Genomic DNA, 123,376 nt, shown 5'->3' on the forward strand with positions numbered 1-123,376 from the left:
AATTGGGTATAATGTAATTCACTGTTCATTGCCCAATTTTTCAGCCATCTTTACAAACACGAAACCTCCGAAACGAATACCGCCCCCATTAACTGGCCCCACGAAGAAACCCACAACGACTATGACCATCCCTACGACAATCCAAACTAATGCGACTACATCGGAACCACCCACCACGGGTAGTTCCACAACAAACCCACCGACTACGACCCCACCAGTCGACTTAGACTGCAGAAAAACTCCGGATAAGTTAGTTAAGGATCCAAAGGACTGCGAAGGATATTATGCCTGCGTGGATGAGAAAATAACGCATAAGTTTTGCCCGTTTGGACATCATTTCCTGGAAAAGAATCAGGTATTTAAGATATTCAGAGAAATGTGAGATTTTAAACATTTCAAAACAAAGTTTTTCTAATTTGTTTCAGACCTGCGTTCTAACGGTTTGGGGACCGTGCACGGCAACTTGTAAGGGATGCATTTTTATTTTAATGAATATATTTATGCGAATATTTATTCCGGTTTAATGCAAATTGGTGGAATGATTTATACAAAGATCCTCCAACAACAACTACAACTACAACTACGCCTACAACAACTACAACTACGCCTACGACAACTCCGCCAACTACAACTATGTCTACAACTACCCCGCCAACGAAAACTACCCTGCCAACTACACCTGTGCCTAAGACAACTGTGCCTGCAACAACTTCGCCAACTACAACTATGCCTACGACAACTCCACCAATCACTCCGGTGCCAACTACGACCATGCCTACGACAACTCCGCCAACTACACCGGTGCCTACAACAGCACTGCCAACTACACCGGTGCCAACTACAACTATGCCTGCGACAACTCCGCCAACAACTCCTGTGCCAACTACAACTATGCCTACGACAACTCCGCCAACTACAACCATGCCTATGACCACTCTGCCTACGACAACTCCGCCAACTACACCGGTGCCAACGACAACTATGCCCTTAACTACCCCGCCTATGACCACTACGACAACGACAACTATGCCTACGACAACCCCACCTACTACAACTATGCCTACGACAACGCCGCCAACTACACCGATGCCAACCACAACAATGCCTATAACTACCCCGCCAATTACAACCATGCCTATGACCACTCCGCCAACGACAACTATGCCTACTACAACCCCACCAACTACACCGGTGCTAACTACAACTATGCCTACGACAACGCCGCCAACTACAACTATGCCCACGACAACTCCGCCAACTACAACTATATCTACAACTACCCCGCCAACGAAAACTACGCTGCCAACTACACCTGTGCCTACGACAACTGTGCCTGCAACAACTTCGCCAACTACAACTATGCCTACAACAACTCCGCCAATCACTCCGGTGCCAACTACAACTATGCCTACGACAACTCCGCCAACTACACCGGTGCCAACTACAACTGTGCCTGCAACAACTTCGCCAACTACAACTATGCCTACGACAACTCCACCAATCACTCCGGTGCCAACTACGACCATGCCTACGACAACTCCGCCAACTACACCGGTGCCAACTACAACTGTGCCTGCAACAACTTCGCCAACTACAACTATGCCTACGACAACTCCACCAATCACTCCGGTGCCAACTACGACCATGCCTACGACAACTCCGCCAACTACACCGGTGCCTACAACAGCACTGCCAACTACAACTATGCCTGCGACAACTCCGCCAACAACTCCTGTGCCAACTACAACTATGCCTACGACAACTCCGCCAACTACACCGGTGCCAACTACAACTATGCCTACGACAACTCCGCCAACTACAACCATGCCTATGACCACTCTGCCTACGACAACTCCGCCAACTACACCGGTGCCAACGACAACTATGCCCTTAACTACCCCGCCTATGACCACTACGACAACGACAACTATGCCTACGACAACCCCACCAACTACAACTATGCCTACGACAACGCCGCCAACTACACCGATGCCAACTACAACAATGCCTATAACTACCCCGCCAATTACAACCATGCCTATGACCACTCCGCCAACTACACCGGTGCCAACTACAACTATGCCTACGACAACGCTGCCAACTACACCGGTGCCAACTACAACTATGCTCACGACAACTCCGCCAACTACACCGGTGCCAACTACAACTATGCTCACGACAACTCCGCCAACTACACCGGTGCCAACTACAACTATGCCCACGACAGCTCCGCCAATCACACCGGAGCCAACTGCAACTCTGCTTACAACAACTTCTCCAACTACATAGGTGCTAACTACAACTATGCCTACGACAACTCCGCCAACTACACCAGTGCCAACTACAACTCCGCCAACTACACCGATGCCAACTACCACTATGCCCACGGCAACTCCGCCAACTACACCGGTGCTAACTACAAGTCTGCCTACAACAACTCCGGCAACTACACCGGTGCCAACTACAACTATGCCTACGACAACTCCGCCAACTACAACTCTGCTTACAACAACTCCTCCAACTACACCGGTGCCAACTATGCCTACGACAACTCCGCCAACTACACCGGTGCCAACTACAACTCTGCTTACAACAACCCCTCCAAATACACCGGTGCCAACTACAACTATGCCTACGACAACTCCGCCAACTACAACTGTGCCCACGACAGCTCCGCCAACTACAGCTATGCCCACGACAACTCCGCCAACTACACCGATGCCAACTACAACTGTGCCCACGACAGCTCCGCCAACTACAGCTATGCCCACGACAACTCCGCCAACTACACCGATGCCAACTACAACTGTGCCCACGACAGCTCCGCCAACTACAGCTATGCCACGACAACTCCGCCAACTACACCGATGCCAACTACAACTGTGCCCACGACAGCTCCGCCAACTACAGCTATGCCCACGACAACTCCGCCAACTACACCGATGCCAACTACAACTGTGCCCACGACAGCTCCGCCAACTACAGCTATGCCCACGACAACTCCGCCAACTACACCGATGCCAACTACAACTGTGCCCACGACTGCTCCGCCAACTACAGCTATGCCCACGACAACTCCGCCAACTACACCGATGCCAACTACAACTGTGCCCACGACAGCTCCGCCAACTACAGCTATGCCCACGACAACTCCGCCAACTACACCGGTGACAACTATGCCTACGACAACTCCACCAACTACACAGGTGCCAACGACAACTATTCCTACAACTGCCCTACCCACTACTGGGGTGCCGCTAACTACCACGCCTACTTCACCTACGCCAACTTCACGGGTGCCTACGACAACTCCAACTACACCGGTGCCGACAACAACTACGCCAACTGCAACTATGCCTACAACTAGTCCGCCTACGACAACACCTACAACTGTTCCGACAACTACGACCCTACCAACTACAGCTACTCGGATAACAACTACCCCATCTACAACAACCACTCCCATCACAATTACGACAAAAACAACCACGCCCATTGCGACAACGAAGAAAAAAACACCCTCTACTACCCGGCCTAGAACAACGACCAGACGTCCTCCCCATATATGTTCGCCTACGAATTTGCGAGCCGTAGTGGAGGCGGAGTGTGCTTTCTTTTACAATTGTGTTCAAGTAGACGAAAATAGATACAAGCTTCAAATTTGCGTTTGTCCGAGAAGATACTTCTTTACTCGTCCTGCTGTGATTGGAAAGGTAACACGTCACTTACTTAAATGTTACATCAATGCACAATTGGTTTTCTGCTTTTAGGCCAAATGCATAAAAGCATTGCCCCTGTTAGGCCCAAATTGTCAGACAAGATACGAATCCCCTAGTACAGACAATAGAGCTAGCACTACAGTTTGTAAAGACGTTCCAACAAACCCGAAGTCCATGACAAAATCTCGGGCAAAGCGCCAAGTAAGTGCTTCGACTCTGCCCCCAGTTGGAAGCGACACTCTGAATCTCTACTATATCACGAGGGGCGTCCCAGAAAATATAATATTGGACAAGATATTTTGGAAAAACGTAATCTCAATATACACATTTTACGGCATTTATAAAACCACCCCCACCCCCACCCAAATCCACCCCCACCACCACCCCCACCCAAATCCACCCCCACCACCACCCCCACCCAAATCCACCCCCACCACCACCCCCATCCACCCCCACCCCCAAATGAAATAGAATCTCACTTTGCCCCAAAGTATCTCACGTTGCCCCATAAAAATTGTGGGGGTGGATGGGGGTGGGGGTGGGGGTGGGGGTGGATTTGATGGGGTGGGGGTGGATTTAGGTGGGGGTGGGGGTGGTTTTATAAATGCCGACATTTTATATGTTTTTAATTTATTGTGGAAATTTGTATCATAATTTTACACTCAGCGATGCGAGAGAAACGTACAAAGCGATAAAAATATCGGGATCGGGCTGAAATGTAGAGATTTGGTGAGGACACAAGTACCGCCGCCGAAATTGGAGGACTGGGACAAATTCTTGGAGTGGTTCACCAAAGAGGCAAAGGAGAATCGTATGGAAAGGAATTCTTCCGACCCATACTTTTTCGAGAGGGGTTTGAGATACGTTATGGGGACCAACATTGTAATTGGGGTCATTGTAATCGTCATGCAGTTGATCCTGGCACTTATTTTTTGGTACTTCATTAATTCATTTTGTGTAATTTTCAGCTAGAATTAAATTAATCACTTATTTTGCCAGGTATTTCTACTCTCGACTGAAAGCAGAGGAACAAGCCGGACTGACCTTACCCCCAGACTTTGACCTCCTGGAATTAGAGCTGCCCGGAGAAGACGACTTGGACGATAACGGGCGCCGTCTTGAAGAAGAACTCCTTCGCGCGAGGTTGGAAGAACTGCAGAAAAAGATTGAACATCAGCAGCACTCGAAGAAACATGGCGAGCATAATGAGGAAGAAAAGGGTGCGGCAGATCATTCGAGAGGTGGTGCTACCCACAGGAGGAGAACTCTGCTTCATCGAAAATCGCATCACGGTCATCATGAGAAATAAATTGTATTATTCAGTGGTTGTAATAAGTAAAATTGTTAACAAGTAAATTAAATTTCAAAGTTAGACATGTACATAAATACAAAACACTCGAAGCTACAATAATAATTATATTTATGTTCATGGGTTTGACAAGTACATATTATGCAAAACATTTAAGAAAATTGCATACAATTTTTATGTAAAATCATTTTTATATATGATAAAACCTACTCCAAGCAACTTTTAAGATGGCATTAATACCATCTTGGTAGTTAATGGCAACACATTTGGGTGGAAAAGACCCCTATTGGCCAACTATTTGGCCGATCATGCCCATCCGAACTCATCCGATCATGCCCATCCGAACTCATCCTTACTTTTGACCCGAAGATGAAGTGTGCAAAATTTCAAGTCGATAGCTTGTGTTTAAAGAGAGTTATCGTGCGCACAGACGGACACACAGACGGACGGACAGACAGACATCGTGGTAAATCTAAAAGGCCATCTTAAAAGGCCTAAAAATGATGTCCATTATGTATCCCAGCATTACATGGATATCGCCGAAGGGCGAAAATGACACGGTGCTATGGTAATTCACCGTATGATGTGCTTTGAGGATCAGGCTATGTTCGAAAACGTAATTTCCAATCATGCACAATCTATCTATAAATCCAGCTAGATTTCGCGTACAATTTTATGAATCGATTCTTTAATATATTCAGATTGTCCATAAGTGCTAATTTAGAAATTCGTATCACAATTTTAAGCAACGCATACGGCGAATTTACTTATCCTCCTGCAAAAACATTTTCATTCACAACTGACTTCAAGAAGGACTGACGCGAGATGGTTCGAGTTGACCCAGAGCCTTACCTACAACCACCCCCCAATCCGCAGGCTGGATATTCTCCGGGAGTGCTACCCACTAATCCTCAGGCTGGATATTCTGCGGGAATGTCACCCTCAAATCCTCAAGCAGGATATGCTGCGATGCCACCCCCACCAGACCAGAAAACAGGACTACCCCCACCAATGGCCCTAAACCCATGTCAGCCCCACCTATTCTGACGAAAGGAAAAGCCCATAAACCAGAAGAGGTGCCTGTGGAAGATACAGAGAAGGAGAAAAGGGTACTTATCACAAATTACAAGACGATATCATTCCAAAAATACAAAATTGTTCCTTTTCCCAGGCGAAAAAACGTGCCGCCATGTTGAAACGTCGACACCGTTGGCAGCAGAAGAAGTGCATGTTGCTCTCCTTTTTCATTATCGCACTTGTAACCAGAAATTCTAAATTACACCCAATTTTAAGTATTTAAACAACTCACCTTTCTTTTCATCCAACTTTTCCAGCTGCTTGGCTACCTCTTAATTGGTTATTGGTACATCCAATTTCAAAACTTCAACGAGCCTCCCACCCCGTACGGGAGAGACTCCGCCTACTCGACCCTGATCTGTTGCATTGTCCTCGTCTCCGTCGCCCCGATCGGCTTTGTCATCCTGTCGTTTCGGATTAGTAACATGTTGGGCGGGATTTTTGTGAGCGAAACATTAAAATTTCAGTTTACAATTTTTTAAAAATATCTTTTCCGCACTCATTGTCAGTTCATGTTCTTCGTCATCGTCGTGACATCATTTGGCGTTAAGGTACCACAAGAGAGTTGGCAAGGAATTATACCACTCACAAGGAAACATACCGAGGTGTCCAACGAGTTAAGGGTCGACACCTATACCAAAATCACCACAACACATGACTTATTAAACAAACTGAAGGAATTTCCGTGTAAAATTCATTTTTCGTCAAGTTGTGACGATATTTGTGACGAGCGCATGACCATCGGGATGCCAGCGGGAGAGGTCGGCCGCTCAATGATCAGGTCGAACACAAAGAAGCGTCGTCGTCTTCACGTCGTCTTTAGAGATTTCAAATTCTATCAAATTTTGAAAACCACTTGAAATTTTGAAAACCACTTGAAATTTTGAAAAAAATTGAAATTTCTTCAAAATTTCAAAATTTTCTCAAAATTTTTTCAAAATTTCAAGATGTTTTCAAAATTTGAAAGAATTTAAAATCCCTGAAGACGACGACGCTTCTCTGTGGTCGACCTGATCGTTCAGCGGCCGACCTCTCCCGCTGGCAACCCGCTGGTCATGCGCTCGTCACAAATATCGTCACAACGTGACGAAAAGTGAATTTTACACGGAAATTCCTTCAGTTTGTTTAATAAGTCATGTATTGTGGTCATTTTGGTATAGGTGTCGACCTTTAACTCGTTGGACACCTCGGTATGTTCCCTTGTCAGTTTGATTGTAATTTTCTCAGAAATTATAGTAGGTAGAAATTTGGTTCAAATACAAATTTTGTAAAAAAAATTACTACTCTAAATTTTGGTAAATGTCCCCTTCTGCTGTTACTTATACTTACGTATTTATATCCAAAATAGTCGACCATGATGAATTTTTTTAAAACGTCCTAGCGTCAAAACCATACGGAGCACAAACGTGGGACGACTCCCACATCGTGCGAAATAGTTTTACTTGGGGAGCATAATGGGTCTCATTTCCATATTGTCTTCCATACTTTTCGAAATAGCATTTCTATACTTGCCCCTCCATATTATTTTATGTTTCTGAGGACAAAAATGGTTCACATCTCTTCACCAGACACAAATGAGCCCACAAACCGATTATACACCCTGCAGAAATATATAATGATTCCAAATAACAACCATTATGACCTTAAAGTCCATCCCCTCCATCTCGGGGAGCTCTTAAAAATGCCCCAATGCCCTTGTTGTTATGCGGAGCCGTACTTCATGTCTTGACTCATTTTCTCTAAAAAATCATGTTGCTAAGTCCAGAAAAAATTGAAATATTCAACCTCTTGTGGTACCTTAAGGGGATCACTAGTTCGATCGGCAGCAATAAAAATGACAGCCTCTTTGGGAACATGCAGGACGAAATAAAGCAACATCTCAACAAGACGAATCGCACCCAGCACTTTTACAATCTCCTCCAAACAACTTGTGTACGGTTTCTTTAAAGCCGAAAAAAATTCGGAAAGGTTTGTTTATACATTTGTTTGCATCGTAGGAATGCTGCGGGTTCACCGAGATCGATCGTGTCAAGGGTTGGCCAGTGATAACACAAAGTCCAGATTTTCCAAGCGGGTGTTGCATCCGTCATAAAAAGTTCAATGTTCTCAACTCCTCAAAAACCTGTGGGCGCGGTGTGGGATGGACGTACAAAAACAAGACTAGGTTGATTAAATAATCAATTATGCAAATTAACTCAACTCAAGGTGAAATTTTGTCAAAAATTTTCAGGACTACGGGTGGATTCCAACTGCTCCAATGGGAGAGTCAAATGAATTTCTGGAAAAGCAAGAAGAGAGACGACTACAAGGAATGGGAGACCCGGAAGGATTACAGATTAAATGAATTCAGTTCCAAATTTAACGACACTTTTACAAAGAATTTGATGCAACGTTTAATTGAGACGATAATTGACGAGTTTCGAGTCGAATATAATGCAACTCTCAATTCCAACGGATTTTACAACAATGCGACCCAGGAGCTGAAAACCCCGCAAGTCTTTACCGAGCTCCAGATTAAGTTTGACCTCTTTGTGGAGCAACTTCTCTATTTGGAGAATAAGGATGGAGAACCTCCCGTTCTGAAGAGGGACGAGTGGTTCTACTTCAAAATACCCGTCGACAGAAATAACTGTAAGAAATAAATTACAATGAGTCATGAAAATTATGCAAGATTATGCAAAATTAACTGTTCATTCCCCAATTTTCCAGCCATCTTTATAAACGCGAGGCCTCCGAAACGAGTACCAATTATCGGTAAACCTTCAACTCCTATGGCTCCCATCACATTCCCGACCGTGCTCACGACCTACGAGACAACTGCGCCCCCCACTGATCAGACGACGTCATCGGCTATTACAGAACCGACTACGGTCACTGCGGAACCGACGACGACTCAAATTTTGCTGACAACGACTCCTCCGGGGAAACCATGTAATGATTCCTGGAATGTAGCTCCAGATCCAAATGACTGCGAAGGATATTTTGCTTGCGTGGATGGGAGAATAACGCACATGTTTTGTCCCGTGGGACATCATTTCGATAAAGAGAAAGAGGTATTATTTAAGATGCAAGCCTGATTTACCCCGAAATATTTCTAGTCATTTTTCTTTTGTATTTGTTACTAGAAACTCTAGCTTAACCTCTGATCAATGTTTTTAGTTTTTTAGTGGCAACCTTATTGTGCACCGATACTTCTATATTTCGTATGTAAAATTTTTAAAACAACTTTAAAACACATTATGGGCTATACTGCTAATAAGCACATCTGGATACATTTGAATGTTTGAATTTGATGTGCACATAAAATGTCGTAGGAGCAGTTATGGAATTTTGTGCCTACCACATATTTTCATGAGTCCCACGGTAATCAAATCTATTAAATATTCAATTTAACTTTTTATATTTTGTTTACAGAACTGCGTCCCCACGCTTGGAGGACCATGTTCAGCAACTTGTAAGCTTGCATTCTTGTGCCGATAAAATGTTTTTTCACTTTAATATGAACTTCATGAAATTAATTTTGCACAGATGCTCCAACAACTCCAGCCCCCTCAACGACACAACTATCGACAACGCCCTTTCCAAATACAACAGCCATCCCAGTATCGACGATTTCCGCTCAAACATCTGATTTGTCAACCATTTTAACCAACACGACCGCGACCTTCATGTCGACAACTCCTTCCAACACTACGGCAACTTTCATGTCGACAACTCCTTCCAACACTACCGCGACTTTCATGTCGACAACTCCTTCCAACACGACCGCTACTTCCATGTCGACAACTCCTTCCAACACTACCGCGACTTTCATGTCGACAACTCCTTCCAACACGACCGCTACTTCCATGTCGACAACTCCTTCCAACACTACCGCGACTTTCATGTCGACAACTCCTTCCAACACGACCGCTACTTCCATGTCGACAACTCCTTCCAACACTACCGCGACTTTCATGTCGACAACTCCTTCCAACACGACCGCTACTTCCATGTCGACAACTCCTTCCAACACTACGGCAACTTTCATGTCGACAACTCCGTCTAACACCACAGCAACTTTCATGTCGACAACTCCGTCTAACACCACAGCAACTTTCATGTCGACAACTCCGTCTAACACCACAGCAACTTTCATGTCGACAACTCCGTCTAACACCACAGCAACTTTCATGTCGACAACTCCGTCTAACACCACAGCAACTTTCATGTCGACAACTCCGTCCAACACGACAGCAACTTTCATGTCGACAACCTCGCCCAACACGACCGCTACTTTCATGTCGACAACTCCGTCCAACACGACCGCTACTTTCATGTCGACAACTCCTTCCAACACCACAGCAACTTTCATGTCGACAACTCCTTCCAACACTACGGCAACTTTCATGTCGACAACTCCGTCTAACACCACAGCAACTTTCATGTCGACAACTCCGTCTAACACCACAGCAACTTTCATGTCGACAACTCCGTCTAACACCACAGCAACTTTCATGTCGACAACTCCGTCCAACACGACAGCAACTTTCATGTCGACAACCTCACCCAACACGACCGCGACTTTCATGTCGACAACTCCAACTCCTTCGAACACGACCGCGACTTTCATGTCGGCAACTCCTTCCAACACGACCGCGACTTTCATGTCGACAACTCCTTCCAACACGACCGCGACTTTCATGTCGACAACTCCTTCCAACACCACAGCAACTTTCATGTCGACAACCTCGCCCAACACGACCGCTACTTTCATGTCGACAACTCCGTCCAACACGACCGCTACTTTCATGTCGACAACTCCGTCCAACACGACCGCGACTTTCATGTCGACAACTCCTTCCAACACGACCGCAACTTTCATGTCGACAACTCCGTCTAACACCACAGCAACTTTCATGTCGACAACTCCGTCCAACACGACAGCAACTTTCATGTCGACAACCTCACCCAACACGACCGCGACTTTCATGTCGACAACTCCAACTCCTTCGAACACGACCGCGACTTTCATGTCGGCAACTCCTTCCAACACGACCGCGACTTTCATGTCGACAACTCCTTCCAACACGACCGCGACTTCCATGTCGACAACTCCTTCCAACACTACCGCGACTTTCATGTCGACAACTCCTTCCAACACGACCGCTACTTCCATGTCGACAACTCCTTCCAACACTACCGCGACTTTCATGTCGACAACTCCTTCCAACACCACAGCAACTTTCATGTCGACAACCTCGCCCAACACGACCGCTACTTTCATGTCGACAACTCCGTCCAACACGACCGCTACTTTCATGTCGACAACTCCGTCCAACACGACCGCGACTTTCATGTCGACAACTCCAACTCCTTCGAACACGACCGCGACTTTCATGTCGGCAACTCCTTCCAACACGACCGCGACTTTCATGTCGACAACTCCTTCCAACACGACCGCGACTTTCATGTCGACAACTCCTTCCAACACCACAGCAACTTTCATGTCGACAACCTCGCCCAACACGACCGCTACTTTCATGTCGACAACTCCGTCCAACACGACCGCTACTTTCATGTCGACAACTCCGTCCAACACGACCGCGACTTTCATGTCGACAACTCCTTCCAACACGACCGCAACTTTCATGTCGACAACTCCGTCTAACACCACAGCAACTTTCATGTCGACAACTCCGTCCAACACGACAGCAACTTTCATGTCGACAACCTCACCCAACACGACCGCGACTTTCATGTCGACAACTCCTTCCAACACGACCGCTACTTCCATGTCGACAACTCCTTCCAACACTACCGCGACTTTCATGTCGACAACTCCTTCCAACACGACCGCTACTTCCATGTCGACAACTCCTTCCAACACTACCGCGACTTTCATGTCGACAACTCCTTCCAACACGACCGCTACTTCCATGTCGACAACTCCTTCCAACACTACGGCAACTTTCATGTCGACAACTCCGTCTAACACCACAGCAACTTTCATGTCGACAACTCCGTCTAACACCACAGCAACTTTCATGTCGACAACTCCGTCTAACACCACAGCAACTTTCATGTCGCCAACTCCGTCTAACACCACAGCAACTTTCATGTCGACAACTCCGTCTAACACCACAGCAACTTTCATGTCGACAACTCCGTCCAACACGACAGCAACTTTCATGTCGACAACCTCGCCCAACACGACCGCTACTTTCATGTCGACAACTCCGTCCAACACGACCGCTACTTTCATGTCGACAACTCCTTCCAACACCACAGCAACTTTCATGTCGACAACCTCACCCAACACGACCGCGACTTTCATGTCGACAACTCCGTCCAACACGACCGCGACTTTCATGTCGACAACTCCTTCGAACACGACCGCGACTTTCATGTCGGCAACTCCTTCCAACACGACCGCGACTTTCATGTCGACAACTCCTTCCAACACGACCGCGACTTTCATGTCGACAACTCCTTCCAACACCACAGCAACTTTCATGTCGACAACCTCGCCCAACACGACCGCTACTTTCATGTCGACAACTCCGTCCAACACGACCGCGACTTTCATGTCGACAACTCCAACTCCTTCGAACACGACCGCGACTTTCATGTCGGCAACTCCTTCCAACACGACCGCGACTTTCATGTCGACAACTCCGTCCAACACGACCGCGACTTTCATGTCGACAACTCCTTCCAACACGACCGCGACTTTCATGTCGACAACCTCGCCCAACACGACCGCTACTTTCATGTCGACAACTCCTTCCAACACGACCGCGACTTTCATGTCGACAACTCCGTCCAACACGACAGCAACTTTCATGTCGACAACCTCGCCCAACACGACCGCTACTTTCATGTCGACAACTCCTTCCAACACCACAGCAACTTTCATGTCGACAACTCCATCCAACACGACCGCTACTTTCATGTCGACAACTCCGTCCAACACCACAGCAACTTTCATGTCGACAACTCCGTCTAACACCACAGCAACTTTCATGTCTACAACTCCATCCAACACGACCGCTACTTTCATGTCGACAACTCCGTCCAACACGACCGCTACTTTCATGTCGACAACTCCTTCCAACACCACAGCAACTTTCATGTCGACAACCTCGCCCAACACGACCGCTACTTTCATGTCGACAACTCCGTCCAACACGACAGCAACTTTCATGTCGACAACCTCGCCCAACACGACCGCTACTTTCATGTCGACAACTCCTTCCAACACGACCGCAACTTTCATGTCGACAACCTCGCCCAACACGACCGCTACTTTCATGTCGACAACTCCTTCCAACACCACAGCAACTTTCATGTCGACAACCTCGCCCAACACGACCGCTACTTTCATGTCGACAACTCCTTCCAACACGACCGCGACTTTCATGTCGACAACTCCTTCCAACACCACAGCAACTTTCATGTCGACAACCTCGCCCAACACGACCGCTACTTTCATGTCGACAACTCCTTCCAACACGACCGCGACTTTCATGTCGACAACTCCGTCCAACACGACAGCAACTTTCATGTCGACAACCTCGCCCAACACGACCGCTACTTTCATGTCGACAACTCCTTCCAACACCACAGCAACTTTCATGTCGACAACTCCATCCAACACGACCGCTACTTTCATGTCGACAACTCCGTCCAACACCACAGCAACTTTCATGTCGACAACTCCGTCCAACACCACAGCAACTTTCATGTCGACAACTCCATCCAACACGACCGCTACTTTCATGTCGACAACTCCGTCCAACACGACCGCTACTTTCATGTCGACAACTCCGTCCAACACCACAGCAACTTTCATGTCGACAACTCCGTCCAACACGACCGCTACTTTCATGTCGACAACTCCGTCCAACACCACAGCAACTTTCATGTCGACAACTCCATCCAACACGACCGCTACTTTCATGTCGACAACTCCGTCCAACACCGCAGCAACTTTCATGTCGACAACTCCGTCTAACACCACAGCAACTTTCATGTCTACAACTCCATCCAACACGACCGCTACTTTCATGTCGACAACTCCGTCCAACACGACCGCTACTTTCATGTCGACAACTCCGTCCAACACGACAGCAACTTTCATGTCGACAACCTCGCCCAACACGACCGCTACTTTCATGTCGACAACTCCGTCCAACACGACCGCGACTTTCATGTCGACAACTCCAACTCCTTCGAACACGACCGCGACTTTCATGTCGACAACTCCAACTCCTTCCAACACGACCGCGACTTTCATGTCGACAACTCCTTCCAACACCACAGCAACTTTCATGACGACAACCTCGCCCAACACGACTGCAATTTTCATGTCGACAACAGAAAGTCACACCACAGGCGCTCACATATCGACAACAGCAGCTCACATTTCAACAACAGAAGGTCACACCACAGGCGCTCACATGTCGACAACAGAAAGTCACACCACAGGCGCTCACATGTCGACAACAGAAAGTCACACCACAGGCGCTCACATGTCGACAACAGCAGCTCACATTTCAACAACAGAAGGTCACACCACAGGCGCTCACATGTCGACAACAGCAGCTCACATTTCAACAACAGAAGGTCACACCACAGGCGCTCACATGTCGACAACAGAAAGTCACACCACAGGCGCTCACATGTCGACAACAGCAGCTCACATTTCAACAACAGAAGGTCACACCACAGGCGCTCACATGTCGACAACAGCAGCTCACATTTCAACAACAGAAGGTCACACCACAGGCTCTCACATGTCGACAACAGGAAGTCCCACCACAGGCGCTCACATGTCGACAACAGAAGGTCACACCACAGGCGCTCACATGTCGACAACAGCAAGTAACACCACAGGCGCACACATGTCGACAACAGAAAGTCACACCACAGGCGCTCACATGTCGACAACAGCAGCTCACATTTCAACAACAGAAGGTCACACCACAGGCTCTCACATGTCGACAACAGAAAGTCACACCACAGGCGCTCACATGTCGACAACAGGTCACACCACAGGCGCTCACATGTCGACAACAGAAAGTCACACCACAGGCGCTCACATGTCGACAACAGCAGCTCACATTTCAACAACAGAAGGTCACACCACAGGCTCTCACATGTCGACAACAGAAAGTCACACCACAGGCGCTCACATGTCGACAACAGGTCACACCACAGGCGCTCACATGTCGACAACGAAAAGTCACACCACAGGCGCTCACATGTCGACAACAGCAGCTCCCACCACGGGCGCTCACACGTCGACTACAACAGCTCACACCACGGGCGCTCACATGTCGAGTACGGCAGCTTTCATGTCGACAACAGAAGGTCACACTACGGGCGCTCACTTGTCGACAACAGCAGCTCATTTTTCGACAACAGAAAGTCATACCACGGGCGATCACATGTCGACAACAGCAGCTCATTTTTCGACAACAGAAAGTCATACCACGGGCGATCACATGTCGACAACAGCAGCTCAAACCACGGGAGCTCACATGTCGACAACGGAAGGTCACACGACGGGAGCTCACATGTCGACAACAGCAGCTCAAACTACGGGTGCTCACATGTCGACAACGGAAGGTCACACCACGGGAGCTAATTTGTTTACAACAGCAGCTCACATGACGGGATCCACCCCAGCAGAGACATTTACGACTCACATATCTACTACCTGGCCTAAAACCACAGGAATTGATGCTTCAGCAACTCTATCCACCTCTACAGGAACTTATATGTCGACAATTTCGCCTACCACCACACCATCTAACACCACCGGAACCTATTTGTCGACAATACCATCTAACACCACCGAAACCTATTTGTCGACAACACCATCTAACACCACCGAAACCTATTTGTCGACAACACCATCTAACACCACCGGAACCTATTTGTCGACAATACCATCTAACACCACCGAAACCTATTTGTCGACAACACCATCTAACACCACCGGAACCTATTTGTCGACAACACCATCTAACACCACCGAAACCTATTTGTCGACAACACCATCTAACACCACCGGAACCTATTTGTCGACAACACCATCTAACACCACCGAAACCTATTTGTCGACAACACCATCTAACACCACCGGAACCTATTTGTCGACAACACCATCTAACACCACCGGAACCTATTTGTCGACAACACCATCTAACACCACCGAAACCTATTTGTCGACAACACCATCTAACACCACCGGAACCTATTTGTCGACAACACCATCTAACACCACCGGAACCTATTTTTCGACATCCTCGACTACCACAAAGGGAACTCATTTGTTGGCCAAAAATATGCCAAAGTCTCGACCTAAGCGTCAAGTTCTTACGTCTCTCTCAATATTGACTACATCTTCAAGCAATATTCAGACTACTTCAGGCGAAACTGAGACTACTTCTTCAAGCCAAACGGAGACTTCTTCAGAGATAACTGAGACTACTTTTTCTAGTAAATCTGAGACTTTTGCAGGGGAAACAGAGAGTACTTTTTCAGACAAAACTGTCCCTTTAATGTCGTCAACTCCATTCAGCAAAACACAGACACCCGTTCCAACAACTCCCTCTGAGACGATAGAAACTCGAAAGACGACAATTTCATCAACCATAGAACCCCCAGTGATCAATGACACTCTGAATCTCTACTATATCACGAGGGGCGTCCCAGAAAATATAATATTGGACAAGATATTTTGGAAAAACGTAACTTCAAAATACATATTTCAAGTCTATAATTTATTTTTGAAGCTTATATATAAATCATTTGCATACTTTCCCACCTAGCGATGTGAGAGGAATGTGCAAAGCGAAAAAAATATCGGGGTCGGGCTGAAATGTAAAGATTTGGTGAAGACGCAAGCATCTCCGCCGACACTGGAGAACTTGGACGAATACTTGGAGTGGGCTAAAGAGGTCAACACTACGTCCCAGAAGAAGAATAATTCCAATCCGCACTTTTTCGAAAGAGCTTTGCAACACATGATGCGAGCCAATATTACAATTTCAATCATCGTAATCGTTACACAGTTGATCCTAGCAATCATTTTTTGGTACTTATTACACACCAAACAATTATACACAATCTACAGTAAAAATCTACAATCAAAATTTACGGTTGACATATTTTTCTCAGGTATTTCTACTCTCGACTGAAAGCAGATGAGCAGGCCGGCCTGACCTTGCCCCCAGACTTTGACCTCTTAGAATTAGAGCTGGCCGGGGAGGACGACTTGGACGATAACGGGCGTCGTCTTGAAGAAGAACTCCTTCGTGCCAAGTTGGAAAAATTGCAGGCCAAGCTAAAGGAAGAAAATAGAAGAAAGGGACATGGAGATCATCATAAAGAAGGTACGACCGATCATCCGAAGGGAGGTGTCGTCAACAGCAAGGGCAAAACCATTACTCCTGTCGCCATACCAAAGCTTGCTCATCATTAGAAATATCTAATGTATAAATTCGTAATTTATCGTAAGAAGTGTTGCGTTAAAATAAATTACAAAATAGAATTGGAAGTAGTTAAAATTCATAATATTCAATACTCGAGTTAAACCTAGATAGGAAGCCATGCATACATTTGAATTCATAATTATGTCATGCGTAAAAATTGGTTTGCTTTGTTTAATTAGAGTGCATGCAGTGAGACAAATTGTGGAAATGTGAAGTGGTCTCTAGCATTGCAAATATTATTGTCCTTGATCCTGTCCCGTTCTAGATAAACATTCTTGGTCAGTTTGGTCTTTGTTGAGCCATATTTATCAATAAATATTAAACCGCAATATGCATCCGTTCATGATAAAAATAAGAAACAGCGTACCATGACCATTCATTAGCTAAAATGTATTGTTAGAATATCAGATATTTCTCTTGTTCGCTTTTAGGTACAGAATATCTACGGATAGTAGTTTTAGTTTTCTTTAATATGTGTCATCTTCCATTTGTCACGTAATTTGTCTCGACGTAAATCTCAACGCACTGGAAAGTGTCAGCAATGACAAATGTGTTGTTCTCTTCGCCTTATCTTATCTTGAGACAATATTCTCCCAGCTACTCTATTTAATGGGCGTTTAACGCAACACAGCCAGGAAACAACACCTGCACGACATGGTGGTCACATTCCTTGAATGAAAAAAAAACTGGATTTTTTATTTGTCAAAGTGCATTACGTGGTGCATGCTGTTTTCAAATATTTAAGTGTTAAGTGGTGTTTATGCTTCACGTCACCGTCACGATCTCCTCCAAATCCGATTTTTTGATTGGTTAAAATTTTTAATTGTCATAGTGATAATTTCGCTCAGCCAATCAAAAAATCGGATTTGGAGGAGATCGTGACGATAGCGTGAAGCATAAACGCACCTTTAGTTGGTTTCTTACTTCACGTGCAATTGGTATATTTTTTTGGTTAAGAAATAATCGAGGAAGAATATTAATAGCATTTAAATCGGGGATTTTTGTTTTGTTTTGCTCGACTTAAATACTAATTTAAGTTCGACTTGTGTCTTAAAATTACTTTATATGGAGAATACATACTTAATAATGAGGTTGAGTTACATATATACACGTACTTGCATAAATGTGTAATCATCTACGTTGCATAATTTATTTTTGTATTTCCTTTAAAAATATGTCATTAAAAATGTACGAGAATAGATCCAAATTTTCGTAATAATCAATACTGCCTACGACCTAGTGGTTTCTTACACATGTAGATTTTTATTATTTTAGCCAAATTTTATTTTTCATGTAAAATGGCTCAAAACATAAAGTTCATACTTGTCAGTTTTCTCATAATGGCCATGGAAAGGTCGACATGGGTCATACTTTGTGACAAGATAACAAACAGTTCTTCATCAAACACCATCAACGATACAAATCCAAATGAGAGGGACGATTACGAAGTTGAAATTCACGACCAACCCGACATCACAATTTTTGATCGGTCGAGGAAAAGCAAATTTATTAAGCAGAAGGAAGGCAAGCCTGAAATGTGTGACATGTTCGTCGTATCGGGAGGAAGTTTGAGTTGCTCAAACATTAAAAATATTGATTTCGTCCTGGTGCAAATGGTATTTGAAAAAGACTGATTTGCAAAAAAAAAAATCATGCAAAAATAACCCATGCAAAATTTTTTCAGACGGAATCCATCACATCGTTGGAAATTGTGAATGGCGATATTTCCACCCTAAATCTCACCCTGTTCTACCAGTTTCCCACACTGCAGACGATTTCCGTCGTCAACTCTGGCCTCACTTTGGTGCAGGGCAGACTTCACAGAAATGTCGTGGCCGTAAACTTCTCGAGAAATATTCTCAACCCGAAATATTTAGAGGAGTCGTTTTCCTTGGAGGCGTTTGGCCACGTGGAAATTCTCGACTTGTCGCAAAACTGGTTTGACACTGAGGTTGAACTGCCGAGAAGCATTTTCAGTTTGCCGTCACTTAAATCTCTGTATTTGGGAGGTAACTAATTTAATAGGAAAGAAAATACTCAAACTTTATGAATCTGCATCAAAACGTAATTTCTTTTAGGGAACCATTTAGAGGGTCATTTCGTCTGGTCAACGATGTGGGAATGGATCAACCCATTGGGATTCGACATGTTGAAAGATGCAGACGATGCATTGTGCGTGTTCCCTTTGCCCCATAAGGTCTTCTCTTTGCTGGGGTGTCTCAAGGCGAAAACGGTAAGAAAAATCATAAAAAATATTTTAAACTTCGGATGTAAACTGGGAGAATCTTCCATTATTCCATTATTCGTCGATATAATGGAGTACTCCTATTTTGCATAGACATAATTTTTTAAGAGAAAGTTGACACATAAAGCCGAGTTTCACTCTTATGTTCATATCCTCATATAAGCGAAATTCTAGCTAATCTTGTAACCCTCTATTCCCAGGAAGTGGAGGACACCTGCGCCAAAATCGACAAGAAAAAGTGTTCCTCCTGCCTTTTACACGGCCTCCAGAAGGACCTGGAGGACAAGTTTGCTCACTATCCAATCAGTCACAAAGGACGGCGCGGCTCGACCGCGATTTCCCTCGCGATCGATTGTTCTAACAGAAGCCTGACCAAGTTTCCTACGCTGCCCATCCAAACGTGGAAAGTGGATATCAGTCACAATTTGATCGAAGACCTGAGCCCGATTAAAGCAGCACCGTACTTGATTTATTTGGATGCCACGAACAACTCGGTGAGGGTCGAGTCGCTGATTGGGTCACCGTTTTTGAATGATTTCATGTCCCTGAGTTTGCAGAGCAATCATATTCATCATGTAATGATTTTTTTTGATAAATATTTAAAATTTTCATCTATATATTTACATATGTATCGCTTTGTGGTGTAGATTCCTGCCGAGTTCCTCACTGCAGTGAGGAACGTTCAGAATAATAAAGACAAAAATAAAGGGGACACCTTCCTGGGGTATAATTATCTCCAGTGTGACTGCACTACAGCGACAGAGACAAAGGTGGCTTGCGATTATGCGCGCTTATTATTGCATAAGTTACACAAAAATGTGAATAAATAATTGTTCAGAGTCTGCTGAATTCTATGAGAAATCCGGACTGGAAAGAAATATTTTGTAGAAATATGTACTCTTCTTCTGGATATTTGGTATGGATTTGATTACTTGAAACTTAAATATTTAACTAACTACTTAATCATAAACTCATCGCAGCCATTAAAGGATCTCAAAATCTTTGACGTATGCATCATCCCAAAAGAATCAAACCCCGATCAACAAATCTGGATTTACTGCATCATCGCGACCGAAGTGATCCTTATCTTCTTCATCGTGTGGAAAGTGTGGTATAAAAATATGCAAGAAAAACATCTACTAGTACATCCTCATATTCACATTCCACCATTTTCTTCAGGTATGACCACAGAAGTTTTCGCAGGACGAGAAATCTGCCTTGGTTTTCACAAAAAATGCCGAGACTCCCGTGCGACGCGATACTCGAGGGAATTAAAGATCGAAGGATTGTCATCTCCTCGCCAAACGTGCTAATTGCAACGAATCCACACCAAAGTCAGAGCAGTGTTTATCGCTCTAACTCAGCCGCTGCTAGATCGATGTCAAGTTCTTCGAGAAATAATTTGCGTATTCCTGTCGTTCATTTCAACTTGAAAACATCACGGTCCAATTCGAATACGAGTCAGGCAGCTTCATCGCAACACATTGTCGGAGATGGTGAAGATGGGTCAATATTACTTGGGCGACATCATTAATGTATTATTATTGACCTTGTCAGTATTTCTTCGACCTCATTTTTGCAGAAAGACTTGCATTGTTATAGATTTTCGTCGCGTGGCTATTCCTCGACTAAATTTGATTAATTTGCAAGAGGAACGGACAGCTCAAGGTTTCAAAATGCCAAACTGGTGAAAGAGAAATAACTGTCAATTTTGCTTTCCACTGGTCCAACCGAATGCCGTACCCGGATATTACATTAACGTCATAATTAAAGGCGGATTGATAATTAGAATCTGACTCAGTTTATGAAATATGTATGTATATATTACAAAATTATTGTTCAGAAATGCAGTCACGAAAGTGTGAACATCTGCCAAATTCATTAGTATGCAAAAACGTCATAACTAACTACATATACCAGTCAAAGCCTGAATATATAATCAGTCAAAGAATACGTACGTAACATAAAATATCAACTCTATAATTAGATCGGTGATGGTTATGAATTCTAATAAAAGTTGATTTGCTTCAATCCCTCATTTTGCTGCCTGAATTTTGGCAATACACACGACACCAGAGCCAGAAGCAAACCAAGATTATTAACAACCTCGAAAAAGTTTGATCAATAAGATTTGCATGCCCTGATCCAGTTAATTCGGTTTATTTGGTAGTAGTACAGCATTTTACCTGCAATTGAATCATTCACGCGACACGCTAGGCATTTCCAAACCGGACCGTCCCACATAAATCTCTTCATATCCATCAAATCCTGTTCTCACACTCAATAATAAAAGGGAATTGTGATTGAGTTGAGATTATTAGTTTGAATGCAGGGCGACAGTCTGCCTACGATTTGCACGTACATATTTTCTCCAACTTTCTCCGGCAGGTGAGTGAGTGTGACACACTTCTTTCGCTTCGTTTGGCCAGAGACAGGAAGGAAGTCATCCGAGTTCAGTGCTGATTTGGACGGATAGTTGGCTGGCCGGGTCGGTCGATGTGTAGGAAAAGTGCTAACTAATTCCATTTTACACTCAAAGTTACCTGATTGTCTCAAATTGCCTCAAAAATGAGCTTTCCTGCAACTTTCTCCGTTTTCTGTCTACTCTTGGGACAGTTCTCGTCCCGTGGGGTTATCACCGGCATTGAGGTAAGGGACGATAAGTAAATTTATGATTTCTACTTAATTATTAATTGTGTATGATATTACATATCAGGGAAAATCGTTACCCAATGAGGACGATTTACCTGGAACATCGAATCACACCATCACAAATATGAGAAATACTACTTTCTCCGCTAACAATTTTACCGAGTTCAACAACGCCACTAACTCAACTGAGGGGAATAACGATTCGTTAGAATCTCTGGAGTCAGACCTACTTTCAGGAAATTATTCCTCCAACATGACAAATTCAACGGGAAGTGGGGCGAATATTCTTACTCTGGATGAGACCTCATTGTTGTCGTCCTCCCTCATTTTCACCAAGGCGGGGGATCATTACGGCAACTTGTCTGCCGTGGTAGTGGAGGAAAATTTGGAAGATGTCGACAATTCGAGTGATTCTGGACAGTCGACCCCATCAAATGGTAGAGAAGCTAATTAAAAATGATGTACATAGATTCTTGATAAACTTTACCAGTACATTTGGATAATATTTTTTAAAGAAATGTGGACAACGATGACCAATCGTGTCGGCAGTGTCAATAGCAGTGACGCTAATGACATAATGTCCTCAAGTGAAACCGGAAATGATGGCAGTTTGGAACTAGGAGAAAGTATAATCTCCACGATTCAAAATATGCTACATTTGTCCAATAGAAATTCTACAAGCAATTCCACAGACTCGGGATGGACTACGGACCCCACTGGGACGGAAATTCAAGCCTTAATGTTTGCATGAAAAGTCGGCCATCTAATTTACTAATTCTCAATATTTAACAGCAATAGCTACATATTTACAGTAATTAATTCTTAATAAGTTTTTAAACAATTACTGGAGTTTCCTACTTCAGCGACTCTTTATTGAAATTCAATGGGAACGACGATTTTGGGAACACTTCCTCCAGGAAAATATCCGTAGGATGAAGTTTATTATTTTTAGAATTATTATTGACATAAGGACACTTACCAATGTTAATACATGATCATATTTATTTGAATTTACAATAAAGCAAGTGAGATTTGTATCTTAGAATATGAAAATTGATAATCAATTTAGATTTAGAGCATCAACGAGTACATGCCTTAAAATTTTAAATTATGTAACAATGGTAGGTGAGATTGTTCGCATGTATTTAATGATATCGAGTTTTTAGCCAAATTCTAACTAATACATGTTACTCGTAATTTTCGCCCGATTTTTCGGCCTTCCGTCAACCATGAACTTTTTCACCCATCCCAACCTCTTGTACTCCGGCATTAAAGCGACCTCCTTTACAACTCTGACAGAAAGTTGGCCATACAATTTGTCCACTTCAACCCCGGATTTTCTGTCCCCGTCCCCTAAATCGACTCCTTCGTTCGTATTCATCAATATTTCGAACCACTTTTCCGACAAGAGATGGTTTACTTGTTCGCTAAACTGGAAGAGTTCTGCTCCCATTTTTCTCACTTCCGGTTCGGTCAGATGGGACAAATATTTTACAGTCTTTGTAGTGAAAGCTGTTCCGTTCTTGCGCTGTGGGGAAAGTTTAAGGAGAAGTTGAAACATTTCCGGTTTCGAGAGGGGAGTTTTGTCTTCTTCCTCACTTTCTTCGCTCAATGGCATTTCTAGCCCTGATTTTCGACTTTGAGCTGGTGTTGAGTATTGCAAATCTTCCTCCTTCTGTGAGGATGACTGGCCGTTTGAAAGTATGGGGAACCAAAATTGGAGGGATGGTTCTGGTTCAGCTAGCACGATGTTTTCAGAGTGCAAAATTATTTGCAGAACAAATACAACGAAAATGAACGATATTTTCGCAAACATTTTGAGATTTTTAACGTGAATTCATACGTTGCAAATGAAAATTCTAGGCAAACGAAATATATTTTTTAATTGATAACTACATTTGACTGAGGAGAAGTTAGAAATCAGCTAAATCACTAAATGTGGACAACCTTGATGGCAAAAATATATGTGACGTGGAATCATTTATGCAAATACTTATATTTAGCTTGCGGTTGAGGTTTCTTTGATTTTGATTTAAAAAATCCAGAAATGCAGGAAACTAAAGCGGATATGATTCATTCACTAGATTTAATTTTACAAATTTTTATATGCATTTATGAAACTTTCATAAATCAGAGCGATTGATAAACATGGTTCTGATATTCACAAATAATAACATGATATTTTATTATCACCCACAACTTCTCTCCCAACTAACCTTCTTCTGTGCGTCATAAAATTAATATCCTCGCCCCACAACAACAAACAAGTCCGGATTATTTGTATGTACTTGTGCCACAGACAACACTTTACATACATGCAATTACATTCGTATGTTACGTTATTCTCTTATTCATCGTTCTGTATATACCTGAACTTCAGTTCATTTGTATGACCTTGGCATTGACAATCACAAACAAACCCGCCTACTCGCCTTGTAAATACACATGTATGTGCATCCTCCTAGCATTACTACGAGTCAACTGATCTGCAAAAAAAGACTCCCAAAGCTTTCGTATTTTGCACGTCCAACTTATACGTGCAAAATTCGATCCCGCTTCTCGCATAAAAATCTCACTCTCCAAGCTTAAACGTCTCATTAAAACTTGTGCACTTGACTAAGCACCAATTTATCAAATTTGTATCCAGAATAAAATTCAAAATGTGGGTGGAACTCGTTATCCTCATTTTCACCCTCATCTCTCTCGGCTTCCTTTACTTCCACCTCGCCCAACGACGCCATGCCGCCTTCTGGTCGTCCAAGAATATCCCATTCGTCCAAAAGGGGACGACTTGGAGTGAACTTTTAACCTGGAAGAAGACCATGTTCGATCAAAACTATTACGCCGAGTTGAAGAAAATTGGTGCCAAATTTGGCGGAGTTTACGAGCAAGGCTCGCACGCTCTCTTCGTTAATGATCCTGACCTCCTTCGTGCCGTCTTTGTCAAGGATTTCGACCACTTTGAAGATCGCCGAGATGTCAAGACCACCGACCCCATGATGTCAAAAATGCTCGTTGCTCTTCACGGCCAGGAGTGGAAAGCCATGAGGTCGTTCCTCTCACCAACCTTCACGTCGGGCAAGCTACGTCGGATGTTTGCACAGTTTAATAGTTCCGGAAAACGGTTGGAAACTCATGTAGGAAACATTCCAGTAAACCCGGAAACTGGCTGTCACGTCGTCACGATACCCGAACTAGCGAGGCGTTTCACCGTCGATGTTATTGGGGCGACGGTTTTTGGAATCGAGACAGGCGCACTGTCCGAACCGGATCCGATTTTTTACCGTCTGGCGACAAGAGCAGTGAAACCTTCAAAGTTTCTAATTATGAAGTTTCTCGTATTCATATTTGCTCCAAAGATAGCAACCCTTTTGAAAATCAAAGCCTTTGATGCTGAAGTGATCAACTATTTTAAGGGGATTCTTTCCACGGCGTTGAAACAGAGGGAGGCATCGAAGGAGAAGAGGGACGACTTTCTGCAGTTGATGGTGGAGGCGAGGCATGAAGGGAAAGGAGAAAAGAGCGAAAATGGGGATAAAACAGCAATGTCAATGTCGGACGACTCCATCATGGCGCAATGTTTTCTCTTCTTTTTCGCCGGGTTTGACACCGTGGCGAATTTGGTGTCACTTTCCTGCTACGTGCTCGCTGTGAATCCAGAGCTTCAGGAAAAGGTGAGGGAAAATGTGGAGGCCGCGGTGGAGTCGACGGGGGGAGAGGTGACGTATGACAGCGCGTCGAAAATGGATTATTTGGACATGTTTATTGCGGGTAAGAAAAACAAAAATTTACAACAATTTTGTCCAGTGTCAAAAACCTTACTTAACTTTGACCTTAAAAAATTTTCAGAAACGCAACGAATGTACCAAAGCCAGCCCCGTTTAGAACGAAAGTGTACGAAAGCCTGGAAAGTTCCTGGGTCGGATTTTGTCGTGCCATCCGGCATGATTGTGATGACTGACCCAGAGGCATTCCACTTTGACCCGGCCTACTACCCGAATCCGGAACAGTTTGATGTTGAGAGATTTTCTCCAGAGAATAAGGCTAAACGCAACCCGTACGTGTACCTCCCGTTCGGTTTGGGCCCAAGAAACTGTATCGGAATGCGGTTTGGACTTATCGAGGCTAAAGTAGCTATTGCTCATTTAGTCAAAACCTTTGAAATCTTGCCCACCCCAAAGACACCCATTCCGATCAAGATGGACAGGGTATTTTCCGTGTCAAAGGCTCCGGCAGATTTGGAGATTTGTCTCAAGTTTAGAAGCAAGCAAGAATAGAAAATATGCATGCTTTTGAATACGTTTAATTAAATACGTTTAATTCATTAAATGGGATGAGGTTTATTGTGGTACAAAAAGTGTGTGCGCTAGTAGATATTTTTCTTATGTATGTATGTAGCTGTAATATAACTAATTAACAGAAATAAATACACATGAAATTTACATCACTCCTTATGAGCTAATTAGATTTATTTATTCATTGCACTCGAATCTGTCCACTCCCATGACTCATCCTCACGCTCAAAAAGACTTGAAGAAATCATTTTCTTGGGTTTGGTATTATGAATCACATTTTTAGCCCAAGTTTACTTATGTACCCGTTCATGGTCGTCTGTCTGTTTGTCAGTCGAATACGCTCGTGAAACTTGTCCAATCGACTTGAACTTCTGCACACGCGTAAAATATACAAAATTAAGAATCAGGTTTCAAGATCAGCAAAATCTGTCGAAAAATAAATGAGTTTACCCACCTCAATTATTAATATCAACCTGACTCGGGCTAAATAAGGCTGCACTGTGGATTTTGTGACTCATAATCATACACAAGTATTGACCAACATGACGCTGGTACGTAAAGTGCTACCTTTTCACCAACTTTTTTTTGTTTACTATATTTTTTATGATTCTAATCTCATGACAATGACTGATACTGCTAAATACTGTTTCGTGGCGAATAGCCTGAGTGGTGCAGCAACAGCATAGCGACAGCATTTTAGCGAAATTGAGTGAAGAACCGCATGTTATTTACGAGTGGCTACCCGAGCTGCCAGATAGGCGTTGATTGGGTACCTGCACCTCTTGGTGCCGAAACAGCAACGAAATGGGACAGGATCATGTATTGATTGGGCGTTGATGACCAGTAACGAATGAACGAGGTTCGATCTTCGTTTAACGAAATTTCGTTGCCTAATCAATACCTAGTTAACAGCATGGTCTAAATGCCGGTTATTTGTTACACAGTACTTAACGAAATTTCGGCATTGAAATAATGACAATGTGTAAATGAGTATTGCAAATCTCGTATCCAAAAATCAAAATTATTTATTACAATTAATTTGGAACAAGAATCGATTCATATTTTATATGTACAGAATTATAACATATATAAGCAATAAACATAGCTAAGTATGATTGATTTCATATGAATTACACAATGAAACGAAAAAATATTTCTTTTTACAAGGAAGAAGAATACACTTCCTTGATAGAATTGTGGGGTCTAATTTTTGTAAAATTCCCAGTTTATGTGCATACCCTATCCCTAATTGTTTGCAATAAATAGGATAAGATTTTGGTTGTGTTTCGTTGCAAAAAAATCGGGTTAGAGAGGAATTTAGTTTTTGGGCAGAAAATTTAGGGGGGACTGAATCTATTTCTGATAGCCGTCGAACTACTAGAGCTAACGGTGCATTTTTAGAACGTAGCATACGCTTTATTATTTGCATAAAATTTTCGAATGGAAATGCACTAAAATTATCAAGGGCCCCATGGAGTTGTGGTTGAGTTGAGTTGAGTTGGGTTGAGTTGTGGAGTTGTAGTGGAGCCCCACTAACTTCCACTTTCTTGGTACATTTTTGGCCAAATTGCTTATAATTTAAGATTCTAGCTAACCCTTTCTCTAAACCAAAGTGATAAAATTGGCCTCCTTCGATATCTTGCCGAACTTCTCGCTGAGTTTGTAATAATGTTCTCGGATCAATTGGTAAGCCATAAGTAGGTAACCACTTGCGACATATTTCTAATAAATATTTTAAGGCAGCGTGAGTAATATTGTGGTTTACTGCCCAGTTTCTAAGGGACGACATGTGGTTAAGGTTGGAAATCCTACCAATCTCATTGTGTAATTCATGATTACTTTCATCATCACTACTACTACTACTGTATTCAATTTGAGATGAATTTACAATATTGTCATTTTGATAAGGTTCAACACAACTTAGACTATTATTTATTACAAATGGGGTTGTTTCGAAATTGTTTGATGATTGTGGCAAACTTGTAGTTACACGTACGGTTCTAATCTGATTCAGCATTTGACTCAGCCGCCTCTGGACCCTCCCGTGCTTTGTTGACCTCGGTGCCTGCATTTTTCGCCTTCGAACGCTTTTGTTTCCCTTCCTCTCCCCTGTTAACTGAATCCCGAAGCCACTTAGCAATGAATGAATCCAATCTGCTTTCAACTAAATCCAGCTTTATTTTCTCAGAGAGAACATTCCCATCTTTGTAGTAGAACTGGCGGACGGATTCTGTAAATTACACCAAATAAATGAACAAATTAATTTTAATATCTCGCTTTTATATCTCTCGAGACGTTTACATAGTAATAAGGAATTCGAATTTTACCTTTAACTAATTTACAGCACAGAGTTCCACCAAATGCCGCTTTGTTAGAGGAATCTGTGAACCTCAAAATTAGTGCAAACTCATGTTTGATGATTGCCTTTAACGTGTTGTTGACAGCAAGCGTCACTGAATCCCCTCCTAGTCGCGAGAAGAACGTAACCTTTAAAATATATGTACATATGATAAGTTATTAGTACGCCATTTCTGATACATAAAATTGCATAACAAGATAAAATTATTAAAAATTACCTCGAGATTAAATAAAGTATTGTCGGCAGCAAAGATCTCGTTCACTTGCTGTAATTGTTCTTGGTTTTTGATTGGCCAAACGATATTACTTGACCGTAACTGTGAAGGAGTACTGAGAGACCGCAATATTATTGTTTTCAGGTCTTTGATGTCTTCTTGTAAAATCAGTTGATTTTGGAGCGAAGTCACCTGAAATGCTGAGTTAAAAGCTGAAATTAATTGCAATATCCACTTATACCACGATTTACGATTTATAATAAAAATAATTACATACCCCGAAATTCCTGCATTAAAGTGGAGAGACGCTCATCATAATTAATTGTGATAGGAATTGGTTCAATTGCTTGATTCGTGGTACTTATTTCTTCATTGCCTAGTAATTGAAATAATTGCTTAAATATTCTTTAAATTTGTAAAATTCTTAAAAATTCATATAGATACCTTCAACATCCACTTGTCCCGTGGATTGTGAAGATCCAGCCAATTTCAATGTCGCTGGTATCAATATAACTTGGCTTTAAATGCTTCTTGGCTTTAGTGTTAGCACGATTAAAACTATCTGCAAAAAAATAATTACATAATTATTTAATCATTGTTTAGGTCTAAAGCATCTATAAAAAAGTCTTACCAGAACTTGTCTTGATAACGATCTCCCAGCTCTTCCATAAAGGGTCCGGTCGTGAATGAGGATCTTCTTGAATTTTTTTAAAACCCTTCGGCCTGTTCTATGGAAATGTACACTTTTTGTTGTCTTCTGAAAGCCAAGTTTTTGGAACAACCTCAATAGTCTGGTCAGCAATAAACTCGACGACACAAAATTGCTTTAAAATTTTGTCAGACATGACGAAATAAATGCGAATGATACTTTGATTTTATGTGATTCACAAACAAAAAATGAAAGATAAAAGTGGCGGTGGCGTCTCACATACAGGCAATGCTGAGATAGTGTTGATGTGGTGAAGATAATGAGCACCGATCCGGCATTGATTTTTCCGTACCCACAAGGTGCTTGTACAGGAATTATTTATCAACGCCAATATTGTGCTACTAAATCTTCAAGTTTTGAGCAACGAAATTTCAGCGTTGATTAGGTACTCAAAGCTAGCTACCAAAATGGTACTGAGTGTAAGCGCTGTTTATGCCTAATGAAATATCAATACCTGACCAATATTTTATCGCCACTTGCATCTTAACGGTGAATATTCGGTATGCATATGCTACTAAATCAACATTTAAATTTTGGTGACGATTCTTAATTAGCAAATCGTTGCGTGCATCATTACCAAATCTTCACCTCTGTCAGCTCGGGTATATATAATCATCACGTTTCGTCTCATATGTACATAATCATTCAGTAACATTGGGAGCCAACAGTGTGCAGTGGTAGTTCGCATCAAATAATTTTTGTACAATTTATCACTTATTATCGATCACAGCAATCATGGGGGTCACAGATATCTTGTGGGTTATCCTCTTTCTCGTGATCTTTCTTGTCTCATACCTCGTCTACTCTCAGCGAAAAGAAGTTTCGTATTTCCGTTCAAAAAAAATCCTGCACTTGGGAAACGCTTTTGTAAATTCATTTTACTACATGATTTACAAGAAAATTGGACTGGTGGAGATGCTTCAAGAAAGCTACGACCAAATGAGAGAAGCGCAAGCGCCCGTTGCAGGAAATTTTGATATGGGCTGCATCAATTACTTTGTGACAGATTCAGATATGTTAAAGCATATCTTGGTTAAAGATTTCGACCACTTTGTGAACAGAAGATCGATTAAAGTGCCAAGTACTGATATCCTGGTGACCAAGATGCTCATTTTCCAGAATGATGAGAAGTGGAAGGGATTGAGATCAAAATTGAGCCCGACTTTCACCACGGGAAAGATTAAGCGTCTCTTCTCCCTTTTTAACGACAGCTCCAAGAAATTAGTCCAATACGTCAACGAAAGGATGGCGGAATCAACCGATGGCGAAATCGACTTGGGCGACGGATACTCAAAATTTACAATGGACACGATCGCCTCCGCCGTTTGTGGCATGAACTCGCAAGCATTTGATCAAATTGAACCCTCAATTTTTGAGATGATGGGGAAAAAGCTGCAACTTACATTTACTGCGAAGACTTTTTTCAAGTTTTTTGTCATGATCCTGCTTCCCAAGTTTTCTCAACGGATCGGGATGACAATGTTTGACAAAGATATGCACCAATTTTTCGCAGGTGCGATTAAATCTTCGATTAAAGAGAGAAACCAAACTGGGCAGAAAGGGAACGACTTTATTCAGTTGATGTTGGAGGTGAGGGAAGATAAGCTAAAAACGGATGAAAGTGAGCTGGACAGTTTTGAGAAGGACGCGATCATAAAGAGCGAGGTCAAAGGTCAAGTATCGACTGCCGACCTTTTGGATGATGATGGCATCGTTTCGAATTGCGTGCTTTTTATCCTCGCCGGATTTGACACGACACAATCACTTTTGCTGTTTTGCGCATATGCTCTCGCAATTCATCCGGAAATTCAAGATAAGCTGAGGAAGGAAGTTGAAGCCGTTTTGGATGAAAATGATGGCGATTTTACTTATGACTCGATACATAAAATGGCGTACCTCGATATGGTCATTCATGGTAAGAACTGAGTTAATTCGAATTTACACAATAAATAAGTGATAAGTAATCCTAAGTAAGTACTTACTTTCATCTTGTATAAAATTCCAGAAACCTTGAGATTTTATCCACCCGCACCGGCCACTGATCGTGGTTGTACTGAAGACTACTTGATTCCTGGGACTGATATCGTGGTGAAGAAAGGAGACGGAATTATTGTCCCAATAATGTCTATTCATCATGACGAACGGTACTATCCAGAACCTGAAAAATTCGACCCGGAGCGATTTTCGCCGGAAAATAAAGGAAAATTTAACACCTACGCTTTCCTCCCGTTCGGTCAAGGGCCAAGAAATTGCATTGGTGAGAGAATTTGTATTAATTATTTACAACATTTTATGCATAATGATTTTTTACAGGAATGCGATTTGCATTGACCGAAGTAAAACTTGCAATTGCCCAACTCGTTCACAATTTTGATATCGAACCCTCCAAAAGAACGCCAATTCCGATGAAATTTGAAAATGCATCATCTCTCAAACCAAAGGGTGGGATGTGGCTGGCTTTGAAAAGAAGAACGGCGATTAATGAATCCTAATTAGTGAAATTATCCTATACATATAAACACCAAATACCATACCAGTCTAAAATATGACAAAAATACATATTCTTACATTATTTCGTATTAATTTTTCTGAAACAATTTAGGAATATTTGCATACATACAGTTTACATACAAATTCCAAACTACGATAGTTAGATTTTTTTACAGTATTATCTGATATAACGCATTATAATTCTCAGGTACGAGTGTGATGACATAATTTATCGCGTTATCCTTACGAACAAAACACAAATAAATTTAGGCGTTAATAATTTCAGCATTAAACGCCGGTTTAAAAAAAATATATTATATCTGAAAGTAATAATATTGTTAGATGACACACCTCGCACGTCTTTCAAGTCTAATTCGAAAGCAAGTAATAAATTAATAAGCCTACCAAATTATTTGAATCACTTAATTACTCCAGAATAGGACTCAGCCCACGCGATTGGCTGCTCCATTATTCACGCGTCCCTTCGGGTATTCTTAAAAATTCGTTTACGTAGACGGAATTTCTTGACACTTTAAAAATAAGCTTAAAATCAAATTACACTCCGCACTAAACCAGTATTGACCCTAGCTTGATTTTATCAGCTTAAATTGCTAGCTTTCGATAATATTTACTTTTATCAGGCTTACATGTAATTGTTTCGGATAAATAGTACAAGAAATCATCATTTGACTATGATGAGTGTAAAAATTCGTGTAAAATAAGTGTGATAACTAAAAAAATTCCGTAAAAATTCGAATTCATATTAATAAATTAAATCAAAAGATTAGTATAATTAAAGATGTATGCAAATGCCGACATGTCAAACTGACATCTTTCATAGTTCTTTTTTCATTTATTTTTTTGCTGGCTTTAATCCATAGACTCATACCCATTATAATATCACTGATGCAATTGTTTGCCTGATTTCATGTGACTGAGGATGAGACCTGACTCATCTCTGTTACTCGTCTTCAGCAAGTTACGTTTTACGATGGTTTATTGTGAAGGTGAGCAAAGCCAAAACAACAATTTTATGTATGTGTACATGCATGACATTTCAAACCACTGGGCAGAATTAAGCTGCTACTCGTGCTGCAAGTAAGAACTTACAGATTAATTAATTTAAGAATAATTAATTCACCTTAATCAAAACAGTGTCGCAAATTTAATTGCATCCTTAATTACCCAAAAAGCAGCAAACCTTAGTAAAGTTGCAATGATTTCCATCACCGGAATTTTGTGGATACTTTTGTATCTGGTTGTTTTCTTCGTCATGTTATTCGTCTATTCGATTATCAGAGAAAATTTGTACTTCCGGTCGAAGAAAGTCTTGAACATGGGAAACATTGTAATAACTGCCTTCTACTACTTGATCTACAAGAAAAAAGGCAGACTTGCCATCATTCAAGTGAGTTACGAACAAATGAAAAAAGCGCAAGTGTCCATTGCGGGGAAAATGGTGATGGGGGTCGCTAATTACTTTGTTATAGATTCAGACATGTTGAAGCAAATTCTTGTCAAAGATTTCGATCATTTTGTGAACCGTCGTTTCCAAATGTCTGAGCATGACATTCTCGCGAATAAGATGCTCATTTTTCAGAATGATGAGAAGTGGAAGTCATTGAGATCAAAAATGAGCCCGACTTTCACCACGGGAAAGATTAAGCGTCTCTTCTCCCTGTTCAACGACAGTGCAAAGAAGTTGGTGAAATATGTCGACGAAAGGATGGCGGAGTCGACCGATGGCGAAATCGACTTGGGCGAAGGATACTCAAAATTCACAATGGACACGATCGCCTCCGCCGTTTGTGGCATGAACTCGCAAGCGTTCGATCAAACTGAACACTCGCTTTTTGAGTTAATGGGAAAAAAGCTGCAAATTACTTTTAACTCGAAGAATATTTTCAAGTTTTTGATCCTGCTCGGATTTTCCAAAATTTCTAAGGGAGCTGGCATTACAATGTTTGAGGAGGATATGCACCAATTTTTCGCACGTGCGATCAAATCGTCGATTAAAGAGAGAAACGAAACGGGCCAAAAAGGGAACGACTTTATTCAGTTGATGTTGGAGGTGAGGGAAGATAAGCTGAAGACGGATGAAAGTGAGTTGGACAGTTTTGAGAAGGATGCCATCATAAAGAGCGAGGTCAAAGGTCAAGTGTCGACTGCCGACCTGTTGGATGATGACGGAATAGTGTCAAATTGCGTACTATTCATTTTGGCTGGATTTGATACGACACAATCACTTTTGTTATTTTGTGCCTATGCCCTCGCAATTTATCCCGAAATTCAGGAAAAGCTGAGGACGGAAGTTGAAGCCGTTTTGGATGAAAATGATGGCGATTTCACCTATGATTCGATACACAAGATGACGTACCTCGACATGGTCATTAATGGTGAGCATTAGTAATGAGTAGTGTTCTTTCGAATTCACTTAATATATTTGGGTACATTTGTGTACAAATTTTGTACTTGCAGAATACTTAATTGGCATATATGCATTTCTTATGTAAAATTCCAGAAACCCTGCGATTTTACCCACCCGCCCCCACTACGGATCGAGCTTGCACTCAAGATTGCTCGCTTCCTGGTACTGATATCACTATTAAGAAAGGAGAAGTAGTGATAGTTCCGATATTTGGAATTCATCACGACGAACGGTACTATCCAGAACCCGAAAAGTTTGATCCTGAGCGATTCTCACCGGAAAATAAGGGAAAAATTAACACCTACGCTTTCCTTCCGTTCGGACAAGGGCCTAGAAATTGCATTGGTGAGAGAATGATTTAACATATCAATTGGAAATACAAGTATTTGCAATATTCCTTGACAAAATTATTATGGTTTTTGCAGGAATGAGATTTGCATTGACGGAGGTGAAGCTGGCGATTGCCCAACTCGTTCACAATTTTGATATCGAACCCTCCAAAAGAACGCTAATTCCGATGGCATATCAAAATGCAGGATCTCTGAAACCCAAGGATGGAACGATGTGGCTGGCCCTCAAGCGAAGGACTCCTGCAGTTGACTGAAAAGTAGTGAAAAGTCTTTAACTTTCCGTGAAGTATTATGTAAATATATCTAATCATTACTTTATGAAGAAATGAATTGTAGCCAGACTTAACTTTGGGTACAAAAAATAAGTTTCCATTTTCATAATCGCTATTTCTTAATTTTCCACTATTTCTATAAATCTCAGGAATAAAGTATCGACAGTTGTTTAATTTATGCAATAATTTTTATTCGAGTTGAAATTAAAATATATGCATGCATACCAGACAAAATATACATTCGTATTGATTAGACAGTTCCATTTGAACTAAAATTTATATCCTGATCTTTCCAGCATTATCTTTTAATTCTATTGACAATTCCGTCACCAATAAAATTACAAACATTGACCGAAGATTATTCAACAGCTTGATATACAAAACAAGGCCATTTTATTGTTTTCATGTTTAACTCAAGCAGATAACGAGCTTGATATATGCATATGGTATAGTAACTCTATTATTACCTGTTTTTGCGGCATTGTCCTTTTCATGGTCAACTTTACGATGATTTGCCATATGATGAAAGATTGCAAGCCCATTTCTGACTCATGTAGCAAAAAAACTGAGCGAAACTGGGCTCTTCTAGAAGCATAACGACAGAGGAATACAATGTACCATGCCTCTTATTTGATGGAGCAGATGATGCAAAATGCTAAATTCATGTCCGTTAAATACCAGCAAGTATCTGTATTCTGCACGCTGCTGTCAACCCCTGTGCAAACTGCTCTTTGCTACAACTGAATATTGAAAATGTAAGTAAATTTCGTTAAAAACTGGTCACAAAAATATTAAATAAGTATAAATATTAAATCCCTAGATTAATTAACCATGATTGCCTTTACGGATGCATTATGGATCTTCGTATTTCTCATCTTCTTCCTCATTTCATACCTCGTTTATGCTGCTTTTCGAGAAAGCCGGTACTTTCACTCGAGGAATATTTTCTACTTGGGCCACGCTTTTTACAACATGTTCTACCTAATGCTTTGGAAGAAGAATAGCATGTTTGATGTAGTCCAGTCAAATTACGATAAAATGACAAAAGTTGGTGCCAAGGTGGGAGGAAATACCGAAATGCGCAAGAAAAACTATATGGTGACAGATTTGGATATTTTAAAACACGTCTTCGTAAAAGATTTTGACCATTTCGTGAACCGGCGTGGGTTCTCCATGCCCGAAAGCGACCTTCTCGTCAAGAAGATGCTCATCTTTCTCAATGACGACAAGTGGAAGGGGTTGAGGTCAAAGTTGAGTCCTACTTTCACCACGGGAAAAATCAAGCGTCTCTTCTCCCTGTTCAACGACAGTTCAAAGAAGTTGGTAAAATATGTCGACGAAAGGATGGAGGAATCCGCCGATGGCGAAATTGATTTGGGCGACGGATACTCAAAGTTCACAATGGATACGATCGCCTCCGCCGTTTGTGGCATGAATTCGCAAGCATTCGATCAAACGGAACCCTCAATTTTTGAACTGATGGGAAAAAAGATGCAAGTTTCTTTCAGTCCGAAAAGTATAATAAACTTTATGATTATGTTCAATTTTCCAAAGTTTGCTTCGTGGATGGGAATGTCGATGTTTGGGGCGGAGATGTACCAGTTTTTCGCAGGTGCGATTAAGTCTTCGGTTAAAGAGAGAACTAAAACGGGACAAAAAGGCAACGACTTTATTCAGTTGATGTTGGAGGTGAGGGAAGATAAGCTAAAAACGGATGAAAGTGAGTTGGACACTTTTGAGAAGGATGCGATCATAAAGAGCGAGGTCAAGGGTCAGGCGTCGACTGCCGAACTTTTGGATGATGACGGCATCGTTTCGAATTGCGTGCTTTTTATCCTCGCCGGATTTGACACGACACAATCGCTTTTGTTGTTTTGTGCATATGTGCTCGCTATTTACCCAGACATTCAGGACAAATTGAGGAAAGAAATTGAAACCGCATTAGAAGAGAACGACGGCGATTTCACTTACGAGTCGATACATAAAATGACGTACCTCGACATGGTCATAAATGGTATAGCACAAAGACATCAATAAATTCTTATATGTCCATCTTTTAAAACCCGGCTTAAATAAATGTCGTACATTTTTGCAGAAACTTTACGGTTTTATCCACCGGCTCCCTTCACAGACAGAGGTTGCACGCAAGACTACTTACTTCCTGGTACTGATATCACTGTCAAAAAAGGAGAGGCAATAATGGTTCCGATAATCGGAATTCATCACGACGAACGATACTATCCAGAACCCGAAAAGTTTGATCCTGAGCGATTCTCACAAGAAAATAAGGAGAAAATTAACACCTACGCTTTCCTTCCGTTCGGACAAGGGCCAAGAAATTGCATTGGTGAGAAAATTTGTATTAATTATTGACAACATTCCGACGCTAATATGTAAATTTACGCATTACGGTTTTTACAGGAATGAGATTTGCGTTGACCGAAGTGAAGCTGGCGATTGCTCAACTTGTTCATAATTTTGATATCGAACCCTCCAAAAGAACTCTGATTCCGATGAAATATGACAATGCAGGATCTCTGAAACCAAAGGGTGGCATGTGGCTGGCCCTGAAACGAAGATCAGGGACAATTACAGGGTAGTTTTTGACTGAAAATATAATTATTAAATTGTCAGTACAGTAATGTGTAATTTTTAATTTACTTTTATAATAATTATTAATTTCGATTATATTTTATTTATACGTGTCACTCTTCTTTAAACTTAAGTATCTTCATTTAATTTGCATATTTAAGATTTATATGAAAATGTGAGTATTAAAATCTATAATAAAATGCTGAAAAATGAGTATGTTGAAAGGAAAATGTTAAATTTGGTTCGATAAATAAATCTGGTAACTAATTCTCCGGTAAAATAATTACGGCGTTTAATTCATACAATTCACAATAACATTTATTTCAGATAGATCCGTTTCAATTTTAAGTTAGTGCATTCTCCTATTTAACCTGCTCGACACAACTCTAATCCTAAATACGATTGACTATTTCATTGCTAAAATCAAAAATACATATGAAAATTGTTTTATCAGTGGACCACTAATTGCAATGCTGCACAAAAAACGTCCTGGCAAGGTTATTTTATTAATACTGTTTTCATGTACTGTATTTTGCAACTCAACCAGCAACAAATCCACAAATTCTCTATATGCATATGCATATCTACGTATGGGACTTGCTGGACGACGTAAAATGTTTTAGCAGACATGCGCTAGTAGTGCAAATAAACTTGTGCAACATGTACCTAATCCATGAGCAGATGATGCTAAAATCTATCTACTGATCTTTCAATACAGCTAAATTTATTTAACTAGTAAACTTTTGAAATACGCGTTGAACCATTTTACATACACAAATAAGTACTTCTTGCAATTTTCTCTGTTCCACAAAACTTTGATCATACGTACTCTGCAAATTTCTACTGGAATGTAAGTAAACTTCATTATTCAGCCTAATAATCATAATCCACATTTTTCATGGAGCTAATGCATACCAATAATCTTAAAACCTTAGAACCTTAGAATCAAAACCGAAATTAATCATGATTGCTTTCACCGATATTTTGTGGATCTTCGTATTTCTCATCGTCTTTCTCACCTCATACCTCGCGTATTCCGATTTTAAAGATCGTCAATACTTTCACTCGAAGAAAATCTTCCACTTTAGTAACGGGATTTATAAAACAATATACTTCATGATCTACCTTATTTTGAAGAAAAAGCCCATGATGATTGTCTACCAAATGAATTACGACAAACTAAAAAGGGCTAACGCCAAGTTGGGTGGAAGAACCCAGTTCGGCAAGAAAAATTTTTTGGTGGCAGACTCAGATCTTATGAAACACATTCTTGTCAAAGATTATGACCATTTTGTTAATCGGGGTGGATTAAACATGCCAGAAAGCGACATTCTCGTCAAGAGGATGCTCATCTTTCTCAGTGATGAGAAGTGGAAGGGAATGAGATCGAAGTTGAGCCCGACTTTCACCACGGGAAAGATAAAGCGTCTCTTTTCCCTCTTCAACGACAGCGCCAAGAAGTTGATCAAATATGTCGACGAAAGGATGGCGGAGTCGACCGATGGCGAAATCGAGTTGGGCGACGGATACTCAAAATTCACAATGGACACGATCGCCTCCGCCGTTTGTGGCATGAACTCGCAAGCATTTGATCAAATTGAACCCTCAATTTTTGAGATGATGGGAAAAAAGCTGCAGCTTTCATTTAACGGGAGGACAATTCTCAAGTTTTTTGTCATGATCAGCTTTCCGAAATTTGCAGAACGGCTCGGGATTACATTATTTGGGAATGATGTGCACCAATTTTTTGCAGGTGCGATTAAGTCTTCGGTTAAAGAGAGAAATGACATGGGGCAAAAAGGCAACGACTTTATTCAATTGATGTTGGAGGCGAGGGAGGATAAGCTAAAAACGGATGAAAGTGAGTTGGACTCGTTTGAGAAGGATGCAATCATAAAGAGTGAGGTCAAAGGTCAAGCGTCGACTGCCAACTTGTTAGATGATGACGGGATAGTGTCAAATTGCGTACTATTCATTTTGGCCGGATTTGATACGACACAATCACTTCTGCTGTTTTGTGCATATTCTCTCGCACTTCATCCAGAAATTCAAGATAAGCTAAGGAAGGAAGTTGAAGCCGTTTTGGATGAAAATGATGGCGATTTCACATATGACTCAATACACAGAATGACATATCTCGATATGGTCATTAATGGTGAGTATAGAAATGTTCGTTCAAGTTGAATATGCCAAGTAAGTGATAAATTTGAAAATTGTATCGAAAAATTCCAGAAACCTTGAGATTTTACCCACCAGCACCAATGACGAATCGAACTTGCAGTCAAGACTACTTGATCCCAGGGACCGAAATGGTGGTGAAGAAAGGAGACGGCGTCATTATTCCAATCATGGCTATTCATCACGACGACCGGCATTATCCAGAACCTGAAAAGTTTGATCCTGAGAGGTTCTCACCGGAAAATAAGAGAAAACTTAACACTTATGCTTTCCTTGCGTTCGGTCAAGGGCCAAGAAATTGCATTGGTAATGAACCGATTAAACTAACATCAAGGAAAATCGGAAATGGTGAATTTTAGGTTTTTAATCGAATAGGAATGAGATTTGCATTGACCGAAGCGAAGCTGGCGATTGCCCAACTCGTCCATAATTTTGATATCGAACCCTCCAAAAGGACACCGATTCCGATGGAGTATCAAAATGCAGCAGCTCTGAAACCAAAGGAAGGCATGTGGCTGGCCCTGAAACGAAGATCGGGGACAATTGCAGGGTAGTTCTTGACTGAAATTATGATTATTAAAACACAAATTGCAATGAAACGAAGTTCGGGGCGAATTCTAACTAATCAGTGCATATTGCACTCCAAATTTACAAATCGTACCTGTTGACACATAAGTCGTTCCTACTTTTATTTGAATTTTAAAAATGACAATACAAACATAAAGTTGCTATTGACAAGGTCTTCTACTCTTGATTTATAAATATCCAAGATTATTTGACACTTTATCAATCTATAAGGTTACGACAAATGGCCGAGTTACAAAATAAATTTTCAATTTTAGAAAACTAAAAATTGTTGAAAATATGCCATTGGTTACAGTTTTGGAAATGTAATTTTGTAACCGTCATGTCCGTCATGTCCGTCCGATCATTTTACGATAACTTTCGTTAAACTCGGCCTAGCGACTTTAAATTTGGTATACATGTAGTATGTGACAAATGAGGAGTTAAGTTTGAAGATGGGCGAAATCAATTAAGTGGTTGACCTGTGGTGGTCATCTGGGTGGGTGGAGTATTTCAAAATCCTCGTTGAAAGCTGTAAACTGGCATTGAGATTGCTAATGGTGTCTAATTGAAGAATATGAATTTAAATTGGGAAAATTTCCGACTGGAGGGACCCGATACCATACCGATTTTTGAAAATTATCCATCGAGCTGAAATTAGTGCAGAGATTGCTAATGGCCCCTGATGAAAGAATATGAATTGAAATTTTTATGTGGAGGGACCTTTAAGGGGGTGACCCATATCGATTTTCAAAAATTGTATTAAAAAGATGAAATTCGCTCTAGACACTCGTAGAAGACTGAAATTTGGCACGAGTGGGGGTAGACCAGATTGAAAAATATGAAATATTAAGATTTTTTCCACAGAGATTTAACAAGGTGACCCACGCTGCTTTTTATACTGGTAGAATAAAAATAAAATTCGGTATCATGGGTAAGGGCACATCAGACTAAAGGATATGAATAATGTTCATATTCATTGAATATGAATATTTTTGTGGGCCCAGCCCAGAAGACTGAGACCGGTACTGGTTTTAAAATTGGTCAAGGAGCTGAAATTTTGCATGCTGGATTGTGGGAACATTTTTGCCGATTACGAATAGTAGTTGGTGCAGGTCGTCTGACTAAAATTTAGAAGCTGACACTGACCCTGACTCGGGCTAAACAAACGCTGCACACTGGGATTTCAAATTTAATTTTCGAAATAGTACCCTCGAGATTTTGATCTTAAAAAATCAAGCTAAAAATTACGATGATTTCATCTTAACGAATTAAATCTCTATGTTTGCCCATTCAAAAGTTATTAAAGGTCAAAGTCGTTGGTACACAGGCCCAGGGGACGTGTACCAACGAAATAAAAAATAATTATTTTTTTTGCAACTCCACCATTTGTCGCAACCGTTAAAAGACCCAAGCGTTACCTAGATACTAAATGTCAAGCAATCGTGGTAAATATCTAAACTCAGGATGATTTGAAACAATTTACACTAATGAAACACCGGCCGTAGCCGTTAGTGATTGAAGAATCCTGATCTAAACTAAATTCTTAGCAATAATATGCATGATACAAATTCAAAGTAATGCCTGTAAATTAATATTTCACCCTTGTCTCATTGCTACAAAATATATGGCTCGAATTCAACTTATTGTATCCATATATGTAAGTATGAGTGTATATATGAAAATACTTTTCTTACATAAGTCACAAAATCTGAAAACTTCAAAAAAATCAAAGACCAAACCCTTTACGTATATTTTTTTGATGGAAAATGTAAAATATAGTAACCTAAATATTCACATATTTGCAATCATTGAAACATATTTGAAGTACTTTATTTAATTTTTGAGTTAATTCACTTATTATCACAAATCGCGTTAAACGAGATCAAGGATTTGTTTGATTATGTCGCCATACGATTTTGATCATGTTTTAATTAAGGGTGTTGGAATATCCATACATAATTAAATCCTAACTGACAAAGATGTGTGCTAATAAATTTAATGCACTCACATTTTCTCATGACTCTCAAAAGAATAATTATGACTCCAATATTCACATTTTATTGAATGCCTGCGGTGGTGATCTTTTTCTGCCGAATGACTTGAATTCTATGGCACTGTGAATCTACTTCATTCAGTGTTTTTTGCTGCTCTTCTAATTGAAATTTGGATCAAGGATGTTCCTCCGAAATGACCGACGTGAACCTGCAATCACGAGTTGTAAAACCACATGACAAAATCCCGAGACAGACATGTTCTTTTGAAGTGTGGCGTTAAAATCATGGGATCCTCGCTAAATTTTAAATTGCTGCAAAAACGTCAGTATGTTACATCAGATATAACTTCGGTACATCACCAATCAGGACGGAGATAAACAAAAAATTAAGCCTGGCCTGCAGTGTGACAATTTACGAGCAAAAAAGGCAACTTGATTGTGTCATGTATCAAATACGTAAACAGTGGCCGCGGAAGCGTGGGGACAGAGGGGCAATGTCCCATTATCTGCCCATGTTATGAAAACGCCGTCCCTCCCCTATCCTACAATGTCCCCACTGCTTCCGCGGCCACTGTACGTACACGCATATTCGCTTAACCGAGTAACAAAGTTCCAGCCTTTCAACATCCATCATGTAGTAAAGGCAGCAAATCATAACCAATTATGCATCATCTGAAAAGCTTGGACATCTCCTTTGTATAGCAACGACATACCATGACCTTGGTTCATAGCATGGAATAGCACATCCTTACAAGATCGCTCATATGTAGGTTCATAGAGTCCGAATAGTATAAATTAATGACTGCCACCGGCCACCAGTGACACTTATGTCCGAGCCACAGGCAACATCACATTTAGAACTTAACCGTTTTACAATTACACATAAACTGGTAGTCTTTAGTTGCAACGCAATTGTTGCTTCAGTCTGTTGATATATTGTTTTAGGACAAACCAACAAAGAAAGCTCGCAAAAACCCAGTCTTAACATGTTTTTAATTCTGCTCGTCGTCTTCGTCTTGCTCCTGATTATTTTGGCTATACTACAAAATCGAAGTCACAAAGTGTTCTTTGAATCTCAAGGAATTCCATACCTCGGCCATGGCATGCTTCGCCTCATCATCAATACGCTTAGAGGGATTACTATCAACGAAGATGTTCGAAATCAGTACGCAAAATTTAAAGCTGATAAACACAAAATAGTCGGAGCGAAAGATTTTGGAACTTTGGCCCTCATGATACTCGATCCTGTACTGCTAAAGTCCATCCTGGTGAAAGATTTCGACCATTTTACCGACCGCCAAACCTTCCCGATGGCAGAAGAAGATTTCCTCCTGAGTAAAATGGTGTTCACTCAACGGGGCGAAAAGTGGAAGTCGTTGAGATCAAAGTTAAGCCCGACCCTTACGACGGGCAAGATTAAGCGATTGTTTCCCCTGTTTAACGAAAGTGGGAAAAAGATGGCAAAATTTGTCGAACAGGAAATATCAAGAAATGGTGAAGAGATAGATTTGACCTTAATTTACTCAAAGTTCACGATGGAAGTTATCGCCACGGCGGTTTGTGGGATGGACTCACAAGCATTTGCCTCCAAGGAGCCGTCCCTTTTTGAAAAAATGGGAGCAAGGTTGCAATTTTCGTTCGGAATTTTTAAAGTTATCCAGCTAATCTTGATCTTGATGGCGCCAAAGTTAGCGAATCTATGCAAAATGTCATTATTGGAGAGAGATGTAATTTCAAAATAAAAATGCTCCGACGCTTTCTTCGGGTACATAAAATTCTTGAACATAAAATTTCTTGTGATTTTAGGTTCAAGACTTTTTCGCTTCGGCCATAAAGAGTTCTATTCATGACCGGCAAGCAAAGAACGAGAAGAGGAACGACTTCATCCAGTTGATGTTGGAGGCGAGGGAGGGAAAGTTGAAGACGGAAGAAAATGAGTTGTCCTCCTTTGAAAAGGACGCTATCATCAAAGAGGACAAGTCTTCGGAGGAGTCAAAAATTTCGGCTAACGAATTATTGAATGATGACGTTATCGCTGCCAACGCGGTGCTGTTTATCCTCGGCGGATATGATACAACCCAATCGGTTTTACTATTTTGTGCTTATGCCCTCGCTTTAAATCAAGACGTCCAGGACAAATTAAGAGCGGAAGTGGACAATGTACTTGAAGAAAATGATTACGAATTTTCATACGATTCTCTCAACAGGATGACGTATCTCGAGATGGTTATTAATGGTATGAATTAACATTTACAATTTGGAATTATTTGCGCGTGTCACCTCATTTGGATATTTTGACGCGTTCGCGAGAGAGCTAGAGTTTATTCAACATGGAAAGCCCATATCGCCGAAAATTGGCATAATGAGATTTATACAAATGGGGTGACGAGTCTAATCCGAAGTAAGAGCACACTAGGTAAAATTGATCGCCTTTTTTAGAAACGCTGAGATTTTACCCACCAATGCTGACGGATCGAGGGTGCACAAAAGAGTATAAGATTCCTGGAACTGAATTCGTCCTAAAGAAAGGTCAAACCATCATAGTTCCAGTTTATGGGCTACATCACGATGCAGAGTATTTCCCGGAACCTGAAAAATTTAATCCGGAACGATTTTCTCCAGAAAATAAAGCTAAAATTAACCAGTGTGCATATGTCCCGTTTGGCGTTGGACCCAGAAATTGTGTCGGTATGAATTATAAATTTTTGTAATAATTTTTGGCACCCTTATAAAATCTCTAAATTTCAGGAATGAGGTTTGCTCTTGCCGAGGTGAAAGCCGCAATTTCTCATTTGGTTCACAACTTTCGTATTGAACCATCAAAGAAAACGAAGATTCCTGTGAAATTCACGACGACAAACGTGCTTAAACCGGCGGGGGGCATGTTTCTTGCTCTTCGCAAAATCCAGAATTAAGTTACACACCCACAATACAGTATTACATTAGAAATGGTATTATCTAGTTCCGAGTAATGCTCTTATGCTAAAAATAAGGACGATCTTTCACGTAATTCCTTATTTCGTTTGTATGTACCAATATCAGTATCAACACAAATTGATAATGTAGGAAACCCTGAAAGTTCTTCCTTGTTTCTTAGGTGAGGCATAGTAACCATGACCACATGAAAAAGTGCATGGTTACGGCGAAGCCTAAGAATGCATACAGACCCCCCCTCCCAAAGTTCCACTCAAGTTTGTGACAAAACGGCTAATCGTATCAAAATGGTGTAAAAGACAATCGTGCAGACCTTGCTGGGTAGATGATGCCCGTCAGGTCTAGAGACATGGCAATCTTATTTTAACGCATTTAAAATCGATTTTAAACTTTCAAACGACTGACAAATTCATTTTTTCCATGCAATGATAGTGCGAGACCCTGATTTTCATGTGCAGAAATCTATAACGCGTCATTTAAAGCAAACCCGAGCGAAATCGGATAAGAAATGAAAAACTTTTCTTGATGGTATCTGCAACCAGTTACGTTACTTCTATCAGTCCTCCATTACTTATCATGCATACCTAAATACGAGGTTTCCATTAGTAACCAACATAAGTGAAACAATTGAGACCTGTACTGGCATATGGAAATATGTACATCTACATATATTATGTGTATATCTAATATTTATGCACACTCTTAAGTTAAGAGTCTTAACTGAAGTTAAGAATGTACATTCTTAAAACCCGGTGCTAATCGTAACCAAACGGTGTACATATGCCACTTAACCAAAAGGTGATATGTTTTTCACAGCCTGATGATAAATCTTCCAGGCATGGGGACAAATTGTCACTAGCTAGTGTTAATTTTAGGTGAGACACCTTATTACCGCACGGTGAAGTCACATACGCACACCGTTTGGTGACGATTAACACCGGGTTTTTAAGAGTGTAATAGAACATGCAATAGCTCCGTACTAAAGTTTTGCCATATCGGCAGCAAATTTTTACGGACCGGTATAATTTTAATACCACGCAGAAACTTTGATACTGAGAAAACAATACCTACCTGAATATACCAGATTTCTACAGTGTATTTACACTTACATATAGGGAATTTATCTGATATGTAACGCATCCGCACTCAAAGGTTATAATTAATTTGGTATGCAATGCAATGCATCTATACCATAGGGGATGGTGAAGTGAATTTGGGAGGGACTCTTATTTTTAGGCTTAAAAACAAAAAAATAAATGAATTCTTAAAAAAAAGCTTAGGTGAGGCTTGCTTAAAAGAGGAAAACAAGCTGTTATCATCGTGTACTAAAATAATATGCGTAGTCAATGTTCATCTCACGATTTATAATTTTTGGCAAATATAACAGCAAATTATATGCGTTTGGGACAATTTGCCTCGCCGTGGGCCAGTTTGTGATACGAAGAATTAAAATATATTTTAAAATTTATTAGTGTCCAATGTCGATAAATAATTCATACGGAATGATGCGGGATTTAGTTAATTTCATTATTAATAATCGCTTGCTGATCAAATTTACGAAGTGTGGGTTATTTATAATATAAAATATCATAGTTCAGAACACTTAATTTTTCAACTATATGTAGGCTGATTTTTGAAACATATTCATGGAAGTCATCAAAGATAACAGAATCAAATAATAACGAAGTTTAATTATTGCAATACGTATCATAGCTAAATATAGTTCAAATTTAGCTATGATCATTAAAAGATATATTTATATCAAACATTTAATCACGGCCCACGGCGAGGTATATTGTCCCAAACGCATATAATTTGCTGTTATATTTGCCAAAAATTATAAATCGTGAGATGAACATTGACTACGCATATTATTTTAGTACACGATGATAACAGCTTGTTTTCCTCTTTTAAGCAAGCCTCACCTAAGCTTTTTTTTAAGAATTCATTTATTTTTAAAAATCTAAATTCCAACAAGTTTTGAACTCACGAACCTATGCAAGTGTATAAATAACTGCCAATAAATCATTTCGAGAAGCTATCCAGAAAACCGATTAATATTAGTAACATTCCGTCCTAGTCATGAATTCATGAAAATTTGTAGTCAATACTAGTGTAGTCAATACTTTAATTAGTCCTATTTAATAACCCATTATAATTTGCGACATTTGGAATTTGCATATTTAATAAGCTTCGCCATTCTCCTTCAATTCTCACAATCTACGTTTTTCATGGAGCTAATGTATATGCACACATATTAAAACCTTATAGTAATCAAGTGATAAACAGTGGCAAATAAACTAACAAACGGTTATAAAGTACACTCATTTGTTGTTATCAATTTACTTGAGTAGGTAAAAGTGCTCTGAATCGCTTCAATTAAGCATAGCAATATTGCATTTTAATTGCTTCTTCTGTCGTGTATGATGCATGCTTTCCTGAAAAATTTTGTTTTGGGAGAAGGCTCCTTTATTGATTTAGGTCTTTTGGCAGCTTCAACGACTGACGACGAAATCAAATCAAGTACCAAACCTGTTATAAATATTTTTGCTGAAAAACATGAAGTACTGTAGCCTAGAAAAAACAATATAAGCGTATTCGAATTTTACACAATTTAAGTACTTTATTTAATTTTTGACCTAAAGTTAGTACCACGGTTCACACTAAATGAAATCAAGGATTGATTATGTCACAATAAAATAGATTTTAGCGTTTTGGTCATGTCTTAATTACAAAACCATCAAAGTGTTGGAATATGTATACATAATTGTTTAATTAAATCGCTTTACTATACATTGTTAAATCATAAACTGCATGACAAAGACGTGCTAATTTAATGCACTCATGACTGTCAAAAAAAATAGTTATGACATCAATATTCAGCTTCTTCTTTTCCACAGTTGACAGTGTTTTTTGCTCCTCTAACTGAAGGTTGGACCGAGGACCTCAGCAATAGAAATGACAGACGCGATACTCTGTAATGACGAGCTATGCAAGCACATGACAGATAAATATGTTCTTATGAAGTGGCGTTAAAATCAAGCAATATTCACTAAATTGCTGCAAAAACATGCATGTTACGTCAGATATAAATTCGGTACATCACCAACCAGCAGAAGATATACAAAAAATAAGACTTGCCTGCAGTTGGCAGCGTGAAGGTTTGCTATGAAGTTTACGAGTAAGTGGGCAACTTGGTTTTATTTACGTAATACATATGTACATACATACTTATCCGTTTTTTTGCGATTAACAAAATTCCAGCGTTTTATATATTCAATATATGTGAAGGTTGCAAAATGTAAACACATTATACTCGTGTGTACATTACACATTTTGCTTGCATCATCTGAAAAGAATAGACATGTAGCAGTCCATCTCTTTAGCATGTAAATGTATAGCAACAACATCATACAGAGTCCTAATATTCCAAATTAATGACTGACGCCAACGCCAGTGACAGTCATGTCCGAGCCACACTCTGCATCACATTAAAAACGTAACAATTCTAATTTTCTACATCAACTGGTAGTATTTTTAAGGTAATTGTTGATGTTATTTTAGGATTTTTTACGCCAAACCATCAAAGAACTGGGTTTATTACACACTCGTGTAGCAAAAACTGATAGCCTTTGTAAGGCAATTGTTATTCGAGTCTCTTGAAATGTCATTTTAGGATTTTCGACGCCAAACCAACAAAGAACTTCGTTACATTATAAAACACTCGTGTAGCTAAAACCTGCGCTAAAATGTTTTTAATTCTACTCGTCGTCTTCATCTTGCTCCTGATTATTTTGGCCGTACTACAAAATCGAAGTCACAAAGTGTTCTTTGAATCTCAAGGAATTCCATACCTCGGCCATGGCATGCTTCGCCTCATCATCAATACGCTTAGAGGGATCACTATCAACGAAGATGTTCGAAATCAGTACGCAAAATTTAAAGCGGAAAACCACAAAATGGCCGGTGGAAAAGATTTCGGAACCGTGGCCCTCATGATACTCGATCCTGAACTGCTGAAGTCCATCCTGGTGAAAGATTTTGACCATTTTACTGACCGTCAAACCTTCCCGATGGCGGAAGACGATTTCCTTCTGAATAAAATGGTGTTAACTCAAAAAGGCGACAAATGGAAGTCGTTGAGATCAAAGTTAAGTCCGACATTTACGACGGGCAAGATTAAGCGATTGTTTCCCCTGTTCAACGAAAGTGGGAAAAGGATGGCAAAATTTGTCGAACAGGAAATATCAAGAAATGGTGAAGAGATAGATTTGACCTTAATTTACTCAAAGTTCACGATGGAAGTTATCGCCACGGCGGTTTGTGGGATGGACTCGCAAGCTTTCGCCTCCAAGGACCCGTCCCTTTTTGAAAAAATGGGAGCAAGATTGCAGTTCTCGTTCGGAATTTTTAAAGTTATCCAACTAATCTTAATCTTAATGGCGCCCAAGTTAGCGAATCTCTGTAGAATGTCGTTATTGGAGAGAGATGTAAATTCAAAAATAAAAATGCTACCAAGCTTTCTTTGGGTACATCAAGTTCTTGTAATTTTAGGTTCAAGACTTTTTCGCTTTGGCGATAAAGAGTTCCATTCATGACCGTCAAGCAAAGAACGAGAAGAGGAACGACTTCATCCAGTTGATGTTGGAGGCGAGGGAGGGGAAGTTGAAAACGGAAGAAAGTGAATTGTCCTCGTTTGAAAAGGACGCTATCATCAAAGAAGACAAATCTTCGGAGGAGTCAAAAATTTCGGCAAGCGAATTATTGAATGATGACGTTATCGCTGCAAATGCGGTGCTTTTTATCCTCGGTGGATATGATACGACGCAGTCGGTTTTGCTCTTTTGTGCTTATGCCCTCGCTTTAAATCCAGACGTCCAGGAGAAATTGAGGGCGGAAGTGGACACTGTACTTGAGGAAAATGATTACGAATTTTCATACGATTCTCTCAACAGGATGACGTACCTTGAGATGGTTATTAATGGTATGCATTAACATTCGCAATTTGGAATTATTTGTTCATTTGGATATTTTGACGTATTCATGAAAATTGACATAGTGAGAAGTATGCAAATGAGGTGACAAGTCTAAGTAAGAGCACAGTAGTTAAAATTGAACGCCTTTTTTAGAAACGCTAAGGTTTTACCCACCAATGCTGACGGATCGGGGTTGTACAAAAGAGTATAAGATTCCTGGAACTGAGTTCGTCCTCAAAAAAGGTCAAGGCATCATAATTCCAGTTTATGGGCTACATCACGACGCAGAGTATTTCCCAGAACCTGAAAAATTCGATCCGGAACGATTTTCCCCAGAAAATAAAGCTAAAATTAATCAGTATGCATATATCCCTTTTGGCGTTGGACCCAGAAATTGCGTCGGTATGAATTTTAAAGTTTTGTAAAAATTGTTAGCACATTTTAAATAATTTCTCAATTTCAGGAATGAGATTTGCTCTGGCCGAGGTGAAAGCTGCAATTTCTCATTTGGTTCATAACTTTCATATTGAGCCATCAAAGAAAACGAAGATTCCTGTGAAGTTCACGACGACCACAGTGCTTAAACCGGTGGGGGGCATGTTTCTTGCCCTTCGTAAAATTCAGCATTAAGTTACACACTCACAATGTAGTATTACATGAGAAATTAATGACGAGGATCTTAAAAAGAAAGACGATCTTTCACGTAATTCCTTCTTTCCTTTGTATGTATCAGTATCACCACAAATTCACAATTTAGGAAACCCTGAAAGTTCTTCCTTGTTTTTAAAAATTAAATTCCAACAGCTTAAGTTACGAACCTACCTATACAAGTTGTATAAATAACTGCCAATAAATCATGTCGATAAGCTGTCAAGAAAACCGATTAATATTATTTAGCAGGATTCCGTCCTAGTCATGAATTCTTGAAAATTTATTTTTTGTAATGAATTTCTGTCAAAAGTTGAATCAGTCCTTGGACTTGAATATGTGGTCCATTACAAATTGTGAGAATGTGGATTGTGGGTTTTCACCAATTTTCATAGAGCTAATGCATATGTACGTATATTTATATTAAACCCTTAGAATAATCAAGGAAAAATCAGTGGTAAATAAACTAACAAACAGTTATAAAGTAGTCATTTGTTGTTATCAATTTACTTGAGTAGGTAAAAGTTCTCTGAATCTCTTCAATTAAGTATAGCAATATTGCATTTTAAATGTATCCTTTTTATGATGCCCTCCTGAAAAATTGTTTTGCTCCTTTGGCAATTAACACAAAATGGATTAGGGTATTTTGGCAGCTTCAACGACGAAATCAAGTACCAAACCTTGGATGAATATGTTTCCTCGAAAATATGAGTATTCGCATTTTTCGCATTTTTCGCATTTTATGCATGTACTTTATTTAATTTTTGACCTAAAGTTTACCACAGTTCTGAGTTCACACTAAACGAGCATTTGCTTGATCACGTCACCGTAAAATTAGTTTTTAGGGTTTTGATCATGTTTTAATTACGGAATCATCAAAGTGTTGGAATATGCATACATATTTGTTTAATTAAATCCCTTCATAATACTATACATCTAGTTATTAAATCCTAACTAACAAATTCATATGTATTAATTTAATGCACTTATATTTTCCATGAGTGTCCAAAAATATATTATGACTTAAATTCAATAGTCATCTTCTTCTGTTCTACCACAGTGGCTGCTCTTCAAAGTTGAAAAGTGGACCGAGGGTGGGCCTCAGAAATTACAGATACGATTCTGTAATTACGACTTGTTTTGCAACCAAATGACAGAAGGTCTTTTTGCAGTGGCGTTAAAATATGCAATACTCACTAAATTGCTGCAAAAACATGCATATTACATCAGTTATAAATTCGGTACATCACCAACCAGCAGAAGATATACAAAAAATAAGACTTGCCTGCATTGTGAAAATCTACGAGCAAAAAACAACTTGGTTTTGTTTATATAACATGTACATACATATTGGCTTTGTGATTAACAAAGTTCCAGCGTTCTACAGATTCAGCGTACACATATTCCATCCCATCCAGTATGTAAAGGCTGCAAAATGTAAACACTTTATACATGCTTGCCTGCACATTATAACAAATTATGTATCATCTGAAGAGCATGGTTATCTCTTTTGCACGTAAATGTATAGCAACATCATATCTCGACCTTGGTTCATGGAGTCCAAATATTATAAAAATGACTGACGCCAGTGACACTCAAGTCCGAGCCACACTCCGCATCACATCAAAAACTTCACAATTCTAGAATTCCACATAAACTGATAGTCGTTGTAAGGCAATTGTTATTTGAGTCTGTTGATATGTCATTTTACGATTTTTTACATTAAACCAATAAAGGGCTGTATTACATTAAAACAATCGTGTCGCAAAAATCTGGGTTAAAATGTTTTTAATTCTGCTCGTCGTCTTCATCGTGCTCCTGATTATTTTTGCCATAGTGCAAAATCACAATCATAAAGTGTTCTTTGAATCTCAAGGGATTCCATACCTCGGCCATGGCATGCTCCGTCTCATCATCAATACACTCAGAGGGGTCACTGTCCACGAAGATGTTCGAAATCAGTACGCAAAATTTAAAGCTGACAAACACAAAATGGCCGGTGGGAGGGATTTCGGAACCCTGGCCCTCATGATACTCGATCCTGAACTGCTAAAATCCATCCTAGTGAAAGATTTTGACCACTTTACCGACCGCCAAACCTTCCCGATGGCAGAAGAAGATTTCCTCCTGAGTAAAATGGTGTTCACTCAACGGGGCGAAAAGTGGAAGTCGTTGAGATCAAAGTTAAGCCCGACCCTTACGACGGGCAAGATTAAGCGATTGTTTCCTCTGTTTGACGAAAGTGGTAAAAAAATGGCAAAGTTTGTCGAACAGGAAATATCCAGAAATGGTGAAGAGATGGATTTGACCTTGATTTACTCAAAGTTCACGATGGAAGTTATCGCCACGGCGGTTTGTGGGATGGACTCACAAGCATTTGCCTCCAAGGAGCCGTCCCTTTTTGAAAAAATGGGAGCAAGGTTGCAGTTTTCGTTCGGAATTTTTAAAATTTTCCAGCTAATATTGATCTTAATGGCGCCAAAGTTAGCGAATCTGTGTCGACTGTCGTTATTGGAGAGAGAGGTAATTTTAAGAACAAGATGCTACGACGTTTTATTTGGGTGCGTCAAATTTCATGTAATTTTAGGTTCAAGACTTTTTTGCTTTGGCGATAAAGAGTTCTATTCATGACCGGCAAGCAAAGAACGAGAAGAGGAACGACTTCATCCAGTTGATGTTGGAGGCGAGGGAGGGGAAGTTGAAGACGGAGGAAAATGAATTGTCCTCCTTTGAAAAGGACGCAATCATCAAAGAGGACAAGTCATCGGAGGAGTCAAAACTTTCGGCTAACGAATTAATGAATGATGACGTTATCGCTGCCAACGCCGTGCTTTTTATCCTCGGTGGATACGATACGACGCAGTCGGTTTTGCTCTTTTGTGCTTATGCTCTCGCTTTAAATCCAGACGTCCAGGACAAATTAAGAGCGGAAGTTGACACCGTGCTTGAAGAAAATGACAACCAATTTTCATACGATTCTCTCAACAGGATGACGTACCTCGAGATGGTTATTAATGGTATGATTAACACATGCATTAACTATATAAAGGCATTCAAAAAATTATATTTTTTAGAAACGCTAAGGTTTTATCCACCAATGATGACGGATCGGGGGTGTACAAAAGAATATAAAGTTCCGGGAACTGAATTTGTCCTAAAGAAAGGTCAAGGCATCATAATTCCAGTTTATGGGCTACATCACGACGCAGAGTATTTCCCGGAACCTGACAAATTTGATCCGGAACGATTTTCTCCAGAAAATAAATCCAAAATTAATCAGTATGCATATGTCCCATTTGGCGTTGGACCCAGAAATTGCATCGGTAGGAGTTATGACATTTTGTAATAAGCTTTGGCACCCTTGTAAATAATGTCTCAATTTCAGGAATGAGGTTTGCTCTGGCCGAGGTGAAAGTCGCAATTTCTCACTTGGTTCACAACTTTCGTATTGAGCCATCAAAGAAAATAAAGATTCCTGTGAAATTCACGGCGACAAACGTGCTTAAACCAGTGGGGGGAATGTTCCTTGCTCTTCGCAAAATCCAACATTAAGCTGCACATCCATAATACAGTATGACATGAAAAATGGTATTATCTAGTTCCGAGGATCTACATGCTCTTATGCTAACCATAATGAGGATCTTTCACATAATTCCTACTTGCATATTTTGTACCAGTATCACCACAAATTTGTAATTCAGAAAAGCCTGGTAGTGTTTTCCTTGTTTTAAAAAAATCTAAATTCCAACAATTTTTGTTGAGTCATGAATTCATGAAAATTTACTTTGTGTGAGTAATTTCTTTCAAAACTTGAATCAGTCCTATTTAATTGTCCATTATGATTTTGCGACATTGGAATTTGTACATTATTTCAATAATTGGAAAAACGGTAATATAGTACTCGCTTAATTATTATATGATGATAATCAAACATATTGCAAATAATTGTCTGATATAAATACGATTAATAAATTACGTTCTACTCAGTCGAATAATTAGTTATAATAATATTAATATAAACGATTTGGATACTTTACCTTTTCCGACTTACAAAACATGAATAAAAATGCGGTAACACACATTACTAATTTCAAACCGTTGGAAACGACAAGATTTGTTGTGCGTTTTTTTAAAATTAACTATGAATACCAATCTGGCCTTTTAACTACATAAGTTAAATTATCAGCCCGAATTGATTCGACTGATGGCCCGTAATAACCTACCACGTAATGCGATCCATCGATGGGTGTGGTGTACTGAGTTGCGATGAGAATTCTAAGCCAAACGTAACATAAAATTAAACGAACGGTACTCATAAACCGAAAAACGTTGAAATTTAAAACCTTACATATCGATGAGATGGCCGATAAAGAAGAAACCTAACGTACAACATTTTAACGCCCCCATCCCAACGTGACCCAAGTAGAAACGGTCTGCGCCGAGAAAACCGAAAAATACAGACAAAAGAAGAGCAACGTCGTATTTGTAGCCGTTCCTATTAATAATAAATAAAATAAAAATAAAAACAAGAATTAATTCACTTCTGAAATTACGATATGTGTAATTATTTAAGTAACTCACGTCCATTTACAAGGAAAATTTTTTAAGAAATAGCGACTATTCGACTCGGCACATCGTAATCCTTCTGCTGCTTCACAAGTTACTGTAATTGGGAAAATTTATAATTGTTAATTGTTTGCCATTTTAATTCAAATGCAAGTCTATGCCCTAAAGAGTACCTTTGGCAATATTATCTCTCGTGCAGTCCTTCAACTGTTGCGTGGCTGGATCAATTGTCTCATTACATCGAAATTGACCCATTCTTAATTTGCTGCAATCTACTTCGATTAAGTTTGTCTGGAATTTTAGGTAACATTTGCATTATTACAAACATTTTAATGCAAAATGAATATTTGTATTGAACATTTATTGCATTTATACACTTCTAACAAGACTAATAAAATATTTTAGTCGTTGTGCAGTAATTACTGATTAGTTAATTTAACAAGGCTATTATTATTAATAATTTATTAAGCAAATATTACATATTTTAAACTTCAAACTTACAAAATCTCTCTCTTCGGACGAAGAATCCTGTCCTAAATTCGGTGGGAGGAAGATAAGTAGGGCCATAGTCCCCCATACTAATGACTGTATATACATTTTTTGAATTCGAGTAGAAAATTGAAAAAAATCAACACATTTTCTTCAAGAATTTGTAATAACCGTAAAGATTATTTTATCAGAATACCAAATCCTTGTTTTTTTGTACTATTGCGATTTTAGTATTGCTGCTGTTATTTATGTACATGTACGAGGTAAGAAGAGACCGCTGCTAAAGTTTTATTTAGTGAACCTGCAGTCTCATGAAAAAGTGAGATTTTAAAATAAATTCATCATTTACTGTGTTCAGAATCGATATTCTTTAAATTTTGATCATAAATCTTTTTCATATGTGTCATACTGTTAACATGAAACGGTATGATGATTAATTTAGGAAATAAAATTGTCAATTACGTTAAAATGAGAGGAAATGATGAGTAGAATGCATTTATTAAAAACAAATACGCTTTGGTCATTGGTAGAAATAGTTAAAATCATGACCATAAATGAACATAGAATTTAGAAAAAAACATTCAAAAACCAGTGTTAATTAATACGGACATGGGGTTAATTACATTCGACAGGTATGTTGGTGGGGAGTAAATGGAAGTTAGTCGCATGTCAATATCTAACCTGATTTTCGAATTATTATTTTTTTATTTTAAATTTTGCAAAATATTTATATGACCTGTATTAACCCTGAAGATGATAGTTATTTTCTTAAAGCTGGTGAAGCAAAATAAAACTAAAATTAATTAAAAAGTCCTCCAGCAAAACAGTTTCGCAACATTTTTTAACAATAATGAATTTAATTTCCAATGTACATAAATCGGAATACATCGTAATTAACAAATGTTGTAATCATACTAGCTCCATGTTACACAATATCCAAATGGCATTTGTCTGTTCTTGATCTGATTATAGATGCGATAAAAGGACTTATCATAGTTTTATCATAAATTAACTAATCTCATTTCGTCAGATTGTCTCACTTTTCCGTACCAAACTGCCTCATTTCTGCCACGTATGTTCCCCGGCAGTAATTCCTGTTGCGTAAAGAAAAGTTTTATAAGTACAAATAAAAGTTGAAACATATTTTTGTCTAGTGATAACTTCAAAATACGCCTTGTTGATAAGCTTCGTGCTTATCTTACCTTGGAAGAATGGAGGGGTTATCAACTTCCGCCTTTCTCTCCTTATCCATCATCTACCTCATGGTACATTGTACTTGAAGTTTGCAGATCTTGTTTAAACTATTACTAAATGATAAAGAACCAACTTACTTAGGATTATTTTTAATAATATAAAAAATTTTGCTGAACAATAAACCCTTTATCGACAATAAAATATTTATCATATTGATCTACAGGTCAACTATGTCCGCTCCGAACTCTCTGTAGAGGAATGTAAAGGACTCGGTTTCGTCAAGAACAACCTGCTTTGCTCATCCTGCGCCTTATTGCCTCAATATGATTTGGATATCCTCAAGTAATTTATGCACAGACTCTCTAGTTGATAATCTCTTGTTAGCATCGCTTATTCGCTTATCATTTCTCTCTTCAGGAAACACTGCGAATCTTGTTGCGTCCAAGAAACTTCAGACTCCACGAAGGACGAAGGGAGTGCAAAAACTGTCAAGCGCTATCCAAAAGCGCGTCTTGAAGTGTGTGGATGAAAATTGGCAAGCTTCCCACAGGTCCAAGGTAACGTATATATTGCTGGTGGTTTGGCCTACAATGTTCGTCGTCGAGATTTTACATAAAAAAAATATTTCCAGCTTTCGTGAAAAGCGACCGACCGGGGAAGTTTCCAAATCTCGAGGTGAAATACATGGGAGGACAAATGCCCCAAATTAAACTCCTCGAGGGCGACGATTCCGTCGCCGAAACGTTATCCATCACCAAAGTAGGAATTATCAGCTTTATAATGAGTGAAATTAATCATTAATAAAATTAAATCCTGATTACTTTTCCTAGTGGGACACTGACACGATTGTTGAGTTTCTACAAACATATCTCGAACCTCCAGCCCGAGATCCGAACGATATCACGGATGATGATGACGATGACGATGAAAATAACATTACAAAGAATGAACTTTAACTAAATTCATTCAGACTTATATTGACAATTATAGTTTAGTTATATTAACAAATTTATTTTGCACGAGACAAAATTTTCCTATAACATGGGGCCACTTTATCATCCGCTGAAGAAGCAGAATTCCAAGCCAGCTTTTATGAAGGCGTCACCCTAAAATAGTTCCAATCTATCGGGTGGTGTTGGATTTTTTTATAACAATAAGTTGGAAATTTGGAGATCTGACATATTTAGTAGTGGTGCATGGGAGTGACCCTTCTGTTTAGCGGAAGAGTTTGTTTAGTGTGACTTGTATTCTGTTTAATAAATGTAATATTTTGAAATGCAAAATTCTTGTAAACTATTCCATTTATTACCATTCCGAGTTTTATTTAAAGATCAGCTAAAAATCTAACAAAAAAGTACATGTGTGTAAAAATTAAGTGGTTTTAACGGCCTCTTCGAACTGGTGTCCTCGGGACACCTCGAGTTGCAGTTGGGCGTGATCTTCCACGCATATTCGTGTCCACCTTGGGAAGAACATTTTTCAGCGCCTACCAAACAGAAAGAATGAAACAATAAATTAGATGAAATCATTTGATCACTAGTTAGTAATGTAATGATTTGTACCCACCGGCGTTGTCGCAGGAGTACCACGAACTGCTCCTCGTCTACCGCGTCGGGCTCCTATGGCTGGGGTTTTACTCGTGGGGACGACAATGACCGGTTCGATCTCCTGAACAGAGTCGCTGGATTCTTCTCCCTCAATCACGACGTCGTCATCATCTGGAACATCTTCGACGTCGTGTTGATCCATAGGGACTTCAACGCCCCCTGTAACTCCAACAATAGTGGGGAATTCGCCACTCGTATCAAATTCCTCGCCACCTAAATTATTTGTGTATGATATTAGTATTACTTTCAATGACATCAGGTTATAAATAACTGATTAATTTCTCACCTTCGTAATCTACTTCTGTCGTTCCGTCGTCACCAGTCCCTAAAAATGCGTCTTCTCCTTCAACTACCTCTTCCACATCGTCCTCATCATCTTCTGCATCCTCAGCATGCAAATTATCTTCTTCACCATGATCGACCTCGGCTTGCTCCTCCTCGCCTTTTTGGTCAGTAACAACGTCACCGTCCTCGGCGGGAAGCTTGGCGTTCTCATCGCTTTCTTTTTTCACTCCCGCAGCTGCATCATCAACTTCCATGATCTTGTCAGACTCAATTCCATCTTCCGTCTTGGTAGTTTCTCCATTAGCTACGACTCCTTCTGCTAAAATGAATGCCAGCATGATTTTTTAAGAATTAAGTCAACATTTTTTTTTTCATGGTTCCACTTTAGGTACCTTTCTCTTTCTGAAGCGCCTCCTGCTTGGCTTTCTCTTCGGCCTTTCGCTTTTCTCTCTCTATTTTCCGTTCCTCATCCTTCTTAGCCTTTTCTTCTGCTTCCTTCTTTTCTCTCTCTCGGTGCTCGCGGTGTCGATTCTAAAATTAGTATAATCAATTGTATATAGTCTCTGCAAATTATAAAATTGTTACTCTAATATTTTTTTATTGTGCTCACCACTCTCTTCAAGAAGGAAACGTATTGGTTGAAATGCTCCCTCGAACTGCAGTGAGAATCCACACTTTTATCTTCCGGGATATAAACGCGACAAACTCGACATCGGTTCCCGTTCACGGCCACGACTGCATCGGCGCCTACCATCAGTTCGTTGCTGTACTCTTTAGGCAATGGTATCTCGCCTGCAAGGAGTTAATTAATTAATTGACGAGATTCCCCACCAATATTAAGTCCAATATAAAGAAATATATGTGTACCGTCCGGCAACACAATCTCTCCCCGATCGTTTTTCAAGATCTCCTTCATCTCCTCGGTAAGGGGTTCTTTTCCGTCCCGAGATTGGATTGTAATCGCATTCGTCACCCTTTCCTCCATATTTAGTTCAATGTGGATTGAGAATAGTTCATCTTGGAAGTGAGACTCGGCCGCTTCGAGGGAGGGAGTCGACCCCTGCTCAGCTTTGAGCTCTTGAATCTTTTTAAAGTGGGCAGGGCTGACGAGATGGGTCACCCAGTCTTTCCTGTGCATAAAGTGTGCCTTACAAAATTGGCAGGTTGGGTGAAGAAATTCTTTCAAAACCTGAAACAAAAAAACATATGACGACTTTAGACACACAATATCAAATTTGTGTAAAGTAAAAACGTGCGGATATCGCATTTACTCAGACACTTCATCAAAAGTTTATTTCATTTGATATTTCAAAGGTGTCCTAAGAAGGCATCATTGCACAAAAAGTAGTAGAAAAAATTATCAAAATGTAGTTAGAAAATCTTACCCTATGTCCCAAACTGACTTTATGTTGCCCCCAATTCTGGGAATAATTACAGTCGCACATTTTGCAATAATTTCCAGAATGCTTCTCCACCCTTCCACCACCGGCACCTTTGCCCGCTCCGGCGCGACGTTGGCGATCCATTTCGATACCAATTTCGTCTTCGGCACACTACACATTAAATAAGCTCTAGTTAGTTATCAGCTTACGTAGTCTATTGAGTTGAGTAACAATTATATTCCTCTCACTTTGCTCTCATTCATCAAAAGTTCGACCCTCTTCATGAATCGTTCCTCTAACATTTTCATTAAAAGTTGGTGTGCCCTTCCACTCAGGTGGGATTCGAACGACTGGAAAAATATTTTTATGATTAATTATTACCCACTTTATCAATATTGGCAAGTACATCTGTATCAATTTAATTTAATTATAAAGGCTCAGCTCGCTTCTGTTAATTTCAAAATAATATGTATAAACATATTATTCAAATGTTGTAGTAGTTTATAGAAATTGTCCGAAAACAACTCTAAAAATCATGGCAGTATAAAGTATCAAATTGTGCAAAACTTGTAAATATGTTTTATTCTATACCTGTCCGTCATGCATCACTTTCTGGCAAACTTTACAGACCAGGACGCATCCCGGGATGGAATCGTATTCTGTTTCCGTTTTCTTTTCCTTTTCTTCAGTCTTATCTTTGACGACCTTCTTTTCGACAATTTTTTTCACCTTGACCTTGGTGATGACGCCATCCTCACCTACGACGTCTTCCTCTTCCTCTATTTCCACCTTTACTATGATCTCGGCTTCTTCTTCTTTGTTGCTCTCTTTTTTAACAGGTCGGTGGGATGATCCAACGTTGGCTGGCTTTTTTCCAATGTCGACACGTTTCACTTGGCCAGGTTTCTTGTTGTTATTGTTATTTCCCATCGAGATACGGGGACGTTTATTGGATCCTGCTTCATCAGGATGGGGATCACGCAGGACAAGATTCCTAATTGCATTATGTTACTAATTAGTTAATTATCAATTATTTATACGTATAAATTATACAGCAACTAGAAGTATGTAAAATTTTTGACCCTCGACCTGAACCGAGGTCATATGCATGTAGAGGGTCATAGAGGAACAATGAATAGGAAATGATAAATAGTTGTTGATGTTGATAGTGAGAAAGGTAAATGACTAATAAATTGCCAAGTATTCGCAAAATCAAAGAGTATAATAATAATGAAACTGAAGATTGGTTTTCATCACGCAAGGATTGTAAAAATATACAGATTAATGAGTTGAAGAGCTTCAGAAGAAAAATAATTTAATGTTTAGGAAATACATACACAGATATCATGCACATTATTTCATGAAGAACGCTTTCACTCCTCCTCAAAATAACCAAGATGATCACCGTGAAGAAACTATTATAAATTGGTTTGGTATTTCTTATCAAATTGCATATCATCATCGCTACCTTTTTCTCTGTGGATCATTATTTCGTGAAGATGCGGAATCACTTCGGTTATTCCGGTCATCGGATCTCCTTCCAACTCCACCGTTACGATTAAAGTCACGTCGAAGTCGACCCCCATCGTTAGAAGAAGCCGTGATCAAGTTTCGAGAGTGATCGAAGCGCTGTTGAGTTTGTGCCCCGTAAATGGAAGAGCCTCCTCCGCCAATACCAGCGCCAAAGGGGTTGGATAACTGTTGCTGCTGTTGGAGGAGCTGGTGCTGCTGGAAGGAAAGTTAGACTTTGGAGGGAGGACATTGAGAACAATTCAATTTTTCCACCCACGACATAATTTTGGATTTTTCAAGTTTAGTTTAAGAAGCGGAATAATGTCGGATAAGAAGTTTGTCTATCGCCACGGATAGTACACGACTATCTAAATGTATAGGGAATTAACTTAATTATCGGAATTAATTTTTTAAAAGCTTTGAAGAATTAGTTTTATGAACGCAGTCGGGTCTGAAATTTCGACATCAGAAGATTCTTCGGAATCCCATAACGCAAAACGTAATGTCATCACATAGCGCAAAACGCAACCATACATAGATTGGAATTTCGGCTCAATGCAGTGGAGGTCAAATTGGTCAAATCTCAGCAGCGCACATAAACTCATCTTGGTCTTGATTCGAGAACAACTACATTGTTGAAGATCAACAGGACGATTTGTTCTACCGAAATGAAGCGATGATGGGAAGAATACAATTTCTTCTCGGATAATAACGCAGCGTTACGTATGAATCTTGTCATAATTTTGTTATTAATTCTTTAAAACTGTAAGAGCGGATTGCTTCGACGCGATAAATAAATAATAAGCAACACTGAAAGAATTTTTTGACTCTACCTGACCAAACGCCATTGGAAGATTTCCCAACATAACGGGACCTGTGCCTAGGACGCCAAGTCCGCCAAATGGATTAGCTCCTGCAGTATTCAAGCCCATGAGACCCTGCGTGTGACCAATAAACAATATAATTAATAGCTACTGTACAGACATAAAAGTAACAAAATTAGTTATTAACTAAATTTGTACGCCACACATGGAGGATTTATCCCATTTTTGCAGACAATCCAATAAGAACGTGGCATTTTATTTGTTCTCGGCCTTTAAGAAAGTACTCAAGGGATCAAGTCCTTTGAATACCATCCAGATAAAGGCCTCTGAATTAATTCATTATAAATATTTATTAAGAACGCACTTACCCCGGCAGGTTGCAGTAAAACAACTCCATCATTACTGTTCCTCAAAATTCCAGTGGGTTGCTGTTGCTGTTGAAAGAGTTGTGGAATTTGTTGCTTTTGTTGAAAACCTGATCCCATCGTGTCGAAAATCGAACCACCACCACCACTACTTCCGCCATAATCTCTGCCACCATCCATGTAATCAATGCTACCTCGCGTCGACCATGACGGTCCTCGTCCCCCAGCACGGTCCCCTCCACGGTCTTGTTCGCCTTCAAAATTAAATTCAGAATTAAAAATCGTTGTCCAAACTCAAAATTAATGTTTCACTCACCCCGAAATCTTTGAGGACTTGGTGTCCGATATCGCCATCCTCCTCCATTGCCGCCTGCATCACCACCCCCATCATCCCCCCCATCGTCAAATCTCGATTGTAACTTCGCCCTCGCCCCGTCCCTTGGAACACGGTCAAACTGTGACGACAAGGAAGGTCCACGACCACCAGAAGATCCACGTGAAACGCCAAAATCGACTTCGTCCTCACCGCCGTGATGATAACCACCCCCACCGCCTCGTGCATGATAATCTCCCATCAACCCGGCTCCTCCACCTACTGAATTTCCACCAGGACGACGACTGAAGGAGGCGTCAAAAGGTCGACGGGACATTATTTGTTACAGTTTTACTATTTAAAAACACTTGAAATTTAATTTGATAAAAATATTGTCCAGTAGTGGAAGTAGAAAGAAAGGAAGAGAGGAAATGCTTATGAAGAATGTCATTCACACCGGGCGATTGTGGGAAGAGGGCGACTCTGCTGGGATAAAATATGAATAAACTGGGCTCACGTTGCCCTGTTTCGTGTTTCTTTGTCGTCTCATCTCATATCGTCCTTGAATAAAGGCCGTCTCATGTTTTGGCATGCAAGATGATAAGAACTTATCATTGAGTCCATGTTTATCAAACTGGATTTATACCCAGGACTCACTCTGCTCGCACAAGTAATTTGTTTATATTATGTCCTTGTATTTTTCGTACACACAAATCTCATGTCTCAGACTGCCTCGTGATTCATTTCATAATTTTAATTTTCAGAAATAAGTCTAACTTACGAGGATGAAGTTTTAATTATTTTTATGCGATAATAGCTGATTCATAAATAATTCTAAGTAATAATAGATAAGACTAAGAAGTAATTTAGTCTGTTGTTGTAAGTTGGTGATATCAGCCTTGAGTACAGTCTGGTCACGAAGGTCAACTTCTGTCGCTGTAAAGGGGTACTGGTGATGAATGATGATGCATTGCCCACGTATACCCTTTTCTCTTTTGATTGACATTGACATTGCACTTGAGTACTTGACGGAGGATGAGAATTGAAAGCCTTGTCTCCAGATTTATTTATGTAGCTGCCAAGTTCTCACCTCTAACTCTCTTCTCCAAGTTATTACTTATTTTGGGCAATATAAATATGTGCATTCTCAAAAACAACAAGATTACGACCTCCAGGATGAACCCTTTTCTCTCGAAAGTCCCTGACTTACCTTGAACCACGCCGTCATGAATCTCCTACGTGATTCGCGACGATAACATGTTGTTCCCTAAGGAAGAAAGACTACAAACTTTTTCGTATAAAAGGGCTCCCGAATTTCAGAAAATGCATCAGTCTCTTCTCATCCCTTCTCTCGAATTATCCGAATCCACACAAAAACCAATACAATCATGAGAACCGTAAGGCTCCCATTTCTGAAATCTACAAAAATAATTTGTCACAAAGCCAAATTTTCAAAAATTTTTTTTAAACAATTCTAGTTCATCCTCGCCGCTCTCTTCGCAGTCGCATCTGCTGGAAGCCTCCGTTTGGCTTATCCCACCCTTATCCGGATTGATTCCTCTTCCGACTTATCCGAATTCCGGCCGGTCCACGTCTTCGCCCCCGTCGTCCATCACGTCCCACTCACCAGGAACTTCATCCCCATCACCCGTTACAACCAAGAAATCGTGGGAGCCGTGTCCGACTCGACCAGGTACTTATTATTTATCGACGGTGTAATTGATTTCTGGTAGATTCATGAAGTTTAAAATATGGTTATGATTTGTATTAAGCTACGCCACCGGAAACGGTATCGAACTCTCTGAATCTACCCGCGTCGTCCCAGGCCGTGGATCCTTTTACGAGGGTGAAAATGGTGAGATGATCAAGTCTGACTCTTCCTTGGCAAAGTCTGGAAGCTACAGCTACACCGGAGCCGATGGAGTTCCAGTCAAAATGTCATGGACTGCTGATGGTAATTGTCTTTTGATTTTTTTGGGTATGATTGCTTAGTTTGGGATAAGTTTTAATTTGTTATGATAATTTGCAGAGAACGGATACCACGCAGTTGGCACCCATCTCCCAACTCCACCCCCACTCCCAATCGTCTAAGTGATGTCTTTGGAAAATATGCAATAATGATATGTGATACGGCAACTTTTCTACTTGTTAGAATTTTTACTCTTGTGCTGGACACAATAATGAGAAATAAATAAATCCCAATTTGTTACAATTATCGCAAAACTATGCAATCTCCATGTTTGAATGCATCATACATTTTTCATGTGTACCACCGCATTATGAACTGTCGAGCTCCAAATAATTAATTAGTCTGGTAATTTGTTTTATTATGGCAGAACTATAAATCTAAAAGTTTCCATAAATAAATACATTGGTTTTTGCAAGGAAGAAATACAAAAAATATTATACGACGATTTGTCCTCAACCGGCCAAGCCATAGCCGCCGCCACCAGTGCCAGCACCATATTGAGTGCTTGGCGAGGGGGCTCCATACCCCCCTCCACCACCTCCGCTGCCCCCACCGCCGCTGCCTCCTCCCCCTGAGTAACCTCCTGACCCTCCACCTCCACCACCACCGCTACCGCCTGCATTTCACAACAAAAATATTAGTTACTTGCTTGGGTAAAATATTTCACATTCTGATTTTTACCATAGCTTCCCCCACCACCGCTGGAACCACCTCCTCCACCCCCACTGCTTCCTCCGTAACCACCTAAGTATTTCATACAATTAGTAGATATTTGCAAAAAAAGTTTAGCAGAGAAAACTTACTTGAAGGTGGGGCGCCATATGACCCTCCGCCACCTCCTCCACCACCGCCGCCCCTTGAACCACCCCCACCCCCTCCGCTGTATCCACCACCACCACCGGAGCCACCACCCCCCTTGGAACCTCCACCACCTCCTCCTCCACTGTATCCACCACCACCAGATCCACCACCTCCCTTCGAACCACCCCCACCACCTCCGCTGTAACCACCTCCACCACCCCCACTACTTCCTCCACCCCCTGAGTAACCTCCTGATCCTCCACCACCACTTCCACCACCGCCTACAAAAATTGTTCCCATTTTAAATAATTAGTTACTTACAAATTAATTAATTAAATAAATTAATTAATAATTAGAATTAATTTTAAAAATCTAATTACCATAGCCTCCCCCACCGCCGCTGGATCCTCCACCCCCTGAGTAACCACCACCACCACCACCACCTACACAAAAAATAATATTTTTCAAAATCTAGACACCTCATGTAGCTACATAATATTCGGTCTAACAGACCTCCTCCTCCGCCCCCATACCCACCAGAGGAACCACCCCCACCACCCCCAGAGTAACCTCCGGACGAACCACCACCACCCCCTCCGCCACGGTTTCCGCGACGAAATCTTCCTCCACATGAGACCATCTCAAACATGACCACGCAACCCAACAGGGTCACCAACAACTGCGAAAGAACGGCTTTAAAAATGGGTCCATCAAAAAATAATTTACAAAAAAATATGTTACCAGTTTCCCCATTTCCCTATACGATTCTTGGTATCAAACTCCTATTATATGTAAAAGCATAAAATGTTTCCAGAAACTTTGGCTAATATTGGTTTCCTAAAATTAACTGTGTAGCTGTTTCCCGTCTACAACTAAATGACTACTGTACAGATAAAACTTTTCGCATGGTGATTTTATAGGTGAAAAAGCATGTGACCCTGTCCTGATCTGGACAAATAATGGGGACAATGTGCTAAAAAGGTAGGAAAATACCACAAGTGAATCATTAGAAGGCTTCGTTGCTGTCTTTTTTTTTAGATTATCCCAACTCACACGCTTTCAAAAACAATGAAACAAAAGTCATCTTTGTTTTCATTGTTGTCCATTTTCTTTAGTGAAATAGGTTCATGAGATGAGAATTCGTTCAGTCGTGGTTTGATGACTAGTTGAACGATTTTTTGTTCTAGATTAGAGGTTATGTTGTTGGATTGGTTGCGCAATTATTTATTTGCATGTATTTAACTAATTGCCTGAATTGATAATCACCGGTTGAGACGAGACCTTAGCCCAATTAATTTTCAAATCTTTCGTATCATTAGATCATTTATTTATTTTTATGGAATTATACCACCGTTTTTTTGTACAGTCAAGAGCAAAACTTTACGACATATGGAAGAGACTTTTGGGACATGTTATTCAAATGGGGAATTAAAGGCCGTAAAGTTTTGCACCGCGTACCTTTCCGAATAATTTTTTTAACGCTGTGATATAATTTTTATTGAATAAAGCGTGCAAAAGTAGGGGGTGACGTGGTAAATTATTTTTGTCGCCGAATTTTTTTCAAGGAACTACAAGGAATTGAAAGAATTAATTTTGGAAGAGACTTTTGGGACAACACATTGTGCTTATGGCTGTCCCAAAAGTCTCTTCCAAAATTAATTCTTTCAATTCCTTGTAGTTCCTTGAACAAAATTCCGCGACAAAAATAATTTACCACGTCACCCCCTACTTTTGCACGCTTTATTCAATAAAAATTATATCACAGCGTTAAAAAAATTATTCGGAAAGGTACGCGGTGCAAAACTTTACGGCCTTTAATTCCCCATTTGAATAACATGTCCCAAAAGTCTCTTCCATATGTCGTAAAGTTTTGCTCTTGACTGTACATACTTAACTTGAAACAAATGTCAGACTTTAATGCCAAATTTAATGCCAAATTTGTTATTATTTAATTTATTATTCGGCATTATAAAATATATTTAGTGGACAGTGTTTTCCAAAAATATTTGTATTTTGAAATTTTGAAAATTTATAAAATAAATTTTTACAAATTTGCAACATCTCGGAAACGTTTTAATTATGATTAATACGTAATTCATCATGCGACTTGGCTTTCCCCTCTAATCTATTATGCATCCATTAATTAGATTATAATGTTGTCCATCCAAACCAAATTGGAAATTTATTGAGTGATTGATCATTGTTTTTTTTTCTCGCAAAATTCTTTCTGAATTTAACTATGATGCATTAATTGAACTCGAGTATGTAATTCAATATTCAATACATCATTGATAACAAGTGAGAAAAGTTTAGTATTTTTATTTGCATTGACATCACTGATACATTATGCAGATCAACTTGAAAAGTGAAAAATGTAGACTTTTTACCAGTAATTAAATTAACAAACTATGCATACTAAATATGTAATATTGGTATACGTAATATTGCATAAGATTACATAACAATTAAACACTTCATCAAGTGAACATGCACCTGTTTACTGTACAAAAATATGTGACATTGTAATCTAATCAAATAATTACAAACATGAGTAACTGGATAAGTACGAGTCATGATAAGCATGAGTAACTGGACATGTTGTCAAATTAAAACTTGACATAAATATTTGCTTATTCCACTTTCTGCTTATATAAAGGGGACCTAAAAATCTCTCATTGACTCATTAAACTGGAGTGGACAAGACTTTAAATACATAAAAAATGCAGTACAAACTTTCGCTAATTTTCATCCTGGGCATAATTTGCTCCCTTTCGAGTGGTCACATCCGCTTGTGGGAGCCACCAGGTCGATCCACACTGTGGCGTGATCCTCGTTTCGCCGAGTTTAACCCGCCCATGAACACGGGAGACGATGGCGTTTACTGCGGACGCATCTTGCAGCCCCCAGTTCCCGTCAATTGTGGCGTTTGTGGCGACCCCTTCGCGGATCCGGTTCCACGGCCAAATGAACATGGAGGGACTTATGGAAATGGCATCATTGCGGGCAGATTTAGAGCAGGCCAGGTCCGTTAAAAACAGGATTTAAATTAGTTGCATTTTACTCAATTTTCTTCATGAAAATCAGGAAATCCAAATGATTGCCGAAGTCACCATTCCGCACAATGGATCATTTCACTTCCAACTTTGCGATGAACTGCCCGAGTCGAACGATTGTTTCGTGGGAAAGCCATATCTCCCAATTACGACTGCGGAGGGGACATTTTTCGAGTTTCCGGTCGTGGACAGCAGACCGTTTTGGGTCAACGGGACCATGAGGCTTCCTCCAGGAGTGTCTTGTAGAAATTGTGTGCTAAGAGTCAACTACAGATCGGGAATGATGGGTAATGAGTCATTCTTATAACAATAAATTGCGTAAAATTTAACCAATTTAATAATTCTTTCTTAAATAGGTGAATGTGACGATGGTACGAACGATTACGGATGCGGACTTCAGCAGAATTTTAGGATGTGTGCAGATCTTTCAATTTCTCTGTAAATATGTCATCTTGCAGAAAAGCGCAATGTTGCATAAAATCAGATTTAAATATGAAACAATTTATTCCCTAAATATCACAGCACTTGAATAAATACATATATTACAGCTTTCATTATCGATATGCTTAATTAACCCGATGACGATCTGACATAACTAGTCTCTGTGATGTCAAGATCCTCTTTGTGCATCGTCTCGTCACCCCAGCCCCAAACTGGCGTCTCTTTGTGGTCGTCATCCTCTTCAATCTCTTCACCCTTCTCGTTCTTGAGGGGAATTTTTTTAGGGGCGGAGTGAAAGTGGTTATCCTCTAACTTGGGATAACCCGTTCTATTCATTCTCTTTAAGGCGAGCTCCATTGGGACGGTTTTCAGGTCATAGGCTTGTCCAGTCCAGGCAAAGAATTCGATGATAAGTCGTCCCCAATTGATTCCTTTAAAAATGATTCATAAAATCACTTTAGCATTATAAATCATGATAAAAATTCAAAGTGTCGACCTACCAAAACCGGGAAGACCAGCCTCATGACTTTTGTAATCCTACGGAAAGAAATCGGTGTAAATTAAAAAATTTCTCTCAACAATTTTAGCTTATACCAATTCTCACTCTGCAATTTTCTCTCAACAATTTGAGCTCTATACCTATCTCACCCAACAATTCTCACTCAATTCTGACAATGTTTTATGGTTATTGTATTTTATAGTAATTTTATAGAATATGATCTGCATATGTATAATTAATAAGTACATATGTACATTAATTTTTGTTGTACATATTAATTATAGGTACATATGCAGATCATATTCTACAAAACTACTGCAAAATGCAGTAATCATAAAACATGGTCAGAATTGAGTGAGAATTGTTGGGTGAGAATTGGTAAAAAGCAAGGTCCTGAAATTCACTTATCCTTAGTGGATGTCGTGTACTACTAACTTTTTGTAAGTCCCGGATCTTGATGCCCTTTGGATAGTTTATGGTGTCCCATGAATAAACAACAACCCTGAAGTGGTTTGATGCCATGACCAAATTTGCGGCCGCCACACCCACCCAAATGTGCCCAAAAATCACTTTTACTCCAGCTTTCACTCACTCAAATCCACGCCAAAAATTTAATTTTGCTCGGATTTTGAAATTTCTTTCACCATTATACTCCCAGATAGTTGCTTTCTTATATCCAACATCAAACTCAACTTTTTTGATGATTATTACGCATGCATAATTTGCGTTGTTGATTACTACAACTATGCTCATTCAGAATTTTAAATTTTAAAAATACGAAGGGTTTCAAAAAGTTGAGTTTGATATGGGATATAAGAAATAAACTATCTGGGAGTATAATGGTGTACGGATTTTCAAAATCCGAGTAAAATTGGATTTTTGGCGTGGTTTTGAGTGAGTGAAAGCTGGAGTGAAAGCGTTTTTTGGGCACCTTTGAGTGGGTGTGGCGAGCGCAAATGTGGCCATGGCATCAAACCACTTTAGGGTTATTGTTCATTCATGGAACACTATAGCATATCCAAAGGGCATCGAGGATAGTACACAGCCTCCCTTGAATTTCAGAGGATTAAAGGTATAAAGTGAAAATTGTTTAAAAATTGTTTAGTGAGAATTGTTTCTTAAGGTCTAAGGTCAATTACCCAAGGAAAAGTATGGTGATAGTTATGCTAGGTCAAATTGGAGGGTTATCAGAATGATAAGGTCATTAAACTGGCTAAATTTGAATTATTTCATTGCTAGAGTGTTTATTTTACCCATCCTTCGCCAATTATGAAGTAGGAGAGGATTGGGACGTCGACAGGGTTGATATATCTACGTAAGTAAATTTGTGGTTATCAAAAAATTGGCATTAGTTAAATAATAAACCCTTGAAAACGAATATAACAAAGTAGCGTCAGAACTATCGGCATTTCCGTTAAAATGACAGCATATATGACAACTATATATTTATTGACCTTTGACCTTGTCCTCAAGGTCATGAGGTCAAAAATATTGTCGGCATTGAATTCGCGGTAAAATTTCCTTTAAAATGACACCCCATATGAAAATTAAGTATTTTTGACCTTTAGCCTTGTCTACACGGTCAGGAGTACGTCGGAGGTCAAAAATATTTACGGCGTTGAATTCGGGATGAAATTTCCTTTAAAATGACACCCCATATGACAATTAAGGTTAAGTTTAATTGTGGACCACACCCCCTCGCGCTGAGGGGGAATGGTCCGATTTACCCTATTATCGAACTCGTCCGAGAACTAAAAATTAGAGGCACAATGTCGAAAACGGCGATTAATTATACTGAGCCGTTCTGGAGATATCCTGCTAAGAGATGGACGGATGGACAAAACGATCACATGAAGTACCTGACGCTACTTAGGATTAATAAATTACCAAACTTACTTATCCCATGGTCGAAATCCATACCGATGGGCGATCGAATTAACGCAGAAAATCAAGTGCATCGGAATCAATAATTGTGCATAGTTCAACGCGAATAATTGAAACCACGTCAGTTCCGGAAAGAAATACGTGAATGTCCAAATTGGCACCACGAACCCCGAAATCGCGAAAAGTGGCCAATAAAATCTTATAAAACAGACACAAATTTTCATGTAGATTTTATCTTTCCTCCAAAACATGCCAGAAATCTTGTAAAGAATTCTGAACTTTATAAAACACATAAATCTAAACTCACTTGGACTGAATCCAGATGACCCAATCGTCATTGAGGTCATGGAGTGGTATATTCTTCTCCATTTCTTTGCAGAGGGGGTGCTCCTTTCGGAGAAGCCAGCCCATGTGGGAGAAAAATAGACCGCGTCTCGTAGAATATGGGTCCGCATACGTGTCCGCATATTTGTGATGAAGCCGATGATCTCGACACCATTGGAAGATGGACAACTGTCCTGCCGCTGTTTGGCAATAAGCAAGGAAGATTTGTAGCGGAAGTCGAGCCTTGAACGTGTGATGTGACCACAGGCGATGAGCACCAATTGTGATGCCAAAATCCCCAATGTAACCGTGGAGGAGGACTGAAAATTAGAAATTTTCAAAATTTTACAATTTATTATCGAAAATTCACAAATTGTTGACAACTTATTTTTCTGGACAGTTTTAAGCGAACTTTCTATTTCCTGATTTATGCACATAATTTCAATTAAATCTTACCGAGCCAAATCGCAGCTCTGGGTATTGCCCCCACGGCGAGTAAGTAGAACCCAGCGATGCCAAAGGTATGCGACATGCCTAAATGGAACCATGTTGATACTCTCTTATCGAGGAAGAAAGGTCGGTCCATGTTGCACGAGTAGTATGGGGCTGGAGTCGTATCGCTCTCTTTCTTAGCCGCGTCAGACCCCATCGTATATGCAAATTTTATAGAAATATTCACAAAATTAGTCTAGAAATTTTAACAGATAATGAAATCAGTTCGATGCATGAACTTGAAATGTGTCCCTAATTTTGTAACTTCAACCGTTTTATGACAACAAGTCTCGATTTTCCATGTAATGGGTCATTTCTTTGCAAAATAACGAGCTGCGTTTGCATATTATTTATTTCTGCGTAAGGAACAGTGGAAATGCAGACCGGTTTAGAGTAGTAAAAAGTACGGAGGGTTCGTAGTAAACAAAGTTTCCAAGAATTTAGTTTGTAGTAAAGGTTAGGATTACTTATTAGGTTTGCATGCGTGAATGTCAGCGTCATCATTGTTGATCTGCAACCTGCAATGGTTTCAGTCCTTCTGGTTGGCACATGTACATAGAAATCATATGTAGTAAGAAATTTGTGCAAGCATAATGCTAGTGTAAATATCAAGTTTACCGTTTACCTGGTAAAGTTTTTATCATACAAATGTGTCGTTTCGTGTTAAACATGTTTCTGAACAAAATTTCCATCTTTTTTATACGATTTTTGTTTATTTTAATGTTTATTCTCGTATATTATAAGCAAAGTTAAGATGTTGTTCTGCAGTTTCAATAACTAATCCTAAGTATTACATAAACTTGAAGATAGCAGCAATTTTATTGGATTTAAAAAACAATTTTATGTAACTTTGCTTATTTTATTTACTATAAGCTAGACTATGCTACGCTTATGCATGTTAGATGCAGTTTACATACGTAGTAATATGCATGCAAACCTCATCTTCAGATGGTGATGATGACTGCCTGATGCCACCGTGAAATCCGAAGAGGAATTCCTCCGGGTTTCCCTTGGAAGTGCTTTCACCTCACAAAAATCAATACTTTCTCTCCCAGAACAGCAGGAGATGACACGGAGAAAGTCACTCTGCTTTCACTCTCCACCTCGTCCATGTAAAACATGGTTTTGATCGTGATTGCAAACCCATTGAGATTTACGAAAAAATAAATTAAAAATTCGACAATAATTTATAAATATATTTCTTAACACAAAATGGCTTCTTCCCGAAACAGTGGTACGTGTGTCTCCATATTAAAATTTCATACAAATTGTCATGAAAATTTCACCGGAATTAATTGCTACTAGATATGGACGCGGAATACATTTGGATGGAGATGGAAAACGTCCCTTTTGACGCGGATGATAAAAAGTTGCTTAATCCGTACATCAATTATGACGAATTCCTTCCAGAAGATGACGAGGTAAACGTTAAGATTTTACGATTTTATAAGAATAAATGTGAAATAAACCTATAAATTAATATCTCTAGTCTCGCCGTCTGCAGAGGCAAGGGGACATTATCGGCGCACTGGTGAGATCAAATTAACTTGCAATTTTTAATCTGTGCTAAAAAATATAATACAAATTTAGGTAATTATGGTCCCAATAATCGTATGGTGCATTTACCAACACGTCTCCTAAAAGAATGATAACCATCCAGCCACAGTGAAATTAATGGTAAATATTTTTCATAAAAAACGGTGCAAAAAATTATATGAAAATTTCTGAAAATGTTTCAATTCTAATAATTCTGTCCTAATAATATTTATTAAGTCAAAATCTGTACAAATTTGTATTATTACAAACAAACAACGTTTTCTTTTAATGTGTTCGTATATAATTTAATTGAAATTGGCTCAATTAATTTCAAAATTAGGTTAATCGTCGACTCATTCTTTAAAAATATATAAGCGGTATTCAGTATTATACAAGTTGAACATTATTTACATAATTATTATGTATGTATAATAGGTTATTAATTAAACAATTTAATTATTAATATTCATGGCATATGTAATGAAACGATACAATAATTACTTACATATAATATTAATTATTAATTAAGGATGACTAGCACTGGTGGAGTAGCGTCTCGGTTTTTTTGAAGTTTCATACTTGTATATCCACGGAAGTGGGTAGCAAAGAATGGCAGAAAGAATAAAGAATGCGCCCGTGTAGTGAAATGTCATGTCGAAATCACCCGTCGAGTCTTTTAGCCAACCTGAAATTTAAATAATTAGTCAAAATTAGTCCGTTTTGACATTACGAGACATTGCATAAATCAGATAAAGCTGGTTATGTGTGGTTTCTCGGAGAAAAAAAAATTCTGAAAAATACCTGCAAACGCGTTTCCGAAGTAGAGTGACACCCCCATGAAAAATAACGACACGCCAAACGCCAAGTTGAACTTGTCCTTGCCTACGAGTTGGTACACTATGACGGATCGGAGGGATGCGTAAACGGCTGCAAGAAAACAATTATGCGCAATTATTACACTGCAAATTGAATCAAAATTATAATCAAGTATTTAATTACCGATAATTTGCCCATACACAAACGCATACACGGCCAACATCCAGTACTCTGTGGCATAAACGCTCCCAATTGTGGCAATTCCACCTGTAAATAGTGTCAAAGTTGAACTTAGTACCTAAATTAATAGAAATATTTATTATCAATAAAATCTTACCTAGAGTAACGGCCACATTTGTAAATAAGAGGGAGTACACGGCTCGGTCAGAATTCGCCAGAATTCCGAAAAGTATGCGACCAACGGTGTTTGATCCGCCAATAATTGACGGGAGCCAGGTGGCCTCGTCCGTCGTGGAGTTAAAAGGAGGTGCCAGGGCGCGGTCTGGAGAGAAATGCATAAGATTACTTAATTTTAAAATTGGTCAGACAATATTTTTACGAGAAACGAACCTGCCAAAAATGCAGAAGGAACAAAATATCCCAACACGACGATCCCACCAGCAAGTGAGAGGATCCAGAATGTTGGAGATGCCATGAGTTCCCACAAATCGGATAGGTCAGACTGGACTTTTGTGAATTTGCGAACTTTTTCCACTAAAAACATTTACAATAAAATTGTCAACTATGCATTTCCAACTTTTTGTACACTTTTTGTACAAAATGTACCCACTTCTTTTCGGCGGTTGCGTATAAAAAGCTCCAAAGACGGCCGAAAATAGGCAACATCCCGCCAAAAAGATGTACGACCCTTGCCACCCCCACGCTTCAACTATCCATCCTAATACTTTTGGCATGATGATTGACCCCACGGCGCTCCCGGTAGTTGCAATTCCTGGTAATTAATCAAGTTAAATAATCACTCATTTTCCCCATATTTTAAAATCTCTATCTCTATTCTTACCCGTCGCAAGAGGCAAGTTGGCCGCAAAGAATTTTCCAAGTACGACAATACTACTTGTAAACATGAGACCAAATCCTATCCCTCCTAGCACCCCGAAACCCAGCAGTAACGCCAGAAACGAAGGCACTTCCGGTGAGCACGCCCAACTCAGGAAGAATCCCAGCGCGGAAATGACCGACCCGAGAATCGACACCACGCGGAAACCGTATCGAGACCCCATCAAGGATACGAGCGGTCCTGCAAATCACGACATAAAATCAAGTCTAATCGACATCTAAATCAAAAATATTTCTTGATTAATTGCGTATGTACCAATGATCAAGGTCGTCCCCAACATGACACTTCCACACAAGTGGTACTGAAATTCTGAAAGTGTCCCATGCTCGGTCATTTTCTGTGTGAGGACGCCATACGAAAATGACACCCCGTCGAGGACAAAGTTATTCAGTAATGAAGCAACAGCCACCACCCAGGCCCACCCGGCATCAGGGGCATATTCCACCAAGGCATCTTCCCACTCCACGAGATCATCGCCATCCTGCAGATAACAAAAATCTTAATTAAACTTAATGAACCAAAACTTAACCCTGTAAACACATAAATATCTCTTAAAAAATTGCCTTTTTTAACAACTTCTTCTCCGAGAGAGGCACGACTCTCACGTTTCTCAAATTTTTACCGCCAATCACATCTTGATCATCGTTATCAATAAATTCTAACTCTTCACAAGAAAATGCACCACTGATCCACTTTTTAGTTTTAGACATGTTTCCTTAAATTGTACTTAATTCTTAGATGAACACTTATTATGTTGCAATGATCAACCACAAATGCACCCTTTTACCGTTTTAATCCCTCATTTATACCACTTATCCAGGAGTAGTAACTAACTAACTAACGGTACTAAATACTTGTGGTTTACGCACTCACAAAAAATATGATCAATTGATCAAAAAATATCTCAATAAAATTCCAACTGTCCAACGAACGTAAATCTATTTCCTAAAAGTTATTGAAATATTGGACATTGATTGATATGTGTCGTCGCGTTAAAAAAAAGAAATCCCAACGCTTCCGTGCTCAACCCAACAACGTCAAGAAAACTAACTGTAAATACAATAATGGAGACGATCTAAATACAAGTGACAAAGTTTCAGAAGAGCTAAAAAACCAAAATAATTATTATGAAAAGAATCGCTGCTAACACGCCAACGAGAGAATGTTACTGCACGTATAAACCGAGTCAATCCAGTAGTTTAGAGGAAAATTGGCACAAAAAACTTGTATTATTTTCATTAAATGAGAACACAATACAAAAGTTACTAGTGGATTGCATACACTATTGTTTCTGCTCAAAAGTAAGTACTCCTACACTAAATATTCGTCTCATCAGAGATCCAATGTAAAAAAAAAGACGCGTCGTCTACCCCCAAGAACAACGAGCAAGTATATATGGCGATGATGATGGTGGTGTTGGTAACAAATATCGTACGTAACAGTCTGGCAGGTACTACACAGGATTGTGAATTGGTAATTTAATTGCTGCAACTTTTAGAGAAGTGAAGGTGCGTGCGGTGTGTTGGGCACAGTTAAAGTTGAAGGTTATTGTTATTGTTAAAGCAACACTGTGTATATTTAGTTGCTCGAAGTAATTATGCAGGAATTTTCGTATTTTTAATTCTCTAGAGGTATGTATGTACGTATCATCGTGAGGAGACTTAAATATGCAAAGGTGACGTTATTTATCTTGAACAGAGAGATGCATTTATAAGGAATGGAATGAAATGAACTCGATTATTAAATATTTTGTGATGAGTTAAAAGACAATTGCACTCTGAGATGTACGACGACACTATTTCTTTATCGACCAAGTTTGGATTGATTGATTTGAGTTATGAATTTTTTAGCATGTTTATTTTGTAAGTACCAGCCTACTCTATTTCCAGTTATGGTGTTGGGTATTATTATTATTATGTAGAATATGACGCAATATTTTGCATAATAGATATTTCCAGAAGATCTGGAAATATTTATTATGCAAATTATAGAAATATTTCAAAAGATTTAGAATTTCTCGAACTAAACAAGCAATGCTGTATACCGCAATACGTACGTATGTACCTAGTTATTATTGGCAAGGGTTATTTAATTTGGGGCAAAACTTGCTAAATAATGCAGTAGTTGATAAGTAGAATAATGACTTTTCGGGAGCTGAATTATTTATGGGATTTCTATAATTGTGACAGTTTTGGAAATGAAACTGACCAAATGTCAGATCGTATTTATGTACATTTCAGGAATTAAAATTGTGTATCAAAAATAGAGTGTGATGAACTCGCTATATGTTTATATTGCAAAACAAAAACCTTATTTAGCTGACATAGTATCGCATAATCCATCCCTCCCATTCTGTATTTTCATAGACTGATAGCTAAATAAAAGTGCAGTTTAAATTGTCACAATTAATGCCAACTTGGCACACGATTCTACATAAGCTAGACAATGACATAGAAATTTTGCTAATCTGTCGTCGCATGAACAACAATAAAAATCCACTATTAAATGCTTATTGTCTATACAGACTAGATTTTATTTTTTCTGTTGCTAATTTATTAAAAATGTACATATGTATGTATGTGCGAATAAATGGAGCAAATAAATTTGTCTAACTCTGTCATCATCTGTAGAGTTAGAGCTTGATAAATTACAAGCGAGACAAGTTATTGACAGTTATGAAATTTTTAACAATTGCACAAATGGATTGTTTGCATATAGCTTACCCTCTTTGGCAAAATTGTGCAGATAATGGAATAGAATAATATACGTCAAAAGTAAAATTATAATTAAAATTAAAAGTTATTAAAATTTTAGCATTCCTGCCCCCAAACAGAAGACATATTCTAAATACATAATAATTTATCCAATAATTTTGATCTTTCTTGCATAAATCCTACATAAATGTGCAAAGTGGTAAAAAAATCTAGTAAAATCTTCTCCATTTACTTACCTCATCCTCCACTTCCGTACCCATTTAACCCACAGAGAACAACAATTAGTAGTCTTAATACGACTAGATTTAGCAGATAACGAATGCAGGCTAGACGAGATGTTTGGTGATATTACGTCCACAACACTAAATATTTACTAAGCAGTATCTCAAGTCTCTACACAAATACAACTTTTTAGCAACGCCATTCCTTAATTGACCACGATTTTTACGACTTTAAAAATATACGTCTCATCAAAAACTTAATAAAAATGTTGAACTAATTTTAACAACTTTAACGACTGCACTTAAAACATATTACTTATCCAAAAAGTGGATCTCATCCTCATTCCGTATTCAATATTATTGATTTGATCATCATATAATTTAATTATCAAACTGGAGATAAAGTCCAATCGAACCGAGGTCAAAATTTGATTACTTTTTAATACCATCTCGCCACCGGTTGGACTAAGCAAATACGGAATTCGTGAATGAATGGAATGTTGTACATGAAATTGATGAGTACGCGACAACAATAAATTTCAATTCAAACTCCAAGTACATAAATTATTTAATTAAGTCGTAGCGTGTAGTACCCTGAGTAATCATAAATCGTCGCCTAAAAGCATTTAATTAAAATTAATTTGGTTCAAAAGTTATCAAATTGGTCTGCATTTTTCAGCAAAGTTTGCATTTCGCCGTACCCAAGTTTGCCAAATTGAAGATAATAATATTTTTTAGTCGCCTCTGATTTATTTTCATGTTATGACATCTCGCTCGGTAATAAAATTCTCCATAATTTTTAATGACATAATAAAACAACACGCCCAATGTGTGTACTCATTTTAGCAAAAAAAATTGACGACCTACCTTAAATTTTATTAATCCATATCTCCACATTTACATAATCAATTAATCAATCAATCAATCAACTCACTGGAATAATGGCATGTTTGGGCACAGTCAGGTCTCTGAGGAGGCTGCTTCTGCGTCGTATCATCATCTGTCCACCGCCACCGTTCGTCGTGGGCGCAGATGGGCGTCGTGTCCCAAACTTGACGAGATTTACGGATTGGGGATCAATTCCATCCGTCGCGACGATGGAGGCCGAGGCCCGATTCATTTTTCTCGGAAACTTACAGGATTTTTTTGAAAACTAAAACTAAACTTGAACTTGACACCAACTTTGCGTTATGTTAGTTGCACATGTGCTGCTCATTAACTGGAGTGGTACAAAGAACGGTAATTAATTATCATGCATAGAATCGTATCAAAAAACTTTTGTGTACATGTGCAGTAATTATTCTGGTTTGGTATTGTTCTTCTTCCTTCCATTTAGAAAAGTAGGGCTATGATTTCCGCATTAATATTTGAGGTTTTCCTCAACAGTGACGCTATTTATGGCGTTGTATGTTATACGGAAAAGTAGTAATGGTTACCGTATACTCTATTTTATAGGTGGTTATAATTAGTCACCGGAAATTTTAACCAGAAGCTTATAAAACTAAAAAGGAGGGATATGATATAATGGTTGTCTAAGTTTTTCAGAATTTCCCATACCATAGGAATTATTTGGTAGTATCATTCCGCAGTAATGTGCTTTAATAAAGCACGATCAAAACTACCAAATTATTCCAGTTTGAAAGTATAAATAAATCAAATTTCAATAAAAGATGGTTACATAACATAGTGTTTAGCATGAGTGTTAGGTTACGTAATTGGACGGAATAATGATCTACTTAGTCTTTTAGAAAACCATTTAAAAATGATAAACATGCAATTTCTGAAGAATTTAGTTCTTAGGAATGCAATAAATTATTAATTAGACGAAGTAATATTTCAATTCATAATTTTTTCGCATGATTTGAGCGTCATATTTTTTTCTTTTGAATATTTTACATCAGAGAAGAAATTGTCTTCGGAAGGCTATAAACATGAGCCATATTATATGACTGATTATAAATGTGACTGATCCTTTTTAAATCAAATCTTGATTTTAATAGGACTAGACGTATGTATGTACATATGTAGCCATACATGCATATGTGACCTTGCGACTGCACACATCGCTCCTAACAATTAAACTGTGTATCAAATAATGAAGGGACTAAATGTCATTGAATTGCAGAATAACAATGAGTATTTTTCACAACTGTACACGATGAATATGTGCGAATTGACATATACATATTTAGTTCCTGGAGTGCGATATGTGATATGCAATGTCATATGTACAAAGGAGCTACATTTGGTAATTTTGTATTCATTTATTCTCAGGATTTATATAGATTTTAATGCATGCAGACACATTTTTATTTATTTTGTAGACACAGAAATAGAAACAGGTTGACATAATGTTTGAGTTCATTTGCTTTATGTAATTTTATGATTATGACCATATTCTTATTTATCATTCATTGTGTATGTAATTCAGATTTTGACTGTAGTTGACCATTTTCTCAACTTTGCCAGCCAATGCGCTCAGTTTAATTTGCCTATCTATCAGCAGTTCAATTCTCTTTTCCAGTCCAAATCATTCACTCTGCTCAAGTTTATTTTTACTTTTGTCCTTTTTGTAATATTCCATTACCTTGAGCAGTCTCCTATAAAAGGAGGTCATTTCTCCCTCCTCGCTGTCATTCTCTTTTTGTACGTACCTTGACCACGTCACTTTGTCACTCAAGTCCACAAGTCTCAATTTCGCCCCAATTTGTACATCAATATATTTTTAACTGAAGTAAATGTGACTATTTTGATTGTGATAACTTGTGCTCATCATCACGACTGATTCTCATCTCCAACACTCATCCACCACTCATTCATCCCCTGCTTCCACGGTCACCTACGGCAACATTTCCATCCAACGAGTTCATTCACACAAATCCCCACACATAATGAGATGAAATACGTATGTACTATGCACTAGAGAATAGGAATGGGTATACGATTCTAAGTATGTAGTAATAGACAGATTTTCTAATTGAACAAGGTTTAATATACTGTCCAGGGTTTCCAAATCGAGATACTTTGATTTTAATGGACCTACTACATACTAATGTACAAAGGATGATTTAATCGGGGTAATTTTGAGAATTTGAAATTTTGAGACATTTCTTTTTTCATCTCCATTTTTACATAGATGATACTTCTAAATTTCGAAATTTGTATCTATTTAAATCCTACATTTCTTGAATCCTAATTTTAATCCGAATTACATCCATAAATCACTACAACTAACTATATATCCTGTCTAATTTGAGAGAAAGATGAGAGAGAAAACTTGTAGTTGAGTTAAATATAATAAGTAAATGGTAAAGGCCTTCACAGGAATCAATTCTGACGATCATAATTTTAATCGATTATCCCAAAATAATTGTTCCTTTGAATAATTATAAATAAAATAATCGATTTAGATTATACTCGTCAGAATCGATTCCTGTGAAAGAAAACCCTTAGTGAAAGATATTCGTAGACTGGAAGGTATGCTGGTGACTGACTGACTGAGTGCCATTTACAGTTTTTACGTAATATATTTAGTAGTACATAATTAAATTATTTACTTAATTAACTAATTAAATGTGCAGGTATACTTTGATTGGTTGATGGATGGTGCGTTTTTTTCATAAGTAAGTGCGGAGTAGTAATTAAAAATATAAGATTGTTTTTAGACTTTACATACACAAGTAATTCACAGATTTACCTTTAAGAGAGAACCAGAAATGATCGCGTTTACAGTTTTTCAAATTGACGCAGATTCGCGAATACTCGCGAATTTGCCAATTTCTAAACTGTACTGACTTGATCATTCCTTCGTCTTATTTACAATTTACATATTTACAATCTTAAATTATGTATCTAATTCAGATCAAATTTATATTTTGACTGATCCAGACACGTTTATACATATTTACATGATGAATCACAATTCACTTTTTTAGAGCCTCCGAGCGTAGTACGATGAACAATGATAATAATTAATTGCTACACGTTAAATAGTACGATCATGAACATCAGTTAATATGTAGTTTTAGTTAGTATTTAATGATGAACACTAACAATATATTGCATTATCTAGGCTAAGAAATTGAGTCGATTAAGTGATGTAAATTAATACGTCATTTTTTAACTGTGTATTTAAAGTGCTGAGCATTTAGTGTGGTCTAACTACATATATAATTACTAATCAACTACACATGTACATATCTACATAATTAGTCAAGAACTACATATTTACATCTATTTTACATATGCAATTAAAACTATTTTGATTTGAGATTTCGATTCCATGATTAATTGGTTAGTTCCATAATTAACAACAACAAGATCAACAACACCAATTTGCATATAATTTGGAAGAGGTTTGTTCGTGTCGAAAATTTCAGTGAACGTGAATACATTTTGGTTTATAATACCGTGTCGATAATAATTGGATTGGTTTTTTATAAGGTCATTTGTTCAAGAGGTTACTAATAACGGCTAATTTATTAAAGCTTCGTCACAGCTTGTTCAAAATTTGACAGGCCATTTAAATGACATTTAGATGGTGAATATATCGTCATTTTAACAGACTTAAACAAGTAAATATTACGCTACTTATGGATCTAATGAACACCATCGTTTTCAATATGAACACATGGATTCCCTGCTTACTTACACATGCATGAACACTTTTCGGTGCATTATTTTCTCCCCGGAGGAGGAATAAAATCACAATTGGGTACAAAAATTAATTAAAAAACTGATATGCAACTCAAAATTCTTTCCATTTACAAACTATGCAAATCCAGACACGACTTGGTCTTATGCCCTCCCACAATTCTTAACGCCATGATTCGATCGATAAGTTTCTGCGCTAATCGAAGCGACGAGAGTGGTCCACCTTTCCCAAACTTGCCCATTTTCCCACCACCACCACTCCCACTTCCGGACGATGATCCAGACCCCGTAATCAAATAGTTTGACGAGGTCGTTGACGACGAAGATGTCGATGACGACGAGACCGACCCGTGTCGATGAACGCCCCCTTTCAGCACCAGCCCCCCATTCCCCACGAGCAAGTTTGTCCCCCCGTGTCGCAAAAGGACCTGGGTGGCCAGCCCTTTTTGCAACTGGACAATCCCGATGTCCAAAGACGACGAGATTTCTATGAATTTTACATCATACGCAGTGGCAAGTGAGCGTCCCTCGAGTGAAGAGACGCACCTCGACCGTTCCAAGTCTGACTTGTTGCCGACTAAGATGACCACCTTTTTGTTACCGTTTGTCGAACCACCGTTCGTCACCGTGGGTGGTGACCCCCCGGTAATGGAGTTTTTCTTGGGGTGAAGTGGCAATATTTCTCCTAGAGCTCGTCTCGCAAACTCGAAAGAGTCCCGATCCGTGACGGAGTAAAGGATGATGACGGCATCATATTTGTAAAGATGGGTCACCTGAAAGTGTGTGGGTACATATTTAGTATTGATTTATTATTGATTATTGATTTGCGTGTATGTATTACGGCGGAAATCTGTTGGCAAAAGATCCTCAAGGAGAAGTTGAACTGTGGGGTGTGGGGCTGATTTAGCTCGAGGTGGTGATGAGGCCGGTACAAGATCGCTTTCCCCCCGCCGAGCAGATCCTCTGCAAAATATATAAAAGTCCCGAAATAAATAATAAAATGGGGACACAGATTTCCAAAAATATGACGAGACGAGACAAACATATCACATTTCTTGAAAGCATTAACGTCACGTCATGTCATGTCGTGTCATACTCGTCAATTTGGTGTCGTTCCAAAAATACAAAACCCCATTAAAAGTCTCCCCGTTAAGCTGGAAGGGATCACTTTCTGATCGTTATTATCCCCCCTTCGCCACGCCACGTGGACACCTTTTCATTTCTCGGAGAGAAAGTAACAGTAACTACACCGTTGCTTTGGCTTGGTTACAACTTGGCTGGCGTGCGTGGCAGGAGCGGTGCTGGTGGGATTTGGATGCATATGGTCTGACCTAGAAAGAAAGAAATGCGGACGGGCGAGTAGTTGTCGGGTGGATGTGGATTTGCTGGATTGGATCAAGTGGATCACTACCCTAATCCTTATAACAATCCAGCACCACTACCCGCATAAAACTTGTCTCCAATTTAACCCGGGTATTTACTTTCTCATCCTCCTAATTTTCGGGGCAGACCAGACCACCAATTTAAAGAAGAATGCATATCTATCAAGCGGAAAGGAATGTCTATAGCTGGAGAGAAAATTAAGGCCGTATGGAAATTAGGCCGAAAACTTTCTTTCTTTGCAAAATTGTATCTGTGTCAACGCGTAGATGTACATTTTCAGAAGGCTGCGTAAGACAGGACCGAATTCTATTGAAAGCGGAACTGACAGACAAATTGGAAGCAACAACTTTCTCCACCACTTGTGGTTCCTGGTGTTTACCCGAGTGGAGAAAGTTTGTTGATTTGATTTGATCCTGGTTTCGTGGCGATGGGAATTGGGTTAGTTTAGCGATGGCTTAACTTTAAAGCAGGCGACTACCCATCCTCCACGTGGCGTGGTGTGGATACGCACATAAATACGCAATACACATATATGTTTTGTCCCTTATGTAGTTCAAACCTACTCAAAATTGTACGTACACCATTCTGTCCATCTTCTCATCAAGTATGTATTATCAGATTGGGAACGACGACGCATTATTTTATTGTTTTTCTCAAAATGAGGACACGACTAGCAAGAAAATAAGAATGGGAAAGGAAATATCATTCTCTTTTTAAAACAAAAGATGATTGTATCGAGAAAATCGGCTCAACTCTGAGAACACAAGAAATACACGAGGAAGGAACATCCCATCTCACAATAATCAGAGGAGAGAATCATCACCCGACTCAGTCATCTCTTTCACTTTGTCTCTCTGCAGGAGAAAGTAAAGTGCGTGAGAGAGAGAGAGAGAGAAAGTGGGACAAGTTTCCCTCTTGACGTCACTTTCTCCCAAGTTGGGACGGATGAATGAATGAATGAATGAACGAACCCGAGGAACCCAGTAACTCGTGCCACGTGCAACCCACTTTCCTTCCCTTCATGGGGCTGACGATGTACGTATATGCGTAAGTAAAGCTTTACTGGTACTTACGATCATCATCGAACGAATCCTCCTCCTCGCTCCCGATGCCTTGATCACTCCCCGAACTGCCCGGAACGGACGAACCACTCCCCTTGTTGAAGTACTCGGCGAGCGTGGACTTGCCCACGTTGGGCGAACCGATGATCACCGTGTCGTACATGACGCCACGGTCGCGCAGCGTGCTACTCTTCTTGACGAGGGTGCCCTTCTTCTGTGGGGTTGAGGGAGGAAGGATACTTTTGGCCGGAGGGGGAGCAGGCAAGGTGGCGGTGGCGGTTATCATTTCTGGCGCTAGCACGCACGTCGGCATGGATAAGGTGCGTTGTCGAGGAAGCTGTGGTTTTGCGGGGAGATGGCGATGATGATGGTGGTGATGTCGTCGGCCAGGCGAGTGTCCCTGCGATGAGAGGGAGGATGACGACGAGGACGAGACTGGGGGTCGATGTTGAGACGATCTTCGCCTCCGTGTGGAGTAGGATGCTCTCCGTTTCAGGGAGGAGGTCGGGTTTCCAGGCGTGAGAGAGAAGCCACGACCACGTGGGGACGTATGCGTGCTTGACGAGAGTCGGGGTGGTGGTGGGGCTGGCATTTGATTGTCGTAGTATCCAGCGGAATTAATTCCTCCCTTGTTCGGACTTGTGGAGGAGCATCTGCGCCGAATAAACATTTCTGACGAGCATCTCGCCGGAGTTCGGGGTTGGTGAGGGTGGTTGGGATCGTTGTAGGTGCAGGAGGGGACGGTGATCGAGCTGGACCGGACTTGGCGACCGGAGGACTGTTGTTGTGGGAGGATGAGGGTAGAGGAGGATGGGACCTGGGCAAGATTTTGGTCAAATTTTTGCCTTTTTTTGCGTCAAAATTTGTTAGTTGTTACGTACCTGCAGTAGTTTCGGGTTCGACCCATAGTAATAGCGTCCATGTCCCTCGCCCGTATTCAAGTAAGGATTAGAATGGTATGAGCTGGGCCTTGAGTGGGTATGGCTTGAAGGATGCGAACCATAATCCTCATAAATGCTGCCCTCCCCACAAAACAACTCCACATCGACTGACTCACTGCTCGTCACAATGTTAATAAATTCCTCGCCGAAACCTTTATGTAAAACCAAAACTTTCTCAATTTCCCCAAATAAACAAAAACAAACGCTAAAATTCTCACTTACCCAAATTCCCCGGAGAAATATGCCTCTGTGGTGACGCTCCCGAACTCTTGGACTTTTGCCTTACTTTGGGATAACATCTCCTCGTCGCGGCCGCATCGCACGCGGCCGCCCAATTATTCGCGGTGATGGTAAAGACAGGATTAATCAAGAGGACGGGCGACGTGTCGCCCCCGTTGTGGTCACATCCTCCCTTGTTGACGAGATGGACCAGCGTACCCGGTCCGGCACTACCCGACTTGGACAAGCGACGGATTGGACTTTGCATAATGGAATCCACTCAATAAGATTAACAACAACTTTTTGTATCGAATAATGAAATGAGCCCTCTTTTTTATTGCGTGTTAACTCTTGTCAATATTTTTTAAGTGATTAGTTTTAAAAGTATGTATTGCAATTGTACTAAGTATGAACACGATTCGGTTAATTGAGCCAAAAAGAAATGCTATATGTTGCCAGCCCGGAGGATGACAAGGAAATGTCAGTGGTGGAGTTTGATTCATGAATTTTTATGCGTGTCTAACGCCAGTAGCGTCCTCCCCACTTGGCCCAGTTGAATGGAGGAAAGTGCGTGCGATGGAGGGAGAAAGTGGCGGACTTTCTCCCAAATGAAGGCCATACTTTCACCCAGAATTTTCATGTGTGTAGCTACACCACTCGCAAACTGAGAGGACAGGCACGTGGCGAGGAGAGAAAGCGAGTCCCACTTTCTCTCCCTGCCTTTTAATAACCGTCCGCACATACATTTATGGATATGAAAATGAATCGGGATGGAAATAATTGGGTGAAAATATACGAAATAAAATAAAATGTCTTCATTTAATTAACTTTTTCCTTAGATTTACCATAAATTTTACCATTTATGCGTACCACCTGCGTCACAACGTGATATTGATATTTCTTTATTTTCAATACATATGTACGTGCGTAAAAATAATCTTAAAATAGCTTCCCAACTTTTGTAATGAGAGTTTATTTGAGACAATTTTTGTTTATTTGCCCCATTTTTCCATGTATTTTGCACTTTGGTTCGTTATTTACCGTCCATGGAACAATATGGGTCGACAGGTTGCTTTTTGTCAGGAAGAAGAGAAGCTCATTTATTTTCTACTTTCTTTCTTTCTCCTCCTAAAATGAGACTCGGTAGTAACAAGTTGTGTATTTATTTAGGTAACTTTTTACCGGATCCGTACGTCCGTCCGTTCACGTTCTCTTTTGGGATGGGACCGTATTAAATATATAGTTTCGTGCTTTATTTCATTCATAAATCAACACGGAACACGACCAACCTGCCCTCATTTTTTAGAACTGTCTACATAATAACGACGGTGATGAACACGTACGTCCGTCCGTACACACATACGCATTTTATGTACATGTTCCGGGGAAAGTGTGTGTGCTCCAGTTCCTTGGGACACGTCATAGTTCCTTTTCGTCTGTCAGTTTGATTCCGATGATTCGGTTACCTTTTTGCGATGCGATGGGGCATGAATAAAATGGATGACACGTCCCTCCTCGTTTATGCGGAGAGAGTGCGTCTTCCTGTCAGGCATGAAATTACGTATGTATTAACTTTTCGTGTCGGACAGGACAGGTGGAATATGTGATGTGATGTGAACATAAATATAGCATGAAGTGACATTCGATGTGTCATGTTTCACTTATTTTATCGTGTTGTCGTGAATTCGACTCGATTTGGTGTTGATTGATGGATCCATTTATTTTGAAAAAAAATCGATTATTTACTATTTATCAAAGTTGGCAATGTTGCGAATTTATGGGACGAGGGTGGAAAATGGGGAGAAGAATTGTGAATAATTTTATGAAATTATAATTATCAATATATTTTATATTTTATTTTTTCAAAAAATATTTTCATAAATTATTGTACATATACATATACATAGTTAATATTTCATAAAATATTTACAGAGTAAGCTTTACAGAAGGGAACTGTCATGGACAAAGAACATTTGTTTTTCTTATGGGAACCCAATATCTGGGTTGCATCCGGGGATCGGGACGACCACTGCGCCACAGCAATAACACATCGGGGCAGGGAAACCGTGGTCACACCAGTTGCCCCATTGCAATCCTAAATAAATAGTTAATTAACAATTAAATATTTAAATTAAATTAAATAGTTTATTAAAAAAATAAAATACTTCGACAAGCGAAATCTCTCAGCCTCTGGTTAGAAAAGCAGACCCATTTATCTCCCCAGTCGCAAACAGGATGTATTCCATCTTCCCCACCGAACTCTTCGACGGGCAATGCGGCGACAAAAGTTGCAACGAAGATGAAAAAGATGGGACAAATTATCTTCATTTTGATGATTTTGTGGGTTAAAAGTTGGATAAAAATTTGTATTAAAAAAATTATTTGAAGTTGAAAATGGAGGTTTAAAGTGTAATAAGGTGCTTTTTTAAGCTGTCGTTTAGTATGTATGTTTGTGTTGTAGGTGTGATGATAGAATTTGCAGAATTCTCCCGAGTTTATATATCCGCTGGGAATTTTATTGTCGTAAATATGAACGCGGTTATCAATCCAAAACAACTTTGTTACCTAATCATTGCTAAGTATCTTATTTACTTCATGTCGTAATTCCGGGTGTGGAACGTGCTGAGCTTCTCATATGTAATTCTAATTTTAAATGTTTACGGAAAAAAGGATGATCTGCTTACATAAGTAAAATAGAAGGCTCTCGATATTCTACATTATTAAAATTAGAATAAATAAACAAACATTAACTGGGGAAAACAGGTTCAATTTTACCCAACAAGATAACAACTCGTACATATTTAAAGAACAATGTTGTTCGCTCTGCTGTGCTATGTTACATAGTGCAACGAGTAAGCAATACGTGCTTAACTTCATGCATAAATAAATATGTCATGGAGTCAGTCGATTTGTCACCGGTTGATAACAAACATTAGATAACCTTGATTTTGCATACATAAATAAATAACAACAAATAAAATGTGTTTTGATTGTTGCAACATTTGTACAAAAAAACGTTCTATTGAGACTTTTTCACCAGTCTGGATCATTCCAAACGTTCAGTACAATTCTATTCATCCAGCCAGCCACGAGCCAATTACGAGCTAATTTTACCCTTATGTGGAGCTGTTCTATTTCTGATGTATTCCAAACCCTTAGAAAAATACAGGTTGGAGACCAAGAGGATTACTCTGATGGCGTCGTGTCGAATTAATGAATTTACTTTGTATGCGGAGGAGGACAAATGCCAGCAGGATTACTGTCTCCTCGTGTCATTTCCTGCTTTCACCGGATCTCCACATACCTCTCCGTTTGATCATAATGTGAAGAAGAACTGGACAAAACCGGTCCACAGAATTTTATTGCATACAGCATTTTCTCATTCTCGGTATTACCCGGATTTATACCTTCGTGACGGAGAATGCTTCCACTTTCTCCATAAAACCCGGGTATTTAACAGATATACTGGTGGGTGGATGGATGGATGTTCAGCACTTTCTCTGTGTTTACTTCTACCTCTCTGCTCAATTAAATGACGACGTGCTTCAGTTCGCGTTCTACTTTCGCACACGACGGAGAAAGTTAGCATAGAAAAAAACATGAGAGACTATTACTTAATATTTCTCGTCTTATTTTCGACATCGTCATTTGTCAATTCGCAAAAATTTTCTAAAAGTCTAAATTCGTCAGAGGGTAATATTATAAATAAATAAAATACATGATAATAATATCGAATTTTGTCGGGTCAAATATACAATTTTTTTAAAATTTACAGGCATTGCTCCCGATTTCATAGTCAAACCATCGTTCCAAAGTCATAACAAGTTTACCATCCAATCTGTCATTGCACAGAGAGATAGAGAAAAATGGGAACATCCGCAATGGTGGAGAGCTTACTTTGCCGAACTTCTGGCAGCATTACTACTCGTCGTGGCAGCAGTGGTACTTTTAAATATTATTCACCCATAAAGACTTCATTTGGTCATTTGGTCATCTTTTTTTCCTTTATTCAGATATTTTTCATCTGGTGGTGCTACACGGAGAAAAAGTATGGTCCAATCTCCATCCCGGTGGACGAGGAGGGTCGACCTTACCTATATTCACGGCACGGACGCATCCGGTCTGCTTCGACCACGGCTTTACCTGAAATGGTGATCCATCACCCGAATCGAAGAGCGTCCACTTCGACTGGTTTTCCCAAGTGCTCGAAACCTGCCTGCGTTTGTGCCGTACCTCAAAAAAGTGAAGTGGGGCGAGGAAACAAATGGCGACAGTGGAGAAATACTATTAAAAATGAAGACACGGAAGTTTACGGTCCGGCCAACAAAGTTTAAGCAGCAGCTTTAATAAGTTTGCAAATTATGGGAGAATATAAAATTATGTTGCAATGTTTTATGAGCATAAGCTTGTGAAATATGTAATTGGAGACTGAATAAGTTTAATTATGCCAATTTATTGAAATTATCTTACGGATTTGAAAATTTTGGCTGAATAAAAGCTTTACAAAGTTATGGACAAAAAATTCATTTGAAGGAAATCGAGTTTACCGGAGATCTAAACAACAGAAATTCATTTTTTTCTGTTAAAAATTCCACCTCATTTGACCCTTGGGCATTATAGCAGCCCTTTACAGTGTAAAGTGATCGTTGAAATTCAGACCAATTAAGCTGCAAAATGTACTCATTTGTCTCGTCCATATTTCGTCAAAACAAAACAAAACATGCTATATTATTTATTACGTTTTTATACATATGTAAATAGCCATCCACTGACTGATCAATCATCTTTCCTGAAAACATGCAATATTTTGCTCAAGTGTCATTACAATACGGTAATTAACAGCCTACCCAAATTACTTTTCTTGAATTGAGTTCAAAAGCCAATTACCAATCTGCTTGAGCACTATAGCTAAATGACCAGGTTAAAAATATCCCGCATTTTAATACTTTCGCTAGGAACAGAAATTATACTGATAGTAAGGGGCGTATAAAAAAGGGTGGTGGATTAGCTATCTTTCTCAGGGACACATTTAGAGGTAGAATATATAATCCTAATGTCAAAGTCGACGAACGTATTGAGTTTCTTGTAATATCTGTTAAACCTGATTTGTTGCCTTACTCACTTTCAAATATAATTATTATATTAATTTATATTCCGCCCCAATATGTAACTGAACTAAGTCAAGAGCTTAACGAGTTTTTAAGTAATGTGGTAACCAATGTAAAAACCAAATTTTCTAAGCCTGGTATATTTTTGTTTGGCGATTTTAACCGGTGGGATTATGGCCAATTTGTCGAAACTTCTAAATTAGATTTAGTAGTACGTTTCCCTACGTTTTTTAATTCTAGATCACATAGTATGAGTAACCTTGACTTAATTTTTACTAATTTAAAATCATATTATTGCGAGCCTGTTCCACTGTTAAAGGAACGGCAAGAAATAGAGTACATGCTTGTATCTCCTTTTCACCTTGTCCATGGTTTGAATTACGTAAGCCTTTAAAAATCATTAAATGTAAACCCCAACTTAATCAATTAGCTATTCCCTTTGTCGAAGAATTAAATAATTTAGATGTTGATATCCAAAAATTTGAATCGTTACCAATCAATACCAAAGTCAATGAGTTAAATTCTTTATTACTCTCAATACAAACTAAAGTATCGTGTCCTTATGACAAGGTTATAAACGATGGTGAACCCATTTGGATGAATATTACATTGAAAAGGTTATTCAAAGCTAAGCGCAAAGCAAAAAAGAGTAATAATGTCAAGCTAGTTTTCGAGTTACAAAGCGAAATTAAAACGCAAATTTCCTTTGCTCAGTCTGAAGTGCGTAAAAATTCAAAGATAAGATACCTGGTATGAATTCATCCGAATGGTATCATTTAATTCGTAAAGTTTGTGGTCTAAATCCCGTGTCTGCCATCGACAAAATTAAATTAATAGATCTGAAATTTAGTCAGCTAACTGATAAAGAGCTAGCCGATGTTGTAAATTCACATTTCTCACTAATTTGTAACACTTTTGATGAATGTGAGTCTATTTCGCTGTGTCCACTCCCTCTAGACTCTTCCCCTATTAAAGTCAGTGCTCATGAGGTAGCGAGAGTAATTAGAAAACTAAATAAGAAAAAGTCCAACTGTCCGAATTTAGTCCCTACTGAGCTTATAAAGTACGCTTCGAATTTCTTGGATACTGTGGGACCTGTTGGTCACCACCCTACTCAGTTGACAGCCTGCTACGTAAGTTGTCTCAACCTGATGCTTGGGCCCTTTAATAGCCATTATCCTCAATGAATCTTTTGCAACTTTTACTGTCCCTGATTGTTGGAAAATCGGTTTCGTCACCCCCTTACTCAAGAAAGTAACTTGTTCATCACTTGATGACGTCCGTGCGATAACTCAAACTGACGTATTTTCAAAAATTGCAGAGAGTTTTATGTTTGACAGGATTTATTCTCAAATAATTGATAAAATCAACGTTAACCAATTTGGTGCTTTAAAAAAATCGTCTACTGCGCATTATTTAATTCAAATTAACCATTTTATTTTAAAATCAATCGAAATTCCTGGCGCTACAGTTTTAATTGCTGCTATTGATAGTCTCAAAGCATTCGATTTAGTTGACCACTCGTTGTTGGCCGCACTTCTTGTTGATCTTGGTGTACACGACATTGATATTTTATGGTTATTATCCTTCTTAAAATTTCGTAAGCAGATTGTTAAGTTTGAAAAGTCGTTTTCAAATCCCAAGAGATTAACATGCGGTACACCAGCCGGTACCAAACTAGCTGCTCTTCTGTTTATTATCTTAATTAATCCGATTCTGAATGCATTAAAAATCAAATTACTTGATATTAACCCCAATTTTTGTATAGCTGGATATATTGATGATTTGGTTATTGCTGAAAGAGTTATTGGTAATGCACCCAAATTGCAATCTGCACTCAATATTTTGAGTGAAGAGTGTAAGGCAGTTAAAATAACGCCCAATCCTCGTAAATGTGAAATATTGGTAGTTAATTTTGATGGAAGAAGAGTTAATTTTCCTACTAAGTCCTTTGTATTGATTCAGTTCCTATACCCGTTGTAAAGAGCTTAAAAATTTTAGGGGTGACTTTTTGCCCAAATTTTAGTTGGGATAGTCATATAAAAAACATTGTTGCGAAAGCAAACTCTAAATTATTTCAGTTAAGAAAATTATTCAATGCTGGCTTCTCCAGTAAAGAATTATTAATAGCTTACGGTGCATATATTCGGTGTAATCTTGAGTATTGTTCAGTTGTGTTTGGCTCTGGCTTGAACCAGAAATTAGTTTACAAAATTGAAAGTGTTCAGAAAAAAGCTTTAAGTATAATTTTCCGAAAACGAGTTGATCATTTAAATTATGTTGAATGCATGCAGGAAGCTGAGTTGATAACTTTAAATGAAAGGAGAGAATTGGCTCTTAATAAATTTGCTTACAAATTATTTTTTGGTAGGTATAGGCACTTTTTGCCGCAATTCCAGCGTGCTTCGTGCAGTGGTGTGTCATTGAGGTCAAACAAGGATTTACTATTTCAACCGGTAATTAAGTCGTCAAAATTTAAAAATTCCCCCATTAATATGATAATCAGCAAAATTAATGACGAATGGAAATCAAAATCCACGGTTTTTGGCTTGTCATTTGAAGCTCTAACAAATTTGATAGATTATAGCTAACTTTATACAAACTAAGAGTAGATAATATCTTACGTACATATATATTGTTAAGTTAAATATAGTAATTTAGCCCTTAGTTATTGTTATTTAATCATTTAAAGTAAGTTATTTCTGTTTGTAAGCTCACGAAAATAGGCTAGTGTGCTATGCTAAAATTTCATTTTGTGCATTCCCTAGTACTAGTAAATGAGGGTAATAAAGGCTATTATTATTATTATTATTATTATTAAATACATGCTTATTTTTAACCCGTTACCAATTCCGCTCAGTCGTTTACTGTGAGTACCACAATTGAGGAAAGATGACCTTTTTCAAGCAAAAAACGACCCTTGACCTTGCAACGGTCGATGTTGACCGGGTAGTCACCTCCTACTTTCCCAACATGGGAAAAAACAAAATTTTGTGCAACGTATCGACTATATGTTTACAACACTTTTAATTTACTTTTGTAACGTTTCCTTCTTCCTATTAAGCGGCCCATTTCGCGTCCACGCCGAAGAGGGCAAAGGCTACATTTTCAAGTCATACTTGTCCCACAAGGTTCCGCACTTAATGAGCATAATTTACTACTAACTATCCCAATTTAACCCTGGATTTTAATAATTTACAGATATTCAGTGGTGCATTGCAAACAATTGGGATCTACATCTTCATATCTTTTCAAATATTTCACCTGGACAATATCGACTTCTTAAAACAACCCGAGCAAAGCTATACACTTTGCCAAGGCATCAGTGCCATTGCATACACGGTACTTCATTTTCGACTCATGTGGACTCGTCAATCCAAGATTATGAACGTGCTACATCTTCGCCCTTCTTCTTCTAAGATACCTTCGTCCAGCGATGTGGTAAGATTCGCAAATGCAAATTTTTACTGCAAAATTGTATATATACACTTTAAATTTGCAGAAATACCGTGATCGCAAAATTATAGCGGTTAAAATCTACATCGTCTTGAACATCATTGTCGGCTTCTTGTACATTATTAATGAAATAGCCCCCAACTTTAATACCCAAGACCAGGACAATGGGAAATACATGGTGCACATGTGGCGAAACGGGTTCCTATTTGCAAATGAGGATTATCAAAATCAGATCGAATATGATATGAATATTTTTGAAAAAATTGTGATGATTTCGATCTACGTGTTATTCTTGATCCTCGCCTCAGTATCCCAGTTGATTCACGGACTGGTCTTTATTTTGTCCCTGGCCGTCCACGAAATCGTGACAGATTCTGAGAAAAGTCTGGCTGCTAAGAATTGCAACTTGAAAGTGAGCTAGAAAAACATATCTAATTTTTTCTGATAAAAAACATGACATAATTTTGCGTATTTTAAGATGAGCATAATGCAGCTGGTCGAAATGCGGAAAAAAATCGGGGCTATCAACCAAATCAGTGGGCCTATTCTGGTCACCGTTTTCATCAACGTGTTCAGCATGTTTGCCACCATTTTGGGACAAGACAGAAATAAAGGATGGGGTTTTTGGGTACTTTTCTTCTTCAAATATTCCATGGACTTGGCGATATTTATCATCGCGGCGCAAGCAAATAGTCAGGTTGATTAAAATTCATACATAAATTCGGTCATTCGTTCATAAATAAATATTCATCATATTAATTTTAGGCTGTTACATTGGAAAAGTCTGTCCTCTTCTCAGCAATAGAGAGGGAATCATTTACAGACGGGAAAAATTCTGAGGGCAGGACTGGAAGTCAGGTACCGATGATGCACTGCTTTCTGAAGACTGCGCCTGGAGAGGTTGGACTGGTTGGGTGGAAATTCTTTCGGATTACGTACCCTTTCCTTGGATCGGTCAGTATTAAATATAGAAACTTTATTGCAAAACTAGTAGTAAAAGAAATCATGAAATTAACGTAGGCACTCAGCGTCTGCCTAACGTATACGATGATATTACTGCAATTTGTCGCCGCGCCGAAGAAGGAGTGATTATCTTGTTTTAAACTTTAATATAGAATTGTATAGTTTCCTATTTTATAAGTTATCAAAGACAAATGGGAAATACGGCGTCAATCAAATCAATCAACTTCTGACTTATTCGCAGAAGAAAGAAAGTAAATTGACTAAATTACATTTGTGGTTCTTTGTCAGTATTTTTGCACGAAACCATTTATTATTGCGATACGTCTGTATGTGCGTGACAGACACGTGTTACAGCAGATTAATTAGCTAAGTGACCATGTTTCTGTCTCAAATCGAATAAAGGAAAGTGTTAAGCATTTGTATCATGTGGTCTGTGTAGTTTCATAGTTCAGTTTCATTTTCCCGTAAATAATGCATCTCTTCAAAAAGCAGGCCAAAATTCAGTCTAGCATGAAGAACTTGGATGAATTTCTCAAGTTTGAACACCAAAAAATTAAAGAATTCAATTTTGTTGCATACTTTACTTATTTTTTCAATGTGTCATTCGCACTTTTAATTTCGCCCTTTTATATCCGACAAGTTAAAGAGGAAGGATGTGACACGGTTTACACTTTCAAGTCATACTGGTGGCACAAGGTTTGTAATATTTCTGATCTGCATAAATATGACATGTATTTCCAAAATTTGAATTACAAATAGTTTTTTCAATTTAGATAATCGGTGGGACAATGCAAAGCATAGGAATCTTGACTTTTCTCCTCTTCCATCGATACTATCTGGCCCAAATTGATTTACTAAAAACACCAGAAAAAAGTTATCAAAGCTACCGAAACGCGAGCGCTATCACGTACACTTTTCTCTTAATAAATCTACTCTGGCGTAGAAAACCATTGATTTCCAAACTCTTAGATCTCCACCCAACCTCAGCTTTCTCAACGATGGTATAGAATTTTTGAGAAATTATTGCGTATTAAAAAAAATATTCTAAATATTTGTCAATTTTTTTTAGCACAATACTCGTAGAAAAATGGCTATGACTGGTTTCCTATTTTTCCTATTTGCTGTAAATCTGACCTGGGTGATTGCACTATTCTTACCGAATCCCGACTCTAAAAATGCTGACACTGAGATTGTGATATTTTGGAGAAATGTGTTTCTTTTTAAAAACGAAACTACGGCTGAACGCTTCACGGAATTGGAGCTGGTAGAACAAGTTGCGATATTTGCTGCAGCATTGTTTGGATTACACATGCTGCTGGTGACACAATTGACCCACATCCTAATGTTCATAGCAGCTTTGGCCGTTCATGAAATTGTGGAGAATACGAAAACGTCAATTGACACATTGTTATGTGATAAATCCTACAAAGTAATGGAATTTACGGTCAAATTGAGAGAAATTGGGCTGCAGGTTAAATTATATATCGCCTTTTTCCTAGGCTAAAATAAATAGCTTGGTTGAGATGCGTCAAGGAATTGGGGTCATCAATGATATCAATGGACCCATCTTGGTCGCCGTGTTTATCGATATGCTCAGCGTATTTGCGACCGTGTTTGGCAAGGTGGACGATGAAGGCGGTGGTGCTGGTGGATGGATCGGTGACACGGTCTTCCTGGTCAAGAATTTTATTAATGTGGCAACTTTTGTCATCGCTGCAAATGCGCAGAGCCAAGTAAAAATATTATACAATAATTATGTCGGAGATATACATTGTAATTTGCATATCGTTTAGGCGGCTGCATTGGAAAAGTCAGTCTTATTCCAGACGCTGGATCATCAGAATTTGGATCAGTTTCATGTCATGGAAGCATTCATACAGTCAGCCCCAGGACAAAATGGTCTTGGGTGGAAGTTCTTTATCGTATCTTACCCCTTCTTGGGATCGGTATAATACTAATCTTTTAAAGAGTATTTTTTGGGAGAAAGGAAATATCTGTCGTACAGAAATAAGTAGTGATCATTTGATATTTATGTATACTAGGCAGTCAGCGTCTGTCTCACCTATGCGATCATAATGCTGCAATTTATTGCTGAAAAATAAAGAGATACGACCAAGTCTACCAATATGCGAAATTTTCCTGGCCGAAATTAAGATGTCAACTTTATTTATGATATGTTTGTCTGATGTGCGTAATTTCTAATTAGATGTGATCAATAAACTTGAGATGACGGAATAAACACGACAAAGTGGTTATTTATGTTTTATTTGTAATGACAATTTGGAAGCAAAGATAGGAAAAATACTATTAGATAAATTCCATATACTCATGCCTATATGAAGTTCCGCCATACTTTACGAGATAATTGACACCGAGAAACTAAATACGCAGCAATCACGAAATTGCTCCTACATTGACGACACGGAATCCAGTCCAAATTGGAATTTCCAATCCAAGTATGAGAACTAATTATCCCGAAAGACGTAAACATGTCAGTTTGATTACTTTAATCGTACAATTCCCTTGATCAGAATGGAAATTTATTTTGCCAATTTTTTTTTGCAAAAGCTCATTACTCGAAATGCTAATTTAGACATATCGCTAGCGTGGCATCGGGTTCAAAACGCCCAATACCGTCTTGCATTTTACCGATATTGCTAGTGCTACATATTACATTTTAGTAGCTTCACAAAATCGATTCCTACGGAATTTGGTATTTCAGATGGAAATTTTGAAAAAAACATCAACCGACAAGTTCAAACTTCCTGAAATGAGTTCCTTCATCTCTGACAAGAAAACCAAGGTAAAACTGGACCTCACCATTATCGACGTCGACCCTGTCATCCTAATGCCATACGCGACCACCACCATTGACGAGTCGAAGCATGTCGTCCTCCCCAGCTCGTACCTTTTCCCAGCATATTTTTCCTACTTTTTCAACATTACTTTCGTCCTGTTGACCTCCCCATTTTGGATCTACAGTTTAACCGATGGGAAAAATAAGACGGTGTACATCATGAAATCATGCCTTTGCCATAAGGTCATTCATTTATTCATAATTACATTTTGGTAAAAAAAATTCCAGGAAATTAAAATATTTTGTCTAGATTGCCAGCGGTATAGTTGTCACATTCGGGATGACCAGCATCCTCGTCTATGTCCTCTACTTTTTCGAATCCGTAGACATTGTAAGGCAACCGGAAAAAAGCTACGAAGGTTTTGGACACTTCTGTGTCACAGCGTACACGTTTCTTATGATTCATTTGATGTGGCGAAGGAAAAGAAAAATTTTAAATGTCTTGAATCTCTACCCTCATGATATGGCGTCGGCTAATAACATGGTAAATAAATTATCTATCTCATGAATTTCAGGGTAAAGTAGTAAAAACCATGTTAATTTGATTTCTGACAATAATTTCTGACAATAATTAAAATATTTAGTTGGGCGTCACCTAGAATAACACTATTTATATGCAAATTTTGTTAACTCGTAATTTTGATTTATTTATTTTTAGTACAGACAACTAGAATTAATTTTGTACACCAATTCCATCTCGTTTATCTGACTATGTGTTACACGAATTGGTAATTTGCTAGCTCAAAATTAATTGCAATTCTCGTAAAATTATTTCGTACTAGAAGACACGTTACCGGAGGCTCCTACTCATGAAGGTTTTTCTCTTGGTCGGGATCGCGGTGGACATTGCAGTTTTATATTTCGATATATTCCCAAACCAAAATGATCATGAAGGAGGCCTTCAGGAAATGGTCGAAATGGCGGAGATAATCTGGCGCACAAAACCTCCCATCGGTACAAAAAAGCTAAAATTCCTGGGCCAGCCATCAGGAATACAAGCCTACATAATTATTACTCTCATATTCCGAATCTACATCACGTTGATTACGCAAATAACCCATTTGCTAATTTTTATCGCCTCCGTTGCCGTTTACGAGATTGTCAACGAGACTGTGAAGAACGTTGAAAAGTTGACTTATTCCAAAGTATGAAATGCATTTCCGTTTTTGAATTTTATTTATATATTTAGTGGTACACAATGATGTCTATTTTAGGACAAAATTATGCAACTCGTCCGAATGAAGGAACAAATTGGAGTCGTCAATGAAATTAATGGGCCAATGATGGTCGCAGTTTTTGTAATGGTTTTGAATTTTTTTTTGCATTTTTAAAGTACAATTTTAATTAATTATGCAAATAATCAAAGATTGACATGCTCGGCCACCTTGCAACCGCTCTTGGCAAACCAAGTGATGATATTTGGTACGACGGGATTTTTTTCTTAATCAAGTATTCAATTAACTTTGCAATTCTGGTGATTGCTGCAGAAGCTCATTGCAAAGTGAGTTTTTAATTAAAAAGACCACACAAAATGAGACAATTTATATATTTTATTTACAAATCCCTATTTCTTAGGCTGTCATGCTGGAAAAGTCCATCATATTTTCATACGTCATGAAAGAATCAGATAGGTCAGAGGCCAATAAAAATCATCAAGGACTTTGGGAGGGCAAAGTGGCCAAGCAAGTTCAGGCTATGCAAGCCTTGTTAAGGACATCTCCAGGACAAAATGGTTTAACTGGGTGGAAATTTTTCTTGATTTCGTATCCATTTTTGGGATCGGTACAAAATTTGCATGCATAAAATTATAAAATTATGAGATGATTTTTACCATATTATTTTTTAAAGGCACTCAGCATCTGCTTAACATATGCCATGGTCATGTTACAGTTCGTTGCTGCACCGAAAAGGGAGAAAACTGGATAGCAAATTGAACGCTAAAATTTTGCCAAGTTGATTATTAACGTATTTCGTTCTTATGTGCTGCTTAATAAAAGTGACACCAACGAAATAAGATTGTTTGTTAAATTTCAAGTACTCCAATGTTGCAATCGAATCGTACAAATTTTTATTTCAATTTATTATCATCAAAAAGAACACACTGTAAAATTCCACATTTTTTACCAAAGTTTTCCGAAAATGTTATTTCCTGGCTTGCTGGGGTCGTCAGAGGTGAAAAATTCTTCCCACAATTTGCCATAACTATCCTTGCTAACCTCAACTTTTCCGTCCTAAATGGAGCAATAAGAAAAATTTAATCATTGTTGTCAGATTGACTAAAAATGTTGTATACATTTTTAAAATGAATTTTCAATTTGCGAACTACATATGTACATTTGAAATCTTTTTAAAGGCTGAAACTGCCTCGTCCTTGGGAACCCCGAATGCTCCAGTTATCATAACAAATTCTTCTCCACTGATTGATCCATCGTCTGAAATTGGACAAGAATCGATTTATTTATTGATTTTAGATCTAATTCACCCTCTTGAATGACAAATTTTTACCATCCGCATCAAACAATTTGAACATAAAGTCCATGTAAAGCTTTTTCCACGATTCCGAAGCGCCACCGGAAGTCCAAAGGGTGACCCATTCGTTTCGGTCGACCTTATTTCAGCAAAAATTGTTACTTTAATATGTAAATTTTGCAAATATTCTCTCCCAATTTTTTAGCATTTTCACCTCATCATCTCCATCAGCGTCTCCCTGTTGTCTCAATCCTTCCCAAACTTTAAGAAATGCGTCCGAAACTTGTCCATAGCTTGGAGTTCCTTCCTGATATCCTCTCGCTTTGCAGATACTCTAAAATAAAACCAATAAAAAACATGCAAGTTTTACTTGATAAAATTTCGCACAATACAACCTACCTTAATTGCCAAATCGAAATCCTCCTTTTGAATGGCACCATCCTTACTTACGTCTAAATTTCAAAAAAATCACCCTGTAACAAATCCCTTCCCAATTTTTTTTACAAAAAAATCCCCTCACCAAAAAACGTGTCGAAAACAAAGTTAAGTTTTTTCTCGAGGAAGCTTGAACCTGCCATGGCTAATAAATTTGCTGTCGAGATAAAATCGATGAACAAGCAGAATAAATATTTTATAACTTTATGTAACGCGATGCTTTCCTGACACCTGAACACTCAAGTAGATATGCAGAAGGGCTAATGACACAGAAACAAAAAACAACTTTTTATGAAAGAACAGTTAGTTAATGGAGTATCGATGATGAGGGAGTGAAGTAAGCCCACGGATAATGTAATCCATCCATTCCGATAATGATGGAATCACGTGAAGAGATTCAATCTGTATGCAGACGAGGTGCATGCAATTGACTTTTAAAAAAATGGAGATGAGATAATCCAGCACAAAAATGAGCAATAAATTATATCGATATGATTACTGATTTCACGTATCGTAAATATATTATTTGTTTAAAACCCGATTCGTTCCAAGAATTATGTACTTTGTTTGCTGTACGAATTGTATAAATAATTGTGCTTTTTATCCTTAATTTATGTGGCTTTTAGTCACTCGGTCATAAAGTCTGAGTGGGGAATGGAAAGTTTTGGTAGAAAATTGCATATGTAATAGGTAGTAACTTTATGTGCATAAGTGGCACCTTAGGAAAGTGGTGTGGGTATTAGTATTAAATGAGATGGATGAGCTAAAATAGAATATCCAACCCTTTTCCACCTCGAGAATTATTCCATTAAGCAAGTCGTAATTCTTTCCAGGTAGTGCAAAGGAAATGAAATGGATGTATGTACGTGTTCTGCTCTAGGCAAACAATTTGTGGGAGGGATCGATGCCCGTCGTCGTCTGACAGTACCACAATTTGAGAAGCTATCTGACTTTTGTGTGCACTTACGAGGCTTTAATTAGGGGTTAAAAATCAATAGAGTAGGTGAATTATCGGGGGTATCATCAATTCAATATCGTGGTTTTATCTCGTTCTATGCGGTTAGCAATTTCCTGTTTTACCCGATTCATAACAAATAGTGAATCCTTTTTCGGTCAAAACAAACATGGGTATGCATGATTTCAATTGTGAAAAATCGATATGCTTTTAGCAACAGGATTAAATTAAAGGTTGAGGATCAATTGTTGTAAGGTTGTAAATAAAGAATTATATTTATTGAATGCATAAAACTTTTACGTTTAGTAGACACAAATTGCATGCTCGTATAACAGTCTGCCTACATACATGATTTTATAAAACTTTGTAGTAAAAATATCAATCAATGCGATTAATGAAAAATTTTAAAATTTTATGAAAATTAGAATTTGTACCCAAAATCTACCAGTTTTCTGTACAATTCGTGCTTTCTCCGTACTCTGAAGAATATTGTAGCTTCTTGATAATAACTGGATTTGCTTTTTATGTTAGAAATCACTTCTTGAAGAAGGTGTCCCTTTTCCATCATGATTCCTTAAATTGGTATGAAAATGTAAAAAATGGCTATTGTTTTACGAAAGTCCCTTACCTGGTGCGTCGTAATTGAGAGGGTTAAAATGCACATGCAAATGGTAATAGGTAGGATGGTAGTGGAAATAAATGCGAAGTTGGGATCTTTTTAGGCCATACTTTTCCTCCATAATTTCCTAATTAATTAAAAGGGATGGATTAAATAGCACAGTTAACTCTGGGGTTCATGAGATTAGTTAATTTTCATGAAATTAATCAAGCAACTTACAGATCCAGACCAAAGTATGTTTTCTAAAAGTGGTAAATGTGTTTGATTCAAGTCTCTCAGAGATTTAATCCCCTTCTGATTTACGATAGCTAATAAATATATATTTTTATCCGTCCCATCCCAAGCTCTATCTGGTAAGAGGATGAAGCCATTTGTGGGGCAGGAATCGTCATAAATGATCATGTCCAACGGTACTTGACGCTTGACTGCTTCAAACATCCATTTATATTTTGGCTGAGGGTACAAAGTATTAATATTGAATTTTAATTATTTTATTAAAGTTTAATGAAATTGTTTTAGCAAGTAAACAAATACCTGGTCGTCTAGATTTGAAGTCATTTCGTGAATTAGTGGTAACGCCACTTCGTTGTAAATTTGTGCAGTTTCTTCTACTAAATAGAGAAGGTCTGGGTTCACCATTTTATGCAGTTAATTAAGCAAATTTGGAAATTTTTGAATTAATAATTAGTTACAATAGTTTCGACTGTTGTCATTAAAGTTAAAATTCACGGGTTGACATTTCTCATTGTATTTCGCAATGACTAAGCTTACTGAATGTGTTGAATTATTATGTAGTGGTCGACAAATTTGCATGATACATTTATAATTTAAGAATGGTCATAGATTAAAATGCATAATATTCATAAATCATAATACTCATAATTTTTGGTTTTTATTAATTTAACATGATTTTGTATACTTGATGATTTGTATGATTTTGATTTTGTAACATATTTTGTATATATTTCTAAATTCATAAACATTTCATGCAGTCCGAAGCAGATTTTGTAACTAAAATCAACTTATTTTTGTATGCAAATTACAATTTAATAATTTTGTTTTTACCAAATATTATTTTTTTAACAAAGAACACGATAGAACTTTATATTGAATAATTTATACATATTTATGGAATTTTTTAGGAATGTCTGGTTAGTCAATTTTCCATGAATTAAATAGATCTGTATAATATGCACGAAACAAAAAATCAATCTGTACGATCCTTGAGAATACCTAAATTCTCTAAAAATTAGAATTTGTAGCCAAACTTTAACAATCTTCTGTACAATTCGTGTTTTCTCCGTACTCTGAAGAATAATGTAGCTTCTTGATAATAGCTAGAATTCTTTTCTATGTTGGAAATCACTTCTTGAAGAAGATGTCCCTTTTCCATCATGATTCCTAAAATTGGCATGAAAATGTAAAGGGTTGGTAATGATTTAGTTACGAAAATCTTACCTGGTGCATCATAATTGAGAGGGTTAAAATGCACATGCAAATGGTAGTAGGTTGGCTGGTAGTGGAAATATATGCGAAGCTGAGATCTCCTCAGACCATACTTTTCTTCTATGATTTTCTAATTTGATAAGAACGAAATATGCAGTTAAATTGTAATCAATTACGTATAATTAGTTTTGTAGTTAAAAAAGTGCAAGTATGTACAAACTTACAGAACCAGATGAAAGTATATTTTTCAAAAGTGGCAAATGTGTTTCGTTCAATTCTCTCACAGACTTAATTCCTCTCTGATTAATGATTGCTAATAAATACAGATTTTTATCAGATCCGTCCCACAGTATGTTTGGAATCATGATAAATCCATTTATAGGGCATGGATCGTCGTAAATGATCTTTTCCAATGGCAAGCGACGCTCTACGGTTTCAAATATCCATTGATATTTTGGCTGTATATATGTAAATAAATATATTTAGTAAATAAATTACGTAGATTCTTTAAATTTTGATATGTACCTGATTTTCTAAATCCACAGTTACTTCATTTACTAATGGTTTCACTATTTTGTTGTACACTTCTGCAGTTTCTTCAACAAGGTAGACAGACTCATCATTAGGCATGTTAATTGCACAAGTGAGAATTATTATAAAAACGGACGAATAATTTTTGTTTAACCAATTTTTTTGGATATTCATTAAGATGAATTATAACTTTTGCATGCAAAATTAGTTTTTACAAGAATCAAACTGATGGAATTACTGAACAAGGAAAACACCGGTGGTCTTTTTTCTTTGTATTTCGCACAAGTTTCATGAAATTTGGTGAATAACCCAATGCTACGTTTTTCATGATTTTTACAAATATATTTTATTTTAATATTTCTAATAATTATATTTTTCTTTCTGTAATGATTTTATGGTCATCTGGATAAATCTGTTGTACAAGTAGTTTATTAATTATATAAAAAATATTATAAAATACAAATTATAAATTACAAAATTATAAAATACAACTTTGCATTAGTACTTTTCTAGCTCTTATGAATTCTGCTCGTAAAGTAAAATACTTTATTACTTCTAGATACCTAGTGTTGCCGGTGAGGTGAGGATAACTCACCTCAACTCACATGAGTTGTGAGTTTGAGGTGAGGTGAGTTGGGCCAATCCTCACCTCACTTGTAAATGAGTTGGCTCAGATTGTGGTGAGGTGAGGTGAGGTGAGTTGTGAGGCAACTCACGAGTTGAAGCGTGTGTAGGGAGCATACGGGTTGGGGTGGGTTGAGATCACCCAAACTCACAACTCGCCTCACCTCACCTCACTTAAGAATGCATATACGTTGAAAAAATCTCATAACTAAAAGACAGAGACGACGGTTGCGTCTCCTTGTGTACCGAGAGATTTTTTTCTATGGAGGGGGGCGGGGCGAAGAGAGCAGCTGATTTTCATGTAAACAAGGCAGGCAGTTGCATGTAAAAAGTTGCTTTGGATTTTGAGAGTGACCGTTCCCAAACTCCAAACGGGGCATCGCGAACCAGAAAGGGAGAACAATCCCGACTAAAACTTCTAATTTGCAGCTAATACAAAATGGATTGATTTCGTTTTGGTGGCAATAAATTCCTGAGTTTGTGCTTTACAATTTCCATTGGGCAAAAATTCCATAATAAATCTCAACGAAAAGTATTGGACTGAAAACATGATAACTTACATGTTTCAGTCCAATACTTTTCTTTGAGATTTATTATGGAATTTTTGCCCAATGGAAATTGTAAAGCACAAACTCAGGAATTTATTGCCACCAAAACGAAATCAATCCATTTTGTATTAGCTGCAAATTAGAAGTTTTGGTGACAAAAATCATTTACATTACTGGTAAGTGGCGAGCAGGAAAAGTCAACTCGCTCACTAGGATGCACAGACTGTACCCGAACTCAAACTTTAATGTGAGGATGAGGTGAGGTGAGGTGAGTTGTTCAGAAAACTCGCCTCACCTCACCTCAACTCACCTCACTGGCAACACTATAGATACCAAAAGCTTATTTTAATTTTTTGGTTGAGGGTTGATTCATGCATAATTTGCATCAAATTTTTAATTTACAATTTTAATGTCCAATTATATCAAAAGTTTCTCTCAACCCCAACTCTAAATCGACTGGAACCACTTTTGTGATTTTTTTTGAGGGAAAGTCTCCGTTCTGTTTTGTTTTGCTTTTTCTCTCACCGGCGAGCGTTTCTAATACGTCAGATTATTTTACAAGTTTGGACTTGTAAAAGTTGTAAAACATTAAATTCAAAGTTTAAATAATTATTGCATTAAGTAATTATTATAAGTAAGAACGTAAGAACGTAAGAATTATTTAATTTTCTGGATCACAATTTTAAAATGTCAAGTTAAATCGTGAAATAATAAATAATTCGCCTTTTGTTTTTAGTCGATGAAAAATGGATAATTTGCGAGGAGGAAGAGGAGGTGCCGGTCCAACCCGCGGGGGACGCGGTGGGTACTATCGACGCCCATGGCGAATGTTTGGGAGAGGAAACAATCGTGGTCGCGGGAGGGGAGCAAGAAATGACCCCGGGTCTTCTGTCGATGACAACAACACTGGTCCAGCTCCCGTTCCACGACCAGGCGGTAGTGGTGCAAACAAAGAACAACCGAGTCGCAGTAACCCCTCTCAAGATTTCGGGAATATGTCCCCACCTCCAAAACGAAATCGAAAACCGAGGAAACCCACGAGTTCTGTTGTTACCGCGTGGAAACGTAAACTGCCTGGATATCGTCTCTACTACCCAGAATTTCCTCCAAAGCTTCCCGAACCAGATATAAAAATTGGCCTTATCTCCGACTACTTGACAAATAATGGGTACAACAACACGGACAGGTTTACGGAAGTATGTGAGGCGGAGTACTTTGAAGTAATTTGCGAGGATGTGCTCGAAGATGAAGTCTTTATGGCTGGGTGGACAAACTTCTTGGACGATTTGACCAACACTCCGATGGAGGTGGTCAACTTGTGGGGTGCAGTGATGCATAAGGTACACAATATAAATACGGTTGATTCTCGTTAATTAACTACTCAAAAATTAATTAGTAATTTGTCTTGCAAAATAATAATAGTTGGCGTGTCAAAGTCATCGGAGAGAACATGGGATGGATGATGATGAAGATGGTGAGGATGATGAGGGAGGAAATTTAATGGGTGATTGTCGAGGAAGAAACGGCTTGGTGAACAATGTAGGGCGAATTCATGCAGGACTCCTAAAAGTTGAACCCGTTATTAGTCTTGCGGGGTTAAGTTCTTTAAGTTTAGGTAGGTGATTAATTGTTTCGATATTGTTTAACGTTTAGTTTATTACTAACTAGAACTTGCAATTACAGAAAAATTCGTCATTGTACGAGGCCAAATTGCCGGTGCTGGGGAAGTTCAACCTGTCTGTCTGCAAATGCCTTTTATGTGCAACATTTGTCAAGAAGAGTTTGTCGTGGATCAGCCCCATGGAATTTACACGCTGCCGAAACGTTGTGGCTTAAGTGAAGAGTGTAACAACAAACGCGACTTCGAGATGATGGAAACATCCCCAAATCTGCTAATGATGGATTCCAGGACGATAAAGTTACAAGATGTGGAGGATTTCGAGGTATGTCAAAGTGAAAGTCTTTATATTTTCCAATCATTCCAATCAAAGTATCGCTATTCTTAGAATTGGTACCGTTTATTAACAGAAAACTCATGGAGCCCTGCCCAGAACGATTAAATGTGAATTGACAAATGGACTTGTAGATCAGTGCAACACTGGAGATACTCTCACATTAACTGGAGTTTTAAAAGTCGGTGGAATAAAATTTACAGTTTGAATATTATATTAAGATAATTTGATTAAAATTTATATAATTTACATATTTAACCACTAGATGAATAGAGAATTCGATTTCAAAAATGATCCCAGCCTCCAGGACATGCATATTGAAGTAATTGCAATGCGAAACCATAAAGACTCGGCACATTCAATGGGTGGTCACTGGTTTACTTTCAGTGATTTGGATTACTGTGCCGTCCGAGTGAGTGCTTTTTTAAAAATTTATACATGATTTGTAGATTGTTATGTTATGCATAATGGAGTTATTTGATTTTCAGGAGATTTTTGATACTCCGGATCTCTTCAAACTGCTCGTCGCATCGCTATGCGAGTCAATTTTTGGGCATGAATTTGTCAAGGCGGCCCTCATTTTAAGTCTGTTTGGGGGGAGACAGCACGCAAACGATGTACTCTCGAGACGAAGCGACATTAATATCCTCATGGTTGGTGACCCTGGAATTGGCAAATCGCAAATGCTTCACGCAGTCACGAAGGTCGCTCCAAGAGGTTCGCATTTTTAAATACGATAATAAGCACAATACGAATGACCACGGTTTAATATATTTTTTCGTTATTTCGTAGGGGTATACGTTTGTGGGACAGGTAGTACAGTTGCTGGGCTGACCGTGACAATGGTCAAAGATGGCAATGCATATTCTTTAGAGGCTGGTGCATTAGTCATGAGCGACAAGGGAGTTTGCTGCATCGACGAGTTGGACAAAATGGCCCCACACCATTCCGTAAGATTATACATTGCAATTTTAATAACAACAATTAGTGTGACTCTAAATTGCATTTTCTAGGCTTTACTCGAAGCAATGGAGCAACAAGTTAGTAGTTCATTCTAATAATAGCACCGGTAGTTATATCTGCATTATATTTATTTGGTGCATATTTTCTCCTCCTATAGAGCGTCAGTATCGCCAAGTCTGGCGTCCTTCGTACCCTTCCTGCCAGGAGTACAGTAATTGCTGCAGCCAACCCGGTCGGTGGACATTACGACATGTTGAAGAGCTTTAGTGAGAACGTCAAGATTAGCACGCCCCTCTTTTCTCGATTCGATATCACATTCCTCCTTATTGACAAAGCTAGCAATGTGAGAATTAGCGACTTCATCATTATTCTTTTTTTTACTGTACATTTATACGAAAACTAAGAAACGATTCATATTTTTTGCAGGAATTCGATAAGCGACTTGGTCATCATGTCTTGGGTATCGGCGGCAATAAAAAAGGTGTAACAACACAGGCAGCTGGTAGTAGTAGAGGAATGGAAAACGGGCAAAGTTTGATGGGCGATGACGACGGTATTCCTGGTTTCGGAACTCCATTGATGTATGTGCAGTGTAAAATTTTTGTAGATTTTACATTTTTGTTAGACCTCACCTATAGTAAATAATTCTGTTGTATTTTCATATCCAGTGACCGGCTGAAGGTGCTTGATGGAAAGAGGTTGGACATAATGCCGCACGAATTAATGCGAAAATACATTGCCTACGCGAGACAATATGTCCATCCTAAAATTTCTCTGGAATGTGGAGAAGTTCTGAAAGAATACTACTTGCGGCTGCGGGTGAGACACCGGCAGAGAGATTCGACCCCAATTACTACGCGTCAATTGGAATCGTTAATTCGTCTAACTGAGGTTTATTACAGTCTTAACTTTCATGAAATCTAATCTAATAAATATAATAACAATGTTTTTATTAAGGCTCGAGCGAAATTGGAGCTTCGAGAAATCGCAACTGCCGATGACGCCAGAGATGTATTGGAAATATTCGAGTCTAGTCTTTCCAGCGCTTTTAGCGACGAAGTTATAGCCGTGTCGGCTTTATCACAGTCTATCGTGATTGGAACCCCGTCTTTAACGAGTAAAACGCAAACGAGAAACCAAGTCAGTATAAATACATTATTAAAACATGTACCCATCATTATTAAGCTTGAAATTATAATAATGCTGTCTATCCTCTATCGTAGGCTAAGCGACTTGTTGCAGCTTTACAGCAAACTGCGGAATTGCAAGGAAAAAAGATGTTTTCGACTAATGATATCCGTCAAACGGTTCAGAGACTACAGTTAACAGCGACGGCGGACGAATTAATTGCCAAATTAAACAATGAGTGCTTACTATTAATGAAAGGTGCAGGTTTGTATCAATTACAGACAGTGTAAATTTATAAATGATCTCGTTTAATTTGTGTTCAGTCATTATAATTGAAGATTTAAATTGTAATATAGATTTAATCTTCATACTCATTGTATTTACAGATATATGACCATTTTAAAAATGAATAATAAATTTGTTGTACTAAATGTAAAATTTTCTTGTGCTAAATGGGCCGAAGACCTAAAAAAGTTGTATTGTCTTTCATCTAATTGCCCTGCATTGTTCACGTATTATACGAATGAGATTAACTGAAATTCTCAGTTTTGTTATAATTAAAACATTTTCTGGAAGAACTTTGCCATAATCTTTATTTATATTGATTGAGCATTTATTTTCATATTTTACATACGGCTTCATTATTTCTCAAATAATTAAAATCGTTCATCGACTCACGTCAAGTTGATCCATGGCTGGATAAATATATGAGAAGAAACTCATGTACAACCTTTCATTCTGATCCCTACCAGATCATCAATGCTCTTATGCTGCTCAAAATATGCATCAGCATCATTATTTTTTTGATTCATTTCTATATCTCGATAAGAAACCTGCAATTTGTATATTTATGAAAAAATAAGCGTAAAAGATTGCATCCAGAGCTTGGAAAATTAAAAAAAGTTCTACTGATTTAGTGGGTTATATTATAAATGAGTGGAACTTACGATGCTTGAAGTTATCATTGTCAGAACTATGTAGATTTAATTTACATTATATAATCCCACCGCCATTTCTCTTGAAGGGATGAAATAACAAACATCATTCTCCACGACCTTGATGTATGCAACTTTCACTCTGGTTTTTAATGAACTACCGTGTTGTGAGAGGAGATTGCTACCTATGAATTTTTAATTGCACCATTCGACCCATTTCTTACTCCTACTCGTGACTATTAAGTGCTCCGGTTTTTCATTAAAAAGATGAAAAAGGGGAAACTCACATAATTACGGAAGGTTTATTCAGTCTGGTGTGCAAGGTGATCAACAGTTATTTAGACGTAACGACACACAAGGTGAAAGTGAGGTTCATAAATTGTTTACAATATGAAGTCATGTTGTGGAAGAAATTGTCTCCATTTTTGCATCCAAGCTAGATATTTGTCTTAATCTTTCTTTTATAATTTTTAGCATCTTTGTTGGGTTGAGATTATTATTTCTACTTTCCTTGTCCTTGCTGTACTCATGAGTAGCATAAAAGAAAGTCAATCGGAATGCCTATTTCGAAGCATAATAAGTTAAACACGACAATTGCGGCCTTGAAATAGTAAAATTAAGGGTGAATGGTTTACTTTCTCGTTTCTACAGACTTTGTTTATACGCCATAGAACCAGATGCACCCTGTTAACCTCCTAATTAAGAAAATTCACAGAGAACGTTTCTGAGCTAACAAAATCTCTACCACTAATTGCTTTCAGTCCATTTTCACTTCATTTTAACCTAAATTAGGTTTAGTTATTCGTACTCCGTCGACTATGTACTTAATCGAATCTGCTAATTGGGCTGGATTCACTAAACTCACACATTTATTCGTGGTCATTAAGCAGTGTTCTCCTAACTGAAAAATGGGACAATGTTATGTCACGGCATGTCCAGATATTCACACATTGACGCATGCATTCACTCTCTGCTATAGGCGTGGACACAACAAATTACACGTCATTAGCTCAATCAGTCAACTCGTGTGTTCGTTGATGGTGTTGCTCTAATTGTGCCGAGCTGACCATCGAATTCACGCGTCAAAATTATCCACTCCATTTACTTTCTCTTGTTCCTTTCTCTTGGCTGGCACGCTTCCAGTCGACAAATGGAGAAATTATTGCTTGACCAAGGATCGAGATTGTATTTACAATGCATGAACCATCAGCCTTGATGACCATGAAGTGTGAGGATGTCGACAATTTAGTTATTTATTCAAGGAGAAAGAATTTACTTAATGTGCAGTGCACACGATGCGAATTGAGGGTGGGAAGTATGGGTACACAAGTAAAGAATTTCGGCTCGTGGAACATGGAAACTTGATTTATTGTCTTTTATTTACTTCTTCTGCCCTTATTTTCAAGCAAAAATTTTTTTGGTTATGAGACAAATAAATAATTTAACACCACGGTCAAGTTCAACAACCCAAAAATTGGATAAAGAGCATTCCTTTTCACAGAACAAGGTTAAATTCTGAGATTTCAGGATTTAACTTTCAGATTTATTCACCCTTGAAGATTTATTTTCCAACTGTTGAGTGGATAAAGTCGCATAAAGTAAACCGTTCACAGCTTTATTTCTTTCTGAATACCATTATTTCCTAGTCCACAAAATCTCGCAGGCTTAGATTTATCTGACTATTTTCCTTTGCACGCCCATTTTAACCTCTTGAACTTTCGGATAACCTACCCACACATAAATGTTGGATCAAGGTTATCTTCCACATTTCAAATACTTCGTTGAAATTATTTTGCTCTTGTCCTTCAAACATCTTTTTGTTTGTGAAATTTTTATATTTTACATGCATAATTCAGTTAATAAATTTTGATTAAATTATGAGGTAATCAGAATATGATTAACATTTATGTGTAAAATTGCATGGAAATAATACAACAAACACATCTTAGCAAGGCTGTATTGTATTAAGACGACGAACAATTTAACCTGTTAGCTTTTTTGTAAACTAGTTAAATTGGATTTTTATATTTGGAGCTAAACTCTAACAAATCAGATTAATATGAAACACGTAAAACCAAAATTTTACCTGTGATTTACTATCTTTTTTTAAATTTAAACTTTACAATATTTAGAGTATTTTTGCATTGCACTTATTCAATTACTAACTTGGTTTTCTCCTCTAACGAAATCTAAAGTTACTACATGTTACATAAAGATTCAACACCTTTTATTTCTTGACGCATAAACATTACATTTCTTTACAACCAAAAATTCAAAAAAAAAAATTATTGATCACATATCATTGGATACCATACCATTCCGATTAAAGATTTTTTATCCGAATATACATTTGAGTAATTTTAAATAATAATTACTCAAATCTGATTATTTAGCAAGCAACTGCATACATACATGATTAAACGTATAAAATAGGTTAAAAATTCAGTGCAAAAATATCACTTGTAATTTGGTAGCATAGAATACTTGCAAGGAGATTATATTGAAAGTGTTTTACAGGTTATTAAGAAAACAAGATTGTCGGATTGCCAAAGTATTTTGTTTCAATGCTTTCACCAAAATACATATTCCTAAACCCCACATATTTTCCGTTAAGTCATTCTTTTTATACAGCAAAATATCCAATCAACACACCCCTCGTAATCACAAATGGTCTCATAGCTGTCGATTTCCCCGTTGTCCACACCAGTTACGCAACACGCATTACGACGACCCAACTTTCTCCCATAATGTCGTAATTCGACAGTTTCTTTCATTTTCTAGAAATGAAGAAATGCATCCTCCTCCTTATTTTAGCTTTCATAGCCACCAGTCATCACACGCTGCTAAGGTGAAATTATGCATTTTTCGTGAATCTATACAACTTTGAAATCAAAATATGTCTGTTTATGTGTGTGGGATGGACGCTAAGTTTTATCAAGGCGACAACAATTCGACTATTCGGCCAATATTCTCAGACGTCTCACTTTCCCCAATTTATAAATTTGTTTCTGTTTCCCAACAGCAGCAGCAATTTTACGACACAATGAGGGATTTCACGTCAAGTTCGTAACCTACGTAACTGCGTTAGGTTTGTAAGTTTACACACTCTTGACGTGAGTTGACTTTGCAAACATTTTTTTTGGTAAAAAAAATGTCATATATAAGACTAGCCAATGTTGCTAGCCAACTTTATCCTAGCGTACACCAAATGAAATGTAATTATTTTTTAATTTTTGTGCCTAAAATATCAGTTTTTAAGGAATTACACAGCCATTTCTTATGTCACAAAATTCTATAATATACCAAAATGATCGTATGATCAAGACCGATCGATTGACACCCCTCTGGATGAAGTGTGTCCATTTAGTCCAAATTTGACATTTGGATAGCGACCAATATTTTCGGCTGGGAGCAACCTTTTGTTAAATAATTAAATTAATTTACATGTTGATGGGACGAGATCACAAAAAATTTACAATAGGCAATTCGTCTCTAAGACAATTTCAACCGAAAATGCTAATATCAAACTCGAATTATTTACGAACTTTTGTTTACGAACCAAAAACATGCGTTTGAAGTGCGTAAGTTTCGTAAAAGTTCGTAAGTCAATTTTCCTTAGAAATGTTAAAAGTTCGTAAAAGTTTGTAAGCTTACAAACCTTACGCAGTTACGAAGGTTACAAACTTTGACGTGAGTTCCCTAATCTTATATTCAATTTTAAGATTGAATATTAATAAATTCATTCAATGCAATGCTGAGAGATTTGTAGTTCTTGATTAAATTCTGCTCAATATTTTATTTTTCCTCCGAAATTTCAATCAAAAAGTCTAATCAAATTCTTATCTTCCTCCCGTTAAGGGAAAATACACGAAAACCTTTCCACTTTCTTCCACAATTTTGTCTTACTTAATTTCTTTAATGAGATTCCTAATCAGAGTAACTTATGCGTCGAATGCAAATTAGCCAAGCAGCAAAATACTCAAGCTGTATCTTCAACCAACCCACACAAGAAAAATGAAAAGGAGGAAATTCCTTTAGTTAATTTATGGATGGACAGGATCTATGTTTCACTCAAATTAAATATTACATATGCACCCATCTCCGAAAATACTTCGATGTTCTATTGATAGATATGACATGTCAGATGAAATCCACAAATCAAGAATACTTAAATCGTTCAAATTTTAAAGAAATCACGAAATTTATACTTTAAAACCTACACTGCAGACTCCATATAGCCCGAGTCAGGGACAGAGTCCCTGACTCCGTGACTCAGATTTCTAAATTTTTCTCCTAATTGACTGACATAATATTACCAAACTCCGTGTTGTGGATATTTAAATGTTTGTTAGATTTTATATTATTATTTTCTATTAAAAACGGTATGGACCAGCTCCAGGGTCACTCTCTGGTTACACTTTGCTCACTTTTAACTTCATATTATTTCATGAGAAGCCATTAAGTACCACCGTGCCGGATTTCATGTTTTTCCATCAAATTCTAAAAATCGGTATGGGTCACCCCATGTGGTCGCTCCAGATAAGAATTTTACCAATTTCATTTCATATTCTTCAAATAAGACCTATTAGCAACCTCTCTACCAAATTTCAGGTCGATATGACGATTTTGAAAAATCAGTATGGGTCACCCTATAGGGTCCCTCAAACTGAAAATTTTTCCAACTTGAAGTCATTTTTATCTATTAGGAACCATTAGCAACCTCTGTACCAAATTTCAGCTCTCTACGACAACTTTGAAATTTTGGTGCATAAGACCCCACCCACTCCGATGACCCCCACCGGTCAACCACTGGACCGATTTGGCCCATCTTCGAACTCGTTTCCTAACTTTGCCCAATATGCATATGGTAAAAATTTCAAGTCATTCGGTTCAGCCGTTTTGGCTCTATCGTGCCGGACAGACGGACGGACGGACGGACATGACGGTTCCATAAGCCCTGACTCGGGCTAAAAAGTTGAAAATTCTGATTTTAAAAGTCATCGAAACTACATCTAATAATTACGTGCGCAACTTAATCACAAACTAGTTCAATTATTGGCGTCAAACTATAAAACCATTCATTTCAAACACAATTCTGTAGAAAGAGACTGTGGGGGTACATTTACTATAATAACAACATAAATCTGTACTTATAGGGAGGCTTTTTGTTGTTCTAAATTCTTCACTTTTAGCAGTGTGGGAAAAATGTTTATTGCTTAATTTTTGTTTGTCCCAAAATCTGATTTTCCCAAAATTTTAGTTGAAAAGGGCTGAAACGAGCTAAGAGGCAATGGTCGTGGTGACTACGAGGTCTCTGGAAGTAAAGGAAATTAATGCGTCTTTTCTCCCAGCTTTACTTTCTCTTACCCGCAGAAGTGGTATTTCTCGTGACAGCGGCGCTAGTTCCCTGTCAACCAGAGTCTAATTTATTCTTTGAAAAGTCTCTTTTTAATTAATTCCGATTTCAATGGTCCGCTGAACCGAGATGGATCCAGCTCACTGGCTCCTCTCCCAGTGAACGCACGTAATTAAATAATCGGCCACGATTTTTCAGTAAACTTTCTCTTCCTGCTTATTAACATTACTCGCCATCGACTCGATTTTACTTCGCACGAGAAACCGTACATTTTTGTATCTTCTCATTTTAAAAGTTAAGTAGTTTTTGGAGTCGGTTCTAATGAAGCTCTTCCATCTCACTCTTTTATTTTAAGCATAAAATCCAATGAGCTCCCACAATTAATGCGGGATGCAGCCTGCTCCGTGTCTTTCTTCGGGTGGAAGTAACATGGAAAAACACTCGATCGGTGACGACCCATTCTCTTAAGTCAATTAGCATTGTATTACTGAACACCATGGTTGTAAAATTCTGTTTAGTGCATTTATAAGTTTGGTGTAAAAAGCCAAATTTTCAAATTTATAAGATTATATTTGAGGATTTTCTGTAACCAAATAATAATGCTGCATATGTATGTAGGATTTGCGAAGTTCACAAATGATAAGTGCTGGAATATATGTTTCACATACCAAAAAATCGCCTTTTGTGTGCATATTATGTTTTGTAACTTTCTTCAAACTCAATTTACAGATAATCTTCAATGGGAAGATTTTAATTACATTAAACTTGGCACATATTATGAAGCAAATCAATGTTTGACATCCAAAAACATTCCCTCAGAAGTGTCATAATTATATCCAGCCTAAGACTAATTTAAACATTTTGTTAGAATCGAATCTTTTTACTGAACTGTTTCCGCTATTTAAATTAGAAAACTTATAAAGTCAACAAAATCACTTCAATTCAAAAAGAAAGTAAAAAAAAGTCTGCCATTCACATCCCGAGGGAGAAAGGAATGTGGTTTAATTCACAATTACGCTGTTGTTATCCGTATTCAATTATTCAAACAAGTCCCATTAAAGAATAAAAGCCATGTGATGAGCAACAGCTTTTTTCACTTCCTTTCATCTCAATCCCTTCTTGAAAGAGAAAAAAAGCTCTCAGGAATTTGGCCTAAATCTGTCCATCACTCTCTCCTTCAGAAAAATATTCGGGGAGGGGGAGATAAAAAACGGATAAAATCTACCCTCCTCACTTTCCCACTCGGATGAATGAAATTTTTTTTCTGAACTGTAAAAACAGGAAACTGAAATCCATTTTTTTTTTTGCTTTTTGTACAATTTTGACTCCGATAATTTGTACATTTATTCAATCTTCTTGCAGATACTTACAGATAATTCTGATTTGATGCATAAAATATTACGAACAAAACATAAGAATTACGAACAGTTAATACGTTAGGGCAGCTGTTGCAACGTCATTAAGCGATTGAGCAGCTTACACACAGCTGCTTGCATTGATGCGAGACAAAGTCAAGATTTCTTAATAATAAGAACAATAAAACGACGAATGATCAGAGTTATGTATCCGGCATCGACGTACAAATGGACGGATGTGTCTGTTGCTAACGTTTTTACCACCTAAAAACTACATCAATGTGCTACGCATTGAATGGTGTCTGTAAGATGGAGAAAGTGCGTGTGTCGATTAGATGAACGTCGACGTGTTACTTGGACATGGACAGTTGTGAGCTTATATCTGTCAATTTTTTATCACATTTTTCGAAATATATGTGATATCGTCTCATCTTATCATCTAAAAGTAAATAATCTCGTAGTGTCCCAAACTGAAAAGTGTACGCCGTCGCAAAGCCGTATAGTCGCCGTCCTACCTTCCGTTTCGCCACGACTCCCCTGAAACTTTCGCCATTTACCAGACTTTCGCCAAAAGTTGGACGAACTCGGAATGCATCTATTCTGCGTGCGTAGTATGTACTTGACTAACTTTCCGTTGCCTTGAAACTAACTCCATAGTACTTCAAAGTTTGGGAAAGTTGGTTGGTGGAAATTTTGAACATGTGGGTTGTCCTTTGTTCAGCAACGTTTTCAGAAAGTACTCCTTCCTTCCGTTAAAGTTTGTTAACGAGTTGTGCGAGTTTGTTTAACAAAGAGACACAGTGCCATACTAAAGGATTTACATTAGTCGTATACTTAATTTCTTCGAAGTCTCACATTGCCTCCTCATCTTTAGACGCATGTCACTCCCCTGTTTTAGGCGATTTGCATTGTACCCTTTCCCTACTAATGATTTTAAATTCTGCCCAGTAGTGATCAAGGTCATCCAAAATCTCAAGTTTTGCTCAACTTTGCCAAGTTGTGCTTATCAGAGTCATTTTCAAACAACAAGAAAATACGTCGTTCGAGTGCTAATACTATCATATTTATAAAAGCAACGAGATGAGTATGATCCCAAAGTAGCATTTTTTCATCCGCAACTGTGTATAAAATACTGCCCACTAATAAAAGTCACTCTGTGATTCCTGCATTGTCGCCGAAATGATTTACATCCATCCACTTTCTCCCCTTTCCAGGTAATAAATTCTGAATGCGAGGAGAGAGTAACGTAATCTCACTATTGTATTGAACCCTTGTCGTCCTGTTGGGTCGTTTGGAACTTACTTATGTATGTATGTATAAACCTGTTCGACCTTTTTTTCGCCCTTGTTTACCATGATTTAGATAAAATCTACACCAACCAACCAAAACTGGCGATTTCAACAACGGACTGATTTAGTGCGGTCACACATCGGTGATCTCATTGAACCCAGTGAGCAGTAATATCAATAAATTTTCGCGTGGGGAGGAGTAATTTCTGGTAAAACTGCTCGGAAATGAAGTAATAATATCGTGGGCGTTTGTCATGAAATATAATTTGAAATCTTTTTAAAGAAATTTTCGTTTCGTTAACAAAGGTGAAAATAAAATATTTGCAGATACAAAACTCGTTTTTTTATTTCCTCATCCAACATTCTTGCTCCAAAAATTCAGCAGAGTTGCAAATCCAATCACCTCTGTCACCATTCCCGTCTTCCTGTCAAAAAAACGAAACCACGGATCTCAAAGTTCTCACTGTATCAATTTCAGAACTCGCTTAACCAATTGAGTAAGAAATTGAAAGTATTTTATCAGACAAAAAAATACGGATTGAATGAAGTTCAAGGATAATAGAATAGTCAACCCTACCACAAAATCCAGTGAATTCTGTCGGTGAAAGCCATGGAGTTGATGATGCAGTAACAATAAAACCGAGGGTACATAAAGGGGATTGACAAGGCGAACTGAACAAACCAAACACAAATTGTCATCATAATCCCATAGATTTTAGTAAGAGTTGTCTTTACGTTCTTTGCAAAACCTTAGAACCGAAGTAGGAAACCATTCATCCGAATCCAACTTGGATACAAATTCCTCCAAATATTTGGCCGGAATGGAATTTACTTGCAAGGGAATTTCCTTAGCTATTGGTAAATCATGGAGAAAATTGGTATTTATGTCAATCCATATACGAAACACATTTTCTTTGCTATCAGGGAAATCTTATAAGAAAGAGCTTTTCCAATACTCTATTTCCACTAATTCGTTTATTAATTAGAAACCCGAGAAAGTTAGGCATAAGTAAATACGACCCTTGTTGGCCCTGTAACTCAAATTTGGCTTTCTCCATTTCTCCAGCACTTTTAGCTTATCGTTAGTTTCTCTTGTGATGAAAGAGTTTATTTGTTAATTTTTATAAATTCAATAATCAACCATCTAGTAAAAAAGGTGTCATAAGGCTGTATCTGAATTACAGCAATACTGTTTATTCCTGAAAATCATATTATTCGGGTTAAGTCCAAACGACTGGTTGCAGGAAGGACATGTCGGTTTAGAATCTCATCACTCAATTCTCATCTGGAATTAATCACACTTTGCTCTCTACAGAAAGACAAATCTCTTCTCTTGAGCTTAAACCGCTTTCACCACTGCTAATTCCCACCAGGCCAGATTTTGGTCAGGATTTCCACTGTAATCCCAGAAAACAACCAGAGTGAAACGAAATTACATTCAGTTCAAATTGTTTAACCGTCTGCAAATATTGTGCATGTCATTACAAAACTCAAAGATTTTTACTTGTACTTGGAAAATGGGATGCACCATTTTCCACCTTGGGTGTTTTTATGAGGTCTAATTTACTTTCATTCTAGAAGAAGCCAATCCAAACATTGAAAACCTTGCATGAAATCCAACTTGATTTTTATGCTTTGTGCAGGTGTTGTTTACAAAATTCGTGATCAATAGGTTCAGTTTATTTCAACGAACATGATACTTTGGACCAATTACGGTTGGTCCAACCCGCAATTTAATGTAAATAATTTTGTTTAACCCGTAACACATCGAACTAAATGCGGGGTACAGTTAGCAATCAATATTTCCGATCAATAAATACTTATCAGGCTTTGTGAACGAAGTATACATTGTTTCAGCCCTCTTTTTCAAAGAATCTGTTAAATAAAAATAATTTTGCGCATTGGAAACCGTCATATATGTCGCTTTCACTTTTTCATATCTTACCACATCACAAATGAGAAACTACTTATTTCATGTATTGTACGCAGCTGAATAGTTTCAAAACTATAACATTTGAACAAACCAGCAAATACCCAAGCTTGTATTCATCAGATAGGAGACCGCTTTGTGTACGACGACCGACATCATCATCAACAATTCATCACTTTCTCCACCCAAGCAGCCAACAACAGGTTCAGTTGCGCATAAATTAGCCTAAAATAAAAAAAAAGAATGAAGCCAAGTGCACCCTCCAAATAAATTCACGTTCTCAGCAATATTCCTTTGTTCTGTAACATTGAAATAAGAGAAAAATGTAGAAAAGAAGAAAAAAAC

General features: G+C 38.6%; 29 protein-coding genes and 2 long non-coding RNA genes across 43 annotated transcripts; 20 read left to right on the forward strand and 11 right to left on the reverse strand.

Annotated features, from left to right (window-relative positions):
- Positions 1 to 12,383: 12,383 nt before the first annotated feature.
- LOC118436394 (uncharacterized protein YBL113C-like) lies at positions 12,384 to 13,093 on the forward strand. The gene is made up of 2 exons (XM_035854402.1): positions 12,384 to 13,003; positions 13,066 to 13,093. Exons 1-2 carry the CDS (start codon positions 12,384 to 12,386, stop codon positions 13,091 to 13,093), a joined length of 648 nt encoding a protein of 215 aa, XP_035710295.1.
- A 1,360-nt stretch (positions 13,094 to 14,453) lies between these two features.
- Positions 14,454 to 17,578, forward strand: LOC110853588 (mucin-5AC). The gene is made up of 3 exons (XM_035854403.1): positions 14,454 to 16,844; positions 16,926 to 17,191; positions 17,275 to 17,578. The coding sequence occupies exons 1-3, from the start codon at positions 14,454 to 14,456 to the stop codon at positions 17,576 to 17,578; spliced, it is 2,961 nt and encodes a 986-aa protein (XP_035710296.1).
- A 405-nt stretch (positions 17,579 to 17,983) lies between these two features.
- On the forward strand, positions 17,984 to 23,527 carry LOC110853654. 3 transcript variants are annotated; one of them, XM_022101962.2, is made up of 11 exons: positions 17,984 to 19,204; positions 19,273 to 19,597; positions 19,667 to 19,821; positions 20,034 to 20,408; positions 20,481 to 20,603; positions 20,672 to 20,749; positions 20,814 to 20,944; positions 21,013 to 21,368; positions 21,436 to 22,482; positions 22,550 to 22,922; positions 23,001 to 23,527. In XM_022101962.2, exons 1-8 carry the CDS (start codon positions 18,887 to 18,889, stop codon positions 21,365 to 21,367), a joined length of 1,860 nt encoding a protein of 619 aa, XP_021957654.1. In that variant the 5' UTR covers positions 17,984 to 18,886; the 3' UTR covers position 21,368; positions 21,436 to 22,482; positions 22,550 to 22,922; positions 23,001 to 23,527. The 3 variants fall into 3 exon arrangements, with proteins under 3 accessions (XP_021957654.1, XP_035710551.1, XP_035710552.1); XM_035854658.1 differs by having other exon boundaries at positions 17,984 to 18,334; positions 18,501 to 19,204; positions 21,013 to 22,482; XM_035854659.1 differs by having other exon boundaries at positions 17,984 to 18,307; positions 18,546 to 19,204; positions 21,013 to 22,482.
- Positions 23,528 to 24,951: 1,424 nt separating this feature from the next.
- On the forward strand, positions 24,952 to 26,927 carry LOC110853656 (cytochrome P450 9e2). The gene is made up of 2 exons (XM_022101964.2): positions 24,952 to 26,256; positions 26,335 to 26,927. Exons 1-2 carry the CDS (start codon positions 25,146 to 25,148, stop codon positions 26,760 to 26,762), a joined length of 1,539 nt encoding a protein of 512 aa, XP_021957656.1. The 5' UTR covers positions 24,952 to 25,145; the 3' UTR covers positions 26,763 to 26,927.
- A 12-nt stretch (positions 26,928 to 26,939) lies between these two features.
- LOC118436484 lies at positions 26,940 to 27,366 on the reverse strand. Its single transcript, XR_004835492.1, has 2 exons — positions 27,235 to 27,366; positions 26,940 to 27,151 (listed from the first exon to the last, which is right to left on the reverse strand). It is a non-coding gene; the product is annotated as an uncharacterized LOC118436484 (long non-coding RNA).
- A 623-nt stretch (positions 27,367 to 27,989) lies between these two features.
- LOC118436395 lies at positions 27,990 to 30,340 on the reverse strand. Its single transcript, XM_035854404.1, has 5 exons — positions 30,286 to 30,340; positions 29,811 to 29,915; positions 29,357 to 29,661; positions 29,108 to 29,267; positions 27,990 to 29,010 (listed from the first exon to the last, which is right to left on the reverse strand). The coding sequence occupies exons 1-5, from the start codon at positions 30,338 to 30,340 to the stop codon at positions 28,781 to 28,783; spliced, it is 855 nt and encodes a 284-aa protein (XP_035710297.1). The 3' UTR covers positions 27,990 to 28,780.
- LOC110853589 (cytochrome P450 9e2) lies at positions 29,660 to 33,381 on the forward strand. Its single transcript, XM_022101875.2, has 3 exons — positions 29,660 to 31,977; positions 32,068 to 32,319; positions 32,376 to 33,381. The coding sequence occupies exons 1-3, from the start codon at positions 30,798 to 30,800 to the stop codon at positions 32,552 to 32,554; spliced, it is 1,611 nt and encodes a 536-aa protein (XP_021957567.1). The 5' UTR covers positions 29,660 to 30,797; the 3' UTR covers positions 32,555 to 33,381.
- Positions 33,382 to 33,569: 188 nt separating this feature from the next.
- LOC110853662 (cytochrome P450 9e2) lies at positions 33,570 to 35,963 on the forward strand. The gene is made up of 3 exons (XM_022101971.2): positions 33,570 to 34,948; positions 35,074 to 35,325; positions 35,406 to 35,963. The coding sequence occupies exons 1-3, from the start codon at positions 33,769 to 33,771 to the stop codon at positions 35,582 to 35,584; spliced, it is 1,611 nt and encodes a 536-aa protein (XP_021957663.2). The 5' UTR covers positions 33,570 to 33,768; the 3' UTR covers positions 35,585 to 35,963.
- A 248-nt stretch (positions 35,964 to 36,211) lies between these two features.
- Positions 36,212 to 38,477, forward strand: LOC110853658 (cytochrome P450 9e2). The gene is made up of 4 exons (XM_022101965.2): positions 36,212 to 36,357; positions 36,423 to 37,616; positions 37,698 to 37,949; positions 38,024 to 38,477. The coding sequence occupies exons 2-4, from the start codon at positions 36,434 to 36,436 to the stop codon at positions 38,200 to 38,202; spliced, it is 1,614 nt and encodes a 537-aa protein (XP_021957657.1). The 5' UTR covers positions 36,212 to 36,357; positions 36,423 to 36,433; the 3' UTR covers positions 38,203 to 38,477.
- A 323-nt stretch (positions 38,478 to 38,800) lies between these two features.
- Positions 38,801 to 42,959, forward strand: LOC110853590 (cytochrome P450 6a2). Of its 3 annotated transcripts, none has more exons than XM_022101876.2 (5): positions 38,801 to 39,044; positions 39,130 to 40,349; positions 40,427 to 40,678; positions 40,748 to 41,170; positions 42,362 to 42,959. In XM_022101876.2, the coding sequence occupies exons 2-4, from the start codon at positions 39,158 to 39,160 to the stop codon at positions 40,924 to 40,926; spliced, it is 1,623 nt and encodes a 540-aa protein (XP_021957568.2). In that variant the 5' UTR covers positions 38,801 to 39,044; positions 39,130 to 39,157; the 3' UTR covers positions 40,927 to 41,170; positions 42,362 to 42,959. The 3 variants fall into 3 exon arrangements, with proteins under 3 accessions (XP_021957568.2, XP_035710553.1, XP_035710554.1); XM_035854660.1 differs by having other exon boundaries at positions 40,748 to 41,111; XM_035854661.1 differs by having other exon boundaries at positions 40,748 to 41,111; positions 42,403 to 42,959.
- A 600-nt stretch (positions 42,960 to 43,559) lies between these two features.
- On the forward strand, positions 43,560 to 48,189 carry LOC110853661 (cytochrome P450 9e2). 3 transcript variants are annotated; one of them, XM_035854664.1, is made up of 5 exons: positions 43,560 to 44,659; positions 44,739 to 45,168; positions 45,372 to 45,620; positions 45,681 to 45,866; positions 47,845 to 48,189. In XM_035854664.1, exons 1-4 carry the CDS (start codon positions 43,919 to 43,921, stop codon positions 45,845 to 45,847), a joined length of 1,587 nt encoding a protein of 528 aa, XP_035710557.1. In that variant the 5' UTR covers positions 43,560 to 43,918; the 3' UTR covers positions 45,848 to 45,866; positions 47,845 to 48,189. The 3 variants fall into 3 exon arrangements, 2 of the variants coding, with proteins under 2 accessions (XP_035710557.1, XP_035710556.1); XM_035854663.1 differs by having other exon boundaries at positions 43,574 to 44,659; positions 45,681 to 45,883; XR_004835491.1 differs by having other exon boundaries at positions 43,599 to 44,659; positions 45,681 to 47,146.
- A 1,019-nt stretch (positions 48,190 to 49,208) lies between these two features.
- Positions 49,209 to 51,977, forward strand: LOC110853659 (cytochrome P450 9e2). Of its 2 annotated transcripts, XM_022101966.2 has the most exons (5): positions 49,209 to 49,365; positions 49,431 to 50,356; positions 50,421 to 50,850; positions 50,996 to 51,244; positions 51,306 to 51,977. In XM_022101966.2, the coding sequence occupies exons 2-5, from the start codon at positions 49,616 to 49,618 to the stop codon at positions 51,470 to 51,472; spliced, it is 1,587 nt and encodes a 528-aa protein (XP_021957658.1). In that variant the 5' UTR covers positions 49,209 to 49,365; positions 49,431 to 49,615; the 3' UTR covers positions 51,473 to 51,977. The 2 variants fall into 2 exon arrangements, with proteins under 2 accessions (XP_021957658.1, XP_035710555.1); XM_035854662.1 differs by having other exon boundaries at positions 49,224 to 50,356.
- A 1,001-nt stretch (positions 51,978 to 52,978) lies between these two features.
- LOC110853660 (cytochrome P450 9e2) lies at positions 52,979 to 55,598 on the forward strand. Its single transcript, XM_022101967.2, has 4 exons — positions 52,979 to 54,013; positions 54,078 to 54,507; positions 54,565 to 54,813; positions 54,876 to 55,598. The coding sequence occupies exons 1-4, from the start codon at positions 53,273 to 53,275 to the stop codon at positions 55,040 to 55,042; spliced, it is 1,587 nt and encodes a 528-aa protein (XP_021957659.1). The 5' UTR covers positions 52,979 to 53,272; the 3' UTR covers positions 55,043 to 55,598.
- Positions 55,284 to 56,788, reverse strand: LOC110853663 (TM2 domain-containing protein CG10795). Its single transcript, XM_022101972.2, has 5 exons — positions 56,558 to 56,788; positions 56,230 to 56,347; positions 56,072 to 56,153; positions 55,839 to 55,985; positions 55,284 to 55,765 (listed from the first exon to the last, which is right to left on the reverse strand). The coding sequence occupies exons 1-5, from the start codon at positions 56,651 to 56,653 to the stop codon at positions 55,630 to 55,632; spliced, it is 579 nt and encodes a 192-aa protein (XP_021957664.1). The 5' UTR covers positions 56,654 to 56,788; the 3' UTR covers positions 55,284 to 55,629.
- An 810-nt stretch (positions 56,789 to 57,598) lies between these two features.
- On the forward strand, positions 57,599 to 59,022 carry LOC110852932 (selenoprotein F-like). The gene is given in 5 exon segments (XM_022101111.2): positions 57,599 to 57,810; positions 57,963 to 58,081; positions 58,157 to 58,296; positions 58,371 to 58,498; positions 58,570 to 59,022. Coding segments are annotated over 5 exon segments (567 nt in total). The 5' UTR covers positions 57,599 to 57,756; the 3' UTR covers positions 58,696 to 59,022.
- LOC110852931 lies at positions 59,023 to 64,475 on the reverse strand. Of its 3 annotated transcripts, none has more exons than XM_022101110.2 (13): positions 64,031 to 64,475; positions 63,718 to 63,968; positions 63,359 to 63,463; positions 62,482 to 62,741; positions 61,605 to 62,007; positions 61,262 to 61,363; positions 61,017 to 61,184; positions 60,499 to 60,820; positions 60,242 to 60,423; positions 60,024 to 60,162; positions 59,633 to 59,947; positions 59,306 to 59,559; positions 59,023 to 59,225 (listed from the first exon to the last, which is right to left on the reverse strand). In XM_022101110.2, the coding sequence occupies exons 1-13, from the start codon at positions 64,362 to 64,364 to the stop codon at positions 59,121 to 59,123; spliced, it is 2,940 nt and encodes a 979-aa protein (XP_021956802.1). In that variant the 5' UTR covers positions 64,365 to 64,475; the 3' UTR covers positions 59,023 to 59,120. The 3 variants fall into 3 exon arrangements, with proteins under 3 accessions (XP_021956802.1, XP_021956799.1, XP_021956801.1); XM_022101107.2 differs by having other exon boundaries at positions 59,633 to 59,950; positions 64,031 to 64,474; XM_022101109.2 differs by having other exon boundaries at positions 59,633 to 59,950; positions 62,482 to 62,738; positions 64,031 to 64,473.
- Positions 64,476 to 65,281: 806 nt separating this feature from the next.
- On the forward strand, positions 65,282 to 66,239 carry LOC110853384 (endocuticle structural glycoprotein SgAbd-2). Its single transcript, XM_022101644.2, has 4 exons — positions 65,282 to 65,424; positions 65,506 to 65,720; positions 65,800 to 65,981; positions 66,057 to 66,239. Exons 1-4 carry the CDS (start codon positions 65,416 to 65,418, stop codon positions 66,116 to 66,118), a joined length of 468 nt encoding a protein of 155 aa, XP_021957336.1. The 5' UTR covers positions 65,282 to 65,415; the 3' UTR covers positions 66,119 to 66,239.
- Positions 66,240 to 66,329: 90 nt separating this feature from the next.
- Positions 66,330 to 66,885, reverse strand: LOC110853385. The gene is made up of 3 exons (XM_022101645.2): positions 66,800 to 66,885; positions 66,678 to 66,740; positions 66,330 to 66,612 (listed from the first exon to the last, which is right to left on the reverse strand). Exons 1-3 carry the CDS (start codon positions 66,815 to 66,817, stop codon positions 66,355 to 66,357), a joined length of 339 nt encoding a protein of 112 aa, XP_021957337.1. The 5' UTR covers positions 66,818 to 66,885; the 3' UTR covers positions 66,330 to 66,354.
- A 2,578-nt stretch (positions 66,886 to 69,463) lies between these two features.
- LOC110852973 lies at positions 69,464 to 70,404 on the forward strand. The gene is made up of 3 exons (XM_022101163.2): positions 69,464 to 69,820; positions 69,882 to 70,137; positions 70,207 to 70,404. Exons 1-3 carry the CDS (start codon positions 69,518 to 69,520, stop codon positions 70,290 to 70,292), a joined length of 645 nt encoding a protein of 214 aa, XP_021956855.1. The 5' UTR covers positions 69,464 to 69,517; the 3' UTR covers positions 70,293 to 70,404.
- Positions 70,331 to 73,741, reverse strand: LOC110852972 (acyl-CoA Delta(11) desaturase). The gene is made up of 7 exons (XM_022101162.2): positions 73,455 to 73,741; positions 72,982 to 73,318; positions 72,687 to 72,872; positions 72,044 to 72,101; positions 71,930 to 71,956; positions 70,792 to 70,828; positions 70,331 to 70,722 (listed from the first exon to the last, which is right to left on the reverse strand). Exons 1-7 carry the CDS (start codon positions 73,645 to 73,647, stop codon positions 70,421 to 70,423), a joined length of 1,140 nt encoding a protein of 379 aa, XP_021956854.1. The 5' UTR covers positions 73,648 to 73,741; the 3' UTR covers positions 70,331 to 70,420.
- A 1,497-nt stretch (positions 73,742 to 75,238) lies between these two features.
- LOC110853061 (monocarboxylate transporter 4) lies at positions 75,239 to 81,114 on the reverse strand. 3 transcript variants are annotated; one of them, XM_022101286.2, is made up of 9 exons: positions 80,790 to 81,114; positions 77,176 to 77,401; positions 76,864 to 77,100; positions 76,633 to 76,794; positions 76,413 to 76,556; positions 76,180 to 76,344; positions 76,026 to 76,109; positions 75,828 to 75,953; positions 75,239 to 75,711 (listed from the first exon to the last, which is right to left on the reverse strand). In XM_022101286.2, exons 1-9 carry the CDS (start codon positions 80,973 to 80,975, stop codon positions 75,551 to 75,553), a joined length of 1,491 nt encoding a protein of 496 aa, XP_021956978.1. In that variant the 5' UTR covers positions 80,976 to 81,114; the 3' UTR covers positions 75,239 to 75,550. The 3 variants fall into 3 exon arrangements, with proteins under 3 accessions (XP_021956978.1, XP_021956980.1, XP_021956979.1); XM_022101288.2 differs by lacking the exon at positions 80,790 to 81,114 and adding an exon at positions 79,871 to 80,170; XM_022101287.2 differs by lacking the exon at positions 80,790 to 81,114 and adding an exon at positions 77,484 to 79,126.
- Positions 81,115 to 81,243: 129 nt separating this feature from the next.
- LOC118436370 lies at positions 81,244 to 84,062 on the forward strand. The gene is made up of 2 exons (XR_004835407.1): positions 81,244 to 83,376; positions 83,437 to 84,062. It is a non-coding gene; the product is annotated as an uncharacterized LOC118436370 (long non-coding RNA).
- A 6-nt stretch (positions 84,063 to 84,068) lies between these two features.
- On the reverse strand, positions 84,069 to 90,851 carry LOC118436369. The gene is made up of 6 exons (XM_035854304.1): positions 90,278 to 90,851; positions 88,116 to 90,207; positions 87,834 to 88,045; positions 86,965 to 87,769; positions 85,350 to 85,471; positions 84,069 to 85,281 (listed from the first exon to the last, which is right to left on the reverse strand). Exons 2-6 carry the CDS (start codon positions 88,378 to 88,380, stop codon positions 84,619 to 84,621), a joined length of 2,067 nt encoding a protein of 688 aa, XP_035710197.1. The 5' UTR covers positions 88,381 to 90,207; positions 90,278 to 90,851; the 3' UTR covers positions 84,069 to 84,618.
- A 274-nt stretch (positions 90,852 to 91,125) lies between these two features.
- Positions 91,126 to 92,634, forward strand: LOC110853429. The gene is made up of 3 exons (XM_022101692.2): positions 91,126 to 91,805; positions 91,888 to 92,054; positions 92,126 to 92,634. Exons 1-3 carry the CDS (start codon positions 91,712 to 91,714, stop codon positions 92,444 to 92,446), a joined length of 582 nt encoding a protein of 193 aa, XP_021957384.1. The 5' UTR covers positions 91,126 to 91,711; the 3' UTR covers positions 92,447 to 92,634.
- Positions 92,635 to 92,750: 116 nt separating this feature from the next.
- Positions 92,751 to 97,951, forward strand: LOC118436464. The gene is made up of 6 exons (XM_035854602.1): positions 92,751 to 96,351; positions 96,422 to 96,661; positions 96,723 to 97,088; positions 97,155 to 97,373; positions 97,442 to 97,630; positions 97,697 to 97,951. The coding sequence occupies exons 1-6, from the start codon at positions 96,232 to 96,234 to the stop codon at positions 97,763 to 97,765; spliced, it is 1,203 nt and encodes a 400-aa protein (XP_035710495.1). The 5' UTR covers positions 92,751 to 96,231; the 3' UTR covers positions 97,766 to 97,951.
- Positions 97,952 to 98,416: 465 nt separating this feature from the next.
- Positions 98,417 to 99,825, forward strand: LOC118436465. The gene is made up of 5 exons (XM_035854603.1): positions 98,417 to 98,640; positions 98,709 to 99,068; positions 99,139 to 99,372; positions 99,433 to 99,585; positions 99,682 to 99,825. The coding sequence occupies exons 1-5, from the start codon at positions 98,428 to 98,430 to the stop codon at positions 99,739 to 99,741; spliced, it is 1,020 nt and encodes a 339-aa protein (XP_035710496.1). The 5' UTR covers positions 98,417 to 98,427; the 3' UTR covers positions 99,742 to 99,825.
- A 1,461-nt stretch (positions 99,826 to 101,286) lies between these two features.
- On the forward strand, positions 101,287 to 102,527 carry LOC118436373. Its single transcript, XM_035854325.1, has 5 exons — positions 101,287 to 101,641; positions 101,711 to 101,794; positions 101,863 to 101,997; positions 102,072 to 102,278; positions 102,345 to 102,527. The coding sequence occupies exons 1-5, from the start codon at positions 101,306 to 101,308 to the stop codon at positions 102,420 to 102,422; spliced, it is 840 nt and encodes a 279-aa protein (XP_035710218.1). The 5' UTR covers positions 101,287 to 101,305; the 3' UTR covers positions 102,423 to 102,527.
- A 7-nt stretch (positions 102,528 to 102,534) lies between these two features.
- On the reverse strand, positions 102,535 to 103,768 carry LOC110853289 (calexcitin-2). The gene is made up of 6 exons (XM_022101540.2): positions 103,486 to 103,768; positions 103,365 to 103,417; positions 103,180 to 103,299; positions 103,002 to 103,104; positions 102,831 to 102,928; positions 102,535 to 102,727 (listed from the first exon to the last, which is right to left on the reverse strand). The coding sequence occupies exons 1-6, from the start codon at positions 103,541 to 103,543 to the stop codon at positions 102,617 to 102,619; spliced, it is 543 nt and encodes a 180-aa protein (XP_021957232.1). The 5' UTR covers positions 103,544 to 103,768; the 3' UTR covers positions 102,535 to 102,616.
- An 832-nt stretch (positions 103,769 to 104,600) lies between these two features.
- LOC110853186 (m7GpppX diphosphatase) lies at positions 104,601 to 105,763 on the reverse strand. The gene is made up of 4 exons (XM_022101431.2): positions 105,509 to 105,763; positions 105,194 to 105,427; positions 104,984 to 105,101; positions 104,601 to 104,928 (listed from the first exon to the last, which is right to left on the reverse strand). Exons 1-4 carry the CDS (start codon positions 105,611 to 105,613, stop codon positions 104,777 to 104,779), a joined length of 609 nt encoding a protein of 202 aa, XP_021957123.1. The 5' UTR covers positions 105,614 to 105,763; the 3' UTR covers positions 104,601 to 104,776.
- An 86-nt stretch (positions 105,764 to 105,849) lies between these two features.
- On the reverse strand, positions 105,850 to 107,689 carry LOC110853187 (m7GpppX diphosphatase). The gene is made up of 4 exons (XM_022101433.2): positions 106,946 to 107,689; positions 106,645 to 106,878; positions 106,433 to 106,550; positions 105,850 to 106,375 (listed from the first exon to the last, which is right to left on the reverse strand). The coding sequence occupies exons 1-4, from the start codon at positions 107,123 to 107,125 to the stop codon at positions 106,224 to 106,226; spliced, it is 684 nt and encodes a 227-aa protein (XP_021957125.1). The 5' UTR covers positions 107,126 to 107,689; the 3' UTR covers positions 105,850 to 106,223.
- Positions 107,690 to 108,411: 722 nt separating this feature from the next.
- LOC110852963 (DNA helicase MCM8) lies at positions 108,412 to 112,604 on the forward strand. 2 transcript variants are annotated; one of them, XM_022101148.2, is made up of 14 exons: positions 108,412 to 108,773; positions 108,860 to 109,463; positions 109,546 to 109,738; positions 109,807 to 110,066; positions 110,152 to 110,256; positions 110,341 to 110,487; positions 110,564 to 110,792; positions 110,868 to 111,025; positions 111,089 to 111,115; positions 111,196 to 111,381; positions 111,465 to 111,619; positions 111,707 to 111,929; positions 111,996 to 112,178; positions 112,262 to 112,604. In XM_022101148.2, exons 2-14 carry the CDS (start codon positions 108,870 to 108,872, stop codon positions 112,454 to 112,456), a joined length of 2,655 nt encoding a protein of 884 aa, XP_021956840.1. In that variant the 5' UTR covers positions 108,412 to 108,773; positions 108,860 to 108,869; the 3' UTR covers positions 112,457 to 112,604. The 2 variants fall into 2 exon arrangements, with proteins under 2 accessions (XP_021956840.1, XP_035710217.1); XM_035854324.1 differs by having other exon boundaries at positions 108,412 to 108,765.
- Positions 112,605 to 123,376: the final 10,772 nt, after the last annotated feature.

This window comes from Folsomia candida, unplaced genomic scaffold (assembly GCF_002217175.1).
Source record: "Folsomia candida strain VU population unplaced genomic scaffold, ASM221717v1 Fcan01_Sc008, whole genome shotgun sequence".
Lineage (NCBI taxonomy): Eukaryota > Metazoa > Arthropoda > Collembola > Entomobryomorpha > Isotomidae > Folsomia > Folsomia candida.

What these genes read in the sequence shown, in the direction of transcription:
- LOC118436465 (XM_035854603.1), top strand. Translation starts at nt 98,428, where the DNA reads ATGCAAAGCATAGGAATCTTGACTTTTCTCCTCTTCCATCGATACTAT. An exon ending in TATGTGATAAATCCTACAAA is followed by an intron (nt 99,069 to 99,138) that starts GTAATGGAATTT and finishes CCTTTTTCCTAG; the next exon opens with GCTAAAATAAATAGCTTGGT. An exon ending in CTTACCCCTTCTTGGGATCG is followed by an intron (nt 99,586 to 99,681) that starts GTATAATACTAA and finishes TATGTATACTAG; the next exon opens with GCAGTCAGCGTCTGTCTCAC.
- LOC110852973 (XM_022101163.2), top strand. Translation starts at nt 69,518, where the DNA reads ATGCAGTACAAACTTTCGCTAATTTTCATCCTGGGCATAATTTGCTCC. An exon ending in GCAGATTTAGAGCAGGCCAG is followed by an intron (nt 69,821 to 69,881) that starts GTCCGTTAAAAA and finishes CATGAAAATCAG; the next exon opens with GAAATCCAAATGATTGCCGA. An exon ending in CTACAGATCGGGAATGATGG is followed by an intron (nt 70,138 to 70,206) that starts GTAATGAGTCAT and finishes TTTCTTAAATAG; the next exon opens with GTGAATGTGACGATGGTACG.
- LOC110853589 (XM_022101875.2), top strand. Translation starts at nt 30,798, where the DNA reads ATGGGGGTCACAGATATCTTGTGGGTTATCCTCTTTCTCGTGATCTTT. An exon ending in CCTCGATATGGTCATTCATG is followed by an intron (nt 31,978 to 32,067) that starts GTAAGAACTGAG and finishes ATAAAATTCCAG; the next exon opens with AAACCTTGAGATTTTATCCA. An exon ending in AGGGCCAAGAAATTGCATTG is followed by an intron (nt 32,320 to 32,375) that starts GTGAGAGAATTT and finishes GATTTTTTACAG; the next exon opens with GAATGCGATTTGCATTGACC.
- LOC110853662 (XM_022101971.2), top strand. Translation starts at nt 33,769, where the DNA reads ATGATTTCCATCACCGGAATTTTGTGGATACTTTTGTATCTGGTTGTT. An exon ending in CCTCGACATGGTCATTAATG is followed by an intron (nt 34,949 to 35,073) that starts GTGAGCATTAGT and finishes GTAAAATTCCAG; the next exon opens with AAACCCTGCGATTTTACCCA. An exon ending in AGGGCCTAGAAATTGCATTG is followed by an intron (nt 35,326 to 35,405) that starts GTGAGAGAATGA and finishes TGGTTTTTGCAG; the next exon opens with GAATGAGATTTGCATTGACG.
- LOC110853656 (XM_022101964.2), top strand. Translation starts at nt 25,146, where the DNA reads ATGTGGGTGGAACTCGTTATCCTCATTTTCACCCTCATCTCTCTCGGC. An exon ending in TTTGGACATGTTTATTGCGG is followed by an intron (nt 26,257 to 26,334) that starts GTAAGAAAAACA and finishes AAAAATTTTCAG; the next exon opens with AAACGCAACGAATGTACCAA.
- LOC118436464 (XM_035854602.1), top strand. Translation starts at nt 96,232, where the DNA reads ATGTTTACAACACTTTTAATTTACTTTTGTAACGTTTCCTTCTTCCTA. An exon ending in TACCTTCGTCCAGCGATGTG is followed by an intron (nt 96,662 to 96,722) that starts GTAAGATTCGCA and finishes TTAAATTTGCAG; the next exon opens with AAATACCGTGATCGCAAAAT. An exon ending in CTAAGAATTGCAACTTGAAA is followed by an intron (nt 97,089 to 97,154) that starts GTGAGCTAGAAA and finishes GCGTATTTTAAG; the next exon opens with ATGAGCATAATGCAGCTGGT.
- LOC110853588 (XM_035854403.1), top strand. Translation starts at nt 14,454, where the DNA reads ATGTCGACAACAGAAAGTCACACCACAGGCGCTCACATATCGACAACA. An exon ending in ACAAGATATTTTGGAAAAAC is followed by an intron (nt 16,845 to 16,925) that starts GTAACTTCAAAA and finishes TTTCCCACCTAG; the next exon opens with CGATGTGAGAGGAATGTGCA. An exon ending in ATCCTAGCAATCATTTTTTG is followed by an intron (nt 17,192 to 17,274) that starts GTACTTATTACA and finishes TATTTTTCTCAG; the next exon opens with GTATTTCTACTCTCGACTGA.
- LOC110852963 (XM_022101148.2), top strand. Translation starts at nt 108,870, where the DNA reads ATGGATAATTTGCGAGGAGGAAGAGGAGGTGCCGGTCCAACCCGCGGG. An exon ending in GTTAAGTTCTTTAAGTTTAG is followed by an intron (nt 109,739 to 109,806) that starts GTAGGTGATTAA and finishes TTGCAATTACAG; the next exon opens with AAAAATTCGTCATTGTACGA. An exon ending in TTATTGACAAAGCTAGCAAT is followed by an intron (nt 111,382 to 111,464) that starts GTGAGAATTAGC and finishes TATTTTTTGCAG; the next exon opens with GAATTCGATAAGCGACTTGG.
- LOC110853186 (XM_022101431.2), bottom strand. Translation starts at nt 105,613, where the DNA reads ATGGTGAACCCAGACCTTCTCTATTTAGTAGAAGAAACTGCACAAATT. An exon ending in CTTCAAATCTAGACGACCAG is followed by an intron (nt 105,428 to 105,508) that starts GTATTTGTTTAC and finishes TTGTACCCTCAG; the next exon opens with CCAAAATATAAATGGATGTT. An exon ending in TCTCAATTACGACGCACCAG is followed by an intron (nt 104,929 to 104,983) that starts GTAAGGGACTTT and finishes TACCAATTTAAG; the next exon opens with GAATCATGATGGAAAAGGGA.
- LOC110853661 (XM_035854664.1), top strand. Translation starts at nt 43,919, where the DNA reads ATGTTTTTAATTCTGCTCGTCGTCTTCGTCTTGCTCCTGATTATTTTG. An exon ending in TCTCGAGATGGTTATTAATG is followed by an intron (nt 45,169 to 45,371) that starts GTATGAATTAAC and finishes CGCCTTTTTTAG; the next exon opens with AAACGCTGAGATTTTACCCA. An exon ending in TGGACCCAGAAATTGTGTCG is followed by an intron (nt 45,621 to 45,680) that starts GTATGAATTATA and finishes TCTAAATTTCAG; the next exon opens with GAATGAGGTTTGCTCTTGCC.
- LOC110852972 (XM_022101162.2), bottom strand. Translation starts at nt 73,647, where the DNA reads ATGGGGTCTGACGCGGCTAAGAAAGAGAGCGATACGACTCCAGCCCCA. An exon ending in GTCATCTGGATTCAGTCCAA is followed by an intron (nt 72,873 to 72,981) that starts GTGAGTTTAGAT and finishes CTGTTTTATAAG; the next exon opens with ATTTTATTGGCCACTTTTCG. An exon ending in TCATAATTGGCGAAGGATGG is followed by an intron (nt 71,957 to 72,043) that starts GTAAAATAAACA and finishes AATTTGACCTAG; the next exon opens with CATAACTATCACCATACTTT.
- LOC110853659 (XM_022101966.2), top strand. Translation starts at nt 49,616, where the DNA reads ATGTTTTTAATTCTACTCGTCGTCTTCATCTTGCTCCTGATTATTTTG. An exon ending in TGTCGTTATTGGAGAGAGAT is followed by an intron (nt 50,357 to 50,420) that starts GTAAATTCAAAA and finishes TTGTAATTTTAG; the next exon opens with GTTCAAGACTTTTTCGCTTT. An exon ending in TGGACCCAGAAATTGCGTCG is followed by an intron (nt 51,245 to 51,305) that starts GTATGAATTTTA and finishes TCTCAATTTCAG; the next exon opens with GAATGAGATTTGCTCTGGCC.
- LOC110853385 (XM_022101645.2), bottom strand. An exon ending in CGGTGGTGGGGGAAGCTATG is followed by an intron (nt 66,613 to 66,677) that starts GTAAAAATCAGA and finishes TGTGAAATGCAG; the next exon opens with GCGGTAGCGGTGGTGGTGGA.
- LOC110853384 (XM_022101644.2), top strand. An exon ending in GCCGTGTCCGACTCGACCAG is followed by an intron (nt 65,721 to 65,799) that starts GTACTTATTATT and finishes ATTTGTATTAAG; the next exon opens with CTACGCCACCGGAAACGGTA. An exon ending in AATGTCATGGACTGCTGATG is followed by an intron (nt 65,982 to 66,056) that starts GTAATTGTCTTT and finishes GATAATTTGCAG; the next exon opens with AGAACGGATACCACGCAGTT.
- LOC110853061 (XM_022101286.2), bottom strand. Translation starts at nt 80,975, where the DNA reads ATGAATCGGGCCTCGGCCTCCATCGTCGCGACGGATGGAATTGATCCC. An exon ending in TCCTTCTGCATTTTTGGCAG is followed by an intron (nt 76,345 to 76,412) that starts GTTCGTTTCTCG and finishes ATTTCTCTCCAG; the next exon opens with ACCGCGCCCTGGCACCTCCT. An exon ending in CTTCGGAAACGCGTTTGCAG is followed by an intron (nt 75,712 to 75,827) that starts GTATTTTTCAGA and finishes TTTAAATTTCAG; the next exon opens with GTTGGCTAAAAGACTCGACG.
- LOC110853429 (XM_022101692.2), top strand. Translation starts at nt 91,712, where the DNA reads ATGAGAGACTATTACTTAATATTTCTCGTCTTATTTTCGACATCGTCA. An exon ending in AAGTCTAAATTCGTCAGAGG is followed by an intron (nt 91,806 to 91,887) that starts GTAATATTATAA and finishes TAAAATTTACAG; the next exon opens with GCATTGCTCCCGATTTCATA. An exon ending in TACTCGTCGTGGCAGCAGTG is followed by an intron (nt 92,055 to 92,125) that starts GTACTTTTAAAT and finishes TCCTTTATTCAG; the next exon opens with ATATTTTTCATCTGGTGGTG.
- LOC110853663 (XM_022101972.2), bottom strand. Translation starts at nt 56,653, where the DNA reads ATGTATATACAGTCATTAGTATGGGGGACTATGGCCCTACTTATCTTC. An exon ending in GAGAGATAATATTGCCAAAG is followed by an intron (nt 56,154 to 56,229) that starts GTACTCTTTAGG and finishes TCCCAATTACAG; the next exon opens with TAACTTGTGAAGCAGCAGAA. An exon ending in ATCGGCCATCTCATCGATAT is followed by an intron (nt 55,766 to 55,838) that starts GTAAGGTTTTAA and finishes CGTTTGGCTTAG; the next exon opens with AATTCTCATCGCAACTCAGT.
- LOC110853187 (XM_022101433.2), bottom strand. Translation starts at nt 107,125, where the DNA reads ATGAATATCCAAAAAAATTGGTTAAACAAAAATTATTCGTCCGTTTTT. An exon ending in CTGTGGATTTAGAAAATCAG is followed by an intron (nt 106,879 to 106,945) that starts GTACATATCAAA and finishes ACATATATACAG; the next exon opens with CCAAAATATCAATGGATATT. An exon ending in TCTCAATTATGATGCACCAG is followed by an intron (nt 106,376 to 106,432) that starts GTAAGATTTTCG and finishes TGCCAATTTTAG; the next exon opens with GAATCATGATGGAAAAGGGA.
- LOC118436373 (XM_035854325.1), top strand. Translation starts at nt 101,306, where the DNA reads ATGAAGGTTTTTCTCTTGGTCGGGATCGCGGTGGACATTGCAGTTTTA. An exon ending in CAATGATGGTCGCAGTTTTT is followed by an intron (nt 101,795 to 101,862) that starts GTAATGGTTTTG and finishes AAATAATCAAAG; the next exon opens with ATTGACATGCTCGGCCACCT. An exon ending in CTGCAGAAGCTCATTGCAAA is followed by an intron (nt 101,998 to 102,071) that starts GTGAGTTTTTAA and finishes CCTATTTCTTAG; the next exon opens with GCTGTCATGCTGGAAAAGTC.
- LOC118436369 (XM_035854304.1), bottom strand. Translation starts at nt 88,380, where the DNA reads ATGCAAAGTCCAATCCGTCGCTTGTCCAAGTCGGGTAGTGCCGGACCG. An exon ending in TATTTCTCCGGGGAATTTGG is followed by an intron (nt 88,046 to 88,115) that starts GTAAGTGAGAAT and finishes TTTTACATAAAG; the next exon opens with GTTTCGGCGAGGAATTTATT. An exon ending in TTTGCCAACAGATTTCCGCC is followed by an intron (nt 85,282 to 85,349) that starts GTAATACATACA and finishes ACACACTTTCAG; the next exon opens with GTGACCCATCTTTACAAATA.
- LOC110853660 (XM_022101967.2), top strand. Translation starts at nt 53,273, where the DNA reads ATGTTTTTAATTCTGCTCGTCGTCTTCATCGTGCTCCTGATTATTTTT. An exon ending in TGTCGTTATTGGAGAGAGAG is followed by an intron (nt 54,014 to 54,077) that starts GTAATTTTAAGA and finishes ATGTAATTTTAG; the next exon opens with GTTCAAGACTTTTTTGCTTT. An exon ending in TGGACCCAGAAATTGCATCG is followed by an intron (nt 54,814 to 54,875) that starts GTAGGAGTTATG and finishes TCTCAATTTCAG; the next exon opens with GAATGAGGTTTGCTCTGGCC.
- LOC110853654 (XM_022101962.2), top strand. Translation starts at nt 18,887, where the DNA reads ATGGCTCAAAACATAAAGTTCATACTTGTCAGTTTTCTCATAATGGCC. An exon ending in AGAGCAATCATATTCATCAT is followed by an intron (nt 20,409 to 20,480) that starts GTAATGATTTTT and finishes TTTGTGGTGTAG; the next exon opens with ATTCCTGCCGAGTTCCTCAC. An exon ending in ACTCTTCTTCTGGATATTTG is followed by an intron (nt 20,750 to 20,813) that starts GTATGGATTTGA and finishes AACTCATCGCAG; the next exon opens with CCATTAAAGGATCTCAAAAT.
- LOC118436394 (XM_035854402.1), top strand. Translation starts at nt 12,384, where the DNA reads ATGTCGACAACCTCACCCAACACGACCGCGACTTTCATGTCGACAACT. An exon ending in AACACCACAGCAACTTTCAT is followed by an intron (nt 13,004 to 13,065) that starts GTCGACAACTCC and finishes CCAACACCACAG; the next exon opens with CAACTTTCATGTCGACAACT.
- LOC110852931 (XM_022101107.2), bottom strand. Translation starts at nt 64,364, where the DNA reads ATGTCCCGTCGACCTTTTGACGCCTCCTTCAGTCGTCGTCCTGGTGGA. An exon ending in AGAGATTGTGTTGCCGGACG is followed by an intron (nt 60,424 to 60,498) that starts GTACACATATAT and finishes AACTCCTTGCAG; the next exon opens with GCGAGATACCATTGCCTAAA. An exon ending in TTTCCTTCTTGAAGAGAGTG is followed by an intron (nt 60,163 to 60,241) that starts GTGAGCACAATA and finishes TACTAATTTTAG; the next exon opens with AATCGACACCGCGAGCACCG.
- LOC110853658 (XM_022101965.2), top strand. Translation starts at nt 36,434, where the DNA reads ATGATTGCCTTTACGGATGCATTATGGATCTTCGTATTTCTCATCTTC. An exon ending in CCTCGACATGGTCATAAATG is followed by an intron (nt 37,617 to 37,697) that starts GTATAGCACAAA and finishes ACATTTTTGCAG; the next exon opens with AAACTTTACGGTTTTATCCA. An exon ending in AGGGCCAAGAAATTGCATTG is followed by an intron (nt 37,950 to 38,023) that starts GTGAGAAAATTT and finishes CGGTTTTTACAG; the next exon opens with GAATGAGATTTGCGTTGACC.
- LOC110853590 (XM_022101876.2), top strand. Translation starts at nt 39,158, where the DNA reads ATGATTGCTTTCACCGATATTTTGTGGATCTTCGTATTTCTCATCGTC. An exon ending in TCTCGATATGGTCATTAATG is followed by an intron (nt 40,350 to 40,426) that starts GTGAGTATAGAA and finishes GAAAAATTCCAG; the next exon opens with AAACCTTGAGATTTTACCCA. An exon ending in AGGGCCAAGAAATTGCATTG is followed by an intron (nt 40,679 to 40,747) that starts GTAATGAACCGA and finishes TTAATCGAATAG; the next exon opens with GAATGAGATTTGCATTGACC.
- LOC110853289 (XM_022101540.2), bottom strand. Translation starts at nt 103,543, where the DNA reads ATGGCAGGTTCAAGCTTCCTCGAGAAAAAACTTAACTTTGTTTTCGAC. An exon ending in TGTTTTCGACACGTTTTTTG is followed by an intron (nt 103,418 to 103,485) that starts GTGAGGGGATTT and finishes TTTGAAATTTAG; the next exon opens with ACGTAAGTAAGGATGGTGCC. An exon ending in CCTTTAAAAAGATTTCAAAT is followed by an intron (nt 102,728 to 102,830) that starts GTACATATGTAG and finishes TGCTCCATTTAG; the next exon opens with GACGGAAAAGTTGAGGTTAG.
- LOC118436395 (XM_035854404.1), bottom strand. Translation starts at nt 30,340, where the DNA reads ATGCCGGATCGGTGCTCATTATCTTCACCACATCAACACTATCTCAGC. An exon ending in CTTCACAATCCACGGGACAA is followed by an intron (nt 29,662 to 29,810) that starts GTGGATGTTGAA and finishes AATTATGATGAG; the next exon opens with CGTCTCTCCACTTTAATGCA. An exon ending in ATACTTTATTTAATCTCGAG is followed by an intron (nt 29,268 to 29,356) that starts GTAATTTTTAAT and finishes TATATTTTAAAG; the next exon opens with GTTACGTTCTTCTCGCGACT.